The 144,179-nt window shown below is 35.8% G+C and overlaps 1 pseudogene; it reads right to left on the reverse strand.

Annotated features, from left to right (window-relative positions):
* Positions 1–5,389: 5,389 nt before the first annotated feature.
* LOC131513938 (keratin, type II cytoskeletal 8-like) lies at positions 5,390–107,808 on the reverse strand (annotated as a pseudogene).
* Positions 107,809–144,179: the final 36,371 nt, after the last annotated feature.

The raw sequence follows: 144,179 nt of genomic DNA on the forward strand, positions 1-144,179 counted from the left end.
ATGAAGTTTGAACTTAGTAGTCATTTTCATGAACTCCTCCCTTCCAGTGTCCTGAGTGATCATGATACTTTTAACTTACAAAAAGTATATATATAGTTAGTCAGTCAGTTAGAGTTATGAGACACCGAAACCCCCCAAATTTGGATGAACCTCTCAAAATTCTTTATTATTCCATAATGTTAGACAACACCGAATGTTTTAGCATCAAATTTGCCATTGTGTTTTGAATATTCCACTTACCTATGTTTTAACTGGCAGTAAAGGTAAAATATCCCAATTAGAGAAAACCCATTATTTGGGGCTCAAAAGAGTTATAGGAAAATGTGTCATCTTTTACCCATTAATCATCCCTAAGGAGAAATGCCATATACTAAGGAGAAAATGGAGGGCAGGACCCCATCAGATGCACTCTGCTTCTTGGGTCATACCAATTCTGTCTGAATATTATCACTCCGTATGATTAATATTAGTCCTCTATAGAATAAAGGCACTTCATATGTAATATTCATCAATACACTTTTTATCAGGTTTTTTGAGCACATTGTTTCTTACATTATTCATGTCTACTTGAAGACTCTTGTGAGAAATTCCTTCTGAATCTTAGTTGAAGAAACTATAATGCTATAGGGCATATAAATTTATTTTTATCTTATGAATATGGTGAACTATATGAATTATAAATTTTATGTGATGGTTGCTAGAAAGCCTAGAGCTAAGATATAAGATATTCATCTACTGAGTGTACCTAGATCTATATATCACCTCTTTTTTTTAAAAAAAACTTTTTTTTAAGTCTATCTATTTTGAGAAAGAGAAAGAGAGGAAAAATGTGAGTGGGAGAGGGGAAGAGAGAGAGGAAGAGAGAGAATCCCAAGCAGGCTTTGAACTGTCAGCACAGAGCCCAATGCAGGGCACAGACTCAGGAGCCATGAGATCATGACCTGAAATCAAGAGTTGTATGCTTACCCAACAGAGCTACTGAGGCACCCTTATATATCACCTCTTAAGCCCCAACTGTGTTAATCCTTGTTTGTTCATTCATCTTCCTCTGCATCTAGATTTATGGTAGGTAATTTTATTTTACCTTGATATGCTTTTCAAAGTCACCTTAAATATACTTTTGAATATATTGGTATGACTTAACTAAAAGTGTGATATAAAAATATAGATAATAATTAAATAACAAATACAAATGAAATTGAGTCATGAAACAAGCCTAGCTTTGTGGGTAACTCTCATTAATTTTCTGGCATAGCTTAGAAGTTGAGAAAATTTACCTGAATTCCATTTTGCTATTGAAAAACAGACAAATAAACAAGCTTCTGATTTACTGTTTTAGTTAGAAATTTCATGCTATTTCACATTCTAGAACTTGTTTTACTTAAATACTACTTCCAATTCACCCATCAATTTCTATGACCTAGATTTTAAAAATCGTGATTTATTGATTGATTGTTTTACATATGAAGATCTTTTCACTACAACTCAAGACTCACTTGTCCAGCACTAGGATTAATCTTGAATCAATCCTGAGGAATACTGAAAGGATTATGCTTATAATTTTAGCATGCTTTCATTTAAATTTATGATTTCAAAAATGTATCAGTATATCCAATGTTATATTAGCACTCTGTATCTGTTTTCTTACCAAAGTTTTGCTTGATTTTCTAATTCATTCGGCTTATGTGGAAATTGAAGTCATCTCTTTAATCCAATCTTTCCTGGTGTCCTGTCCACCCTTACCAAGCCATTTACTTTATTTTTTTTTAATGTTTTGTTTATTTTTGAGAGAGAGAGAAAGAGAGACAAACAGAATACAAGCAGGGAAGGGGCAGAGAGAGAGGAGACACAGAATCCAAAGCAGGCTCTAGGCTCTGAGCTGTCAGCAGAGAGCCTGACACAGGGCTCGAACTCGTGTACTGTGAGATCATGACTTGAGCCAAAGTTGTATGCTTAACCAACTGAGCCACCCAAGCACCCCATCAGGCTATTCACTCTAAATTAGATTGTTTCCCATACTCCCCACCAGATATTAGATGGTTTGTTCAAAGCATAATCCCAAGAGTTTCCCTATTTAGAATACTTTGTCCTATCCAGAAATGAGTTGTTGTCTTATATTCTTTGAGCCCTTAAAGATTTGCCCCCAAAGTTGATTAGTGCTGTTAGCCCCAGCCCTGGCCTATTTTCATTGCCTTCCCATTGAGCCATGCCACTGAGGTTACCACAAGCCCAAAGAATTATGACACTGTCACCAACTTGTTTTTTTCCCTATGGGGAGAATGAGCAAATATGGAATGTATTCTAATCATATATATTACTACTTTCAAACAAGAGACAGTGTTTTCATGTAAGATAGGCTAATAATATTCACAAGTTTAGGGAAGCCTGATATTTCATCTCAAAACTCTAGTTAAGGGGACATGGAATTTATCAAGTTACAGGACCCATCCTGATCATCATTTGTCATTGTTTTTTGTTTTTGTTTCTTTTCCACTTTTGAGGACAAAGAGAGAATGAGAGAATCAGTCTCTTTCTTCAAAAAATAAAACTGCAATGGCAATGATCTAGCCCAAGTTCTTCTTAGCTTTTCTATAAAATATGCACATCAGTTCATGGCACTCCTGCTTCCGTAGAATCTCTGTATCTATTACACAGGAAATTTGGAAATGCTCTCACCACCAAATGGTTGCACAATTTAGTCACTTTTAAAATTCTGAGCCAAACTTAATGATTTTTCAGAGAGAAAATAGCATCGCCAGAGGCTTACTTATTGCTGTCAGGCCAGAGTTGTGTGTTTTTACACTAATGACTAAAAATCAGGGACCCTGTATTTTCGAGACTGAGCGATGAGTACTAGGAATAAAAACACTCTTACCCATGAAGGCAGGTGTGCGACAAGTAATGGATGACAATATTTCAAAACAGAGCAAATACCATGGAGAGGAGATTGATAGATAGAAAACCTGTAACAGGCAGATCCTTTATATAGTTTATGTATTGAACATCCCATGGTATTTTTGTAGTATGGATTGTTACAGTCATCGTGTTAGTCTGCTGCTATTATGGAAAACTTTTATAATTAATGATCAGAAACTATCCTAATAAATATAAGAGTACAGAAGGATATTTAATTCAAGGTTGTTAAATACATTATAGCACAGTAAACACTGGAATGGCCACAGACCTGAAAACGATGTTGTGTCATGACAATAATTTGTTCTGGGTGTTCCATCATAAACATGGTCCTTTATAAGGAGTGGAGTTTGTGATAGCTATGCTTTGCACAGTATACTCTTAGTAACAAAATTAATGCTTACTTTGATATATTAATTCTTAAAATATTTGAGGACCCAGGAGTGCGCAAAACAAATTGGAAGGCTGAAATAAATAATATGTTAGTCCAGCTAGACCAGGTAATATTGCAAAAGCAAGTATCAGTGGCTTAATTCAGCAGAGGTGTAGTTTTTACTTTTGGCAAGCATAGTCTGAGTTTGGTAACTTACGGTAACTTTTCTCCCGCAATTCAGATGCTTCTGTCATATTGCCCCTCCTCGAAATACGGACTCTTGGACACCACAGGAACCTAAGAGAGAACTTAGAGAGCTCACACTTTTTCTTAAGTGAATCATCCTAAAAATGACACAGGTTACTTTTGCTTACAGCCCATTGGTAAGTACTGGTGCCTCACTACTAGGGGCCAAGAAATGTGGGTCACACAGGTGCACAGAAAACTGAGGGCTAGAAATATAGGTGATACTATTAAACAGAAATCTGAGATGGTTTTCTAAGTGAGGTCCTGTTGGTAATGTGATATCAATTCTATATTGTTATTCTGGCTATCATGATTTTACATTTTATTTTGTATTATAATACATTCTCCAGGAAATTCTTCCAAGGACTCAAGTATTCCCTGATTGAGATATATATTAAATTGTAAGTCACAAAGTTTAGAGAAATTAAGTTATTTATGTAAGAAATCATAAGATTACATACAGTAATACTAAATACTATCTAGATGTCAAGGCATCTTCTCTTTAACTTCTAAAAAACCCATATTTTTACACTGTACTTCCCACCCATATATTACACAGAGATGGGACAGAATTAGGTATATAATAAAGAGGCAGTGATGAACCAAATTTAAAACCAGTCTGAGGCAACTGTTATTTCTCTCTGTAGTACAGTTTCCTCTCCTCACCTCTACCACAAAAACAAAGCCTGCTAAAAATCAGCAATTCTGAAATTCTCAGTTTCAAGAATTAACTATGGACTGCATTGAGAAATCTACATTCCATTCCTAGCTAAATTTCTGCTTTCCTGATCAGCATCACGGGTCATTCTTTCTGATCAGAAACGATCCTAATAGTTCTCTCTGAACCTAAAATAGAAAGAGATTTAACATTTTTAATATCACCAAAAAACATATACTTTCATTCTTCTTAAACTGAATACTTTCATAGTTTTCCATATAAAGAATCTTCAAGGTTACATTGCATAAGGTTCTTCAGGGGGGAAAATAATCTATTATATACATTTTTATAGTTTATATTGCTCTTATCTTTTTCATGACTATAATATTAGAGTTAAAGTTATGTAATTAATCCAAGCACATAGGGTTTTTTTTCTATTTAATTACGCCATGAAACATTTTAGGTTTAAGAGTATTGTTATGATTTAAAAACTGATTAAGAACTTTACTTTTCAAAAATCATTAAATATTGATTTAGAAATATCTCTACATCTAAGGAAATTTTGCTTTTCAAATTGATACATAATCAAATTTTGCTATAAAAAGCATACTATGACACATTGAATCATGTCCTAGCTTCCATTTGGAAGTAACCTTGGAGGGAAAATTTAGAGGTTGATGTTGGCAGAAGCATCTTAGACTTTAATTGGGAAAAGACATTTGAATTGGCTTTTTAAAATTTTTTTTAATGTTTATTTATTTTTGAGACAGAGAAAGACAGAGCATGAATGGGGGAGGGTCAGAGAGAGAGGGAGACACAGAATCTGAAACAGGCTCTGGACTCTGAGCTGTCAGCACAGAGCCCGACGTGGGGCTCGAACTCACGGACCGCGAGATCGTGACCTGAGCCGAAGTTGGACGCCCAACCAACGGAGCCACCCAGGCGCCCCTTTTTTTTTTAATTTCTTTTTTAATTTTTTTTTAATGTTTATTTATTTTTGAGACTGAATTGGCTTTTAGTTGGGGGCATTGGCAAGAGGGGTACCCAGGGCAATAGACTCCCCACAAGTGGAGGCTGAGGGCTGAGACTGAGCCCCAGGTGGATCTCCTTTTCCCAGCACACCTCTGCATACCTCCATCCCCCCAAAGCTCTATGGCACGTCCAGGAACAGGGAGGATGGGAGGGACCACAGTGACTATTCACCTGGACAAAATATCAGATGACTCGGATACCGGCTTCCCATCGTGGGTCTCTATCTTCTTCACAGCCACAGCCTGGAAGGAGCTGACACGGCTGAAGGAACTGGAGACCCTGCCAGGGCCGGACTGGAAGGAGCTCGGTCTATAGGTGAGTCCAGGGCTCATGAGGCCCCGGTAGGCTGAGCTCAGCCCGCCTCAGTAGCCGCTAGTCTGGTCGTAGTATGAACCCTCATGTTCTTCCCAGACTCCAGCAGGGTCTCCTCGCCGGCCAGCAGCTTGCAACAGGTGACGATCTTGATGTCCAGGGCCAGCTTGATGTTCATGAACTCCTGGCACTGGCACGGCTGCCCGGCCAGGTCCTGCTTGACTCAATGCAGGGCTCCAATTTGGCCAGCTTGGCATTGGCATCCTTGAACCATCACGGTGCTCCGCATCGGTGATGACGGCTTCCGGGGAAGCCCTCAGATCCTTGAGGCCTTCCACGTCAGCCTGGAGTTGACGGATATTTTCGTTCATCTCGGAAATCTCTGTCCTCGTGCAGTGAAGGTCGTGTCCGTTTGTCCCAGCCACCGTCCGCAGCTCCCCACTCTTGACCTGGGGCATGGTCTCAGCCTCAGCTGCAATTGTTTTTATGATATTTCAGTATGCTGGGTTATTTCAATACAAATATTTTAAGAATCAGAATATTTATCACAAATATCAATGAGCAAATATTAAAGAAAAAGAAAAAAAAAAAAAAACTTCTCCAAAGCTGAAAACAAAGGTTCATCCCCACCTTGCACCAGTTCTAACAGTAGATTGATGTTATTAAACCAGTTATGATGGATATTTAATAGGCCTGCGCCAAAATGTACTGCATTTAGAATATATTGTTGGATTTGGTTGCCAGGAGTTTTAGAGTTTATTTTCATATTTGTTCATGAGTGTTATTATACTGTAATTATCTTATTTCAAACTGTCTTTTTAGTTTGCGGCATAAACGCTTTTGCTAGCTTTATAAAATGACAGGAGCATGATTTCTCTTTTTCAGCTATCCAGAAGGACTTGTAAAATATTGGAATTACTTTTACCTTAAATGATTGATAAAACTCAGTGATGAGATCATCTAAGCTGTATGTGTGTGTTTGATTACTACTACAATTTCTTTGATTGTCATAGGCTTATCATATTCAGGTTTTTTATTTATTTTTTATGTGTTTCTGAAGGTGTTTTTTAAGTAGATATGTGTCTGTTATATCTCCATGTTCAAATGCTGGCATAAATTGTTTCTATTCTTTTTTTTTTTATTTCTGACTTACTTGTTCTTCTCTGTCTCTGTCTCTCTCTTTGTCTCTCTGTCTCTTATCTCATAAAAAGTACTATTATCTTATAAATTCACCTGAATTTCCTATGTTGAAAAGATATATAAGGATAATATTAGTCAACATGTTTTCATGTTGTAGAAAGTTGTGAGAAAATGGGATAAAGAATAAAATTTGAGAATAAAAGGTAGATGAAAAACTCATACACATTGTTAATCCTATAAATAGATAAATAGATGATAGATTAGGTAGATAAATAGATAAATAAAATTTTAAGTGTAACAAACTTGAAGTTAGAGTAATGTAGTTATAAGCTACTTTAAATCAGAATTTTTTGACAACTAGCTTTACTTACTAAAATGATTATGTACATTTATGTGGAATTCACTCCTGTATCATAAAAACTTTAGCAAAGATAAATACATTTTTAAATAAATCTTATTATTAATCTTTGAAGTTTATCTTTCCATATATTAAGTTGGAGATACTTTCATTTAGGTAAAAATAGATATTTCCACCAGCTTCTCAGTAGGAATAGACCTAGGGCTAGAATAAGGACTCCGTGTTACCTGATGATCAGGAATGTGCTTGAATTCCACTGGGTCATGAAGATCATTTTAACTCTTCTGGGGATTGGCTTCGTTATCTTTTAACTTCTTTATTTTTATGACTAGCAGAAATCAGGAGGAGTAAAGAGGGTGAAAAACATGACTTTCTGTTTAGCAGCAGTTAATCATTCAAAATCATTTTGTTCCATTTTCTTAAGGCAATGAGAAGCCTGAAACAAATGTAATGTTTTCCACCAAGCTACATTTATTGAGTAGTTGAAATGATTGACAGCTCAAAAAAAACTCCTTTCAAAAATAGTAATTAACAGCAGCAACCCTTCCAAACAGACTATCTTCTGTCAACAAGCATCACAAAAAGGCATCCCAAACTTGAAATGATGGTGGCAGGTAAGCAAGATATGTAAGCCAGAGCAAGCAAGGCACTTTAGCTCTCAAATTTTAGTGAGAGAGAAAACACATTTTGAGATTTCCTTGAGAAATAGCAAAGCCTTAAAAGAAAATGTTATTAAAAGAAAATTTAGAGATGATTCTCAATATATATGAGATGGCTTTGCTCAAAATACTGTATTCTATCTTATCGAATTATTTCAAAAGAAATAATGAGAAAAGTTTCCTTTTGTCTGAAGACTCTGTCCCCATGTTATTGGCTTTCCTTATTCTTACCCTTCTTTTTCTTTGGGATTGGCCAAATATCTGTTGCCTGGAAGGGTCTATTTTACTAAGGTTTTCATCATTTTGTTTTTCAATATACTGTCGTATGGATAAAACTGTCTTATTTCCATGTGGCCCTTACAATCATTAGAATTTAGGAAACATTTTTTTTTGTGTGTGTGTTAAAAAAAGTGCTTTCTCTTTCTATTAGGACAACTTGTTACTGAGCTGAATGCTTACCCTTTGAAAATACAAGTTAAACTGGTCTTCATTTACAAGGCTGTTTAAATGATGCATGGTATTACATATTGGAGTTTGTGGTGAGAATTAATTGCATGCCTCTAAATATGTGATTGCTTTATCGTTTTCACTCCTGTAAAAATGAGATGTTGATTTTTACCAAATTTCCCTTGATATTAAATCTTTAGCATAAATGAATATAATTGCTTCTCATCTAATAGAGCCAACTCTATAATACCCAAGATACCCTTTGGTGTTAAAATAATGCGAACTAGTGAACTTGGCCTAACACCTCTTTTCTTCAGTAAACTATGACAAATTTAAGTTTTGGTGTAAGTAGGCTGTTTCAATTTCTTTCTCTTCTTTCAGTATTTTGCTGTAGTTGCTGAATAGTTTCTTAGCAAGGGAAGAAAAAGGATTAACTTGACTAAAACCCAGTTAAAATGCAAATGAAATGAATTTCTGGGCAATAAAGCATGCATTAAGCTGGAACTCTAATGAACATAATAGTAAAAAATCCCCGGAATATTTTATGCACCTCTATCTATTCCATCTTTATGCTCATCTAGATGTAAGTCTTCTGATAATTTTAGAGGTTTTGCATTTCTGCTTGCCACAAACATGATTAACAGCTTTATTGCTCCGTTTTCTCCAGAGAGGGCTTCAAACCTACTTAATTTCACTCTCTTGAAACCAAATCACGAAGCCCAAAAAGATTTTTATCTGATTTCTAAGATTTATGCTTATTTCATAGGGATTACTGAAGTTCAATATTCATGGCCGCATGTAATATAAAATGGCTAAGTACAGTTAGGAGGCTTTGGTATTTGTTTTGCAATGAAATATTTAAAACAAAACAGATTCAATGTTTGTGTTATAGAGGTGTGTTAATTATTAGGTTAGAGATAAGAGGGAATGGTTTCTTCGCAGAAATAGAGATTTGAGTTTCTCTTATCAGCCTGAAGATAGAGGATAGCCTATCCAGGAGGACTGGAGAGGAGAGTCATTTTGGTGATGGATTTTGCTGAGTCAGGTATCCCTTTTGTTGAGCTAAGCCAGTGTTTAAGCCAATGTAACTGGGTCATTTCTTTTACCTTGTTAGACCTATTCACATTTTGCTCAACAGCATTTTAAAAATTCAGAGGGTTTTAATATATTATCCTGTAAAATAATTGTATAATCTATTATTATAATAGATCATAAAAGAGTATGGTCATTATAGAGTAAGTACTATTCCAGAATCATAAAATGTTAATAAGTGTTCAAGGTCAAGAAAATATAGGGTAGGTTGAGAGTTAAGTCTATAGAAGCTGGTACATTATGAGTTGAAATAGCTGCAAAAGATTCATGAAGTCTATTCTATGCCAAGAACAGTATCCCTGAAACTAATTTAAATGATTAGTTTTACTTTTCTCATGTTCATCCGTTAGAAAGCATATGGTATAGGCTCAATGATTATAGCAATAAAAAAGGACCATTTGCTAGTCATGGCAAAGTTGTGACTATGAGATGTAAAGTCAAATATAACAAAAGAAAAGCAGTCTTAAAAACTAAAAGCCATGGAATTGCATTATTTAGTGCACAATATGCTTTTGATATTGGAAGAAGATATTTCGGCCTCAACTATATGTTTGTACATATACATACACTCACGTACACACACACACACACACACACACTCACACACACATACATGCGTATAATTAGGAGGGGCAAATGAGTTATTGAGTAGGTGGCCCTATCTACTTATCCGAGTTGATAGACTATCTTTGGACTCTTTTTTTCCCTAAAAGCCAGAATATTAACTTTGCCAACTACTCTGTGAATGAAAGATCCTTCATCAAGTATATGCTCTGTCCTCCAGGAAATACAAAGTGCAGTGCTGCCTGGTGACTCAGAAAGCACTTTAAATAGCTGAGGAAATGTAACGCTTTTACTGTCTTATTTAAATTATTCTTTCTACAGTTAAAATCGAGCTGTTATTCTATCATAAAATATGTACCTATATACTCATTTACATTCATAGAGTCGTGGAGTTCTTAATCTTAGCTTCCCTGAAACAATTAATTCCATTCCAGTCATGCTCTGGGTATCGCTCCTTCCTGCCGTCCCTATCTGGTTCCACCTCTGCATTCTTTTCGAGTTCTTTCCTATTATTAAAGAGAATAGACATAACATGAATATGCACTTACTGTGCTTATCTGAGGCAACAGTGCTTTGTCTCCATGAAGTGTTTCTTTTCCTAATTTGTAATGCAGTGTTTCTCCATTATGGTAATCCACTATTTCAGTCATTAGTGGCGGTGGTTGACAGTCTACATTCTTGGAGAACTGTGTAGATGGATTATTGGCTCTGACCCAAGAAGGTTAAGTCACTTGTCTAAACACCACCGTTATCATTTGGCTGTCCAACACGTTGCCCTCTCACATCCATGCATGTATACCATTACCCCCGATTTGTTAGAAAACTTCTACCCTTCATTCAGGAAGATACTCTTCTAGTAAACTTTCTTTTTTTTTTTTAATTTTTTTTTCAACGTTTTTATTTATTTTTGGGACAGAGAGAGACAGAGCATGAACGGGGGAGGGGCAGAGAGAGAGGGAGACACAGAATCGGAAACAGGCTCCAGGCTCCGAGTCATCAGCCCAGAGCCTGACGCGGGGCTCGAACTCACGGAGTGCGAGATCGTGACCTGGCTGAAGTCGGACGCTTAACCGACTGCGCCACCCAGGCGCCCCATCTAGTAAACTTTCAATCAAGGTGTCCGCAACATGGCTGCTATCACGTTCCGCTGTGATCAATCAGGGATGAGCACATGATCGGGCAGCCTGAACAAACCCATCCTGGCAAGTATTCTACTACAAAGAGAAGGGATAATTTTATTTTCGTTTTGATGTAATTTATTGGTATAATTCTACATCAGAGTAAGAGGTCTTTGTTTTCATACTTTTGTTTGTTCTTTTTTTTTTTTTTTTTTTTTTTTTTTGAAAAATACCATAAAACACACTGCTGGTTTGAAAGCTCCTAGGAAATTTCCCAGGTATAATGTGAAACAGGCACTGTATTCAGAGGGCACGGAGAGACTGAAGAAAGAGGCAGGCTCCTACATGTGGGTAGGTAGCAGGTTTACCCAGCAAGGCAACTTACATATGTGACTTGTCTTGGGTGGCAGCAAGATGAGTGGATTTCTGCACCTGACTTCCAAATCTTAAAAGTTTATATAGAAGTCTTAACTGGATTCAGTCACATATGCTGTCCATATGGCCTTCCTATCACATTACTATCTCAAGGCCATGTCTGTGGAGCACTTTTCTGGGGGCAAGGAAGGCAAGCATAACTCACATTCCAAGGATAGGGACAGGGGTGGGTGGTCCCCAGTTGCTCTGGGCCAGCTCCAGGGTCAAATGGCTGCCATTTCCCCTTAATCTTCTTCAACAATCCACCTTCCCACTCCCTTGTGACTGGCTCCTAAAATTCCACCAGCTCCCTTTTCTAAAAATGCACCCTGAGTGGTCAGCAAGGGGTTTCGTTAGCGTGGAGGTAGCTATCTGGCTGCATTGGAGGCAGATGCTACAGCAGTTATACAGGCACATGCAAAAGAAAACACAGATCAAGACAATGATTTCCAAAAGTAGTGACAGCGCCTTCAGCCAAGACCCGGCATCTGAACCACTGATTTATTCTAGTTCCCTGGGCTGGGGGTGGCATCAGTCATGGCATTTACCTGTGTCTTTATGTGATTTTAAAAAAATAATACATTAACAGGCTCATCATGTATAAACACACAACATTCTGTTAGGATGATGGCATGGGTGTCTTTTTGTGAGCCCATCCCGTTTTGGAGGACAGCTTTTCTCGTTAGAAACATTTCAGTGTTCAACAAGGACAGACTTTGTTGGCTATTACTCAAGGCTTGATGAGTAAATTTGGTAAGGATTCCTGTCTGTGCTCTATTATCCTCTAAACAAATGGAGGAAACAAAGATGATGGCCAGATGATCATACCAGTGAAACACAGAATGTGCCTACCTGGCTCTAAGGAGAAAGTTTGGCAGCTGTTTTTACTATGGGGCAAATTCACCTTTGTGCCTAGGAAAAAACCAGAGTGTGATGGACCAGCCGCCCAGGTGGAAGCCACATTTTGTGCCGCATAATAATTGGATTCCATTTAGTGCTACCTAATAAATACCTAGGCAGTGTAACCAGTCAGTGCCAAATCAGTCGCTCTCCCTTAATGTGACAGAATGATGCACAGTTTCAGTGGTACCTGGTATCCCATCCCATGTTTCTGGTACAATTGGGCTGAATCTGTTGAGAGGGATTTTTCTGTTCCCAACATAGGAATACCCAGGTGCCCAAATATCCATGACATGGAATCAGCCATTCCCAAACATGAGTATAGCCACTCACGGCTCCAAGGGTGTATTTCCAGCACCTTTTTGACCAGCAGTTTGGTGGACTGTCTTTATAGTTTGTCTGGCAGAAAAACAACACTCATGCCCAGTATTATTAATACTATGTCCTACAGGCTATGTTTCTAGATCATTATTGGTAATATCAGATGAACTAAGAGTACTAGTCCTGGTTTATTCTTTAATGTACAGCTTAAGGGCCTTCCGGTCCCTTAACTAGAGAGGCGATGCCCACCATGGCAATCCTGAGGAGCTGTAGAGAAGCAACAGTTGCCCACATACCCAGCAGGTCGATAGATCTCTTTATTGGGCATATGAGTGGACCCACTGTGAAAAGGTTATTTCCATCAGGCGGTGGGACATCACAGGAGCAGCCAAAGTCTGAGGCCAGAAAGACACATTTGATTGAATCTTATATGGGAAACTCTTATTGAGTAATTCAATAAGGGGTCAAAAACAATAAAACAAAGGAAAAGGGGAAAAATCTTATAAGCAGGAAACTGAAAAGAATGGTAAAATATGAATATATTTAAATAATATTTTGAGTGGAGATTAAAAGCCATTGAACTAATCCTTGAACAGCGTCTGGGAGGCTACGTGTTCTGAAATTCTTTCACTGCAGCATTAAAAAAATTCTGCATTGGCTCAAATCTAAAGAAGGGCATTGCACCTAACTTTAGCACCTAAGAGTATATGTATTCGAATCCTATTGCTGATCTGTATTAATTTTCTAAAGCTCCAAAACAAATTGCTAAAATTTTAGTGCCAAAAACAAAATACATTTAGTATCTCCCAGTATGTGTGGGTGAGGAATCCAGGCATAGCTTAGCTGGTCCTTGGCATACGGTCACATATGGTTGTACTGAAGCGGCCAAATGAGCTGCATTCTCATTTGGAGACTCAACTGGGAAATAATCTGTTTCCAGGTTCGCTCAGATTTGTTGGCAAAATTCATCTCCTTGTGGCTAGATATGACTGTGGCCCTCAACGTCTAAAGATCAACCACAACTCCTCACCACGGGGCCATCTTCACAGGCAGTTCACAGCCTGCTGGATTACTTCTTCCGGGTCAGCAGGAGACATTCTGTCTCTGTTCTGCTAACACTGAGTTTTACGTCGTGTAAGACTTAACCATGGGAGTAATACCCAATCACCTTGCCATATTCGATTGTTAGAAGCAGGTCGCAGCTCCTGCCCACGCTCAGGAGAGGAGGATTATATAATGTGTATCATCAGGGGAGAGAGATGCAGGGAGTATTTTAGGATTCTCCCTACTATAGTAAGGAGATTACTGATTCACAGTGATTTTAGAATTTTTTTAAAATTACTTTATAATAACAGGCACTGTACAGGTAGCCACTGAAGCTAGGTAGAATCTAAGTTTGAGGGGAAAAAAATCAAGTTTGTGGAACATTTGACATTCATTAGTGTAAATGGAGAATTTTTATGAGGAAAGAGTACCTGAGTAATTCACTTTGTATTTTATTTTACTTTTGACTTTAGTGTAAAACAATAGTTTATTAATTCCACTTTTATAGGACATCAGTAAGAATGCAGTGTCCTTTTTTTTAACAACTTGACCAAGACAAGTTGATATTTGAGGGGTGAAAAATTCATCAGTTCTTCCATTAAGAGAGAACCTGTGAGTAATATCAGTGCAAAGATCTGTAAATACTACACTGCTATTTTCCTTGAGGAAATCAAAATCTAATCAGAATATAGAATTGACATAAGCAATGCAAAGAATATAGTGGAAACAAAGCCAATGGAGCAAGTAATTCAACTCATATGTGGCCTGGCAGTTTTTAAAAGGAGGTTAAAATTGGGGCGCCTCGGTGGCTCAGTTGGTTGGGCGTCCGACTTCGGCTCTGGTCATGATCTCATGGCTTGTAAGTTCAAGCTCCACATCAGGCTCTGTGCCTGCACAGATTTGGAGCCTGCTTTGGATTCGGTGTTTCCTCTTTCTCTGTCCCTTCCCTGCTCATGCTCTGTCTCTCTCTCTCTCTCTCTCTCTCTCTCTCTCAAAAAATACACATTAAAAAAAAATTAAAAAAATATTAAAAAAGCATAAGTGCTCAAGAAGGCTTATATAAAAGGAGCTTAAAATTATTTTTTTTAATTTTTTTTTAAATATTCATTTATTTTTGAAAGAGAGAGAGTGAGCAGGGGAAGGGTAGAGGAAGGGAGACACAGATTCTGAAGCAGGGTCCAGGCTCTGAATTGTCAGTACAGAAGCTGATGTGGGTCTCTAACTCACAAACTAGGAGATCATGACCTGAGCCAAAGTTGTATGTTCAACCGACTGAGCCAACCAGTCGGAGGCTGGAGGTTACATTTAGACTGAATTGTCAGGGTTGGATAAGTGAAGAAAAGGGGGTGGGGTGAAAGTGAAACAGAAAAATGAATCCATTTGTGAAAGGATTGGGAGAAAATGGTTTATTTGAGGCGTATTAAAGAAGTAATCATGTTTGGTGTTTAGGAATCAATCAGAGAAGAGTAATAGGCTTAATTGTTAAACTACATTGGGGGCAGTTCAAAGCTCAAGAAATAGCATGCATTTTGAGCTCTAGAGTAGGACTTTATACCTTAGGCAACAGGGATTTGTGGTGGCTGGGTAAATATCTATATAATAAAAAGAAAAATAATTAGCACGGGAGTGACTTTAAATGAATGGATTTGAAGACTGGGATAAAATAAAAATAAAAATAATAAAAAGTATTTATACTTTTGTCTAGAGAAAAATTATGTAAACAACAACAAAAAATTTCCATTGCTTAATGTCTAAGAACTTCCTGGATTGTATGAGAGAGGTGGTGCATAATAGCGAATAGATGAAAAGCAGACTTAAGTTATAACCAGGAAGATGGAAAAGAAAGGGGAAAAAAGGTTTCTTGTGAGAGATACCAAATCTAATCAATGTATAGTTGATCTTAGCCATGTTTAACAAATTAGGATTGGAATCTCCTTTAATTAACATTCAGAATTTTCAGGCAAGTTCATATGAATTTTTGTGTTGCATCCACATTTGGTGGCCTGAGATAATATATGACAAAGTTCAGTTCACGGACAATGAAGGGATTAAATGAAAGTCCATGTGGCAGTTGGGATGATGAAGAAGAAGAAGTATAAATCATAGGTAGCAAAAAGATAATCACTTAACTCTGTGGAGTAAGAGGGAAGTATTGAACGTTAAAGAACCCTTACGTTTCTAGCTTGAGAAAATCAAGGAAGGTGATGTCATTAACAGAGATAACATACAAAAGAGGACAAGTGAATGTGGTGGGCACCTGCGGATAATAGTTTGAAAATATACATATCTAAATGATTGAAATCAAAAGAGAAAATGCTGCATTGAAGATTTGTGAAAAATGAGATGCGGTGTTACGGTTTAAAACAAATCTGTTAGAATAACAAGCTATTTTTCTTATTTATTTGACTTACCAAATTTTTTATTGCAAGGGTAGAAGCATCTTTAACCTAGAAGGTTTTAAAATTCCTATTGGGTTAGATGAGGAAAAAGTGGCAGTGATTTCATGGAAGCGGATGAGAAATTTGAGCCAGGTGTGAAAACTCAGTTTAGATAGGTGCATAGACACAATAATCCACAAGAAACATTTTAACAAGTGCATCAGTTAGAACATAAATAATCTGACGATTAGATGGTATAGTCTGTTTTGGCTAGGGATTACTGCATAACAAACAACCTTAAAATTTAGTGGCTTAAAGCAGAGGGTGGCAAACTGTGACCCATGGGTTAACCTCTGCCTGAAGGTTCTTGATATATTACCTATAAGTACAATTTTACATTTTTTAGAGGATGGATTGTAAAACAAACAAACAAACAAAAACAAAGATCATATGTGCCTCACATACACACCTTTCCATAAATATTTGCTAACCACTGACCTAAATTATCCACAAGCATTTGTCATGATTTTATAGTTTAGACAGGGCCCAACAGGGATGGCTCCTCACTGCTTCATTATACAAACATTCATGAAAAGATAGTCTAGAAAAAGTCAATTAGTGTCTCTGGTCATATGATATGCAGAAATGCAAGAGAACCATGAAGAATTACCTCCCAACATACATTATGGTCCTCTTACTCTCTTAAAACATGAAACAGGTGTGTTCATGCACATAAATACAGAATACAATCATTTAATTTTCTAAAAAAAAAAACAAACAAAAAAACAAAAAACAGGAGGACTTGATTAATAGCAATATAGTGTAACTCATGAATCTAAAACCAACTCTAGATATCGGGCTTTTCACATTGAATTAATGCATTAGCCTCATTACCATAGAAATGTGATTTTGAAATATCTCCTTTCATCCTAGGTCACCATTATTAAAACAAACAAACAAAAATCATTCCTCTATTAGTAGAATAAAGTTAAAATTTAATGAAATTTTTGTTGTAGGTTGTGGGTTCATGAATTGGAGGTATAGTGACTCCGAATATTTGATTTGGAATCCCTTTATGGAAATTAGACTGCCAATAATAATGCAATCAATCATCATCAACCTAACTAGTCACATGACCAATTGATTTGTTGAATAATAAACAAATCGATAATTTTCTTATAGTTTGCTTCAATCTATCTATGGAATATGTGCTAGAGCAAGAGTAAAATTAATTGAGAGCTTAGAGAATGTTAACATGATTCTATGTTTTTTATAATTAGTGTGACCATATAATTTGTTATCTAAACAGGATCTTATTTAGAATATTAAAACACTCTATTAATTATTATACCCTGAAACAGACATTAATCTAGATTGTCTTAGATAGACCAGGATTGACAGCCATCTATAAGTAGGTTATATCACCACCAGTAATATTTGTTTTTTCCTCTAAAGAGTCTCATTCAGACATTTAATATTAGTAAGTATTGGATTCTTATTGGCAAAGTCTGGAAGTGAAAAACATTAACTTTAAAAAAATTAATGTTTATTTAACTTTGAGATAGAGATAGAGGGAGAGAGCAAGTAGGAGAGGGGCAGAGACAGAGGGAGACACAGAATCCCAAGCAAGCTCAGGTCTCTGAGCTGTCGGCACAGAATCTGACACAGGGCTCACACTCATGAACCGTGAGATCATGACCTGACCTGAAGTTGGATGATTAACTGACTCTGAGCCACCCAGGCTGCTCTAGAAATGACAAACATTTCAAAGGAGCTGTCACTTCACCAGTATATATTAGCAGATTAGGAAGATTCAACAAGTTTACTTCAATTCTGGTTTGTCTGTTGTTTATTTATTTTGAGAGAGAGAGAGAGGGAGGGAGAGAGCAAGAGAGGGAGAGAGAGAATCTTAAACAGGCTTCTCGCTGTTAGCACAGAGCCCAACATGGGGCTCGAATTCACAAACCATGAGATCATGACCTGAGCTGAAATCCAGATTTTGACTTTTAACCGACAGAGCCACCCAGGCACCGCCAGTTCTGTTTTAATATTCATAGCTTACATCATAAAGTTCTATATTTATTGTGTATTTTTCTGTTATGAGCACTCTCCTGTAAACTTCCCACTAATTACTTCATTTACTCCTCACTTTATTCTATCATAGAGGTTTCTTTAATCTCATAAAATTTTATAGGTGAAGAAACTAAGCCTAAGGAGACTAAGTGATGTATGCAAAATCACAAGGTCTATATGGGGTGGAGCCAGGACTTAGACCTATTCAGTTTGACTCCGTGTTGGTTTTTGTTTTTTTTTTTAACGTTTATTTATTTTTGAGACAGAGAGAGACAGAGCATGAATGGGGGAGGGGCAGAGAGAGAGGGAGACACAGAATCGGAAGCAGGCTCCAGGCTCTGAGCCATCAGCCCAGAGCCCGACGCGGGGCTCGAACTCACGGACCGCAAGATCCTGACCTGAGCTGAAGTCGGACGCTCAACCGACTGAGCCACCCAGGCTCCTCAGACTCCGTGTTTTTAACAGCTATACTGCTTGTTATGTATATATGTTCTTAGTGTCAACAGGTCAACTTTGTTACTCAACTATGGTTTTAATTTGAGATGGATAATCACCAGGGCAAAACACTAATGATTTTAGCGTACTGTCACTAGGTAGTGGGAAACTAGTTGGACATTTATATTTGTTTATTTTACAGAAAACGGGCAGAAACAAAATGACCTCAACCATGGATACTGATGAGCTAAAGTGAGCTGATTCCTTTGCTTAAACTGTACAGTTTCCCCAGATCCTGAAATATGGATCTCATTACTTAGGTTTACCAGTTGAACCATATTTTGATAGTAGATATAGAAAATTTAGCTCATGATGAATGGATCAATTCTACCCTTGGGGAAGATAAAAGTGAAACCCTCTTGAAATTACCCATCTACTTCCTGCCCCCTCTATTATGCTGATTTATACCTTAATCTGCTAGATGAGACTATAAAATGAAGATGTGAACTTACAAAACTGAGTCAGCTAAAGGAGAATCTTATGTATGTATCTCCCTGCTCATTAGGAAATGTCTAGAGAGTTAGTCTTTCATTCAGCCTTCAAACACTTGAGAAGAAATCACAACTATTATGTCTACAAGTCTATAATAAGAACTAATAGTCTATGATAAAAATACCAACATAGGCATCCATGGGGAAACAAAACACAAAAAGCTTTGATCTTAACGACATTCTACCAGAGAGATGAGGGGTAAAAGGAAAATTCTTCTTCTTTATAGTCTCAAATTAAGTTCTGTTCAAACTAGGTCTATTAAAAACACGTTTCAGTCTTATTAAAGATACTTCCATTACTATTATCCCGCAAATAAGACACACACTTTTAACATTTCCCTTAGCAGTCCATAAACTGAAGCTATCTGTACCACTCGCTTTTTCCCATGAACTTGATCAGGAATAAATATAGAACTTAAAGGTGATATAGTGTTGTCTATAATTTCAATAAAAAGCCTTATCTGAGGCAGGGATGGAGCTGGTAGATATGATGGTGATGATGACAGTTTTCATACAGAAGGATCACAGTCTTGGATGGAAAGGTCGTTCAGTAATTACAATTATGCATACTATGTGTTATTATAATGCTTTGCATTGGATTGAAGGAACAGATGTGCTAGATTTCCCATGAATCATGTTTAAGCTGAATTTTGAAGGTGGTATTGGGTTACCCAGGCAGCATTGGGGGAACTCTATCTTATGAAAAGATACTAGTCTATGTAAGATATTTATGCATGATACTAAAATGTAAAGTTTACAACCTAGGAGGGAATCTCTTATTTAATAAACTATCTCAAGCATAGGATATTATTTGATATGAAGTAGACATTTGATTAATATTTGTTGAATGAATGACAGGATATGATGAAACTGCCTTCAGTTTGGTACTAATGCCGAAGAGATAGCTAGGGCAAGGCTGGCTCTCTGTGTTCAGGCAGCAAGGTCATCAAAGAAGGCAGGAGGTGATGGTGCATAGACAAGGCCAAGGAAGTATCAAGGTTACCTATTACTGGTTACTCATCTCTCAACTGACAGATAATCTTAGAAGAATAAAGATAAACTGTGAAGGATAAAGATGAAAAGTTAAAGACAAAGGAAATGAGACAGAAACTTTCTCTACTCCATGATTCCTCAGATCTGGGAATGTTTCTGGGTCCTCAGTGCCTAGGGAAGTTGTTTGAGTTCAAAAGAATCTATTAAGAACCCATGCTATATTCATAATTTTAATTCTGTTATTTATTTTGTCTGATTTATCTTTATTGGAATTACAAGGTTAAAAAATGGTGCTGTAGGGCTCTTTATTATTTAAATTTGTATTTCGTCTAATTTAAACCAAGGGTCAAATGTGTCATAGTAAGCTATGTAAACTTTATCCTTAAATAGATGGAGAGCCATAGAATGATTTTAATCAGAGGGTTGGTATCTTAAATGTTATTTTCAAGGACAGTGAATCTAACAACAGAGTAGAGGCGAAACTGAAGAGAATCACCCTAGAAGAAATCAAGAGAAGCATATTCATCCGTGTATTAGCTCATTTTTGAACAAAGGTGCATTCAGCACCAAACATATTTAGTAATTGGTGCTAGCCACAGGAATACAGGTGAGAATAAGATAAACTCAACCTCTGTCCTTGTAAGGTTTATACCCTAAAAGGGAAGGGAAATACTTAAATAGATGAAATCTGATGAATGATAAAAACAAACAGAAATAAAGAATACAATGAGAAAGAATAACCTAAAGACTGATCTAAATATATAAAATAAATAGTGAGTTATAAATTTCAGTAGAAGTTAAGTAGGTAGTGGGAAAAAAGAGTGTCCCAAGCAAAGGGGATAGCACAAGAGAAGACCTTAAGAAAAGAATAAGTAGTAATGACTGAATTAGTAGAATATGATAGGGGAAACAGGGAGGAATGAGACTGGAGAAGGCTAGGAAGCATTTAGAATTTCTCTGAGGTCAAAGAGATACTATATAAAAAGTATATATTAAGTAATATATATATATATATATATATAGATACTATATAAAAAGATGATAGATGATAGATATATAGACAGATAGATAGATGTTTTAACAAACTGATTCAAGGAAATATATTCAAAAACATGATATAAAAATAAAATAAAGATAAAGTGACTAATTTCGGGGCACCTGGGTGGCTCAGTCAGTTGAGCGTCTGACTTCGGCTCAGGTCGTGATCTCACAGTTCGTGGGTTCGAGCCCCGCATCGACAGCTGACAGCTCAGAGCCTGGAGCCTGCTTTGGATTCTGTGTCTCCCTTTCTCTCTGCCCCTCCCCTACTCACGCTCTGTCTCTTTCTCTCCCTCTCAAAAATAAATAAACACTAAAAAAAATATAAAAAATAAAAATAAAATGACTAATTAAAAAAATGGTACAAGCAAATTTTGCAGGCTGGCAAGTTTAAAATCTTCATTATGGCTAATAGGCTGGAGATTTGTGTCAGAGCTGATGTTGCAGTCTTAGTTGGAAGGCTGAAAACAGAATTTCTATGTTGCATTCTGAACATAGAATTTCTTTTTCTTTGGGAAACCTCCTTTGTTTTGGATGATGATCACCCATACTGCAGAGAGTAATCTGCTTTACTCAAAGTCAACTGATTGTGAACTTAATCATGTCTAAAAAACAAATAGACAAAAAAATCTTTATAGCAACATCTTGACTGATGTTTTACCAAAATCTTGCCTTCATAATCTAGCCAAGTTGACTCATAGAATTAACCATCACAAGAGCAAGGCATGATAGAAGAAGGAGGCAGGATATCTTGGTATATAGAGGCCAATGTGACTTTTTGGAGGACAGAGTGGCCAAAAGTGTTGAATAATCTTGAGAAGTCAAACAATTCAAGTACTAAAACCATTCTTTAAATTTATTCGTGTTATTGAGCAATAATAGTAAAAGTTTAGAGAACCAAGATAGAAGTCCAATATAAGACAACAGTCATAGAAATGGATAAGTATGAAAAAGCTTATTTGGTAGTATGTATGGAAATTCAACTGACAAAGACTGGTAATGGAGGAGAAAATGTGAAGAATAGCCTTGGGTCATGGGATAATGTCATTCCTTAAGAAGCAAATGAAGGAGATAGATAGAAGTGGAAGACGGAAGTTAAATTATGTGTTCAGTTTGATATCAAACTGTACCTAACTTTGGGCCATTGAGAAGAGACCAACCAGCTTTGTGAATTAATGGGTTTTGACAGAGCTTTGTTAGAATAAAAAAAAAGAGAAGAAGAAAAAAGTATTTTCTGGGGACCACACACATTAAGGAATGGGAAAGGAAAAAATTGAGGAAGGTAGAAATGAGAAAATGATTTTTTTTTCCTCTGTGCTGCCATATTACGCTAGGACTTTTCAAGAACTTATTTTATTCAAACCCACTTTATGAGGTAGATGTAAGTCTCTATCAGTGTATAAATTGAGCCTCTGGAAAAGTAAGTTGCTTGTCCAAATTGCTTGTGAAAAGAGATTAAACGACAAATTTCTCTTTCTTAAATCTAAAGCTAGATTCTCAAGAAGTCTTAACAATTTCAAGAAATTTGTTGTGGTAGGCAAAATAATGCCCCTCTCTCAGATGTCCATACCCTAGTCCCTGGAACCTGTGAATAGGTCACTTAAAATGACAAAATTAGCTTTGCAAGTAGAATTAAGGTTACCCCCAACAACAGATGTTGGCAAGGATGTGGGGAGAGAGGATCTCGTTTGCACTGTGGGTGGGAATGCAAACTGGTGCAGCCACTCTGGATAACAATATGGAGGTTCTTCAAAAAATTAAAAATAGAACTACCCTATGACCCAGCAATTGCACTACTAGGTATTTATCCAAGGGGTACAGGTATGCTGTTTCAAAGGGGCACATGCACCCCAATGTTTATAGCAGCACTATCACCCTTAGCCGAAGTATGAGAAGAGCCCAAATGTCTATGGATGGATGAATGGATAAAGATGTGGTATATATATACAATGGAGTATTACTCGGAAATCAAAAAGAATGAAATCTTGCCATTTGCAACTACGTGGATGGAACTAGAGGGTATTATGCTAAGCAAAATTAGTCAGAGAAAGGCAAATACCACACGACTTCACTCATATGAGGACTTTAAGATACAAAACGGATGAACATAAAGGAAGGGTAGCAAAAATAATACAAAAATAGGGAGGGGGACAAAACATAAGAGACTCTTAAATATGGAGAACAAACAGGGTTACTGGAGGGGGTGTGGGAGGGGGGATGGGCTAAATGGGTAAGAGGCATTAAGGAATCTACTCCTGAAATCATTGTTGCACCGTATGCTGACTAACTTGGATGTAAATTAAACAAAATAAATAATAATAATAAAAAGAATTAAGGCGAGCTTCAGGTAGAAGGTTGTTCTGGGTTATTTGCCTAGGTTCAATGTAAGTAGTCTCATGAGCTCACAGAAGTGGCAGAGAGGAACAAGTAGGTCAAAGAAATACAGAGATGGAAGTAGAGGCAGGAGAGATTTGAAGCAAGAGAAGGGTTCAACTCACTATCATGTACTTGAAGATCAAGATGGATGCCACAAGCTGAACAAGACGGTGGCTTTTAGGAGCTAAGGAGGGCCCTCATTTGACAGCCAACAAGGAAATACGAATCTAAATACAGCCTTCCAGAAGGAATGCAGCCCTTCCATCACCAAGATTTGCGTTGCTAATCCTGTCAGAACCGTGAGGTAATAAATATACCTTGTTTTAAGCAAGTTCGTGGCAATTTGTTATGGCAGCAACAGAAAACTAGTATACTTATATTTAGCTTATTTGTATGAACATGTTATGCATACATTATACTAAATGGTAGAGAGAGAAGAATATTAATTAAAATATGCATGCTGACTGAAACAAATTGGCAAACATCCTTCTTTTTTGCTTATATATGTGGGACGATGAATATCCGTGACAATAAGAAACAAGACAATCCAAATTTAACACGATTTTATAAAAGAATTGCTACTGACTAGAAGGAGCACATAATTCTGTTTGTTTTACAATTTTAAAGAACAACCAGAGCTACAGTCTCGATAATCAGGATAGCACAATCGTTTATGGTGTATACTTTATCATGTCTAACAAATTCTCACTAAAATGAAATAGTACAGCCAACTCCATTTTCTAGCAGTAATAAGTTTTTGTTTTACCCCCAGGGTTCTTGGGCCACTTCACCCAAGTGTAGATTGAACTGAACTTCAGTCCCTCAGATTCTTAGACTTATGATACCAAAACCATTTCCTGTATACAATCTGTTGGCCTTTTTCCTTTTTTTTTTTCATTTTTTGTACTTTAGGTTATTTTATATCGTATTTGTTCAAAATAGAGAATACTGGTTACTTTTTATTAGAGAAATAAATCATTGCTGAGAAAAAGTTGGTGTACGGATATTTAGCTCATTTTCGTCCATTTATCTGGAATTATACTGTAAAATTGAACTATGTGAAGACAGATTAGTTGAAGTCGGTCTTCATTGTAACATTAATAGGACAAGAAATGGCACCAAATGTTAATATTTAAGGCTCAGTGTGTTTCTACTGCAGGCTATGAAGTCAATATGATTTAGTTTTCACTTTATTTTTAAAACTACTGAGAACTTCACAACATTTAAAAAGAGTGTTTTCTGCTAGTTTATGGAAACAATGACCCTATTATTTCTATTCTTTACAAATTCTATTTGTAATATTTCTTTTTGATCTCATACTTTAAATGATTCATTCCTTCCAGGCAGAAAGAAAAAGCCATCAAAATAATCCCATCTTTTTTTTTTTTTTCTGTTACTTTGTACAAATCAAGACATGAGAATTTAATTTACTTAAAAGGGTAAATGTGATCTGTCTCACCCACAAACACAAAGTTAAATAAAATTCTGGCTTTCCAGAACAGGCATAGAAATTTTCCTTATATTTCTGCCCATAATTTCTCAAACACTATCAAACATAATTTTATTGGATGCTTTGTTCAGAGCTCCTATACAAATAATTTAGTGAATTATAATTGATATATTGATCTGTTTTATTTCTTGAGGTGATCATAAAGATTGTAGGTTATGGCCTTTCCTTCAGAAATTTGCCACCAAGGTCAAATGAAAAGAGAAATACATAAAATCTTGGATAACAAACGGTCACAGACTTTAACTTCCATTTTATTAGAAAGACAATAAAATTCTCTTGTAGTTGAGAATTTATCATGGTTTTTAAAACTGGGCAAAGAAAATTAAATAAAATAGATGAAAACACCAGATTTTTTTTTTTTTCAGCAAAGTTAGTGACTTGGTCAAGCTCTAAGTCAACGTTCTGATAACACCTGAGCAAACATTTACTGCAGCACATCACATAACATTAAAATGTGACTCTAGATGTGTGTCCATTCCATGTGGTTTCTGTAGATCACATTTGTATCTTTTTAAATTTTACTTTATTTTTTCTTTGGATGCCTGATATTTAACATAAAGCTAGCCTTACATTGTGTTCATGATATATATATATTTTTTCAAAGCCGTATACTAACCCATGCTAGGGGTTAAGGTGGAACATGAACCACAGGTTTAACAGGATCCTGGAGGTGCTTTGTGAGCCTGGAGATCACGAACATGTTGATGTACAATCACACACAAAGATTGGTGTACCTTCCTTGTCTGGGATCCATGGATCTCTTTAGGTCAAGTGCCCTTTGGGAATTGTGGGATTCTGATTATTTCACGAGGGATCTCTAGCCCAGTTCTACATTCACACCAAAGAAAATACACTCACCCTCTCTGTCCAAATAGTCCAACGTGGACCAATCCTTCATTTCCACCTGCTCCCAGCAGCTGCTTCACTAATTCAAGAATTCTGTGCTTGACTTATAGACAGAAGTTAGGGAGACAGGCATGAGACTGGGGAAATTATCCTTCTAGAACTGCCGCTCCCTCTTCCATGTGTCTGTTTCAATATTTTTAAAAGATATCCCACTTCTGCTTCCATCCATTTTTTAAGCAATTTGTAAAACCTGACCAAATATATCCTAATCTAGAATGTACGCTACTGTTTGCCATGGACATTTCCCATCTTACATATTGTAGTGATACATTTATGAGTGATTTGACCAATGGTAACCAAAGAGGGAAGTCCAACGCCTTATATGCAAGACTCTAAGAACATCAACATTACATTCCAGATTTTCAAAGAACTCCAGAAACAAAAGAAGGAAGGGGACCATGGTCAACACCATGTTCATGCAAGAGACAATAAAGGCCTTTATGACTTCCAGAAGTGGATGCTCTCCCACCACAAATTATGAGTTCCTGAGACCCTGCATCCTACTACTAATTTTTCACCTATCCTAAATCCATTTAGAAACTCTCCTTTTGTCTGACCTTTTAACATAACACCAGCAGCTGCTGCGTGCCGTGTCGCCTCTGCTTTAATGTCTGTTACTAGTGAAGCTATCTTATAAGCTTCACCTGAGCCACGAGGTTGACTAGACTCATGGGTAAGAAAAGAATAAAATAAGATTAAAGAGGGCTAGCAGACAGAGAAAAATTACAAGTGGATCTTCAGGAGGTAATATTAGCTCCTGGTAAAATAGAGCCAGATAAAAAACAACAACAACAACATTAAATTTAAATTATTAGAGCTTTCTGAGAGCTTTGGAAATTCATTTCCTAAGGATTATTCTGTTTGCCCTGAACACAATTTAATTAGTGATTTTAATCAGGGGTTGGATAGTCTCAGTAAAAATCCAAATAATAAATATTTTCACCTTAGCTGGCCATAAGGTCTGTCTCATGACTCTACAATCCTAAAGAAAAGTCTTAGGTAATACAAAAATGAATGAGCATGATTATGTTCTAATAAAACTTTATTTACACAAACAGGCAGGGAGCTAGATTTGATCTTTGTGCTGTAGATTATCAACCGCTGAACTAGATGAACAAGGAGTGAATATATCAAAGCCAGGAAATTCCTGAAGAAAAACAAAACATTAGAGTTTTAGAAACTAGAATCAGGAAACCTTAAAAAAAGTGTTCCAGAAAGTAGAACAAAGATAACTCTAATATTAGAAGACATTTTTTCCCTCAAACATAGGCCTGCACATACAGATTGACTTTATTAATATCAATGGAAATTTGAAAACAGAACAACTTTTTTTAAATTTTTTTAATGTCTATTTTTGATGTTCTATTTTTGAAAGACATAGACAAAGTACAAGGGGGGAAGGCACAAGACAGGGAGGCATAGAATCCAAAACAGAACATTACTTAAGATATAAGTGCTCATTGTTAAATTTCCCTAAAAAAAGTATGCCAGTTAGTTGTTTAAAAGCCTCATCTTTATATTATTTAAGGAAATTTAAGAAACGAAATGGTAAAGAAAGAATAAAAATTTAAAAAAAATACGACCAAGGTAGATATTAGATAACTCTAATAGGCACAATTCAAAAGAAGATATGCATAAAACTACATAGAAACCAAATGCATAAAGGGGGATAGGAGATATGCAAAATGTTAAGAGATTATAATTATAGTCAGATATTTCAAAAAACTTCTTTCAGAATTGGAACCATGGAATAATCAATACTTTCTAAAGAAAACAAAATAATCACAAAAGGCATAATTAATCAGCTACAATAAAATTGAACATGTTGCTATGCCTAAATTGAATTCCAAAGCCAAATGTACTTCTCAATAATGAAATAATCAGCATTTCTCCATTTAATTCAACTTCGCCAAAGCAAGTAGTTCCCCAAATATTAAGACTCACTCTTTAATATCAAACATATACTTAATAAAACACCATACAAAAGAAAAGATTAAAATTCTGTGAATGGATCATGCCCATGGGACTACAGAATGACCTCTTTATGTAAAACTAGTCCTCATGAATAATTATTTTTTTTTAATTTTTTTAATGTTTTTATTTATTTTTGAAGGAGAGAGACACAGAGCATGAGCAGGGGGAGGAGCAGAGAGAGGGAGACACTGAATCTGAAGCAGGCTCCAGGCTCTAAGCCGTCAGCACAGAGCCCGATGCGGGGCTCGAACTCACAAACTGCGAGATCATGACCTGAGCCGAAGTCCGATGCTTAACCTACTGAGCCACCCAGGCGCCCCATGAATAATTATTTCTATAAAAAACACGTGATGACCTCCACTAGTATTTATGATAAGCCGTATACTAATACCGTATACAAGTACATAAATAAGGTATTTATGGTCTTAGGTCATTCCACTGCTATAACAGAATACTGGAGTGTGGGTGATGTATAAACAACAGAAATTTATTTTTCACATCTGAATGCTGAAAAGTCCAAGACAAGGCATTACAAGATTTGGTGCCCGGTAGGATGTCCTCACATGGAGGAAGAGGCAAGGGAGCTCTCTGAGGTCCCTTTTATAAGGCACTGATCCCTTTTATGAGGGCTCCACTCCGATGACCTAACAAGCTCTTAAAGGCCAATCTCCAAATGCCGTCACATTGGGGTTAGATTTCAACATTAGGAACACAAACATTCCATGTTTATAGATAGCAATGTATAAACAAGTCAAGGTATGAAGCAGCATCGCTGATAGTGTCCATAAATAGTCAGAAGGACATGCACTAAGTATTAGTTTCTTAGGGCTGCTGCATAAGCTAGGTCACCTCAAACAACAGAAATTGATTCTCTCATAGTTCCAGAGGGTAGAAGTCTGAAATTAAAGTGTCTGCAGGCCCACACTCCACTGTGTCCTAAGGAAAAATCCTTCCTGGCCTCTTCCTAGCTCGTGGCGGTTGCTAGCAGTCCTTGGAGTTGATTGGCTTTGTAGACCAGTCGGCTCAGTTTCTTCCTCCGTGCTCAGAGGATGCTCACCTCTGTGTCTGGAGGCCACCATAATCCCACATGACCTCATGTTGATGACATCTGCAAAGACCCTATTTCCAAATAAGGTCACCTGAGGGTGAGGACTTCAATGTATCTTTGCTGGGAATATATTCAACTAACAACAGTTATTATAAGTGTTAATTCTGGGTCATGGTGTTTGCGGATGTTCTATATTCTTATCTGGACCTACTCATAATTTGAAAAATGTCTACAATGAATATAAATTAATGTAAGAATTAAAAAAATGACTCTTTAAAAATAAATTTGAAGGGATCACATGACATGATTTAAATATGATTCTTTAATCATATATAACTGACTTGTAAAAGTTACACTGATACTTTCAATTATGAATATAGATAGAAATACACAAAAATATGCAATTAATATGAATTGTCAATTAGGTGCAGAACATCCGAGTACTCCACAAAAAAGAAAAGAAACTACAAACCCTCCTTATTTAACATGTCCTTATCTAATGGGGGATAATTATATGGTGTTGCTCATAAACTGATAAGCAATGGACAGAATTTAGGGTTTATTTCCCGCAGAATTTCCTTTTGTAAAAAAAAAGAGAAGATATTCCTGCAAGTTGCTATTTTCTAAGGCTTCTCACATTCCTGCCAAGGGAAATTTTTTCAAACCATAATGAATGACCAAAATTCGTAATTGTGAATTTGGAAACCAATAGTGCTGTCTTTGTGTGTACAGTGTGTGTGTGTGTGTGTGTGTGTGTGTGTGTGTGTGTGAAAATAAAGCCCATTTTTAAAGTCTCAAATACTGTTTTCCTAAAATTTAACTTTTGGGCAGGACCTGATTTTCTTGGATCGTAAGTCCGATTAGTTGGAAGCAACTGTGTAATTTCCAAGTCCAGGAGAAGCAAACTGTCTTTTTTTTTTTTTTTGGTGATATGAGTTATAATTTTACTGTATTTACAGAATTTCAGTAAAAGGGAAGTAATAAGGGGAGGTAATTTAAGGGGATTAATAATTTTCAAAATGCCAGAGGCCAAATTATAATCAAGTTTTCATACATTTAGTTAATTAACACTTTGAAACAGACTTAATTTATGTGGAATTTAGAGTACTCTTAATAGGTTAGACACATGTAATTGCTTCTAGTACCTATAATCATCTTGATGCATAATTTTCATGGATTTGGCTGAAGATAAATGATCTGGAAAAGCATTAGAATTCCAAATCTTGCTAAATGTTTATAGCAATGTTCAAGTCCCTTGAAGAGCACTCCAAACTGTTATTTCATTTTTAAGAACATTGTAACTATTTACTCATAAGATAAAGTAAACTTCTTGCTATAATTGATGCCAACATTGTATTATTTAGCAGTAACCTACTTGTTATTTTTAGAAGGCATTCCATAGATAAAAATAAATCGCTTTTCAGCTCAAAAAACTCAAAAAACTGTGGAAGGGATATAAAGCTCAGTCATTGCTCTTAAAAAGTATACATGTAGTTGGTAACATAAGATTTGTTCAACAGTAACTAAAATGTACATGAAGCCAATGAGAATGTATAGAAAACAGAGGAGCATACAGAAATGTTAAGTCTTTTATAACTTCTTGGGAGAGTTAAGTACTTTTAGTGCTTGTTCTCCTCTCTCCAGTTCTGGTATCAGAAATCTCAGCTAACATAGTAAGGTTACCCAGAGGAGATATTTTAACAGGAATTCATTCTGGAAGTTTCCATCCAAGGAAGAAACTAATATATTAAATGTAGCTTTTTCCTCACTGCAGTGAGTGAAATTCTCTTCATGTTCAGTCGTGTTTCTAATTCTTCCTTCTCTTTGTCATTTTAATAAAAAACAAAAAGATTTTAAGAAATATTTATTTTTTCTATCCATGTAAGTTTATAAATCTGGTTGGCTTTAAACACTTTCAAAAAGAATAACTTTATTTACCCTGTCTACACTTTCTAGTGGTCACCTTGAAATTGATGGAGATGTGCCTCACTTTTTGTTTCTCTTCAAAATTTATCATTTTTTTCCTTTTTTTCTTTCTTTCTTTCTTTTTTTTTTAAACAACTGGTCTAGAATTTAACTGATACCCTTTTGGACTCTTGCTTCACTTCTCCAAATATTTGGTTGTATGATGCACTCTCTCCCTTCAACAGGAACAGAGTCTGGTGCCCCATTATGTTGTGGCAATATAAAACTCAGACTAAATGTACAGCCATGTTCTTTTTCTTTTTCTTTTTTTTCTTCCCATTTTCCCTTCCTTCTTTCCTTCTTTCCTTCCTTCCTTCCTTCACTCCTTCCTTCCTTGCTTCGCTCCTTCACTCTTTTCTTTCTTTCTTTCTTTTCTTTCTTTCTTTCTTTCTTTCTTTCTTTCTTTCTTTCTTTCTTTCTTTTTTCTTTCCTTCCTTCCTTTCCTCCCTCCTTCCTTCCTTCCTTTCTTTTTTTTTATTTTTATTTTTTCAATTACCTCATATCAGTAAGAAAAAAACAGAAAAACAATCAGAAAGTCCTCAGGCAGAAACCTCCACACTCTGAGCTCCTTTCTGCATAGAGAATTCTAGAAAAGATAAAGTTTGCTTTAAATGTTGAGATTGTAGTATTTATTTCTTAAGAATTTATCAGATTCTTTTTTTTTTTTTTTTTTTTTTAAAGTTTTATTTTTTTTTTTTTAATTTTTTTTTTCAACGTTTTTAATTTATTTTTGGGACAGAGAGAGACAGAGCATGAACGGGGGAGGGGCAGAGAGAGAGGGAGACACAGAATCGGAAACAGGCTCCAGGCTCCGAGCCATCAGCCCAGAGCCTGACGCGGGGCTCGAACCCACGGACCGCGAGATCGTGACCTGGCTGAAGTCGGACGCTTAACCGACTGCGCCACCCAGGCGCCCCAAGAATTTATCAGATTCTTGATATCATTTGGAGCAAGAAGAATTTCAGGAGAACATGAGGAAGGCTCCAGGCTTCTTGTCTGGCATTCTGTTCCTCCATGTTACTTCCGTTTTATGTGGACCACTACGGCCTGTCTCTGAACCTGAACTGTAGTAAGTCCAGAAGACACTACTGTATTCTATCAGGGTCATACATTGACCCACTCTGCCTATGCTTCTCTGTTACCCTTCTTTTGCCATTAATATTTTATCTAAATTTCTGTTAAAAGAACTAATGTTCTGTTTTGTTTGTTTTTACTTGGTTAGATCAAGTTAACATAGGTACCTTGCTTTCTGTGATGGAGTTTCAGTTTGTGTTCTGTTATGATGGTCTTAACTCTGTATGATGGTCCTTATTCTGTAAGGAAGGTTTTTACAAAAAATGAAAATGGTATACAAGGAGAGCCTGAACTTGTATGGGTTCTTGAACACATGTATTTATCTCTAGTGAAAACACCTAGTCAGGAACTAAGGGCAGGTAAGAGAGGTTCCTAGGCCTCCTCTTTCCCTCCCCTCAATCACTTAAGGTCATCTGCTATCCATGACCTCTCGGCGACAGAAATACCTCTCTGAAACTGATTACACAAAGTTTAGGTTCTTGAGGCCTTCTCAATAAAGACCAAGAATAATTAACTCAGAATGCACAGGATAGTATTTCATTATCTATTAGAAATGGGACACTTCAGTAATTGCAAATAGTAGCAGGACCATATGAAATTGTTGATTATTATAGGCCAAATAACAATAATTTCACATAATTTAAATTAATAAATCAAAAATAAAATTATTCCTTAGAGTAAGTCTAGGCGGTGGAAACTTGAGGGTTGAGGAATTGTGTTTGGAATCCCAATTTAGTAAGAAATGAATTAGATCATAAAAGAACAAAACATTATTCATAGGTCACCTAAAATATTTTGTTTACATAACTCTAAGTAGAATTATTTTTAATGTTTATTTATTTTTTTGAGAGAGAGAGCACAAGCAGGCGAGGGACAGAGAGAGGTGGGGCCAGAGGATCCAAAGCAGATTCTGAGCTGCCAGCACAGAACCCTATGAGGGGTTCAAACTCATGAACTGTGAGGTCATGACCGGAGCTAAAGTGGGATGCTTAACCTCCTGCGTCACCCAGGCATCCAAGTAGAATTTTTTTAAAGAAAACATTTTTGGATTTAATTCAAAATTCTAAAATGGAAGCAATATTTTCAGTTTTCGCTTCCTTGACTAAAGAAGGAAAGGATTATTCTATGCATCCACATAAGACTGAATGCAAACCACAGTGGGAGTCTCTAAGACCTGCAGGGAGATGTACACACAAAAAATAATCTCTGATGCCAACTGAGAACCCACTTAGCAAATACTCACTAGAGGATGTTTAGTGGATTTTGCTTTGTAATTGTCCTGATTTAATATTACCTTGTAGGAAGACCACTCTTCCCCATTTCTTACACGAGCCCTTCTACTACCCTCACTGTCATCTCTTTCAACATGGCGGGTGGCTGCTGTCCTCTGATTCCTAGCAAACAGAAAAAATCCTACAGCTAATTTTCTTATCCTGAGAGTCATGCTGATGTTACAAACTGTTCCATAAACTATGAGACTCAGAAGGAGTTATAAAGTGGAAATGATAAAGACCAATTCATCCCTACTTTGTGTTAAGTACTCATTTATATTAATGCCCATACATTTAAGTGTATCTCTCTGTGATATTATATATATATATATATATATATATATATATATATATATTCTTGGAAACAGTGGGAAATAATCTTAGAAAGAGCCCTTGATGGTTTGTTTGGGTCACCATGTTAGTTCCCTGTGTCACAAAATAGTCAACCCCACCTTCTTTTGTGCTATGAGAGAATCCCAATATAAGAGAAAAATAGTTCTCAGAAGAAAAAAATCAAACAGTTCTGAGATTTTTCTCGACCTCTGTAAACTTGTTGCCCACACTTGTTCTAAATAAAGTAGATAAAAGTATATTTATAAAAGCCAGGCATTATGACTAACTGAGTAGTTTTAGGGTTTATTTTCTTCTCACTTTACACAAGGGGCATGCAAGGAAAGGACATAGCCTTAATTTAAAATTTTACTATGTGCTATCTATTTCCACAACCAAAGCACAAGGTATAACTATGCTGTAAACTTTCATTTCTAAATTTTTATGATATAATGTTTGCTACCTAATACATTCAATTGCTTTCATTAAAGTCTCCATAAAAAAGCATATGTAAACTCAATAATTTTGCATGGTTCAGGAGGATTGTAGTACTCTGCTTTGGAATCAACTTCAAATGCTATGGAAGGCCATTTTTTCGTATTTTTATTGAGGACAAAGCTTTGCTATGAGAGTAAAATTCATTACCAAAAAGAGAGCAATTTGATATCAAGTTAATTTGTTGTGTCAGGGTGATACAACTTAGCACTTAAGACACTCCCAATTTAAAAAACCTGATTTTGGGGGGGGGGGGATGGGGGTGCCTGGGTGGCTCAGTCAGTGAAGCATGAGACTTCATCTCAGGCCCCTCCTCCACTTATGCTCTGTCTCTGTCTCTCTCTCTCAAAAATAAATAAATAAACGTTAAAACATGTAAATTAATAAATATAAAAAATTGGAAGAAAATAAAATAATAAATAAAAAACCTGTTTTTTTCCCCATGACTTACATACATAAATGCGGATTCTATTTTATTCTCTAACTTTATGAAACTTTATTTATGATGTCAAGGTGTTCCTGGGTTTATATGTACTTTGTATGAACTTCATCCCAGGGCAGATAAAATATTGCCATTTTTCATGGACCGATATTATCCAATCCAGTTTGGGGCTGGCCATTTAATCTGTTATGTATCTCATTGCCAGTTGTGTCGTGTCTATTTGTCTCCAATTTTCATTTTGAAAATTCCTGTCAAAAGCCTCTTTCAGCTTATAATTTGATGAATTTGTATTACCACATGTTTTCTCTTTAGTGTAGATAAAACATCATTTTCAGTATTTCATTTTGTTCTGTTAATAACTGCAAACCTAAAACACCCAAAATATCATGTCATATTGAAAATGTCTCAGCTTTTTCTGGGCTCACAGCAAGCATTCTCATGACCTGAATGCACAGTGTCTAATTATACATGCCATTGCATCATCTATATTTTTATAATTTTTTTTTCGAGTTTTAGATTTACACAAATAGTGTAAAGACAGTAGGGAAGTTTCCCATGTACCATGCACCCAGTTTCTTCTATTGTTAACATTTTACATTAGCATGGAACGTGTGCCACAATTAATGAATCAATATCAGCATGCTCTTATCAACTCAATACTTAGTTCATATTTTCTTACTGTTAACCTAATGTTCATTTTTTCCTACAGATCCTATCCATGACATGTCTCCTTAGACCCATTTTGGCTATGGCAGTTCTTCACTTTTTGCTTGTTTTTGATGACTTTATGTATTTTGAGACATACTAGTCAGTTTGGGTGTAGAATATCCCCCAATTGGGATTTGTCTGATTTTTTTTTCATCATTAAAATGTGGTTATGGAATTTTTTGGAGAGGAAGACCACACAGAAGAAAATGCCTTTTTTTTTTTTTTTTGAAAGAGAGGAAAGTGTGTGAGTGAGAGAGTGAGTAGGAGAAGGGCAGAAGGAGATAGGGATATAATTTTCAGGATGACCTGAGCCAAAATCAAGAGTCAGACACTTAACCGACTGAGCCACCCCAGGCCCCCAAAATGCCATTTTTATCACCTCATAGCAAAGGTGAATACGATCAACAGGAATTCTCATCACTGATGTTAACCATTATTGCCTTGCTGAGGTGGTGTTTGTCTGGTTTCTTCACTGTAAAGTTAGATCTTGTTCTCCCTTTCCATAATGCAATTTGGGGAAGAAAACCGTGTTGCACTGGGCCACACTTCAAGAGTAGGTGGTTCTGTGTCACCTCCCTGAGGACAATGTGTCTATTTAAATTGGGAGTTTTGGCATAGGAGATTAGTGCATTCTCCCCTATTTGTTTACACATCCACTTATAACAACATAGACTTATGGATATTTATTTTATACTTTGGGTTAATCCAATATGATTTTTTATAAATTTTCATGTTCAAATTATTCCATCTTTTGCCAACTCTTTCATTTGGTACCTGTGTCTCTCTGACATGTCTCCATTAGTGTGTGTGTGTGTGTGTGTGTGTGTGTGTATGTGTGTGTGGGCGTGTGTGTGTTTAAGCACTTCTTTCCTTATTGTCATTATAAAATATTCTTGACTTACCTTGGACATCCTACCACCAGTCCTATAATCAGCTCTTTCTCCAAGAAACACTAGTTCCTTTTATTGAAGTATGGTATCACAAACCAAAATTTGGGCCTGCCGTGTTCTCACTGCTACATCATTTATTTTTGTAAAAGTTATTTTCATGTTTTTGAAAACAAACAAAAAATAAGTAAAATAAAATAAAATAAATCATGTGATAGTTTTAGATTAATATCATCAGATAGATATCTTATATGAAGGAAAAAGCTATTCTTCTGATTGCATATTAGGTGATGTTGTGTAATGTAACTAATTTTTAATATTTTGTTTTCCATAGTATCTAAGCAAAGAGACTTCTTTCTTTGACCCTCCATTTGTTATTTTAAAGAACAAGACATTTCCAGGATGAAAGACTGTCAATGTCTCTCCTTATCATCCCCCAATTCACTCTATGGTCATAGATATTATGTTTAAATATACATAAAACCAGAGGTATTGAAAATTCCCACAAAATAATAAAGTGATGGAGTATGTTTTCCACATTGAAATTTGGGCTATTTTGGGGACTACTAAACTCATGTGTGTCGTAGGGAATATTTGCTAGGGGATTACCTATCTTGTGAAATCTGGTGGCTAAAGAGACAAAATATCCAGAGGCAAGCAAGCAAACTAGAGATACGTGAACAGGAACCTTTCTTCTCATCGTGATTGGCAAGACAAAAACACTGAAGTGGCTTGTGAAGTTATTGAAAACACTCACATACATACATACATGCACATACTCTCTATCATTTTTCATTTTAAATTTCCCCACAAGTCACAATGGCCTAAAAAAATGCTATCCCTTGTTATCAAAACATTATTTTCTTCTTACAAGTATTACATATTTTTTTTTAGCTGATCGTTCAGGATATTCTAGGACAGGAATATCATCTTCAACATTCAGAAACCAATCAATGTGATACATCAATAAAAAGGATAAGAACCATATGTTCATTTCAATTGATGAAAAGAAAACATTTGACAGAGTATAACATCCATTCATGCTAAAAGCCCTCAACAAAGTAGGTTTAGAGGGGAACATACCTCAACATAATAAAGGCCATATATTAAAAATCCACATTGGGGCGCCTGGGTGGCGCAGTCGGTTAAGCGTCCGACTTCAGCCAGGTCATGATCTCGCGGTCCGTGAGTTCGAGCCCCGCGTCAGGCTCTGGGCTGATGGCTCGGAGCCTGGAGCCTGTTTCCGATTCTGTGTCTCCCTCTCTCTCTGCCCCTCCCCCGTTCATGCTCTGTCTCTCTCTGTCCCAAAAATAAATAAAAAACGTTGAAAAAAAAATTAAAAAAAAAAAATAAAATAAAAAAAATAAAAATCCACAGCTAATATCATCCTCAATTGGGAAGAACTGAAATATTTTCCTCTATGGTCAAAAACAACACAGGGATGTCTACTCTCACCACTATTATTTAACATAGTACAGCCCAATCCACAATAATCAGACAACACAAAGAAATAAAAAACATCCAAATCAGCAAGGAAGAAATCACTCTTTCACCAGTTGCAGATGACATGATATTCTATACAAAAAACACAAAGGACTCCATTAAAAAACTGCTAGAACTGATAATTTCGGTAAAGTCCTGGGATACAAAATCAATTACAGAAATCTGTTGCATTTCTGTACACCAATAATAAAGTAGCAGAAAGAGAAATTAAGGAATCAATCCCACTTACAATTGCACCAAAAACCATGAGATACCTAGGAATAAACCTAACCAAAGAGGTGAAAGGCCTGTTCTCTGAAAACTATACAATGCTTATGGAAGGAATTGAAGATGGCACAATGAAATGGAAAGGCATTCCATGCTCATGGATTGGAGTAACAAATACTGTTAAAATGTCTATACTACCCAAAGCAATCTACATATTTAATGCGATCTGTATCAAAATTCCAATAGAAATTTTCACAGGGCTAGAACAAACAATCCTAAAATTTGTATGGAAACACACAAAAGCTCTTGAATAGCCAGACCAATCTTGAAAAAGAAAAACAAAGCTGGAAACATTACAATTCCAGACTTCAAGTTATATTACAAAGCTTTAGCAATCAAAACAATATGGTACTGGCACAAAAATAGACACATAGATCAATAGAATAGAATAGAAAACACAGAAATGAACCCACAACTATATGCTCAATTAATCTTCAACAAAGAAGGAGAGAATATTCAATAGGAAAAAGATAGTCGTGTTGGGAAAACTGGACAGCAATATGGAGAACCACTTTCTTAAAACATACACAAGAATAAATTCAGAATGGATTAAATATTTAAATGAGAATTGACACTGGGTTTGTATGGAAGTATGGAATCACTATATAGAACACCTTAAACTAAAATCACACTGTGTATCGACTAACTAGAATTTACATGAACATTTAAAAAAAAACAAGATATTTTTCCTCTTGTTAGCAAAAGCCATGTGTAATTAGCTCATGTCTTTTGAAAAGGTCAATTTTAACTTTAATTCAATTTTAATTTCAATATTTTCCTATACATAACCAAAGAATCATATAGCTTAATATCAGATAATCTTTCATATATGCATAGTGAAATCTATAAATTGTAAGATACTTTGAAATTCTAAGATAGGATGCCTTAAAACAATTTAAAAACCCTCATAAAAGACTGAATTTTAAGAGGAAAGTGACTAGTTTTTCTGCATAAAAAATGATGCATTTTTTTCTAGCATTATCATTTTTCTAAGTTTTTACACCACACTCTGTGTTTATTTCAAAATGATTTTCAGGCACTTCATAGTGATGTGCAATTCTTATTAATGTCAAGATAACTAGAGTCATGTGAAAATTATAAAGAAAAAATTTTAAAGAAAAATAAACAAGTTTGAGGCTTAAAATGGGCCCGTCAATAAGGTGGAGACAATCATATTTCATGTGCAGATCAAATGTTTAATTACAATCTTCTAATAATCCAACCTGATGTAGAAAACACTATTAATTATATAATTAATCATGCCATCTGTGTAAAGACACTATTCTTGGTAAAAAATTCAAAAAGAAATATGATCCTTGGACTTCAATATATTCTTTAAAAGATTTGACATAGTTAAGGTTATAGGACTATTCATTCACCGAGTCAAAATATTTATTAGTCATCTAGTATATGAGAGACACTGTACTGGAGGCAGATTATAACAAAGAACAAGATCAAGATCAAGAACAAGATAAGTCCTTATGCATAGAACCTGAAATCGGTTTAGCAGGCAACACTGTAAGAAAGAGTCAGTTCTAAAGACCATATTTCTTACTGAAGAAATACAGCAGACAGCACTCATGAGGGGCTCATAGATTAGCCTTGAGGAGTCAGGGAAAACTTCCCAAAGCAATCATCTCTGTATTGAAACCCAAAGCAGTCTCTATGTAAAGGAGACTTGGAGGCTTAGAGATTTTTCCTGCTTCGGGAACAGCCAGAAGCCGGAGAGGAACTGAAGTGTAGAAGAGGTGGAATTAGGTGACTGCTATCATCCCTGCAATTCCAAGACCTGCTCATGCAAATAAAATTGTTCTTGGTAGAAGAGACAATATTCTAGTAATTAAAGCAGATTGTGTTCAGAGGTGTTGTTTTCTTCTTGAGGTACCTGTTTCATGTGGAATTATCATTGTTACAGAAACAGTTGGAGTGCAGAACACCAAGGATTTAGGGGACTAGCACATTCAGGAAACTGCATGTAGAAATAGCAGATAAGAATTGCATTTTTGAGGGGTGCCTGGGTGGCTCAGTCAGTTAAGGATCTGACTCTTGATTTCAGCTCAGGTCATGATCTCACTGTGAGTTCGAGCCCTGCATCAGGTAAGGAGCCTGCTTGGGATTCTCTCTCTCTCCCTCTCTCTCTGCCCTTCCCTCGCACTCACTTTCTCTCTCTCAAAATAAATAAATAAACTTAAAAGAAAGAATTGTATTTTTGAGATTGGATGTGGGAGTTGACTTGTGATAAAAATGGCAACTGTGACCCACGTTCTGGTGAAGTGAGTCTGTGTCTCTTTTCTAAGATGGTAAATGAATATTTTAAAATAAAACCGAGCTAGGTGTTATATATATATATATACATATATATATATATATATATATATGTATATATATGGCTTCTTCCTTATCCATTCATCAGTCAACAGCACTTGGGATGTTGCCATAATTTGTCTATTGTTGATAATACTTCTATAAACACTGCAGTACATGTATCCCTTTAAATGAGTATTTTTGTATCCTTTGGGTAAATACCTGATAGTGCACTTGCTGGATTGTAAGGTAGTTCTGTTCTTAACTTGTGGGGAACCTCCATATTGTTTTCCAGAGTGTCCAATCTGCATTCCCACCAACAGTGCAAAAGGGCTCCCCTTTCTCTAGGTACTCACCAACACCTGTTGTTTCTTGTGTTGTTAATTTTAGCCATGCTGAGAGGTATGAGGTGATATCTCAGTGTAGTTTCGATTTGCATTTTTCTTGGTGATGAGTGATGTTGAGCATCTTTTCATGTGTCTATTAGCCGACTTTATGTCTTCTTTAGAGAAACTTCTATTCATGTCTTCTGACCATTTTTTAACTGTATTATTTGTGTTTTGGGTGTTGAGGTATAAAGTTCTTTATATATTTTGGATTCTAACTCTTTATCAGATATGTAATTTGCTAGTATCTTCTCCCGTTCTGTAAGTTGCCCTTCAGTTTGAGTGTTTCCTTTGCTGTGCAGAAGCTTTTTATTTTGGTGAAGTCCCAACAGTTGATTTCTGCTTTTGTTTCCCTTGCTTTAAGAGACATATCTAGTAAAAAGTTGCTAGTGTTGGTGTTGGGAAATCTGGACAGCAACATGTAGAAGAATGAAACTGGACCACTTTCTTACACTGTACACAAAAATAAATTCTAAATGGAGGAAAGACCTAAATGTGAGACAGGAAACCATCAAAATCCTAGAAGAGAACACAGGCAGTAACCTCTTTGACCTCAGATGTAGCAGCTTCTTACTAGATACATCTCCTAAGGCAAGGGTACCAGAAGCAAAAATAAAGTATTGGGAGATATGTAAGTCTTTTTAAAAGCCAAGTAAGCCTCTTGTCAGCTTTAGGGTCCAGGAATGTCTTTGAAATGACCTGGGAGCCATTTCTTTGAAAGTCATTATCAAGGAAGATAGTTTCCCTATTTCCCAGCTTCTGTGGGAGAGTAGGAGCCTAACTTCCGTAGGCCCTTACTCCAGATTGCAAACATATTTCCTGTCATAAAAATATGAGAAGTTTGTTTTTCCTTTGTATAAAACCATATAGCTAACAGTAGATCACTCCAATTAACATGTGAATTTATGATTATTTATGTGTGACAAAACTTATTTAAGGATTTAAAGATGTATTTAACGATTTACGTGCATCAAGTCCTTATAACACATATGTAATGTGTTGTATCTGCTTGGATAAATAATGGGTACAATTTTATTTGATCTTTGCAATCTTTTGGTAAATTGCCTCTGATACACATCATATTCCAGTATAAACATTATTCAGTAATAAAACCATTTCTTTCTCCTATTTTCTGAGGAAGATTTCTGGGTTTGAGAGATTTCATTTTAATTTGTATTTCCCCAACTCTATACATTTGCCCCTTGCACTGGAGAGAAGTGAGTAAATATCTTTCTCTCCGAGCCTTCATGTTTCTACTCCCCATTTAGCTTTTAACTTCAAGGCCAGAGCAAGGAACAATAGAAAGAGTGAAAAGAAAGAAAAAGCTATTGCCTGATAGGTCAGCCAGAAAGATGGCCTTAGGCTCTCTGATTTCGGCCAATAGCTCTGATTTTTTCCTTTCAACTGGAAGTTTTTAGTTACATTTGTCATGGGCCATGCCTGGGGCTATATCTGTATTCTTCTTCCGGCATTGTATCCACTTACCTTTAGCACCTACAAATTCCTCCTGGAGTTCTAGAAACAGGAAAACAACAATAAGGGAACTGACAAAACCCTGTCTTGGTCAATCTAATATTTGAATTTTATAGGCTAATATGGGGTTTTAAAAGACAAACTGAGACATATTAAATTTGAGCAAAAATCCGTGTGACTAGGGTAGTACCAAACTGCAAGGGATTGGAGAGGCTCCGTTGACGGGACGTGAGGAAGACAACAGAGAAAAGATGAAAACAAAGTGAGAAAACACTTCAGTGGCCATAGCTCAAAGTCTAGTTGGTTGTTTGTGATCAGTTCCAAAGTTTTATAACCTTGATGTTCTTAGACCTACCTCAGTGTTAGAGCCTCCTTGATTGACTGATAGAATAAGGCTAAGAGAAAACAAATAATGAGAGGAGGAAAATATGTGTTAATGGGAAACATATGACAACTCCTGTTTAGGTGGTTCTATCTCCATTTCAGTCTGAGGAAGGTGGTACTCCACTTCTTTTTTTTTTTTTTTAATTTTATTTATTTTTGGGACAGAGAGAGACAGAGCATGAACGGGGGAGGGGCAGAGAGAGAGGGAGACACAGAATCGGAAACAGGCTCCAGGCTCTGAGCCATCAGCCCAGAGCCCGACGCGGGGCTCGAACTCACAGACCGCGAGATCGTGACCTGGCTGAAGCCGGACGCTTAACCGACTGCGCCACCCAGGCGCCCCAAGTGGTACTCTACTTCTTACAAGCTATAAGATTTCTTTTAATCATCCACTTTCATTTAAAGCGATTTAAATAGAATTCCAGTCTCACAGATATTTAATCACTGGAATGAAACCATATTGGCCCTATTGAGAATACTAAAGTGCATCAGAAGGGTAATACAGGAATGAACCATATGGTTCCTCGAGTTGAGTTTCATGTTGCACTGAAGAAATTTGATTACTTAGGAAAGAAAATTAATAGATGAACATCCAGTGTTTTGCATATAGTATGAAATAATCGACATTCTGGAGGTCTTGAAAGATTATAAAGCAGGTGCCGTGTGATGGAAGTGATGGAGAAACCGAGCTGGAGGAACATAAATGTATTGTTAGAGGCTGTATGTAGACATTCGGTATTTGCCTCTCTCTTTGGCTTGCGGATGTCTGTCTTCCATCTGGATCTTCATGCAGCATGTTTCAGATTGAATTGTGTCTCTTAAACCCATTCATGTTGACAGTATGTGACAGGGATTAGAGGTAGGACCTTAATGGATATAATTGTAAGGTTAAATGAGGTCACAGGGTAGGGTTGGTGAGAAGAGGAAGGGACACGTGGGGATGCAGCACCAGGCCAGCTGACTGCAAGGCAGAAAGAGACTGAGTCTGCGGGCGCCTTGATCTGGGTCTCCCGGATTCCGGGGCAGTAACGAACAAATTTCTGTTTTTCAAGCCATTGGTCTGTGGCATTTTGTCATGGCAATTTGAGCAGACTGAAACATGGCTCTCTCCCTTTTTGCATGTCTGTGTTGAAATTCACTCTGCTTATCAGGATACCAGTTATATTGGATTAGGGTCCACCCTGATGATCTCATTTTAATGTTATTATTTCTTTAAGGGCCCGATCTCCATATATCATCACATTTTGAGGTACTGGGGATTAGGATTTCAACATACGAGTTTGCGGGGAAGACAACTTAACCCATAAGAAATGGTGAGGGATATTCTATTGTGCTTCACAATCATTTTTTCTCTACGTTATGCCATGTTTCCCTATAAGTAAAGTATTATTGCCAATTGACTTTAAGCACAAGACTTCACTGGCCAGCAGAATGTAGTCAGATGAAATGTACGATATTCATGCATTTACACGTTCTCTGCTATTGCCTCTTGAAAATCTGCTCTCTGCCATGTATATAACGTCTTAAATGAGGATTTCTCCTTTCAAAAAGTATTCTGGAATGAGAAGGCTGGTTAAACCACGCACTGCCAGCAGAAGCCAGCCAAGGAATATCTCATCTGCAGCAATCAGTTAATGTAAAAAATAAAAACATGTTTGTCTGTTTAAGTCCTAAAATATTAGTGTTGTTTGTTTCTAAAGCAAGAGCTGACTAAAAGAAAATGTGTACAACAGCAGCAAGCTGCCACAGCAAACACTAAAATACATGACATAAGCTTTTGTTCTAGATACCAACTCATGAGGAAAATGCTATTGAAGTTTGCAACTACATTATGCATAAGAGGAAAACTGGGTGCGACTATCACTTATAATAACTTGCAAGACAGAAAAATTGTCAAGTAGATTTGTTACTTTGGGAAATGAAGTTTTACCCAAGAGAGAATATTGGTTGCATGAATTGTTTACTATTAGCTGCATTGGATAAATACTGCAAAAAACAGATTGGCTTAGGGAAAAAAAAAAGACTACTTGCAATCAGAATTAAAAAAAAAAAGAAAATGAGACAGTGTAGAATATCAGGACCCTAAGGATGTGAAGAAATGATTCCTTCTCAATCTCAGCAAAAGAATCTATAGAAGCATTTTAAAAAGTAAATTAAAGGAGCACCTGGGTGGCTATGTCAGTTAAGCATCCAACTCTTGATTTCATCTCATGTCATAATATCAAGATTCACAGGATCAAGCCCCACGTCAGGCTCTTCACTGTCAGCACAGAGCCTGCTTGGGATTCTCTCTCTTCCTCTCTCTCTGCCCTGTCCCCACTTGGCCTCTTTCTCAGGAAAAAAAAAAAAAAAAAACTTTAAAAATAAATTAAAAAGGATATGATGTGGTCATCATATCCTCTGTTAAAGTATATAATTAGAATAATGTACTTAGAAATCTCTATTGAATTAAATGGAATGGCTCCAGGAATGACAACAAGGATACTATCCCATGGGAGCCTGAGAAACTCAAGTTATCTCCAATCAGATAGAGAGAGGAATGTATATATAAACATTTGAGTTGGCTGGAATCAATTAGTAAAATATTTTTAAAAATTGAGTGTGCTGTATGGCCTAAAATCCCATCAGTATAGACTAAGGAAATTTGTTTCTATCACATTGCTAACGTTTATGACTACATAATCACAGACAGCTTACCGGGTCCATTCAAGACCAAATCGTTTCAGTTTTAGCTGGAGACATGTTGGCATCATCTCTGGCAGGAACTGTGACATATTTTGTTTCCTACGAGGTCATTTTGGTGGCTACAGCTAGCTCTAATTGTTGGTTATCTGAAGAAAGCTCAATTTCATGAACACCACTCAGCTTGTCGACAGCGTTCAGTTTGGGTGCTGAGTGCACTGTGGTTTGCTGGTCTTATAGGTTTTAACCCCATAAGAGAGCTTGTCTTCCAACACGATGGTCTGTTTAACCCATTCACCCAAATTTACCTTATTTTTTTTCCCATACAACCAAATTATGTCTCCCCATCGACATTCCTCCACTGCTGGTTCCTACCCAGTCACTTTTTCTTTTTATAACAATTTATCCATTGTTCACCTTTTTGAATTTAAAATATATTTTTGTGGGCAATCATTCTTACACCAAAATTACTAATGGCTGAAATGTCTGAGACAGTGGCACATAGGACTCCCAGGTTATGATAACCAATGAACTTGGAAAAGGAAGTTTGCTCTATGAAGAATCTATGGGTTAACCTTGGTCCAGTAAAAAATGCTCCTGAACTTTCAACAGAAATGACTCTGGTGAAAATTAACTTATTGTGACTAGTCTCTGGCTGAGCTCTCTACAGGTTTTCACATAGAATGAGTTACCAACTAAAAAAAAAAAAAAAAAAATGTGTGTGTATCTATCTATCTATCTATCTATCTATCTATATGTCCCACGCACATATACACAAGCATACATACATATATATGTATATATATGTTTATATATTTATATATGATATATGTGTGTTTATATATTCATATGTATGTTTAAAGTATTTTGTCAACAATTTCTGAAATGGAGGCACAATGCCTTGAAACAGTGGCTCACTCAAGCAAGAGAGATGCATCTCTCCCTCTCTTCAGACAAAACATGTTTCACTTTAATGATGCTAATACATCAGTGGGGAGTAAAAGACTGGTCACCTTAGGGGGGCCTGGGTGGCTCAGTCGGTTAAGCGTCCGACTTCGGCTCAGGTCATGATCTCACACTCCGTTAGTTCGAGCCCCGCGTCAGGCTCTGTGCTGACAGCTCAGAGCCTGGAGCCTGTTTCAGATTCTGTGTCTCCCTCTCTCTCTGACCTTCCCCCACTCATGCTCTGTCTCTATCTGTCTCAAAAATGAATAAATGTTAAAAAAAATTAAAAGAAAAAAAAGACTGGTCACCTTAGAGTCTGCTGTAGAGCAAAGGAGAGGTGAGTGCCTAGAAACACAGTTTAAACAGGAGCCAGTTTAGGCATAATCTTTGGTAATGGATGATCATGGATTTCAGCAAAATAATACTTTCAAATTTTCATAAAATAGTTGGAAGGTAAATTTTTCAAAGACCCCAAGATCCAGAGTCAGGAACCTGCTCTTTGAAGTGTGAGTGCTGTTCTCTGTATAAACCTAAAGGCTGATATGAACAGGGATTCATAAAGAAACCACAGAAATTCCACTCTCACCCATGAAAACTGCATGATCTGTTGTAATCTTAAATTGGGAGGCTAGCCACACCCTCACCCAACACAAGTCACAGTGAGTTTTAATAGCATTCTATTAGCCTCTTTCAAAACCCAAAGCTCTCTCTCTCACTTGCTAACTTGCTCTCACTTTCCCTCCTTTTTTTTTTCCTTTTGTTTATGGCATTCGGTTATAAAACAAAAATCAAGTACTCTTCTTGGGCAAGCTTTACAATCCCTTGGTCATTACTACTCACTTCCTTAGGTTTTGAAAACTGACTTTGTCTCCACGTGAACAACACACACTGTCTTGCATTTGTGCTTCAGTGGTTATTTGGATGATTTATCTTTTATAATCATTTCTTATTGAAGTAACAACCTCCAAACCACAGTTACAGAATCGCAATTTCTTTGTGTTTTGTTTTGTTTTGTTTCGTTTTGTTTTGTTTGCTTTGAGATTGCAGATGGGCCCTGGCTTCTCTGCAATGTTCTTTTCTCGAGAGGCCTTATACTTGAACCCAGGCCAAGGGCTGTACACATCTGGGATATACCATTCTCATGGTCTAGTGCAAGAACAAAATGAAACAGAACCAAATCTTACAAGTTCATTGAATGCATCTGCACAGATGTGGAAACAATTATGTCTGCCTGCATGCTATTGGTCACACAATGTGTGGTTAAGCACAAGTCAGTAAAGTGTACTCAATCTCCCAGGAAGCATGCCATGGGTTGGGAGAGAAGAAAGAAACAAACAGTTAATACATTGTACCATAATTCTACCCCGTTGGCCAAACACATTTGCTTTCTCCTAATGAAATTAAACCTACCCTCTCTGGGAGATTCCGAGTGTTCCTCCAGGTATTCTAATCAGACTTAAAAACTGGAGGTGGTGATCTGCCTCAGGTCAGGATGCAGTTTCATTTATCCAACAACTGTGAGCTGAAAGGATAAGATACTGTGATACTGCTTCTTTATCACACACACACACACACACACACACACACAGAATGGTGGCACAGTGATAAGACAATGACAATAAATGATCACATCTGGAAAAGAGGGAAGAGCAGACACATACAATTCACTGGTCAGCAGCAGTTCTGAAGACCAGACAAAAGTTGTGAAACTCCCCCCCCCCCCCCCCCCCCATTGAGATGTGGAATATCCCTTGAGGAAGTTCGTGTTTACCCTAGGAGGAACTCCCTGGGGCATTGTTCTCCTTGGCTCTGTTCTGTGGAAAGTTATTCCTTTCCTATCAGCTTCCTTGGATACATGTGAAAAGACAACTATTAACTTTTGAGGTCTACTTAGAATTAACCTTGTTATATATTTTTAAAAAAACAGGTATTTTAACAGGAAGCTTTAAGTAAAATGTAAAGCTTTTAAACTTCTATATCTTTCAAATTAGTCATTATTTGTTTTTCTTTGTAGGGGTTGCTTTAATATTCATAAGAGAGATCCATAAAAAATATTAAACCTTGACTATTTTAGAATAAAGATGTCTAAGCAGATGACTTACTGTTATCTTTTGAAGCTAATACTAATTTTTCAATATCTTTGGTTAAAATATAAAACAATTTTACTACTCAGTACACCAAACGCCTTTAAACTTTGAAAAAAATATATATTTATATATATATGTATATATATTTATTTATATATATATATATTTATTTATTTATATATATTTATATATAAACCATTGAATCCTATACTTAAAACAGGTGAAATATATTATGCAAATTACATCTCCACAGCTTTATTGAGATGTAATTTGCATAATATATTTCACCTGTTTTAAGTATAGGATTCAATGCTTTTTAGTATATTTACAGTTTTGTAGCCATTAACCCAATCTAATTTAGAAGATTTCCATTCCACCAAAAAGAAATTTCATATCTGGTGTCAGTCATTACCCTCTCCCCTCTGTAATCTCCAATCCTTAGCAACTATGTCTTTACATTTTGTTTCTATAGATTTGTCGATGTTATATAAACAAAATCTGGAAATTTCATATGAACAGAATTTTATGTCATCTTTTGTGACTGGCTCCCTTCACATAGCATAATTTTGTAGTATCATAAGTATTTCATTTCTTTTTATCGCAAATAATATTACCAGTTGATGAACATTTGAGTTGTTTCTATTTCTTGAAAGTTATGAATAATACTGCAGTGGACCATACTGTACAACTTTTATGTCGACATACATTTTTATACCTTTTAAGTAGATATCTAAGAGTGGAATTGCTGATTCATATAGTAGCTACATATGTAACATGCAAATATATTTTTATGAGCGAATTTTCTTTCCGTAAAATTATAGAAAAACAAAATCGCTCTCCAAAAAAAATCTGGAAATCATTTTTCTCCAAGAAACCTAGAGAATATTTTCAATCATCCATAGCAATCATAATTTATTTTGGAAATTAAACAAAAATTAAGGAATCACTTCAGAAACTCTGTTTCAAATCTAAGATGGTGGCTTCTTCCAAAAACACATTTTTGTCAAAATAGCATTTGTACTTGTTGCAGTTTCTCTAAAAACCTAAATGACAAAAATGATCACAAAAGGTAGTAATTTAGTAATTTTTTGGCTGAGCGGCCCTGAGTCTATTGGCATCCAACAGTGAGGAAAATTATTTATAAACAGCCACATCATACGCTAGACCAAAGTTCTGCATTGCCTCCGACTTTAAAAGTATTGCAAAAGTGTTAGTGTGGCAAAGATTTTACATTGTTGATCAATATTTACCAAACTCAGTGGAAAAGTTAACTTTTTTCCCAATAAAATCAATCTCATTATATCACATACTATTATTTTTGTACATTATTATTGGTTTATTATCTTGAAGTAGTATATAAACCAAACGAGCCTAAAGATTTGTTTTCAATATCTATTAGTTTAAAGGCATTTTAATCTTTAATCTTTTAAGATTGCCAACTTCAGGGGGCGCCTAGGTGGCTCAGTCGGTTAAGCGTCTGACTTCAGCTCAGGTCACGATCTCACGGTCCATGAGTTCGAGCCCTGCATCGGGTTCTGGGCTGATGGCTCAGAGCCTGGAGCCTGCTTCTGATTCTGTGTCTCCCTCTCTCTCTGTCCCTCCCCCATTCATGCTCTGTCTCTCTCTGTCTCAAAAATAAAAAAATAAATGTTAAAAAAAATTAAAATAAATAAAAAAGATTGCCAACTTAAAAATTGCTTTATTTTATAAATAGTGTTTAAATGAGGAATTATAACTGCCCCTTCATCAGATTCCAAAGGAGTGACTGTGAAACCACAAGTGAAAGCAACTGGAGGGAGATACTGGTTACCTAATTCTATCCCCTCATTTTTGAGAGGTCAAATCTCCCTTTAAAGTTTTCGTTCATTTGTTTGTTTCTTTGTTTGTTTGTTTTTTAGTAGACCAAGTTTACATTAGTAATGGGAATAGAGGAAAAATAATGTTTACTTATTTTCCTTATGCACGAGGCATTATTTGTTACATTAAAATAACTTCATCCTGATTTTCAACAACCTACCATGTTCCACTCATTATTAATACAGTTTTGCAGATGAGGAAATACTTGTAAGTCGGAAGCTATCTATGTAGCAGAACTGATTCCTGATAGGGTGGAAACTTTATTCCCGTATGATCTAACACCAAAACATGGATGCTTTTTCTGCCACACCAAGATACTTCTCAATCAAATTCATTCATGTATTAAACAAATGCTTTGTCCGGTGGACGCATGGTTTTGTGCTAGGTGCTAAGGTTACACGATGGAATACTGCAGTTTCTTCTCAAGAGAAGATTAAAATCAACTAGGATAGATAGAAGGAATTATTGTGTATAATTACAATAGAAAGTTGTAAATGCTAACTGTAGGCATATATACACGGGAGAGAAGATGTGAATGACCACAATTAGGCTGTGTGGAAAGGAGGTTGAGGAGAATTCTTTTAGTTGAAAGTGATGTGTATTATGAGAGGTATGGATAGGAGACAGACAAACTCGTCTAGAGTTTGCATATGGGACAAAGAACCAGTATGATGCATACAGAATAATAATAGGAAGTCCAGAATCAGGAGGCCATGCATGGGAATGGTATGTGATGCAAAAAAAAAAAAAAAAAAAAAAAAAAAAAAAAAAAAAAAAAAAAAAAAAAAAAAAAATCTGGAGTGGACAGCTTAAGCTAGATCACAAAGGTTCTCCTAAACTCAGCTGCCAATTATTCACTTTTCCTTAAGACTAGTGAGTGGCAAGGGAGAACAGTAATCTTGTGAAAGGCTATGTATCAAAAATGGGATTTGTTGCAAGAGTTTGAAAATAAAGTAGAATTTGCCCTAATGTTCACATGTTTGTATTTAGATAAGATATATGACTTATTTTGAATTTCAAAGTTGACTGAAATAAGTCTGAGAATTATGTTTTCCAAATAGAAGAGATAAATTGAGAAGATAGAGGAGAAGGCTCAACATCCTTTCAAATTAAGAAACAAGATGAGGCTAAGAAGCCATTAGGAGGCAGCCAGGAAAAAAAAAAAAAAACAAACAAACATCTAAACAGCAATAATGTGGTATACCAGGGAGTTGGTGATGACCACCCCAAATGCAGTGCAGAATCAGGCCATTATCATGGAAGCACTTTCCTACAGACGACAACAAGGGCAATGGCGAATCTTCTCATTAAATCATCAAAATACTTTTATCACAAAAAGAATGCTTATTCATCTACATCAAATATCTACAGCTTTTTGTTTTCCGATTGTAATTCAATTAAGTTGATTTAAAAATTTAAACCACACCTCAATTTTTCAGATATTGATTCTGAATGTAATCATTATTTTTTAAAGTAAACATTTTTTTTATTTATTTTTAAAGAAGCAATGCCTATTGATTACTAGAGACCTTCTTCAATACTTTCTACCTTCTTTTCATTCATGGTTGATTTACCATATGTGTCTCTTGTCTCTCTTTTTAGTATTTATTTACGTCACATATCTTTATTTCGACCTCTAATGTTATATTCTAACATGTCTACCCACATTTCTGATTTATCCTTAAAACTAAAGCACCAACGTGGGGCGCCTGGGTGGCTCGGTCGGTTAAGCATCCGACTTCGGTTCAGGTCATGATCTCGCGGTCCGTGAGTTTGAGCCCCGCGTCGGGCTCTGTGCTGACAGCTCAGAGCCTGGAAGCCTGTTTCAGATTCTGTGTCTCCCTCTCTCTCTGTTCCTCCCCTGTTCATGCTCTGTCTCTCTCTGTCTCAAAAATAAATAAACGTTAAAAAAAAACAAAAAACAAAAAACTAAAGCACCAACGTTTCAATGACTTTAAATAGAAATTTTTACAACAATAAATGTAATGTAGTGACATTTTACAGTATATAGCAGATGCCATATATATTGTTCATATTGGTTTTTATGAACATTTAACTTTTATGCTACACATGAATAGCTTACTATTTCCATTTTTCTCAAGATTTTTAATTAATCAAATTTCTCTACTTTTGACTTACAATCCCAATCAGAAATTTTTAATGTGTAATGCACATTAGACAATTAATGGTAATTACAGATATTGGGCTATTTTTTACTTCTCATTTTTTTTCTTTGTCTTGTTTCCTAACATGAACACATAAAAAAAATAAATAAATAAAACCCAAACTCTAGAACAGATGTTTTAACCTTAGCTACTTGAGGATGGGGGTTTGAGAATAAATGGATACCTTGAAATTATCTTCTGAATATACACTGCATTCCCTTTGGAAAAGGTTCACACCTTTCGTAATATTTCCAAAGAGGTTTGTGTCCCAGCCCTCTCAGTCTACCTTTAGAAATGTGAGCAGCCATGCTGGGTCATCTACTTATTCATTCATTTATATATTTATTTAGAAAATAATTACTCCAACTATGTTTAACTATCTTAAAATTATAAACTAGTTCACTGCAGATTTCTTTATTTTTCTTTCGGGAAAAAAATGAAGGCTCTTACTTTAGTGAATACTAATTCTTCCAACTTGCTTTTTCTTTCTTTGCTCTCTGTTGGAATCTGGCAATTCTACTTGAACGTCATTGAGACTGCAGCAATTAGCCTTCTTTTACTGCAGAACAGATGTTCTAAGTGTTGGGTTCATTCGACATGGGTTGGGATTGAGATATAACAGCTGTTATAATTTAATTCTGGTTAGGTCAAAAGACTTCATCATTATCAGTTCAAAATACTCTTAAAGTATCATAAAATTGACATGTATTTCCAATTAAATTGATTTTCACTTAGTCATGGTACATTGTAAACTCTATAATTTCCCACTGTCATATATGGTAGCATGGGCTCTAGTTTGACAAGTCAATATTCATTTCCATGATTACAATCTGAGGGGCTTTATTTGTATATATAACAATCATTACCATGTTATTTTTATCACAATACTGAGAGGAGCTGATTGAAAACAGCAGGAAAGATATCTTTCTGCATTACTGTCTTATTTCCAGACAATAGACACTCTGAGAACCTTTCTACATAACCAAATTCTCTGAATATTTTCCTGTTAACCATAGGAAAAAAATATATAACATTTCTATAAACCTATAGTGTCTGCCTATCACTCTTGAACTTTCTAAATCAGAAAAGTCAATACTTAATTTTGAACAATACCAGATTCAATTTAAAAAGGCTGTATGATGAGCTTCCACAAATGGTTAATTTCCATTTCAAGCAAAAATCATAGCAACTGCTTTGAAATAGATCATTCCTAACCTAAGTAAGTTAATGCAGTGCAATTCAGTGATTAATATTGTTAAAATAATTAAATTGACTTTGCAATTTTCTGGTTATTTTGGTCTTAACCACTGAATCAGATCTAATCTATATTGATGCAATCAATTTGTGACAGGGAGCTATTACTATAGCTAAAGGGACCAATTTGGTATCTTTTAAGAAAGGATTACTTTTACCATTCTACAAAAGTATTAGGTGTGCAGTACCAGATTAGTATACTTGTTTATATAATAGAAATATAAAATTGAAAAATGCGATGATTTTCCCCTCTAGGGGAAGATAGAAAATACAACTGAGTCAAATATACTATTATCCCATTTGAGTGCATCATTTGAATATCGTTTATTTTGACAGTAACAATAAGGGGCGCTTTGTAAGAAAGCATTACTGCCTTCTATGAAACAGTTGACTACTAAGAATGAGAAGCTTTCCAAGGATGAGAGGTGATGTTGTGACAAGATTATTTGGAAGCATTATAAAATGCATTGCCTCCTGTTTACCTCTCTCCTTCCCACAGGTGATAGTTCTGTCAGGTATATTGTAACATTGGACATTAATTGTTTTAGATGTTAAATAGCTTATAGATACCTTGTGTTCATTTTCTTTCCTAATATTACTGGGATAAGCTATGGGAGCGATTATCTCCTTCAACTTACGAAAACAAGACAAATGGTTAATTCCTGGTTCTCACCTCACTGAGAAATAAGCGGGGGCACTGGTAGGTAGATCAGTAAGTAAATGCAAAACATTCTTCTATATATTCCCTGGAAAAGCCAGGGGTGAGCATACTTACTTTCAGTCATAACCTGTTACTTGTACTAACTTTCACCAATATCTCTCACCTGCAACCACCATGGCCACCCACATATGCTTGGATTCATGTCTTTTGAGAGTCGCTCTTCCAATATTTGGGGACACCTGAAATCTTCTAGTTTCCATTGATAGCATTACTTTCTCTCTTTGGTTAATTCCTCAAAAAACTTTAAAGCTTTTTATACGTTCAGTCATGCTTGATCAATGTTGAAAATTAAATGTTTTTTGAAATTTTACATTTATGTCCTCTCTCACTCCCACCCCACCCCCCAACACTTTTTTCTTTCTAATTCTGTCCTTACCATCCAGTTGTTCAATCAAGGTGTTGGTAGTTACAGGTCTGCAAGGTGATTTTGCACCCTCAGGTCAGATACCACAGAGGGTCTCTGTAATCTAAAAGCAATCTCTGCTTTTATACTTGATTTTTTCTAAGTTTCTCAAGAACTTTGCTTCTTGCTATCATCTGTATATTTACATATTTCTATAGAGAGAGACATATATAGACAACAAAGTTTATCCATTTACTTGGAGGGTGGAGCATGAGTGGGGAGGGGTAAAAAGGCAAAGAGAAAATCCCAAACAGGCTCCGCTCTGTCAGAGCGGTGCTCAATCTCACCAAGCCTGAGATGGTGACCAGAGCCAGTATCAAGAGTCAGACATTTAACTGGCTGAGCCACCCAGGGACTGACTTTCTTTCTTTCTTTCTTTCTTTCTTTCTTTCTTTCTTTCTTTCTTTCTTTCTTTCTTTCTTTCTTTCCTTCTTTCTTTCTTTCTTTCTTTCTTTCTTTCTTTCTTTCTTTCTTCTTTTTTATCATATATTAAATCAAGTTCTCCCTTCTTAATGTGTGTTGCCTGCCTCCTAGCCAAGAATATAGATTCTTCCTAGGACATTATCATTAAAATAAAAGAATAACAATAATAATTATAATTCTTCCCCTTGATTCTGAGTTATTTTCCGTCTTGCCCCTCATTTCTCTCAGCCCCTTCCTAGGCATCTTCTTGAAAGAGTTTCCACCCACATTCTCTCAACTTCTGCCTTTTATTTATCTGTCCACAAATGGCTAGAGGTACTTTCTATCATATATATTTTTCAGTACTTTTTGCCAAATCAGTTGGCAGCAATTCCTCTCATCTGATCTTATCAAATGCTACCACCGTGGTTGATGTGTTCAACCACACTTTCTTCTTGCAGTAATTTCTGTTGGGTTCACTGACATGATGCTTCTCAATTTTCTGCTTACATGTGTGGTTCACCTTACTTTGCCAGACCCTCTCCCCATTTCCACATCTCATCAGTTATAGCTCAGATTTTTGTTTTCCCATCTTTTTACATGCTCTCCTTGGGCAAAGTAAGCATATTGCTTTATTGAATATGATGTGCTGTTTTCTTTTTTTTTAATTTTTTTTTTAACGTTTATTTATTTTTGAGACAGAGAGAGACAGAGCATGAATGGGGGAGGGTCAGAGAGAGGGAGACACAGAATCGGAAACAAGCTCCAGGCTCTGAGCTGTCAGCACAGAGCCCGACGCGGGGCTTGAACTCACGGACCGCGAGATCATGACCTGAGCCGAAGTCGGACGCTTAACCGACTGAGCCACCCAGGCACCCCTATGTGCTGTTGTCTAAGTTTACCTCTTTTTTCTAGACTTTTCCTTTGAACTTCAGTCCTATTTATCTACGGTACTATGCAGAAATCCTGACTTCTCTACCCAAGCTAGTTCCTCTTTGAACCATCATATATCAGAAAATTATGCCATAATCCATCCAATCATTCAAGCAAGAAAAGGTAGAGCCATTTTTCACTTTTCTCTCCCGCAGCCATTATATCCAAGCCTCAGTACTTCTTAGATATTAAAAGGTTTTTTTTTTTTTTTATGTATAAATATGTTAACTTTTCCTTATATCCATTGTCACCATCCTGGTCATTCTTTCATACGGGTTATTGCAGTAACCTCCTAATTCGTCCCCTGATGCATACTTTTACATTAGAAATCAGACAATAGTATCCTCAACTTAAATGCATTCCAATGGCATTTAGAATAAAATATGAACTCTACCTTAGGCTCGTAGTGTCTGCCTGATCTTGTCTCATTTATCATTTGCATCTCATCTCAACAGTACACTCTCTAATTCTATTACAACCTATCCAAACTCTCTCAAGTTACTTCTACATTCCCACGTTTTCCTCGTTATTTTACATTTTCTTCTGCCTTCCCTCTGTTTCCTCCCCACCCATTGTTTACTGTTGACCATACTCACTGGTTTTCTATATACAATTCCAGCATAATTACTAAGAGTTCTCCCTTTCCCTCAGCAATGGCCCAGTTTGGATAAATTCTACAGTAAACATGTCTTTGCAAAGCAAACCATTCTAATTTTTCAACTCTAAAAACAAATGTCACTTTAACAGAAATGTTGCATAGCAATCTTTACGAATCATTCCTCAATTTACAGGGTTTTGTCCCTTATCCTGTTTCCTTTCAGCAGATGTATTAATTACCATGTGTTTCACTATCTGACTGTAGAATTATTTTATATACTGCTAGGAAAGCAGCAACTTTTTCCAAACTTTGAAGTAATATTTTTTGTATCACTCATAATTTTCATTTTAAGTTTTCTAAAAGAATGGTTTGAAATTTATTCAATATTTGTGACTCTTGTACATATAAAAAATTGTAATTACAAGCAAAATAAATTGGTGTACGTATTCCTCAGCCTTTCTTAAATTCACAGCCCAACGTTTTGGTTTCTAATTCACGGTTATTGATGGCCATGTTTTCCATAGAATGCTATTAAGAGAATTGACAAATACAAAGAAAGAAGACATCTCTTATTTTTTCCAAAAAGTACTTTATCATTGTTTGCTGGATTTCACATTAAACCACCGGGACACATTTTGCACATTTTGGTGTTGGCGATTTCTTAATTTCATCAGAGGTGATCAATAATCAGGACTCTTACTCCTTCTTTAAATAATCCTGAATATCGGTGTATAGAAATGTCCATAGGCATGTCTTTCAATATCCACCACCAGCAATAACAGCTAGATGTTCTCTTACATGAGCTTATTCTTTAATGGTACATACCTCTGTCTACACCAAAAAGTACTGCTTCATCATTTCCGCTTCCTATGATCTCAAGCCAATTCCAGTTCTACTCTCTTCCCTGGATCCCTGCATGGATCTCTTGCCCATATTAGTAAGTTGAAGGGAAATCCCTTTTCTTTTATGTTAGTTAATTAACTTAATTAACTACAGTAATTAATGTGAGAGGAACTGTTATCCCTGTGAATTCTTTTCCCTTAAAGACTGAGAAATTTTGTCAGGCAAAACATGACTCTACTAATATAGTGACATATACACTGTCCAACCAAATGTGCCTTTAGGCAAACCATGGTAATTACTTTCTATTTCAATGACTAAAAAATGGCTTCCTGGACCATAGCAACAGAAAGGCAATATTAAACAGACAATGGATACTAAGTTCAGAGACAAAGTTCAAAACAAAATTTTTAAAAAATGCATTTTAGGATTAGTAGAATAAAAAAGTATCTTCAGTTGACATTTTTCATTGGCTAATGAGCATTCCTTCTGGACTGAAAGGTACATGAGGTTTTGTCTATTTTGTTCCACAACCTTGAACAGCAGCCTACGGTAATGTCTGCTGCGTATTAACTGTTACCTATACCTTTCTTGAATGAATGTGTAAATCAATTCACATAGTGGAAGACCTCTACAAATTGCTAATGTATTTTACATAGTGAGATTGTCAAAAGCTCTAAAATGAAACCAATTCGATCTTAGGACACCTTTTTCTTAGATAAAATGTATTTTTTTTTTAGTGATAAAAATTAGCATATAAACCAAACAGTAAATGGTAAAATTATTCTCTCTTTTGTTCCATGTATTTAATTTTATAATTATATTGAATGGTCAAATATTGCCAAATAGTCAACATATTATACATGATGGCCAATTTACATATGTTGTTTTATATATATATATATATATATATATAATTATAAAATATATTTTGATCATTTAGCTATATTTGACTATAAAATGCACTTGTATAATCATACCTATATAAAATTACATACATATAATTAGATATAAAAACAGATATATAACTTTATTAAATTTCACCATATGTCATTCAGTCATAAATTTGGAAACTTAAGACCTAATCTTTGATGTTATAAAATGGTTTCACCTTACCAAACTGCCACAGAGACACCTCTAAATTCTGTTTTTTAATGTAGCTGTCTTTGCCAACCGGAGGAGTCTAGTTATATCCTACAAAGAAATGAAAAACAGTTATGAAGACAGTTTTTCTCCAGAAAAGTTTTGTGAATGTTTTGTGATTGCAGTACGTTACTTTCTATTTAAAACCCCGAGAGTTGTAGGCTTTGTTAAAAAATTTGGAAGTTATAATTTTACAACCTATGAGAATTGGTGAATTCGCACATAAAGATGTGTCTTGTTGTGTACTTAATGATACATCTTCTCTCACCTCGCCTAAGAGAAACGGCAGGGTTTTACCCTGACAATGTCACAGCTGTTTTAAATTCCCTTACTTAGACATTTCCCAGCTTTTATAGCTTCTGCAGCTGTCAGAGCAATGACTTTTTCTTTGTTAGGCGAGGAAATGTCTAAACTTATAATTAGACCTCAGTTATGAACTATGTAACTAGTTAATCATAGCTTTCATTAGGGCTTTTTGCATTCCAAAGGGATTTGAACGTAGCCAAGAATGGTGGCATATACCAAACAAAGCCAGCTTGAACTATTTTAGAGTTTGTTTCTAATTTACATAAAAGTGTGCCTCTTTACCATCTGACCCATAATTATCATCTGAACTAATATCTGACGCATTTAAATTATCTAAAATGTTTACATCACCTATACCATCATTGTTCAAGCTTACCACCCTTTTTCAGTTAAGTCATTTTAATTACATCCTTCAGACATGTGTAAGCAAAAAAAAAATAGTAACAATTTTTAGCCAACTAACCATCAGAACATTGTCGTACTAATTCATTTAATTATAGTAATAAAAACAAAACTACAAAATCATACATTTTTAATCAAAACTTAATATAATGCTTCTTTTGCCTAATCAAAGATAAATCATTGTTAAGTTTCAGGTAATTTTGAGTTAACGAAGCCTAGTCAATGTGCGATTTCTCAATTTTTCACTTCTTTTCTCTAATGAAACTTCCATGAAACTTTCAACAATACAGTATGGCCTCTTGCCCGTTGTATTTCACTCATTGCACAAGCTTCACTCATGAATTAAGTCTGAATAATATGTTCCCTATTAGCACTGTTATTTAAAGGTACCCATCTTAAACATGTTCTCAAAAGACACAAAAATAGTTTGGCCATATTTGGTTAAAAGACAGCTCATTAAATGATTTAAAATACATTCAAAATAAATTTTATAGTATCCTCCAAATAAAAACAAATTAAGTTAAAACACGTGTGGACAACTTGCTGGGGACTCCTAGAATTATCTATCTGGAAGCCCCAAGCTTCTAACTTACTCACAGTGTTACCACTGTCAATTTTAAAAGTAAAATAGCCAGTTATTTTACCGGAGAAATAGGTTTACTCACGAATAGCAGAGGAATTGCAATTTAGGACATGCAAGCGATGGTAAACCATAGGTAAGCCTTGAGATCAAAGGAGTGGAACTGCTCATTAAAAAAAAAAAAAAAAAGAAAGAAAGAAAGAAAGAAAGAAAGAAAGACAAAAAAGGAGGAGGTTGGGCGGGGCTGCTCTGAATGAAAGTCCCTGGAGGAAAGTTAGAGTTCAGGGTCGTACCTGGTTCTCACTGGCTGAGCTATGGAAATTTGTCTTGACTGGATTTCTGGCTGAGCAAGAAGAAATGCTTCCTTCTTCCTCCTGGAGTAGTGAAGGAGGATTTTTGCTGTTGGGAATGTAGTGTCTCTTCCTTTAAGGGTCTGCACTTAGTGTGGCTTGATAGGGCATGAGAGCCCCTGCTCTGGCCTCTTGGCTTCACTTTTTGGGGGGTTTCTTTGCTCCACTTTATTTTTTTTAAGTTTACTTATTTATTTTGAGGTGTGGCAGAGAGAGAGGGAGACAGAGAATCCCAAGCAGGCTCCACCATTGTCAGTGCAGAGCCCGGTGAGGGGCTCAGTCTCACGAACTGTGAGATCATGATCTGAGCTGAAGTCAGACGTTTGACCCACTGAGCCACCCAGGCTCCCCATAGCAGTCAGAGTTTTGATCACAAGTCTCAGATTGCCTTCAACACACCAAGAAATTCTATGGATAAACTCATGCTTTGAAATTACTTTTAAAAAATGTCCTCTTCTCATGGAATTACTCCTCACTAAGACAAGATCAATTGATTATTTTGTCACCTAAATTACAGATATTATAGTAACAATCAGAAAAAGCCAACCCCTTCGATCTTTATTCTACAAGTATACCAACACAAGAGCATTCTTATAGCTCAATATCTTCTACTGCTTTGTTCCTGTTACATTAAAACAATGGCTGGAAACTTTAGCCCGTGGGCCAAAAATGACCCCACTGCTTACTTTAGTAGGTAGAGCATTATTGCAGCACAGAAATGCCCAGTGTTTTACCTGTTGATGTCTGCTTTCCAGATAAAAAGGTAAAGTTGACTAGTTTTAACAAAGACTGTTCCTCAAAGCCTAAAATATTTAGACTTTACAAAAAAAAAAAAAAGTTTACCAAATCTGCACTAAAAGCAAATAACAGTTCTCGTCTAATGCTGAACTTGAAGATGTTACCTTTGGACTTCATCTTCTTCAGTCTTCTCAAGAACATTTTTAAATAAAAATACATTTGTTTTATTTTATATTCAGACTTTTTCTTCAGATCTTTTCCTATCCTCAAATATCCTTTTAACTCTCCTCAAATATCTCTTATTTAGAAAAGCAACAACAATCATCAAGCAACTAACCCTTACCTATATACCCCCCATACTTATCTTGATTATCTCCTCTCCTTTAAAAATTTTTTTGATGTTTATTTATTTTTGAGAAAGAGAGAGAGAGAGAGCACAAGCAGGGGAGGGGGAGAGAGAGAGGGAGACACAGAATCCAAAGCAGGTTCCAGGTTCTGAGCTGTCAGCACAGAGCCCAATGAGGGACTTGAACCCATGAACCGTAAGATCGTGACCTGAGCTGAAGTCAGACATTTAACTGACTGAGCCACCCAGGCTCCACAATCTCCTCTCCTATTAAGCCAAAAATAGTTCAATTTTTTTTTTTTTTTTTTTTTTTTTTTTTTTTTTTATGACAGAAAGCCATGTTATCATTACTCACTTATTCCTCTGCTCAGTTCAATTTGGGTCTGATTTCCAAATTCCATCAAAACATTTGATGTGAAGTTCATCAGTAACCTCCATCACCTATGAAATGGTTCCCAAACTTATCTAGTCATCAGAACCATGTGGAGGGCTTGGAGAAATACAGAATGCCAAATGAAGCTTACAGAAATAAATTGGTAAATGGCTGGCTGCCAAACAGAATTTTTCCATCAGGTGAGGATGTGGAACAGAGGAGTGAGGACAAGTCTTTTTACGGGGCAGAATTTATTTTGCATGTCTAGAGACAGTTATTTGCAAGTGCATCTGTTATCTAAACTTAATATAACAGCAAAGTGGCTCAAAGACAAAGAAAGCACAGAATCTTTATTGAACTAAAATCACAGTCAGACAACTCAGAGGAATGTGTTCTAAACAATGCATAGTTTATCAATGAATCACAAATGTTTCCCATTAGCTTTTATATCCAAAATTTTAAAACAGTTTTTATTTATTTTTTAATAAATATGGTATATGGTATCTTAGAATGACTATTTGATTAATGCCACTGTCTTTGATCTCCATACAATGTTAAATTTTATAAGAGCAAGAATTCGATATATTTTGCTTATCTCTCCATCCTCAGCACAGTGTTAACATAGTACCTTAACTATAATAGGTGCTCATAAATAATATTTAAATAAACAATAGCCATATTCAGAGTTAATTAAAATAGTTGAATGCAAATTCATAGATTAATAGATAACATCAATTCTATCATGCTCATGACAAACAATATAAATATAAGAATGGTAAAATAGCATTAATGTCTAAGACCATAAGTTTTAGAGTTAGACATAGGTTCAGTCTGAATCTGCCATTTATCTATACACACATACATTAAATATTTAATTATCAATTAAATGATTTTATATTTAACTATTTCAACTATATTAGCAGAAGATTAAAAATGAAACAATATCCTATATTCTCCAATATTTGACTTTACTGTAACGCCCAGTTTCTGGTTTCTAAATTGGAAATCTGATTTAGAGTTGCAATTTATAAACTGGAATTTCCTTTTCATGCATTTACTAATAAAACTGTCAATCATAAAATATAACAAAATGAGTCTGAAAAAACAATAAGCTTGTATAAAATTTGAATAATTAAAACAAAATATTTGATATCAGAAATATGAAGGAAAAACAACCTCTTTGAAAACACAATAAAAATAAAACATAATTGAATCAAGATAATTAAAGAAACTATAGAAAGTTATAAGGATGAGAGGATGGTTAAAAGGACATTGGTCAGATAATAGTTTTCTGGACTTCCTCAAAATTAACTGAAATATATTCTTCTTTCTTTCTGGGCAGAGATATGCTGTGATTAGTTCTCTATGTTTCATACCAAATTACCTCAAACTTTGCAGCTTCAAAGTATCCCCATTTATTTTCTCATAGTTATTGTGGGTTAGAAATCCAGGCATAACTTAGCTAGGGTCTCACAAAGCTGCTCTGAATATGTTAGCCATAATGACATTTCCATTTGAAAGATCTACTGGGGAATGATTCTCTTTCCTGTTCTCATGATCTTGGGCAGCATTCAGTAGCTTGTGGTTGTAACATTCATGGCAGCTTGCTTTTTCAAAGATAGTAAGAGAAGATATAGAGAGATAGATAGATGATAGATAGATTAGGTAGAAGCTACCTAATCGAGGAAATTTGGTGAAATTTGGTGAAATTGTGCAAAGATATAAACTCATTTATATCTATAGCTATGTCCGAATATGTAAACTTCTTTGAAAGGGAGATTTGTTAATTTGTTCATTGTTTCTTCACTAAGCATCTGCAAACAGAACCTGAAGGGGTAATTGAGAAGAGGGGTTTTCATTAATAAACTTGCTTCCATATTTGGGAGAATCATTTGAATGTCACTGAATAAGTTTAGGACAGAGTTATGAGAAGAAAATAAGTGGCAGGGCAATGAAAGGAGACAGGGAGATGTTGAAATATTAGGCCATTACTTCAGTTAACAGTCAGTAGAAGAAAACAAAAAAACAATATATATATATATATAGATATAGATAGATAAATATGAATATATAGAAAGGAAAAAATGAAAAGAGACATATGGCAGGAATATTGTTCAAATACTTTAAATAATAAGAGTTGTTGATGGTCAAATAACTGTTAACAAACATAATTTTCCTCTAAATGTCAACAAAGTGTTTGAGGTTTGTGCGTGTGTGTGCATGTGTGTGTGTGTGTGTGTGCGTGTGCAGAAAAAGAAAAGCAAAATTAAGCTTCAATTCTAGACCATGGCAGTGTGTGATATGGATACCACGTTTGGGATTGTTGGTGATCCATAATGGGTCAAATATATGGTCAGTACAGTGACTGTATGAGTCAACTAATCTGGGATGATTTTGGTCCCAGCTAGGCTTGTTATTGCTTTTGGGTAGATTTTCTGGTAGCTGGTGGACCATGCTTATTCCTGGCTGATAACTCAACCCTTTTCTCATGTTTTGAATATCCCTCAGCTGGCTGGTCTGGACTTGCTCTCGGAGTGAAGGCATAGGAGTAGAGTAGAGAATAAAAGTGGGCAATGACCACTGAGACCTAGGCTAAGAACTGTCACAGAGTAACTTCTCCCATATTGGTCAAAGTAAGTGAATCCAAGCTGTTAAGAAATACACCCTCCTCTTCATGACAGGAACTGCAAAGTTATATTTTACTTTTTTTAATGTTTATTTATTTTTGAGAGAGGGAGAGAGAGAGAGACAGAACATGAGTGGGGGAGTGCCAGAAAGAGAGGGAGACACAGAATCCGAAGCAGGCTCCAGGCTCTGAGCCGTCAAAACAGAGCCCGACGCAGGGCTCAAACTCATGAACCGTGAGATCATGACCAGAGCCGAAGTTGGATGCTTAAATGATTGAGCCACCCAGGCGCCCTGAAAAGTTATATTTTAAAGGGTGTGGAAATAATAGCACCACTTCAAACAACAGATACAACCTGGATTAGGTACTGCATCTGTCATTATTACCTTTACTAATAGAGAAATTTGTGTCTCCTTTTGGGCCTCCTATTGATGGATCAAGGGAGCTCACTTAGGCATTCATTGAAAGGTTAGTAGCTTCCAATTATTTGGGGTTAAAAGTATTAACATCAAAGAAATGTTCAAATGCTATAAATCAGGGTTTTTCTGTTTGTTTTATTTTGTTTTCTGGATATCTGATTGTTAACTATTTAACAGTAAACTGCTGGGTCACCCCTTGCCAAACACCTAAAATATATGGAATGGTATTTGGGACATGGAAGACAAGAAAAAATGAAATTGAGTTTTGACAACTAGGAGATTCGCATTAGGAAATTTAAAAAAATGGTAACACGGAAGCATCTGAAGCCTCTGGATATTGGTGAAGTGATTTCAAAACCTGAAAATAATAGCGTGTAGTCACTATTATTGGTTATTAGATAGAGATGATTACAGGCACGAGTTGGCTAGTTTTTGTGCAAAAATTGAAGGAAATAGTTTCCAGACATGAAAGATCTTATGAGACTGGAATTAGTGCCTGTCTTGCTCCATTAAAGAGAATGAGATAAGATTGAAAAATTTTAAAGGAACAAAGATCCTGTAAAACTTTTCAGTCTAAAACAGTGACTTAGCTTTGCGCCTCCTAGTTGTCATAAGAGTGAAGTCTAAGCACTTTGTCATAACGTGCAATACTTTTCATGTTAGGTTTCTTGCTTTCTTCTCTGGGCATGTTTTTCCCTTTACCTTAACTTCAGTTATACCAGACTGCTCTGAGTGAAGTAATTATTTATCATTTCCGAAGCTTTGCACTAATAATCTTTCCCTTTAGAATGTTACCCTTCCAAGCCCCACACTGGTAACACACAGTGATTCTGAGGTCTACGCTGTCTTCTCCAAGATTATTTTTGGACCATCCATGCATGATGTTAAAAAGGAGATGACGAGCTCAAAATCAAGTCAGTTGTGCTAAGTCCCACATCAGCAAAGCGAGACTTTATGCTTAACCTAATTACAGTTTTATCCTTTCCAGGAATCTTTAACCAGTCACCCTGGAATTACCCATTCAACACTAGGAAGTAATCCCTTGATGGATGCTTCCATTCCCCTTGGGAAAATGACCTTGCCTGGAACAATTGATTTTTTGCTAATCATTTCTTTTTCCGCTCCTTTCTGCCTTTAAAAACCTTTCCTTTCTACAGCTTTGGTACAGCTCTTTTTTATTTGCTGGGTGGAATGCTGCCTGATTTATGAATCATTTAATAATGACAATTATTCTCTATAAGTAGTAGTAATTGAGTTGACACTGTGAATCTTCCACGGCTGATAACAATTCCATTGGAAATCTGATTCCATAAAGTTAAGCAATGTTGGCTATGATTTTCATATAAAATCCTTGCATTACCCAGCTGCTACTTTATTTAAATTGTATAATTTGTTTCATAATGAGGTTTTTTTTTTCATTTTCCACAAAATGTCAATTCTAAACTCAGTGCTCTGAGGTACCAACCACAGTGCAAATCCCATTAGCTTTCAGGCTTTTAGTTGCTACACAAAGTTCAAGTTGAAAGAAAAAGAAAAGTATGACTGCATAATAGGGTGGTGATATTCATAAAATACCTATATTTGATGTTTACTTTCTAAATGAATCTGAGGAAATTATTATCATTTGACATATTCTGGTTTAAATTAAAGCAGTTTTCAAGATAGAATACTGGTGTTATTCAGTTTATTTGGCCAAGAAATATACACCAGCCACAAAAAAAGGGAAAATAGGTGATTTGGGAATATTTCTTACAAAAGGCACTCAGAATACAAAGATTTTTTAAAGCATCTTAATCTTTACTTTTAGCACTATTTTAGCTCTCATTATTAAATTTATTTTTTTTCTTTAATAATTTAATATGCATATCCTTCTTCTGGTATCTATTTTAAGTAATTCTAATACACACACACACGCACACACACACACACACACACACACAAACATGTACCCAGACAAACAAGTACAAGCACAGACCCACAAAGACACACAAACATACAGATACACAGATTCAAAACATGATATGAAACAAAATGGTGATGCTCTAAATAATGTGCAAATGTAAACTTTGCTTCCAAAAGTTAATGTGAATGTTAGAAATAGTGCAAAAGCTACTAATTGTAGGAGAGGAGTTAAGAAGGAACAGTAGTAGAAGGACCTTATGCTTGCCTCATCCCTGAAACACAGCCAGATAATTATCAAATCACTCTGAACACCCAGGAAATTGACTGAGAACTGACAGAACAAACTGCACAACTAGAGGGAGAAAATAGGCGATGGCATGGAAGACAGGAGGTACAGTGATATGAGTCAGCAGGTGCCATTGAGCTGCCCAGTTCATTAGCATAACAGCAGAGACACCTGCTGAGGGCAGCTAACCTGGATGCTGGCTTTTTGCTACATTTTACCATAAAATCCAAGCCCCTATACAGTCCTCTGACTGCTTTTCTGGAACTAGTACTAGCCACAGCACAGTGAGACCCTCCCCCAAGGATCAGCACAAGTCCTTGCTGTCCCACACTGAGTCCTTAAATTTGGAGTTTGGAAACCCAGCCAAGTGCCTCAGATAAAACAGAAGAGCACTGTGCCACATGGTGCACAGATGGTTCAGGCACAGAGAAGTTGAAAGCAGAGATGTGACAGAAGTCTGGGACACAGGAAAGGAGATTGTTGCTCTTCTGTGAGGGCTTCCTGAACAGTGGCAGGTGAGAACTCCCTACGCCAGGGAAGAGCGCAGGCTGACACCATTTTTCACCCTTCCCATCAGCTTGGATGGGCCTCAGCAAGCAGCACAGCCCTTCTTCCAGAAGAGTGGCATGATCCTCTCCCCCGCTGTATGCACCAGATCTACTGATCTTAGAGTGTTGCAAACTTCAGCTATAGTGGAAATAGGACAAGATAGAGGCTTTCCTAACACACAAAAGATAGAGACCTAGACAAAATGCCAAAACAGAGGAATTCACCCCAAAAGAAAGAACAGGAAGAGGTCACAGCCAGGGAACTAATAAAAATAGATATAAGTAATATTCCTGAACCAGAAGAAGGGTTACAAATCAGTCCTCAGCAAGAACAAAAAGAGTGAGCTCATATCATGCATATTTTCAGAACACAACTCTCTGAAACTTGAAGTCAACCACAAGAAAAAAATTGGAAAGACCACAAACACATGGAGGTCAAAGAACATACAACTAAAGAATGAATGGGCTAATCAGGAAATTAAATAAGAAATTAAAAAAATACATGGAAGGAAATGAAAATGAAAACATGACAGTCCAGAATCTTTGGGATACAGCCAAGGCAGTCATGAGAGGAAAACATATAGCAATACAGGCCTAACTCAAGAAGAAAGAAAAGTCTCAAATATATAACCTTACCTTACACCTAAAGGAACTACAAAAGGAACAGCAAACAAAGCCTAAAGGGAAATAATGAATATTAGAGCAGAAATTAATAATATAGAAACAAAAAAAAAAACCCAGTAAAACATATCAATGAAATTAAGCGCTGTTTCTTTGAAACAATAAATAAAATTGATAAAACTCTACCCAGACTTATCAAAAAGAAAATAAAAAGGACCCAAATAAATAAAGCCATGAATGAAAGAGGAGAGATTACAACCAACACCACTGAAATCCAAATGATTATAAGAGAATATTATGAAAAATTATATGCCAACGAAATGGGCAATCTGGAAGAAATGAATAAATTCCCAAAAACATGTAAACTATACCAAAACTGAAACAGGAAGATATAGAATATTTGAACACTCCCATAACCAGCAAAGAAAATGAATAAGTAATCAAAAATCTCCCAACAAACAAAAGTCCAAGGCCAGATGGCTTCCCAGATGATTTCTACCAAACATTTAAAGAAGAGTTAACACCTATTCTGAAACTGTTCCACAAAATAAAAAGGAAAGGACGACTTCCAAACTCATTCTCCAAGGCCAGCATTACCTTAATTCCAAAAACAGACAAAGAGCTGACTATTAAAAGGAGAATCACAGGCCAATATCCCTGATGAACATGAATGCAAAACTTCTGAACAAGACACTAGCAAATTGAATCCTACAGTACATTAAAAGAATTATTCACTATGATCAAGTGGGATTTATTCCTGGGCTGTAGGGCTGATTCAATATTCACAAATCAATAAACATGATATACCACATTAATAAAAGAAAGGATAAAAACTATATGGTCCTCTCAATAGATGTAGAAAAGCATTTGACAAAACACATCATCTTTTCTTGATAAAATTATCAAAAATGTAAGGATAGAGGGAACATACCTCTGTATCATAAAGTCCATATGTAAAAGATCCATAACTAATATCTCCCTCAATGGGGGAAAATTGAGAGCTTTTCCTCTATGGTCAAGAACAAGACAGGGATGTCCACTCTCAACATTGTTATTTATCATATTACTGGAAGCCCTAGCCTCAGCTATCAGGGAACAAAAAGAAATAAAAGGCATCCAAATGGGCAAAGAAGAAGTCAAACTTTCACTATTTGCAGAAAACATGATACTCTATATACAAAATGTAAGACTCCACCAAAAAAATTGCTAGAACTGATGCACGAATTCAGAAACATTGTAAGATACAAATTCAATGTACAGAAATCTGTTGCATTTCTATACACCAATGATGAAGCAGCAGAAAAATAAATCAAGGAATCAATCCCATTTACAATTGCACCAAAACCCATAAGATATCTAGGAATAAACCTAATCAAAGAAGTAAAAGATCTGTTCTCTGAAAATTATAGAACAGTCTTGAAAGAAATTGAAGATGACACAAAGAAGTGGAAAAATATTCCATTCTCATGGATTTGAAAAACAAATATTGTTAAGATGTCTAGACTGCCCAAAGCAATCTACACATTTAATGCAATCCCTATCAAAATCCCAACAGGATTTTTCACAGAACTAGAACAAAGAATCCTAAAATTTAAATGGAACCATAAATGACCCTGAATAGCCAAAGCAATCTTGGAAAAGGAAAACAAAGCTGGAGGCATCACAATTCTAGACCTCAAGCTATATTACAAAACTATAATCTTCAAGACAGTATGATACTGGCACAACAACAGGCACATAGATCAATGGAACAGAATAGAAAACCAAGAAATGGACCTACGACAATATGGTCAAGTAATCTTTGACAAAGCAGGAAACAATATCCAATGGAAAAAGTCAGTCTCTTCAACGAATGGAGTTCGGAAAACTGGACAGTGACATGCAGAAGAATGAAACCACAACACTTTCTTATACCATATACAAAAATAAATCCAAAAATGAATGAAAGACCTAAATGTGAGACAGGAAACCTGCAACATCCTAAAAGAGAACACAGGCAACAGCCTCTTTGACCTCAGCCATAGCAACTTCTTACTAGACGAGTCTCCAGAGGCAAGGAAAACAAAAGCAAAAATGAACTATTAGGACTTAATTAAGATAAAAATCTGCACAATGAAGGAAACAATCAACAAAACTAAAAGGCAGCCTACAGAACGGGAAAGGATATTTGCAAATGAACTATATGATAAAGGATTAATATCCAAAATCTATAAAAAACTTAGCAAACTCAACACACACACAAAATAAATAACCCAGTTAATAAATGGGCTGAAGACATGAATAGACATTTCTCCAAAGAAGACATACAAGTATCTAATAGTCACATGAAAAACTGCTGGATGTCACTCATCATCAGGTAAATACAAATCAGAACCGCGAGATACCACACCTGGTATCTCACACCTGTCAGATTTGCTAAAATTAACAATTCAAGAAAAAACAGATGTTGGTGAGGATGTGGAGAAAGGGGGACCCTCTTGTACTGTTCGTGTAAATGCAAACTAGTGCAGTGAGACAATTTGGAGGTTCCTCGAAAGGTTAAACATAACTACTCTATGATCCAGTGATTGAATTACTAGGTATTTACCTACAGGATACAAAAATACTGATTCCAAGGGCTACATGCACCCCAGTGTTTATAGCAACAGTATCAACAAAACATGCTCTGTTAAATTTGGTGTTAAATGGCCAACATCAGGGGCGCCTGGGTGGCTCAGTCGGGTGAGCATCTGACTTTGGCTCAGGTCATGATCTCACAGCTTGTGAGTTTGAGCCCCATGTTAGGCTCTGTGTTGACAGCTCAGAGCCTGGAGCTTGCTTCGGATTCTGTGTCTCCCTCTCTCTCTGCCCCTAACCCACTTGCATTCTGTCTCTGTCTCTCTCAAAAATAAATAAATAAACATTGAAAAATAAATAGCCAACAGCAAACATTAATTATAGGGAGCATGACCACCAATAACATGTTCTATGCACTTTTTTGTACATGGTCTATATCAGGGATTTTTAAAAATTATTTCTAATTCTTATTTATTTTTGAGAGAGAGACAGAGAGTAGGGTAAAGGCAGAGTGAGAGGGGAACACAGAAACCAAAGCAGAGGCCAGTCTCTGAGCTGTCAGTACGGAGCCCAACACGTGGCTAGAACTCATGAGCTGTGAAATCATCACCTGAGCCCAAGTCGGATGCTTAACTGACTGAGCTACCCGGGTGCCCCAAGATTGTTTATTTTTTAATCTTTTGCCTTTATGCTATTAGAAACACTTCATGGATATTTCTTGCGAAATATTCAAATTATTTATTAACTCATTAAGTAAATATTTGCTGAGTTGATAATATGTCTCAGGTAGAATCACACACATTGGGGTAGCAGCAATAAATAAGACAGATAAAAATCCCTGCCTCCTTGAAACATACATTAATGTGTGTGTGCATGTGTGTCTATTTGTGTGTCTGTGTGTATGTGTGTGCATATGTACACAAGTGTGTGGAGATGTGCTGGAAGTGAAGATGAGAAAACAATGAAAAAAATCTTAAAAGTATGTATGTATATATACAAAATTATGTATGTATATAAAAAAGGAGTGTGTGTATGTATATATCTCTATATATAATACGTATATATACAAAGGATGTATAATTCATATATATATATATATATATATATATATATATATATATTTCATGTATATATATGAAAAATAAGATAAAAAAGAGAGAGGGAAGCAAACCATAAAAGACTCTTAAATACAGAGAACAAACTGAGGGTTGCTAGAGGGGTACTGGGTGGGAGGATGGGTTAGATGGCTGATGGGTATTAAGGAAGGCACTTGTTGGGATGAGCACTGAGTGTTATATGTAAGTGATGCATCACTAAATTCTACTCCTGAAATCATTATTACATGATATGTTAACTAACTTGGATTTAAATTACATTTAAAAATTAAAAAAAAAAAGAAGAGGTGATACACACACACACACACACACAATGGTATGTTACTCAGCCATTCAAAAGAATGAAATCTTGCCATTTGCTATGACATGGATGAAGCTAGCAAGTGTTACACTAGGTGAAATAAGTCAGAAAAAGACAAACACCATATGATTTCATCCATATGTGGAATTGAAGAAACAACACAGATGAACGTAGGGCAAGGGATAAATAAAAGAGAGGGCAGCAAATCATAAATGACTCTTAACCACAGAGAACAAATTGGGGTTTGCTGGAGGGGAGGTGGCTGGGGGATGGGCTAGATGGGTGGTGAATATTGAGGAGGGCACTTGTGTTGAACACTGGGTATTACATGTAAGTGATGAATCACTAAATTGCATTCCTGAAACCAACATTATACTATATGATAACTAACCAGACTGTAAAGATAAAATTTGAGAAAAAAAAGAGAGAAGAAAATAGTCTGCTAATTACATCCTCCTTTCACTAATAGCTAATCTATTTCTTTTGTGTATGTGGCTGGTTTTTTTTTTGTTTGTTTGTTTGTTTGTTTTTTTGTTGTTTTGCTGTTTTTTTTTGTTTGTTTTGTTGTGTTTTGAGTGAGAGTGCAAGTGGGGGAGAGACAAAAAGAGAGAGAGAGAGAATCTGAAGCAGGCTTCATGCCCAGAGCAGAGCCTGACGTGGGTCATGATCTCACCGTTGTGAGATCAGGTCATGAGATTGCAACTGTGAGAGCATGACCTGAGCTGGACACTTAACCAAATGAGCCATCCAGGTGCCCTAACTTCTAATATACCACCTTTAAAATATGTTAAATTTGTGAGCTACTGTCTTTATCAAACTATATTTGCTACTATGTTAAAAATAAAACTTCATTCTTTTTATTACCAAAAAAAAACCCCAAAGTACTAATTATATGCAAAAAAAAATTTAGGAAAACACATTAATGTGTTTAAAGTTCATGTCTTGGGGCGCCTGGGTGGCTCAGTCGGTTAAGCATCCGACTTCAGCTCAGGTCACGATCTCACGGTCCGTGAGTTCGAGCCCCGCATCGGGCTCTGGGCTGATGGCTCAGAGCCTGAAGCCTGCTTCCCATTCTGTGTCTCCCTCTCTCTCTGCCCCTCCCCCGTTCATGCTCTGTCTCTCTCTGTCTCAAAAATAAATAAACGTTAAAAAAAATTAAAAAAAAATAAAATTCATGTCTTAAATTTTGTAGATTTGATTATAATATTGTGAAACGAATTGTGTTCTTCAAATCCCCTGTTGCTCTAAGAACAAAAGCTATGAGCAATCACAATGTGTCTTAATCTCTAATTGTAAATGTAGCCTTTAGTTAAATTTTTATAGGTGTAAGTATAAGATATGGTTCTTGTAACACAGAGTGTGTAGAAGCATTAAAGAGACAAGTCATACTGGCCAGATTCCAATATCTGTGGGAGCTCTGATTACATAATGTATGGAACTGTGGTTTTAAGTAAAATCACCATACATGTAAGAAAGTCCAGCAGCCAGAGTGAAGAGGTTTCATCTGGGACAGTGTATAATGTCAGATTCCATATGACATGTTGTCCACCACAGTGCCTGAAGTAATAGGTTGTCTATTTTAATTTGAATAAAGCAATATAATATCGAGTACAGAAAATTATTTATTACATGTCAGATCAGGGTTTTAAAACATCTGATTAAGTCATGTTTAGCAACAATGGAATTGTGTGGAAATAAGTATAATGCAGGCATGGAGAGAAGATAAAAAAATTCTCTATCGCAGGGGACATTGATTGTATAGAAAATTTGTGTGGGCCTAGTTAAGATTAACTACAGATGAAAATAGAAAATTCAAAACAGTAAAGAGGATGGCATTGTAGGTGGTTAGTTGTTTAGAGAATACTTTTTGTCAGTCTTTTCAAATAGATTAATGAAGTGGGATTATAATAAACTTTGTACAATTTATTATATTTATGCTATGAGGATATAAAGTTGAACGATCAAGCAAACTATAAACCCACAGAGATGATTGGAAGCAATACTTTGTTATTTAATATGGAAAGGATTCAAACATAAACATATTCTATTCATCAGAACACAGTTTCAATGTTTTAGTATGATTACCTGGGATAATTCTTTATTGTGTCACATATGAATTTTAAAAATACCTTATTAGAAACCTTGGAAAATCGTGTATTAAATTAGGTTAAATTCAACTCACAATCTGGCTACATGTTGGCAAAGAAATCCTTATAGAATGTATATATAATCATAGAAGTTGTGAGTTTGATACTTTTAATACAAAATCTGCTTCTTTATTTCATCCATTTAAGAGTAGAACTTTATGGAGAGGAAACATAGCAAAAGTCTGACATGGAGGAAATTGCTCAGACTCGTACAATCTAGATTCTTAAATTATCAGTCTCCAGGAGGTTGCAGGGAACAACCAATTGAAAGCCAAAATAATCCAAACAATATGATTCTTTGACTACAGCTTCCAGAGGGACTTACGTAAATAAAGACAGGGTCTTGCTTATTAGAATCAGAACAGTTGGTACTGAAGACTGAAACCCACTACAAATGACCTGAAGTTGGGCAAAATCAATTTGATTTGGGTCATCAGAACAGCAATTTCTGCACTGGGATAATACTCCAGAAATATTATCTGAGTTTTATCTGAGTATTATCTGAGAGTATTTTATCTGAGTATTATCTGAGAGATACTTCCTCAGAAGAAACATTTTGCCTAACAAGAAAAGGAATCAGAGAAAAGAGAAATGCTTTTCTTCCCTTCTTTAATACCATCTCACAAAACCCCAGCTAAAAAGGAAGTTTGAACTGTTGGCATCATGAACTTTTTCCCCCTTTTTCTCTCTTAGAAGATTGCTTATTAATCCTTAATATCCAAGAAAAATGGGTAATTATAAGAGTTACTAACTTAGCAGTGCTGTAGGTGAAAATGTTCTCTGTAAAATGAGCACAGAGACAATATCTATATTTCTTCTTTGGAGACTTAACACTAACAGTAACCATAATGGAAGTTCTCATAAAGGAATCCAATATGTAGTCATTTAAGATTGTCTGTAGAAATATGGTGTATAGAATCGACTAAGGGAAGGACAGTATGAAAAACAGACTTCGTTTTCTCTAATCACTGCTTTCTAATATGCCCAATGTCTGACTCTTTCCCCAACTTGTGAATATATTTTGGGTAGATTCTGATTTGTTTGGTCATTTATGCATTTTTAGATATAAGAATAATCAAATTTTTGTCCTGATCAATTTATCTAAAAATTCTAACCCACATCCAGTTAAAAATAATTACCATCCCTCCAAGCTTAATGGCCAGCAGAAGAATTTTGTAAATAGTAAAGAAAATTTATGGCTCTAAGTCATTATACATATATATATATATATATATATATATATATATATATAGTTATAGTTATAGGTATATAGTTATAGTTTTAGTTATGGTTATATAAGTTATCCATATATAGTTATAGTTATACTTATATATATACACATTATATGCATAGATATAAAGATGGAGACATTATACATGAATATATATATATATATACACACTTATATGTATATACATATATTTGTATATATATATATATATATATACATATATATATATACATACTTCATTATGACTTACCTAATGTGCCCAATATTGTTTAAACCTACTTGATAGACTTTCAAGAAAAACATTATAAGCTATTATCATTTATCGACAAAATGGTATTTAGCTAATGTGAAATTCAGCATTGTTAACCTACAGAGTAGCAACCTCTGTAGTATGTTGCTATCATATGATACAGTATAAAGAACATTGATGTACATGTCTTTTGTTTTGAGCTTATTTTTTTAAGATTTTATTTTTAGGTAAATCTCTACACCCAGCATAGGGCTTGAACTGACAATCCTGAGATAAGAGTCACATGTTCTCCCTACTGAGCCGGGCAGAAACCCCTTCAATTCTGAGCTTTTCCTTTACCATTTAGGAAATGGGCTAGTTGAACTTTCTTTGTAATCTTGAAAGTCCCTTAAAAATGACTGCTTTTTATTTATTTTTTTAAATTTTTTTTTAACGTTTATTTATTTTTGAGACAGTAGGAGACAAAGCACGAACAGGGGAGGGTCAGAGAGAGGGAGATACAGAATCTGAAACAGGCTCCAGGCTCTGAGCTGTCAGCACAGAGCCCGACACGGGGCTCGAACTCACGGACCGTGAGATCATGACCTGAGCTGAAGTCGGCTGCTTAACCGACTGAGCCACCCAGGTGCCCCAAATGACTGCTTTTTAAATGGTGCATGTTTCCATTAAATTTTATCTTAAATAATCAGTTTTTTATCATATATATATTTTTAAAATTTTCTTATATTAATACATTTCAAAGGATCCCCTTTATTTCACTCTGGCAGTTGGGATCACTGTGCTTAGTGTTAATGGTATCTCATTATTTTTTGCTGTTTCCTCACTTTTGAGTTAAAACGATCACTGAAACAAAATCAAATGTTTACAACCCCAAGAAGTTCTTAAAATTTCATCTACAGTTAGGAATCCTCAGGCTTCTGCCCTACTCACTGTGGTGTTGATAGAATACTCCCATGACTTGACTCCACCTCCAGGATCCTAGAAAAAGAATATTAAAGATGAAGGTTTACTTTCCTTCAAAGATGTCATTCACGATGAATGATGTCAATGTTATTGAAAATGATAATGCAGTCACTTATTTAAATGGGGAAATCAAGTGACTGACAATGATCACCCTTTAATGTTTAACATCTACTGACAAATTTGATAGGAATCAATACAGCAGGAGAACAGTTTCTTGATATAATTATCCCACTTTGCTGCAATTGTAGTGTATTTATAATCTTGCTTGTTTATATGCCATTTCTTTTGCTGTGTTTTGTTCTTAATGTCAACTTTTAAGACCTCTGCATCAACATCTGGCTCATAGTGTACAGATCTAGGAACAAGAGTTTCCGTCATATGAGAAAATATCTGAGTAGGTATAAAGTATGTACTTACAGTTACCTCTGGTAATAGATAAATTAAATAAAGCCTATTGTCAGATTCAAGTCAGCACACTATAATTTAAAACAGAAAGTGAATAATAAATGTCTATTATCAAGATGAAACTAGAGAATAAAAATCATTTTTCTTGGTTGATAGTTTTGTGCCTTTTAATTTTAATTTAATGAGATCTAAAATATGATCCTACGTTTAAGAATATTTTAAATAAAAGGGGATTTGCATAACCAGTCATGACCAATGGGAAAATTACATGCATTCTTGAATATCTTTTAATTCAAACTACATGAGAATATATTGTAATTAAAAAATGCAGGATAATAGATTTTATATTATAACTACTGCAATTAAAATAAAAGCTAAAATAAACCCAGTGGTTGCATGTCCTTAATGAACCTGCACATTAAGTCCTAATTAATAGTATGCAATAGACAAGTTTTAAGTCAAAATTTGAATGCTTTCTGTGCAGTAATACCGCTAAAAGGAAGTATAAGTCTTTATCTGGTGGCTATATTAAGAGAAATTAAGTCTCATTCTTTCTTTTTATAGGATTAGAAAGAGCAGTGCCCATGATCAGACAAATTTCATTCCAAATCTCTATTCCAGCCATTCAGTTTAATTTAAATTAAAAACAATGATTAAGACAATCGAAATGGGAAGCTTGTGGCTCAGTTGCCTTTTGGCTGTCTTCTCAACCAAGGAAATTAGAATGACTTTTACTGTGAAGATAAAACTATCAAAACAAATTTAAATCTGGAATGTCAATTCACGTCTTATGTACAAGGTCTCTATTAGTGTTTCCATCAGTTTCTTTTTCCTTTGGGTTTTAATTTATTCAAATAATATTCTTCAAGTACATTTTCTTTTAAATTGGATATCTAAAGCCATATATTTTAAAATGCATTAGATTTGTAGTAATATTTTGCACTTGATAGAAACCAAAAAACTAAAAATCCACAACACTTGTAATTTATTTGATATACAATTATCATACTACACAAAGCATGAAGGATAATTTGCACACTTATAGTTTCAGAGTAGCAGTTCTAGAATTTTGTTTGTCAAGGTTGTTCCCCTCCCCTCGTCTTTGGGCATATTCTTTTCTTCCTAGTATAACTTCTCACTCAGAAAACATATGTCACACCTATGCTTGTATAGTTGGGTAATTTTTCCATTTTCCTGGAGTGAGACTTGAGAAGATTTTTTCAGATTCTCTTTGCTCCCCACCACAAATCATCTTCTTCAAGATACAAGTTTGGCAGAAGAACATGAGCATAAAAACTTTATTCCCCTGATTTTTTTTTTTTTATTTATTTTTTTGAGGCATTCTTGTGTTCTAGCCCATTTGGAACAAAAATGTTGCTCTTGTGCAGAACTATTTAAATGTGATAGGCTTTAACAATGCATTTTTCTGGATATCTAGAGTCTTACTCTTTATTAGTTTTATCAATATTAAAATATTACTATGTTTTCACTGACTTGTTTCTTTTGGCCTATTTCTTAAAGTTTTTAGTTTATTCTATTGTTTCTGTCATCTGAAAATTGCCTGTCCCACGTAATTTTGTGAGTTAGTCTCTTCCACATTCGTTGCTTTGATTTGCGATGTTTAAGTTCTATAAATAATGTGTTCATTTTATAGCTAAAAGTAATTATAAACATTTTTTAGTTATTCCACTGACATAAACACATATCCTAATAGATTGTAGTAATAAGATATTTTTAACAATTGTTAACTTATACGTAGTTTCTTCTGTTATAATTATTTATATAATGCTATTTTGGGATTTCTCAACTCTTTGGTTGTTCAATGTGTTTGGTTTTTAGCTTGTCCCATGTCATTTAAGTTATATTTATGTAAAATGTTCCAATACATGGAAAGTCCAATCTATGTTTACTTGTATACAGTAGTATTTCCATGTGGTAAAATATTTTAACTTATTTCTCCATATAAACATAGAAATAATTGAATTCAATAATGTATTTGTTTTTCCTTATATTTTTCATCCTGTCTTTTGTTTCTTTCTTTCCTTTCTACTTTTTCTCATTTTTAAAAAATGAGGCAATTGAGGTGTAATGATAAAAAGATATCTAACCCTTGCTTTAAAAAGTTGTATTTCTTTTAAGTTTATGTATTTATTTTGAGAGAGAGAGAGGGAGAGAGAGAGAGAGAGAGAGAGAGAGAGAGAGAACATAAGTAGAGGAGAGGAAGAGAGAGAGGGAGAGAGAGAATCTCAAGCAGACTCTGCACTGTCAGCACAGAGCTGGAGACGGAGCTCAAATGCGCGAACCGTGAGATCATGACCTGAACGGAAATCAAGAGTCTGTGAGGCCATCCAGGCATCCCTTAAAAACTTATTTTCAATCGAAAACGAAGGTCAACTGGGGTAGATTATGGAGGGTCTTGAATGCTTGAAGCTTGATTGCAGTGGAGGTCACTGAATCATTTGTGAAACGCCTCAAAGCCAAGCCTATCACGTTTGAAGTCTTCGAGCATTATCAGCTTCACAGTCCACCTGAGCTGCTTCAATGACTCTTCACTTCACACGGGTACCACTCTCCAAGCCAGTTCCAGCCACCAAGTGAAACACCCTGAGGAAAACAGCCTTATCCAGAGCATAAGCAAGTGTGATCTTCCGGTTTGGTTTATGATCAGAACGGAAGCTATAAGAGACTATATCTAGCTGTGGTTGACCACACATCAGGCTTGCTCTGTCAGGAAACATTTTGCCTCACTAGGGCATCTAATAGAAGAGCATGGTGACTATTATCTAGAGGAGGGTGGTGAGTCCCACAGGAAAGACATTCTAAAGATGATGGTAGGCAGGATTAGAAATCAGGCTGTTGTTCCTGAACTGCAGTTTTTTTTTTTTTTTTTTTTTTTTTTTTTTTTTTTTTTTTTTTTTCTGAACTGCAGTTTATGCCTTTCTCTCCCTAAATATTAGCTCTGCCAAGTTGAAGTCTCTCCACAACTCTACAAGTCGGGCACTCTAAGAAGAGTGATGAGTCAGCCATGTGGGGGTTGTTTGTTCAATAATGACTTCTCTTCAGATGAAGAAACCAATTTCCTTCTCACTTCAGAAACCCCTATCTTCTCTTCTGCTCAACCTGCTCTCTGTAAATAAAGAGATAGCTAAATGGGAAAGAAAAAAACACAAAGGAAGGCATACAAGGTGTGAGACATTTAATCTTCACAATCCTATGAAGTGGGTGTAATTATCTCCCTTTAAACAATTAGACAAACTGAGGCTCCAAGATATGGAAGCTAAGAACAACTGCCTTTAGGCTCACAGCTGGTGAGGGACATAACCTGGGATGTGAACAAGACGTAAAGGGACCCAAGACTTTGCTCAAAGTCATGACATTGAAAGCCCAAACTTACTAGCTCACCAACTCCAAAATCATAGAAAGAGAAAAGAGTGCAGTAAAGATGTCATGACAACGATCAGTAGGGAGCATTCCTGAAGAAATAAGGGCTGGCCACCACCTGTCTGATTGTTGGTTGTACAAGTGTCCTGGGGCTTTTCACTAAAGAGTCTGCTAAGATGTAGGGGGGTATAGGATTATAAAGTTGTTCAAGGCACTCAGAAGCACATGGCTGTGCTGTCTTCCATCCAAACCAAATTCTTTATTGTCCAACCAGTCAACAAAGGTTTGATGGGGGTTAGCACTGTAGTGTGTACATTGTACTACATGTAAATACAAAAGTATAAGACACAGTCTCTGCCAGTTTTAAGTATACAGTCTAAATATTTCTCAGGAATTACTCAGTGATTAAAAGTCAAATTCAGATTTAGTAGGCAATATTGCAATGAACATTCTTTAAAGTCAATATTTTAAAGAAAAGTATTATATCCCACATTTATCATGCTATGAAATTTCTTCTTAGTAATAACAACCCCATTGTTATCAATAAAAGAGTTACAATTTTGGGGCGCCTGGGTGGCTCAATCGGTTTAGTGTCTAACTCTTGGTATTCTCAAGCCATGATCTCAGGGACTCATGACTGAACCCCACATCAGATTCTGCACTGACAGTGCAGAGCCTGCTTGGGATTGTCCTGCTCCTCCCACATTTTCTCTCTCTCTATCTCTCTCTGTCTCTCTCTCAAACTAAATAAACATTAAAATATTTTTAAATGTTAAAATTTTGTTTTTAAAATTTGTATTAAAACATTTTCCTTACTTTCCCCTCCTCTGTATTTTGAATAATGATTTTTTGAAAAAGGAATTTTAAAAGATTGGGAAGTGGAAGGCTTAGGCACAAATTTGGTCAACAGTTGTCTGGCCAAAAGAGCTCTAGACTGCTGAGTGAACCTAGCTACCCCCAGGCCATTTGTATTAATATTTTGAGGACAATATAAAGTACACGTCCATGTAAAACACTACTGCCATCCAGGAGAGGGAGTTAGAAACATGGAGAAGAATCTGGACTAAACATTTTCCATAGTAAAATTTAGCACCAACTCAGGCAATACCAAGGGCATAAGTGCTTCATGAGTACTCATTAAATGTGACTGGGCTCCATGGACTCACCTAATATGCCACCCTTGCTGAGCTTGCAGTGGCCCTGACTTCCATGTTCTCCTTCTCCCAAGAGGCCGTGCCTGCATTAAAAACTGACCAAAGAGAAAATTCTATCAGGAGTCAAATTCGTCTGTACCACCCAAAGCTATTGTATCTACTAAACCTGGAAATTGATAAAATGTTGGCAATGAGCATTGGTTGTTTAGCTTTTTATGGTAAAATACTACAAAAATTATGAGTGAGCGCGCGCACACACACACACACACAAGAAAAAAAAAACTGGCCTATTAGCAAGAATGGATGAAAGGAAAAGTAGGGAGACCAGAAGTTACGGAATTGTAAGATTACGAAAATGAACTGATTCTTGTAATTACGTGTAAAAAAATTGAAAAGTGCTATTATTTACACAGACCTGTTAAGACACAGAATAAGAACAAGACTCGGGACAAAGATGACTTCAAAAAATAAATGGTTAATATGCCCTTTGTTAAGATACTTGATTATCTTACTGTGTCCCCCTAGTAAATATTTCAGTTGAACAAAATGGCTCAGGGCCAAAATCCCAAAGGAGGCTGATAGGCTCAATATATTTCCAACCAAGTCACTGACCATTTGAAAGCTCATGAGTGAAAAATTAGCGTCAGTGAGACCAGTCACAGAGACTGTTAAAGCAGATACAGCTTTCTTATAGATACTTCTAACTGAGGACTTTTTTTTAATTTTGCTTTCATATTAGCTTGTATCTTTTTGTTTGTTTCAGTTGTAGTTCTTACCCAGATTTACAACTGTTTTATGTGTTTGACTATTTCTTATTTTATTTTTTTTAATTTTTTTTTCAACGTTTTTTATTTATTTTTGGGACAGAGAGAGACAGAGCATGAACGAGGGAGGGGCAGAGAGAGAGGGAGACACAGAATCGGAAACAGGCTCCAGGCTCCGAGCCATCAGCCCAGAGCCTGACGCGGGGCTCGAACTCCCGGACCGCGAGATCATGACCTGGCTGAAGTCGGACGCTTAACCGACTGCACCACCCAGGCGCCCCAACTATTTCTTATTTTAACTGTCTCAACCACTAGCCTACATGTTCAATGAAGACTGTTTGATCCTAAAGTCTAACTGTGGACCTTCTCACTGTGATCCTAAAGTCTAACACAGTGGTGTAACAGGTACGCAAAAATATTTGTTGAACTAATACATGATTGCACAGTTCCTCTCTTACGCGGTGATATATTTCATATTTGAATATGTATTATTCATATGCACAACTCAAGCAGAAGTTAGCAGTGTATTAAAAATTCCAGTTGGATGTGTTTAAACGTTATTTCCATATATAGGGTTCAAGATCTTTAATGACAGTGACTGTGTCTCACACATCTCGTGTTATCTGTCATCGCACACAAGTCCCAGACGACTTTTGAAAAGTTTTAAAAAAATGATTATTCTTACTCTGAAAACAAAGCTGGCTAGTCTCCCTGATACCATACGCCTGCAAATGTTTTTACAGGATTCATTTTTTTTTTCTGGTCATCATTCCTAGAATTTCTACGGGTATGAAAGCAACGCACGGCGGAGGAGTGATTATCAGCTGACATGAAGAAATATTACATCTATTCTCAGAAGCACTGTCTTCATTGCTTCAGTCACTTTTTAGGTCTTTATCATCCAGTGCCATTCTAAGTTGTTTGGGCTTCCAATCATTCCATTATGGAATTCTGAATACTTCTTTCACTAGGATTGCAGGCTCTGCAGAGAAACAAACCAGTTTCTCTGCCAATAGTGGCTGATTAGTCTTTCTTATGACATCAAGCAATCATTTACGGACCACATCATATCCACATTGCAGATCAAATAAGCCTTTTTTCCCTTTTATCTATTTCAGCTAGGAGTGGAAACACACACACACACATATATATATATATATATATATATTTATTATTTTTTTTTTCTGATAGGACTCAGCTAAATACTCTCAAATTTCTCAAGTTAAGCTGGTCTTGTTCCTACAAGAACAGATATACATCATCTGAACAGTAAAACAGGTCACCATCCCTGAAATTTTTATGTCTTTAGAGTTTCCAGCTTTGCACATATCAGTTCGTGGGGTCTTTCCAACAGCTTTATTGGACAGATATGAGTAGCATCATTTTAGAGTTAAGAAAAGCAAAGGACTCCTGAATTTAAGTCAGGTTTCTAAAATCATGCCATATATATAAGCTATGACCCAAACTAGCGAATTCTATGTGAAATTCAATGGTTTTCTTATAAGTCCACTTTGTGACAGTGTTCACATTCTTTACTGTGGATAGATATTATGGAGATTATTACTAAAATCTTTTCTTAATAGTGGGTAAAGAAAAAGTTTACCCTTTTAGCATTTTCTGAAATAATTTATTCAAGATAGACTATTCAGACTATTTTGTTGTAGTCAAAGCAATATGTATGTCAGTAAAATATACACCCTCTGGGCAGAAATTTTATGAGTTAGCTCCTTGGCCACTGTGTTCTTTTACTGCTTCCTTTGAGTACTGTTTCCACTGAGTCTCATCAGCCTTGACCCTTACTGATCCAATAAGCTGAGTCTCCAGTTGACATGTGACAAGCATGTAGAAAGTGTCCTATGTACACTTTTTTTTTTAAGTCACTAAATTTGGAGATTTCTTTATTATCATAGCAAGGCTGACAGGTTAGTTGTGTTTAGTTTATTAAGTTGACATAAATGTATGTAAAATTTATGACGATCAGAATAAACTCCCTAAATCTCAAATTAATGCAACTTTATAAAGCTGGGTGTGTTAAATCTGGACAAAGCCCATACTGAACAGTTCCTTTTAAGCTTGGTGTAATATGGCACAATTCTTGGCACGTACAGAATTGAAAATTAATTTGCTTTTTAATTTACTGATATTAAATATAATCAAGTGTTCTCTGTTTTAATGCCCAGTATTGTATATATTAGAACATCAAGTTTTAGGAAATGGCTATAGATTTTAAGAACTGTAAGGACAGATTAAAAATACATTGATTTATAAAATAACCAAATCCTATCCTAAAGGTACTTCCACGTGCATGTTAAATATATTTGCATGAATGTGTTCTTTAATTTGCCATTTATAAATTCAGGAAACATCTACATCCAAGGTTGGTCAAATGAAAGAGTAGGAATGCTCTCTCTCTGTAAGAATTGCTCAACGAATTATAATTTGCTAAAATGCTCATATATACACAACTGTTTGACCTTTTTAAAAAAAAATTAATGTTTGTTTATTTTTGAGAGAGAGAGGGAGAGAGAGCAAGTGGGGGAGCAGCAGAGATAGAGGGAGACACAGAATCTGAAACAGGCTCTCAGCTCTGAGCTGTCAGCACAAAGCCTGATGCAGGGCTTGAACTCACAGACCACAAGATCATGACCTGAGCCAGTCAGATGCTTAACCAACTAAGGCACCCAGTCACCCCTGTGTACATATCTATTTGAAATAAAACTTATCCAAACATATAAAATGTTCTAACTTAGACTCTCAACATGTCTATTTAGATGGAAATATTATGCACTTTGGATACATAAATTAGTTTTCAAGACTTCATAATTTATTTTTAATTAAAATACATTAGTCTATTGAAAAAAACGAGAAGACTTTTCTAAGTATGACACATACTCTATATAATATACATAGCTTCTTGAAATATATCAACATGACTTTTCCATGAAAAAAGGTAATTCATCTTTTTTTTTTTTTTGGTAATTAATCATTTTTGTCAGGTTTTATCTTTGTAAATTTCCCCCAGATGAATTTAGTCAATTGAAGAATAACGACTTATGTATTTACAGGCAACTCAATTCGGCAAAATCTGCATTGCTTTATAGTCCTCAATGAAAATAGTTGCAACAAAAATAGGAAAAGTTCTATTGCCTGTGTTGCCTCTGATCATTAACCTGTGGATGCTAGAAACAAATCAACATGATAGACATTGTCTTTTTGACAGGAGACTAGAGAATTCTAAATATACAAACATCATTATTAAATCATGCTCCAAAATGAGCATAAAAGTAAATATTAATCAGCCTTTTGTGAATAAGGAATTAATTTACTGTCAAACAGACATTACCTTCATAGGAAAAAAAAAGCAGATTTATAGCACTAAAAAGTCTACAACATAGGCAAATACTTCTAAAGTACAATTAAATTGCATTAATATTGAACACAGTAGTGTTAACTCTAGAGGGATTTTGAGCCATTGCATTAGTATTTGTGAAATAAGAAGTGTTTGCTAGTGACTGTCTTGATCTGTGTTTCTTCCAGAAAACAATGCCTAATAAGCACCGTGCACTTCTGAGTTTGCTCTTTGCTCCTTTGAGACTAATACAAACCCTTAAGTCACTCTTGCAGCATGTAATGCAGATTCTGCTTTTGTTCTTTGTTTTTTTTTTTCCTTTGCACCACAAAGTTTGAGTTTAATGGAAGTTTTTATAGTTTCCCCCAGATAAATGGGCATATATCTAGTCCTTTGTACAAGTACATTTAGGGGATTCCAAAAACCAATGAAATCTTTCCATGAATCATTAGAAAAATCTTGGATTTAGTGGTTTCAGCTAGATTTGAAACCTGTTCAGATACATAATTGGTGGTCTGAAGTTTGATCTCCAGACCCAGGGTGCACTGGCCATTTGGCCTTGGGACACATTCTCAGAGGGCCACGTGAAAACCATGGTATGTAAAGAAGTCTAGAATGGAAGAGTGACCTCTGAGCTGAAGTGGTCTGCACCTGCTTCAGGTGTGTCTCAATTTGATGAGAGGGGGCCAGTAGGGCAAAGTGTCTGGAAAGTAGGTTTGACGTGTTGCAGAAATCCCAATATAAGTCTTTTCCTCTGAGTCACTCTGCCTTCTTTATATTCTCTAAAGCTAACTAAACTGGTATAAGGAACATACTCACGAAACACTAGATCATGACCTGAGTTGTAGCTAAGAGTTGGATGCTTAACCAACTGAGCCACCCAGGCACCCTGCATTTATTTTGCTGTATGTAATATTGTAATTTTTTGGTTATTTGTCTATCTTTATAAATTGATGTTATGTATCTCACAGACAAGATGATCTCATTTATTTTGGTATGTGCACAGCTAATACAAGGCCTAGCAAATAGAAGATGTTTATTCAATATTTATTGAATGAATGATTTGTCTTATTTGTAAATTTACTAACACACCTTTATGTACTTTCACTTCTAGGGGATTCACTTCAAAATATAGATTTTTTTACACAAATTAAAAAAAAATTACATTACTATCCATAGAAAGATGTGTGTGAAGAAATCAAATGGGGAAGTAAATGCATATCAGAAAATTATTTTTATTTTCTGTCCACTAGGAAACTTTGGCAGTCATACTTAATTTCATTCTCCATAAGAGAATATGTATTTTATTCTTTGTTTTTCTTCCTCCTCATATTCAACAAGCAATGGATTTTGTGTCAATCACTCCTTAGTTGGAGACCTTTTGAAACAGCATATAAGCAGTATTTTCATAAATAAAGTATCCTTCCAGCTTAACTACTTTCTATGTATATTTCATGTAAGAAGTCTAGAAAATGCAATCTTTTTCAGTGTGATCAGTGTTAAAAGATTTAAACTTTTCACTACTACAAAAGTTAAAGGAAGTCAAGGAAAATAAAATCTTTTCAAGTAATGACCTAGAAACAATACCTTTTTGAAGAAGGTAGGGTTGTGTTGATTCTTACAACACCTTGTTTGTAAACATTTAGTTAAAAAGTTTATGCTCCTGGGGCACCTGGGTGGCTCAGTTGGTTGAGCATCTGACTTTGGCTCAGGTCATGATCTCCGTCTGTGAGTTCAAGCCCCGCATGGGGCTCTGTGCTGACAGCTCAGAGCCTGGAACCTGCTTTGATTTCTGTGTCTCCCTTTCTCTCTGCCCCTCCCCCACTCATGCTCTGTCTCTGTCTCTGTCTCTGTCTCTCTCTGTCAAAAATAAACATTAAAAAATTCATGCTTCTTTAAAATGACTAGTAATATTAATAGAAATCTAATTAGTAATACCATACTTTATTGTTATGATGACTTATGTTAATTCTATTCTATTCTATTACAGTAGCCCATCATTATTATTTCCAAGCTTAATAAACTTGATAGGACTCTGTCTCAAAAACTTAAGAAGGTTAGAACAACAAAACAAAACAAACAAGAACCACATAAACAGGTAACTAAATTGTTAAAATTCAGGACCAATCAATATTTTAAAATTAAACATAATTATATTAAAATTAGAATAGAGGGTCATTAAGTAGAAAGAAAATGTGTGAGAATTATCTCAGCGAGGGAGATCTGATGCCCCCATTACAAGAAAAAGTACCCTTAACTAATGTGAGGGGTGCCCAGTGGCTTTGCATTCTTAATACTTACTGTATTCTCTGTTTCTCATATTTTCTTCCCAAGAGAGAAGTCTATTTATCAGATATCATACATACATAAGTAGAGTGCTGGTAAATAATGGTGGCTTTAAGAGAGAAGCCATTATGTGTAATGTTTGCCAATTGCCCTGGTGTAAATACTCTCATTGTTAAAGGTTAAATTGTGTACTCTCCAAAAGATATGTTGAAGTCCTTACCATCAGAATGTAACCTTTTTTGGAAGCGCTTTTACCGAACTCTTTAATTGCTATTAATTGGATGTTTCTCTTTTTTATGTGCTAGTAGCTTCTGGCCTTCTGTGTGGTTACTTTGACTGTGGATGCCTTTCTCTGTTGACTTTTAGGGAGGGAAGGCAAATAATTCTATCTCTTGCATGTGGTGGGCCCTCTTTACTTTGAAAGAAAATTCCCAATCACTTCAATTCCAGGACTCAAAATTCACAGATCCTCTTTCTTTTTTGTTTCATTTTATTTATATGTTTTATTTATTTATTTATTTATTTATTTATGTTTTAAATATTTATTTTTGAGAGAGAAAGAGAGGGGAGGGAGGCGGTAGAGGCAGAAAAAGAGGGAGACACAGAATCCAAAGCAGGCTCCAGGCTTTGAGCTGTCAGCACAGAGCCTGACTTGAACTCACCAGCAGTGCGATCATGACCTGAGCCAAAGTTGGACGCTTCACTGACTGAGCCACCCAGGCACCCCATTTGTTTTATTTCTCTAATATCTTTTATTGTTATTATTGTTGTCCATTCGTTCAAGCTTAAGACAAACCTCAATATCTTCATGATTTTTTTTTCTGATTATGTCTCCTAGTATAAACCTCTCCTATCAAAGCATATTCAAAGCGCATGGTATCTTCTTCTATAATATACGACCTTTCATTTCTACACGTGTTTCTACTCTCAGTGTCTTACTTTCAATTTATTAAACATTCTTCCAATATTTAACATTGTATCTCAAAAGCTTCATTTTCAGTCATTTTGGTGTTGGTGGCAGTGATTTAATATGGAGGCACTAGGGGCGCCTGGGTGGCGCAGTCGGTTAAGCGTCCGACTTCAGCCAGGTCACGATCTCGCGGTCTGTGAGTTCGAGCCCCGCGTCAGGCTCTGGGCTGATGGCTCGGAGCCTGGAGCCTGTTTCCGATTCTGTGTCTCCCTCTCTCTCTGCCCCTCCCCCGTTCATGCTCTGTCTCTCTCTGTCCCAAAAATAAATTAAAAACGTTGAAAAAAAAAATTTAAAAAAAAAAAATAATATGGAGGCACTACAATTTCACTTTGTCCTCTATAACATTTTGCATTACCTCCATAGGTAAACACAAAGACATTATCTCTAGCTCCACGTTGATAAAATTCCAGTTCATGGTTTACTAAATTTTTAGGGGCTCTTTACAAATAATGGGAAAGCTATTTTCAATTTGGGTCAGTGCCATTCTGTGTCAAGAATTAAACTGAGGCATATTAAAAATATTACAAATTTATTTGAGCAAAAATCATTTCAATGCAGGCAGTCTCCCATCTAGCAGATAGAAAGGAGCTGTACAACATCAAAGTCATTTATAAGCAGAAAAGGGAGTGGGGCAAAGAATTTATATTAGGCAAAAAAGCAGGTTGGTTTTTGCAAGGATATCCTCCTTTAGAGACTGACAGTGGTCTATGAGGCAGATGGCCTCAGTAGTTCAGTCTGGGTGATTCCTGACTGGTTTAATATGGTGTTTCTGGAAGAATAGAAACTATAATTAACTTGTTTTTAATTGGTGATATGGGGCTCAGCATAAGTGACTCCATTTTCAGCCTTTTGTCTTGCTTTTGACACCAGAAAACTTATATTTTTGGTGAAGCGTTGCTACAAGTAACTTTAATATCTTTTCCATCTTTTTATTAAATATTTAATTCCTTACAACTATGAATTGTGAAAAATTACAAAATAAAACATAATGAACTCTAATTTTCAATGTAGAATATTTAGGAGACATTATTAAGGATAAAATGTACCTAAATATTAGGGTAACACAAAAATGGCTGGTTAAAAATGGACACCTCTTTTTTTTTTTTTGCTTTTTCAATTTGTAGTTACCATGTAGTTGGACAACTAAGATTTTTTTGAAGTAGCTTTCAAAGGTATATAGATTTGCTTCTTAATCAAGATAATAGTTTCACCAATTTCACCATTTTTTAAATTTTCAACTCAATATAAAATTCTTTTAGTGTTAGCATATGTTTAATAATAATGTAAATGAGAAGTGATTGCAAAATATCTTTTAGATATTGGGAGAGACATTTTTTTTTCAGGTTAACACCCTGACTTGAAAAGTCAGAAGTGTGGGTTTAACAATGGCTTAAAACATCTTATAGTTTATATTAGTTAAAAAAAAATATTTTAAAAATAATAAATAAATATAAATATTCATATTTATAAATATTTTATATTATATAAAGTACATAAATAATAAATATTTATTTAAGTAATATTAATCTCCACACCCCAAATGGGGCTCAAACCCATAACCCCGAGATCAAGAGTGACATGCTCTTCTGAATGAGCCAGTCAGGCTCCCCTGTGTTATTTATTTATTTATTTTACCTTATTGGCTTTAAATTAAGTTAAATATTAAATCAATTCACAAACAAACATGTGAACAATGTGTTGTGGGAGATCTAAACATAAAATAAACCAATCTATAGCCTACCAAAGAAACATATTAGAGAAAATTAATAATAAACACAAGTCAGGAAACTTATATCAGTTTTCCACATCATTAAGAACGTGTTAAGTGGAACAGTAGTGCTCTATCTTCCTGAGTACATGGTTCACTGACTTTCTTTTTCTTTTTTTTTAATCTCCAAGTAGATGTGTTTCTGGATTATAAATAACCTGAAGCTTTGGAAGATGTAATAACCCGACTTCCCATCAGAGTCTCACTTCATTGCACTCATTTCTTCTTGCTTGGCCTTAAGATGAGGAGCTTAGACCTAGGTAGAAAATGTTTTCATTTTCTTGTAGTTTCTCTTAGCTTTAATTTCAGGAACTGATGTAATTTTTTCAAAGTGTCTTATATTCATCTGGTAGATATGTTCCATTCACAACTGAAGACTTAGTTTCTCTGCCTTACAGACTTTCAACATTGTAAATCCACAGATTTCCCCACCATTATCACAGACAGAAATTCTCTTGAGTTTTATGTTTGGATTTCTTTACAGAATGTCAATTCATTCCTGAATACCTCATGAAAGGATCTCTGGTTCTATGTAATTTATTATAACTTCTTACAAATTAAAAAAGAAAAGTGTCTCTTATTATTATGGGAAGAATGGGAGAGCAACTTTGGACAAATTGAAAATGGTACCCCTTTCTGACATGGCACATACAAGGGCCAAACTTAGGGTGGAATTTACCCATAATTAATTCACCACCTTGGCCAAGCATTGAAGTGCACTGAACCACAAGAACAAGTGGTCTAATCATCTAAGTAATGATTTGGACTTAAAAAAGACAATCTTATTGTTTCAACCACTACTTAGCAGACAGCTGTTACATCTGCTAAGGTAATCATATAAAACTGCCAATCAAAATAAGACTGGTTTCTTCAGAAAATGTCTTGGAAACAACATTCTTTCAACTTTGAATTATTGGTCCTTAATATATAGAATAACTGCAAAATATACTTATAATGAAATTCATTGAAAACCAATCATCTAGATCTGCCTGAGTTGTGCATTAATATCTGGTTTTTGTGTTCACTATAAATAATTTCAAATTAGATACGAAATAGCAAGTGCTCAGAGGTCAACTAAAACTTTAGAATCAAAAGTCTGGCAATTAAAGTACATGTTATATCATGGATATTTGGAAGATAGTGTTTTAAAATTACATGGAAATTATAGCCAACATTCTAAATTTTATTCTAAATTCCCAAGGTACATATTGCAAATCTATTTGTCAACATCCCTCACTTTTTTAATAAATATATATTGTATTAGATTTCTAGACCCAAGCATGCAAGTAGCAAAAGTCACACTTTCTAGGGTACCTGGGTGTCTCAGTCAGTTGTTAGACTCTTGATTTTGGCTCAGGTCATGATCTCACAGTTGTGAGATCAAACCCTGAGTCAGGCTCTACACTGGGCATGGAGGCTGCTTAAGATTCTCTCTTTCCCTCTCCCTCTGCTCCTCCCCTGCTCTCTGTCTCTCTCTCTCAAAAAAAATAATAATAATAAAACAAAATAAAAAATTACACTTTCTACATTTTATAGTTTTGAGGTCTTTTTCTTTAGAAGACTCAATCTACTGAGGATGCAAATATACAAATAAGCGTTTACAATAATATCTGCACTACGATGGAGGTGAAAATCCTATGGGAACATACAATAACATTAAATGAATTAAACGTATTAAAAATAAAGTTTACAAAACAAAACTCTAATAGAGAACTCATGAACTGAAGTTCGGGTTACTTGAAATTATTGACTAATGACCTAAAATTTGCCAGATGTAATAAAAAAATGTAAATTATGCCTTACCTATAACTCGAATTAATGCAACTATAAGGTATTCCTAGATTCACACACCCAGCAAGTACTGAAAAAATTGTTTAGTTATTTACTTCTGCCTGAACAAAGTCTTAAAGGATGAACTACAATTTTGGGCAGAACAGAACAAAGATGAATCTCTATGTCATAGTGAACAACATGAGCAAAAACATAGGGGGATGGAACTATATACTGTTTTTGGAAAATTACAAGTAAAGTTAGTTTTATGAGTGCATGCATTACAAAGAGAAGAGTAATGGAAAATTAGTATCAAATGCCACCATATAGGGGATGTTCTATGTAAATTATAGCTAAATAAGTGTTACATACTTATATTACCTACGGCAAATAATTATTGGATATATTAAATCATAAAGTATGAAACATTTCCCTCTTATCTTAGTTTAGGTTTGCCCAGGAGCAGATCTTGAGACGCAGATTCAAGTGCAATTAGTTTACTTTGGAAGTCATTCTAAGAAACCCCCAAACAAAGGCAGAGGACGTGTGAAGTGGAAAGGGAGGTATATGTAGGTAGTTAATATCAATGTGGTACTAAGGCAATTGCTATCATGAATGTCTGGGGCTTAATCCTGCCAGAAAACCAGAATGTGTGCCTCAGAGTTTCCCTATCTAGCAGGTAAAGAAAGTAAGGATATTTTTCCACCGGTCATAGGTTGAGGCATGCTTAAATATTTTTTTTTTCCTAGCATTTCTGACGTGTTATATGCATTGGTAAAGCAGATTTCTGCTACCAAATAAAGCCAGCAGGCAAAGAAATACACATGCCAGCACTGGAAGCCAGTGCAATGACATGCTAAGGACCAATAACCAGCATCTGAGGAGTACCCCATCAGTGCTGGCCACACACACCTTTTATTGGATAAACATCCTATAACTATTTCTACACATACAACTTTTTAGAAATGGAGAAGTTAAATGCAGACAAAAAGAATGGAGCAACACAATTAACTACATCTCCAGATTTTTGCTGTATTGGTATCTTAAAATTATCTTTAGGCTGAGTTTTTTCTTTTTTTTTTACAACTATTTATGTATTCCGGTAGGCTTTATTAACAGTGACTGAGAAATCAAGTATATAATGCTGAAACATTTTGAAGTCTTTAAAATGCCACAGAGACCTTTTTATAGTATATGACAAAGTCTAGTCTTTTTTTTTTATCTTTTTAATCCAAATTATTTGTTATATCTCTTTATAATAAGAGCTCCCCCCGACACCTTCTAACCTAGGTATTTTTATGTCCAATATAACTTTTTATTTGTATCATTTCCCTCTGCTTGCAGCATACTCATTCTCAAATCATTCCCATTAGTTGCTCAAACATTCAAGACAATTACATAGTTCAGTGTAAAGACTGTACAATGCAGACAGTGACAGGAAACAGAAATAATGAGTTTTAAATTCATTACTTTTTATATTCTTATGGAAATTTCCAATCATGATAGTTGAAATTTTAAAACAAATCAGTAGGTTTTTCATGTGACTGGAAGTAAAAACAAGACCAGGTGATGTTTACATTTTATATAATGAGTATGCTTTCACTCAAAATTAATTATTATTTAAATATCATTTTGTATTATTCAACATGACAGAAGAAATAGAATTTTCATATGCACTAAGTGTTCTTAATAAGTACACTGTAATTACTTAGATTGTAAGAGTTTATGAATTACAGTTTTAGTGGCAAGCAATGGAAGTTTACCCTGGCTAACTTGAGTAGAAAAACAATTGTATAGAAAAATATTGGGTATTTTACAAAACCTAAGAGACTTGAGAAGCGGGATTAGCAAACGGCAACATTGGGCAGCTCAGAGTGCTATGCGTAAGAATTTACTCCATTAGGGAGCCTCCACAACTAATAAACTTCTGTTTTATTGCTTCATCATTAAATCATTTACCTCAAGATTGAAAATCCCAAGGCAATGAGTCAGATTGATCTGCTTTAACTCTCAACCCTTATTTATGTAAGGGCATTCAAACTCTACTCAAAAGGGAAAATATAATTCTCTAGCTGGGAATAAGGCAACTCTTAGAAATATGAGGAAATGGATAGATACCGGGTCATTCATTAACAGAAAACTTTCATTACATGGAAAAAGAATTTGAATCCTTTTTTGAAATTAAGAACTAAGCCAACTGAATATGTAACCCTCAACTCCTAATCTACTACTTTTCGAGAAAAGGGGCAAATTTATAAGCAGGTTCTTTTGTAGTAATTGATTGAGGTTAAAAGAGGATAATGATAAATATCCAAAACCTGTTCAAATATGAGCTGGCATGACTGAGAGACACAGTATTGATTGCATCTATAATTCTGTCATGGTACTGAGAGTTTGAATTTTAAACCTTTGACTCTTCTTTGGCTTGGAAAAATGGTCGATCCCGCATATATTATAAATTATGGGCATTGCATGGAGAAAAATGCCTAGATCCAGAAAGTCATCTACCATGAGCATAGGAAGAAGGAGTTATGGAAGCAAAGTTGGGGGAATTAACTTTTGGCTTTTGTCATCATTTCTGTGTTCATTTTTTTTTTCATATACCCAATGAAAACATTAAATTTCTTTTTAAATTACCAAATTTAAAAAAATGATTCCCTTGAAACTTTTAGATATTCATACAAATCTTATTTCTGGTTTTCAGATAAGCCATGGTCAATTCTAAAAATGGCCCCAAATTTGTCATATCCTTGCAATCAAGACCTTTGTCATATAATGTTGCAGATCCTCTTTCCAAGAGTTGGAATCTAATTCCTGATCCATTGAACCTGGTCATGACTTGCTTTGGCCAATGAGATGTTAGAAAATATAAAACAAGTAGAGGTTTGAAATGAATGCACACACTGAAACGAATTCACTTTTTTTGCTCTTGGGACCTGATGCCAACATGTGAATACCTCTGGGCTACCCTGGTGGATGATAAAAGACATATAACCTAGTTGAACTTGCCACATCAGCTGACAACAAGCCAACCCTCTAGAAACAGAGCCACTCTTTTTACCTTCAGTTGAACACAAATGCATGAAAGAACCTCGTTAATCTACCAACTGTTTCTGGACATGATGCCAACAAATAGAATCATGGGCAAAATAAATGGTTGTTGTTTAAAGCCACTATGTTTTAGGATGTTTTGTTGTACAGCAAAACCTTACTTTACACAATCTCTAGTGGCTTTAGTTGTGTCCCATGAAATTCACATATTGAAACCCCAACTCCTAGAGCCTCAGAATATTAACGTATTTGGAAATAGAACTGTTGCAGATATAATTATTCAGGTTAAGATGGAGTCACTTTGGAATAAGGTGGGTCCTCAGGCCAATGTGACTGATGTCCTTATGTGAAGGGGAAAACCCAGACATACTCATGCACACAAGGAGAGTGAAAGGTGAACATGGAACCAGCGATGAGTGATACATCTACAATGAAGGAACACAAGAGATTGCTACCAAATTCCAGAAGTTAGGGGACATTCATGGACTGGATTCTCCTCCACAACTCTCAGAGGGAAGCAACCCTGCCAATTAGCATCCAAACCACTAAAAAACACATTTCTATTATTTAAGCCAATAGTGTGTGGTGCATAACTATGGAAGTTGTAGCAAACTAACACACAAACTAAACATATTTTTCCTTAAAGCTATTTCCATCACTATTTCCTCTACCCAGAGAAGAATTTTCTCACTTTCCCTTGCATTCAAATTCTAGCTCTGGTGTTATCTTATCAGCAATTCCTTGACCACATAATCCAAATCATCCTTCCTCCAGTTACCCTCTATCACCTCCTTTTATTTTTGCCATTGTACTGATCTCTAATGAAGCTACTTATAATCTTTGTTTACCTATTTTTAAATCCCCTTTAATAAAAAGTGAGCTCCATGGGAACAGGCTCCTTTATTGTCTTTTTATTACTATATCCATAAGACTTAGCATATAATAGGTCATTAATAAATACTAATTACATAAAGTAATACATAGATAAGCCAGAAAGCACTTAAAACAAGTTATCTCATAATTAAAATTTTAAGTTACATAAGATCTTTTCCTTCAGATACACTCTTGAATAATTTCATCATTTGCATGGCGTCTGAATGTTTTCTGAGAAATCTGTGGAGTATTTACACATCATTTATTGGTAATACAGCTAGAAATATCAATCTTTGGGTTTTCCCGATTTCAACGTCTAATGAGAATCTTCTAACCATTGAGAGGCACAAATTTAGGGTCTGGAATAATTAAGATATTAATTATGAGGATATAAAAAGAGAGTCTATGATTGGCAAAATTGAATCTAGAGAAAGTCAAAGTCCAGAGAAGCTGGGGAAAGGGATTAGACCTTAACGATAAAGCAAGAAAGAGTAAAGGGTAAGCGAAGAATAATCCTCTTTTTGAAACTAAAGCTATACTAAGCCTTCACTAAAGCTAAATAAGAGACACCTTCACTAAGGCTAAATAGAGACACCTGCTCAGGAAAATGAAAGGTAAGGGAAATGTTGGGTCACATGGAGAAGAATGTGATGGAAGTAAGATAGCAGGTACCAGGGGATCATGTTGAAAAGAAACAGAGTCAGAACTGGCAGACTGTTATACATCATCTGAGGCTATATTCTAGTACTGGGAAATAGAAGCAATCCTCTACATCCACCTATTTTCACTTCTATGAACACCACACTCACCCACACAAACAAGCGATTCTTTTTGACATCGGCATTTCATTGCTGCCTGCTTAATTCCCGTACCCTTTCAAGAAAAATCACCTTCTCTACATCTATACGGACCTCTCACAAAATATCTCTTAGAAAACGCCACAGAGGAGGATTTCCCGAATGGCTCAGTCAGTTGAGCGTCCCACTCTTGATTTTGGCTCAGGTCACGATCCCAGGGTCACGGGATGGAGCCCCATGTTGGGCTCTGCGCTGACAGTGTAAGGCCTGACTGGGATTCTCTCTCTCTCCCTCTCTCTGACCCTCCCCGTCTCCCAAGAGTAAATCAATTTTTAAAAGAACAGTAATCAAATCTAACACGGCCTTTCTTATGATGAAAAACTTCTATTTGTTTCTGTCTTTAGCAAAGGCTATGAAAATTAAGGTCACACACACAACACACATGCAGAGATACAGATATGAATATATAGATATAAATACAGATACATCATATTTTAAAAAGCATTGCTGCATATTGTGGCATTTTTGATGGACAAAACATATCAGTATCAAATGCTATAGAGGTCATAGTTTAAATCTTGAATACAGATTTATTATGGGAAATATTGTATATGACCTCCAAAATGATTTTTGTGTATCTTCCGCATATAGCTTAAAAAAACTGTGACTTATCTATTGCTTAGTGGCTCACTAGGATGAACTCAACTCACAACAATTTGCAAAAACTTTCAGTCTTTTCCCATTCTTTGTAGTCCGTAACATTTATAAAATCCATCCTACCCTGTGTCCACAAGAATAACTATGTCTGTCATCCTTATAATGATAAGTAGTAGGAAAATCAGTTATGATTTATGGCCCACTCCATCCCAAACAGTTAGAGGGCCTGCCAAGACACGTTCCTGGATTGCAAGTTTATCTTGCTAATGCATGTAAACGACATGTAGATACATGAAAGCAAGTAGATATTGGAGGGAGTTATAAACAGAGGCAAAAATAGTCTATCTGTATACTATTCTAAAATTATGAAATTTAGCTAATATTTTCTCGTTCAAAAAAATCCAGTGGGTCCAAATGATCTACTTTAAAATTCCAACATGAAGTGTATATATTACCTTGCCTTTGCAAATAACATCCTCACCATGACACCAGACGTTAAAGGAACTCGAATTAGATAGCAGCAATAAAGAATTAAGAAATATTTTGGTGGGGCGCCTGGGTGGCTCAGTCGGTTGAGCGTCCGACTTCGGCTCAGGTCATGATCTCACGGTCCATGCGTTGGAGCCCCGCGTCCAGCTCTGTGCTGACGGCACGGAGCCTGGAGCCTGCTTCGGATTCTGTGTCTCCCTCTCTCTCTGACCCTCCTCCCTTCATGCTCTGTCTCTTTCTGTGTCAAAAATAAATAAACATTAAAACATTTTTTAAAAAGAAATATTTTGGTATAGAACAAGTTAAAAGATTTATGATCTTCTGTATTTAGTCACTGTTTTGCTAGATTGCAAAAGGAAAAGGAGCAGTTCGGGGAAAGTTCAAGGTTCCAGCATCTATAACTCAGGATGATAAGGCTAGGCGGCAATACACGGGTTGCACTAAGAATTTATAATTAGGGGGAATGTGCTGCTTTCATATTTGTGCCAATGTGAGTTTGACATTTCTGTGGGACGTCTGGTTGGAAAAGAGAATCTCCATAAATAACATTAATTGACTTCTTTGTTCAGATCATTGTGTCGTGTCCTACCACGAATAATAGCATCACCACCACCACTACAGACACAGAAGCATAGGTAGAAGTGCATTTAAAAATTGAACATCTCTACAGAAAGTAAATACAATGAAATTATTGAGACATGAGCAGCGCCTTTGGGCATATCCTTTCGGCTTTTGAATACAGAAACTAATCTATCCATGTGGCCAGGGATTCAGATTCTGTCGCTAGATGTGGGCTGCAATGGAGTAACAGGACACTTACACATTAAAGCAGGCCCTGAGTGATACTCCATTCACTGAGAAGGGCCTGACCAAGGCTGAGATCCCTCCCATAGCCGCAGCTGATAAGAGCAAGGCTGCATGCTTCCTTGGGGTGGCTGGAGGTGAGCCCTTGGGAACCTAGCCAAGCAGTAGTGTGCTGGGGGGCTGAGTTTGGATGTCACTTGGGAATGGTGGGCAAGATCTCCCAACATAAAATATGGTTCAAAATGAGGTTTGTTGGAGGCAACTATAAGATAGAAAAGGAAGGACAGAAAATAAATAAAAGCAAACTGCCCATTCAAAAATGATTCCATATGACGTTTTTTAAAACAAAAGAGGAAAAGAAATATCCCCTAAAATCAACAAATAAGACAAATCCTTTGGTTGAACAAGAAGTCTAAGGTATGTTGAACAAGACTTAAGCAAGCTTATTGTAAAATATATAGAGAAATATAAAAAACGGCATCCATAAATATGAACAGTAAGTTAAGCAACACAGAGAGAGATGAGTCAAGAAAAAGATATGCAAAAAATGAAAGGCTAGAAGAAATATTTTTATTGAAAAGAAATTCAACACATCGGGTACATTACCTTGCATCCAAACAAAATTCAGTTCTTTCATACATCCAATACTGATATTGAGCTACTAGAGGTTAAGTGCAATGTTCTGCATCATATAACTAGAGGGAGCTGAGCTAGGATTCTAAGTCAGGTGTCACAGAGTCCAAAACTCTCACGTTATTTCCAAAGCTTTGTTACCTTCTTGTGGCATAAAATTAGGTTGGATTTATAGGACTAGAGCTTATACATACAGTTACCCTATATTTTTGGAAAATACTGGTTAACAGAGTCTAGAAAATACATAATAATGTATCAATGAAAAGGATTATTCAGCTCTACTCTCATAGTGCCTATTCCAAACCTGGTTAAGCATGGAAAGGGAAACAGGAATCGTCCTGCATTCATTCAAACTTCAAAATGTTTTGAGCTTGTCTCTATTCCAGCCACTAGACTAAAAACCTAGAAGACAGAGTTGAACAAATGACACAGTCTTTTTAGGAGTCCACAGTCTCAGGAGGAGGGAAGATACCAATAAAAATAATTTTAAGTGGTATAGAAGATACTAATAAAACTAATTTTAAGTGTGTGGTAAGTATTGTATGAAATACAAGAGGCAACACAATGAATCAGAGCTAACTTGGATGAACGCTAGAAGGTCTTACAGTAGAAACTTGGGGCGAAAATAGTAAATTTGTGTTCATAGACTGTGTATTAGGAAGTTGAGTCAGAGTGACATTGATTGATTGTGTCCCTGGGACTTTATTAACAATGTAGGAATTTTAGGGCATATCCAGCTCCCTTAGCATGATAAGTAGGGAGTACGTATACATGAAGGGCAAGAGATGATTAAACCTGTCTTGTCAGGTTAAGTTCAAAGAAGTATTGCCACTAGTTATAGCTCAAAAAGTCTATGAATAATAGACCTACTTTCTGAAACCAAGGAAAGGAATGAATGTTGAAGGAGTAAAAGTCAAGGTATTATGAAAAACATGGATGGAATTTCTTGCAAGTTAGGTCAGCATCCTGATTTTCTTAAAAGAGGTTCAAACCATAAGTTACCTGTAGGAAATAATGTTATTATCTGTGCAATGGAGTATTGCATTTATTTTAAATTGGGGCCCTATAAAAAAAGTGTTATAAGTGCAGTGGTAGTGCTTTATATTAAAACATACACACACACACACACACACACACACACACACACAGATATATAAGCCCTTGTAATGGAGAGAGAATAGAGTAAACCCATTTGAATAGGAAAAATATGAAAGAATTCCTGTTGATTTTTTTTGAAAGAAAACACTTTTGGAAAGGAAAATTATTGGTTATAGTATGATGGCATGATAGTGTCACAGACAGGAAAGAGAAAATGCAACACAAAAGAAGGGAGCTATATAATTTCAGCACAGCCATTATCTTTAGTTAGGAATTTGCAAAGGTGGCTTTTAAGTAAAAGGAAATCGGCCGTTAAAGCACAGTGTAAATGATTGCACGTCTAAACAAATCTTTCCCAAAGAAATCTCAGAGAAATTTCAAAGGAACAAATATTATCTTAAACAGAAAATTACGTCGTGAAAAACTCTTTTTGTCAAATATTGTATCCTCTTTCTTCTTTGTTCTAATTTTCTCCTCTTCTTTCCCTGTATGCTGTCTCTCCCACATACCCACAAATACACACACATATTCAAATTTCAAATGCATTGTTCTTTTTTCATAATAGTCTAAGAAAGTCTTTGTAACACTTTCTTAGTTCTACCTTTCTTTGGGCATTTTTAAAAGACTACTTCATGTTTTTTCACAAGTCACATCATGATTATAACATCTGTATTTTAAATAATATAAATACAGTGTTGGGGGGGGGGGTGCCTGGATGGCTCAGTTGGTTAAGTGTCTCACTCTGGATTTCAGCTCAGGTCATGATCTCACAGCTCGTGGGATCAAGCACCACAGCAGGCTCTGCACTGACAGTGCAGAGGCAATGGGATTCTCTCTTTCTCTCTCTGCCTCTCTCTCTGTCCCTCCCCTGCTTGTGCCCACTGTCTCTCTCTGTCCGTCTCCCTCAAAAATAAATAAACATTTAAATATAGTGTTGATAAATGCATATTTTCATTAAGTGGGGTATTTGACTAATGCCTTCCAAACTAAAGTTATCTTAAAGCCATTACGATAGACAGATAATGCCCCCTCCCCTCAAAATGCCCATGTCCTAATACACGGCACCAGTGAATATGTCAAGTTACGTGACAAATGGGAAGTAAGATGGTTGATCATCTGACTTTAAAATAGGGAGGCTGATGCTCTTGGATTTGTGGAGGCAAGGAAAGAACAGGGTGGTATAGGAGTAGAGCGTCCCTCTCTCTGCCATTTTCTCAGATTCAACAGAGTCAGAGCAGCTGGTCCCAGAATTGGCCCGGTGAGTGGAGAAACTGGAAGTGATACCCAAGATGCAGAAAAACAGCCTCAAAGGGAGTGAGGTGCCCTTCTGTAGGGTTTTGGGGAGGAGGTGAATGGTGACTATGATAACGGCCAGCATGTGTTGCTGGGGACGAAAGTATTGGCTTTGTGGTAGGACGATAGGAGCTGAGGATAGAGAGGTTGCTCGTATTTTATCTGAACCCTGCACACTGAAAGAACCCCTTGTCCCAGGAGAGATAGCTGATGTGCTCCTTGTCTGGGGACTACAGAGTTCAGATGGCTCTCAAGGATGGTGAGCAGCTGGGAACTGGTTGATCTAAAGGGCTAGGGAACAAGAGCCCCAGAGTGAAAGGCAGCAGCCCAGAGCAACAGGGCTGGCAAGGGCAGGAGATTGGCTCAAGGAGGACCTCAAAAAGGGGGAGAGAAAGCCTGGGCCTCTCTGGAACATGTGGAACATGGACCTGGACTAGATGTCCTGGCTCTGCTTCTGGGTCGGAGAAAATTGCCTCACCCTGTCTGCGCTTTGGCTTTCTCTGCAGGCCAGGAAGCTGGCTTTGATCCCATAGATGTTTGGATGCAACTCCTGGGTCTATCATTCGGTAGCCTTAACATCTTTGGGAAATTAATGAATCTCTGTCTGTGATTCTAAATGAGGGGTAATGACAATACCCACCTTATTGAGCTGTGAATTGGATAATGTATATAAAGGGGTTAGAGTGGTGTAGGCACAGTTAATGTTAGCTGTTCTTGCTCACTTCTGACCCCGTCACTCTTCTGCCCCCACAGCGGGCAACTCAGCCCAGGTGCAACTTGTAGGTGAGGACACCAAAGAGAAGAGAATAGGATCTGTAGGCCTTGGCTACCACAGGGAGCCAAAGCCACTCTGGACACTGCTGATGAGGAGTTCACTTTCCATTTTGTTTAGCCCACCATTTGGAAGACTCCTCCCCTGGTGATGAAGGGGTTTGTCTTGAGTGCAGAGCCTTGCCAGGAATGTGCTGTCAGGCAGATATGGGGTTGGTTTGTTTCATCTGGCCAGTATATATGGTGCTATGGCCAGGGGCCAGACTTGAGACTAATATTTTCGGGGTCTTGACTGTCAGATTTTGTAGGTTTTCAGATGCAACGTCCCTTCTGCCAGAAGAGGGAGGTACATTTAGCATCTGCAATAAACTAAGGTGAGTGCTCAGCCTGTTGCAAAAAGAATATTTTACTCAATCTTTAGGATTAAATTAAGTAGCTAGAGGTGACAAGGATTAGTGGAGAAGCTGCATGAACTGTATGTTGGTGCTCACTTTTGAAAAGGACACCCCGTGAAATGGTTTAGTGCTTTGTGCCATTATGTCACATTGCCCTAATTAACTTTATTTTTGATTAAAAAATTAAATAGGGAGACTATCATGGAGTATTCAGATGGGCCCAATGTAGCCACAATGGTCCTTAGTAGTGGAGAGGGAGGCAGAAAAGATGTGAAGACAGAAGCAGAAGTCACAGTGACAACATGTGAGAAGGTCTCTACCCTCCCTCGTTGACTAAAGATGGAGGAAGGCCACAGGCTGGAAGAAGACCGTCTCTAACAGCTGGAACCAGTAAGGGAAAAGCTTCTTCCCTAGAACTTCTGAGAAGGAACAAAGGCCTGTTGACACTGGATTTTAGCCCAGTGAGATTTCTAACCCACAGAACTGTGAGATACCACTAAATTTGTGGTAACTTGTTAGAGCAATAATAGAAAACTAGCCATTCACCCAAAATTTACAGTCTTACAACCCTCTCTTAATCTAAAATACTCAGATATATTATGGGGCACCTGGGTGGCTCAGTTTATTAAGTTTCCGACTTCAGCTCAGGTCATGATCTCAAGGTTCATGGTTTCTAGCCCCGCATTGGACTCTGTGCTGGCAGCTCGGAGTCTGGAGCCTGCTTCAGACTCTGTGTCTCCCTCTCTCTCTCTCTGCCCCTCCCCTGCTCTCTCTCTCTCTCTCTCTCTCTCTCTCTCTCTCTATCTCTCTCTCTAAAAAGTAAACTTAAAAAAAAATTAAACATGCATAAATAAAAAAATACTCAGACATATTAGGAGAATCTTATATGATATCCTTCTTAGTTTTATATTTATTACATCCACAATTAAGAATATGGAAAAGATAGGCTAAAACACATTGAAAGGGACATATTTAATATTCTAGACATTTATTCACAATGGTACTTTTGTTAAAAGTCATTGAGGGTAATGATCTTGTCTCCAAGTACAGCAATATTATATGACCAGTTCGGTAATCTGCCTGTAATTCTTTGCAATTATAGCAATTTTAGATAAAATTCCATGTATGTGACCTATGTGATGCTTGGACTGGAAAACTGAAAGTGCTAAAGGGTTATGGTAAAAAATAATAGTAAAACATACAAATTACCAAACTTAACATTAGTGGATGCCTGTAGCCTAGCAGTCTTATCGAAAAGTTAATCTCAGTCATTATAAGGGTTTTATTTTTATCCCAATTTTATTTAAAATGTTAGAAGTTAGGGGTGCCTGGGTGGCTCAGTCGATTAAGCATCTGACTTTGTCTCAGGTTATTATCTCATCGGAGTGAGATATTATCTGTAATAATTATCTTGTGAGTTTGAACCCCACATCTTGCTCTGTGCTGACATCTCAGAGCCTGGAGCCTGCTTCACATTCTGTCCCTTCCCTGCTCTCACTCTGTCTCTCTCTCTCAAAAATAAAACATTAATTTTTTAAAAAAAATGTTAGAAGTCTGACATCGATTTTAACTGTAACAAACAACATTGTCGCTGATATGATCATTGTTCAGAGTCTCAAGGTCCACACTCTAGATCCAAGATGGATTCACATGGTCTATGGTCATGTCACTCTTTCTCCTTGTTCTTATGAGTTGGCTACACCTTTTCCATTTGTTTCATCATATATTGCATTTGACTTAATATTCCAACAAATCTTATCAAGTATATTCTTTATGCTGGAAGTACAGCACTGGGTAAACTCATCTAAATTCCTTCCCTCAACAATTTTAGTCTGTGGTCTTTCAATCAAAACTAGAAGTTACTGTCAAGCAAATTCTGCTTTGTCCTTTCACTTTTTTTTTCTGAGAATAGGGGCAGGAGGGGGTGTAGCTGGTGAGTTGCTAAAAATACCAAAATCTAAATAAATTACTGTCCCACAAGTGAAATGCTTTAAATCATATTAAGTGAATCAAATACTTTCAGTAACACAAGTATTCCTTGGCGAATATCTGATATTTGCCAAGAGTAATAGAATTCCCGCAGCCTTTGAGAGATCAGATTTGTTAAAAGACAAAGACACAATAGGAATGGTTTATGCTATAGTGTTTACTTGCCACCTATAAAACGTTGTAATCTAACAAAATTACTTAAAATATATATATTTTTTTTCTTTTATGATAACATCATTACAAATTTTGATCAGGTAAAGCTATAAATAACTAACTTTATTACATTTGAAAACATGTGAATAGGCCATTTATTTCAGAGATAAATTCATATCATTAAATATTTTAGAAATTGTGAAAGTCTCTACAATGACCCCCAATGGTCTCTGTAGCCTGGATCCATGTCTTTGTATAATATTCACCCCTTGAGTACGAGAAGGGATTATTTGACTAACTTTTAAATAATAGAACACCATGGAAATGATGGGTTAACATTTCTAAAATCAGGTCAAAAAAAAAAAACAAAAAAACAAAAAGAGACTGGCTTTCATCTTGAGAACACTCTTATTTATATGGAAAGAGAGCACACAGAATGGACAAGAGGGAATATTCAAAGACATAAATGCTGGATAACTTCCCAGATTTTAATACAGAACTGAATCTTGGGTAGGATGGGAAATATATTCATATCTAGACATATTTTAATGAAATTTAATTTAATGAATTGCATTTGGGGAAGATAAATAGAATGTTTAATTCTGAAAAGGAAAGTAGAACCAAAGGAAATTGGATGACTCTAAAGGAGGGAAGGAGAAAATAAACATGGGTAACAGCAAAGTTAAAATATAAAATAATAGTAAACATATCCGTCAACACAACACATTCAATACCTATTTGAAATGTTATACCTTAAATGTGCGTGTGTGTGTGTGTGTGTGTGTGTGTGTGTGTTTAATTTGCCTAATCTAGACAGAGAACCTCAGAGTGGCTTAAAGATTTACAGGAATGCCAACTCAAAATGGTATTCTACTGAATAATCTTCTAATACTTTAAAATCATAGTTTAGAATATTTTCAAAAAATTTCAAAATGTTTTACATACTAGCAAATCCTGATTTTAAAAGATAGCAATTAAGCAAAAAAAAAAGATAAATTAAAATAAAACTTTGGAATATATATTTGAAATCCTATATAAAATAGTAATCAGTTTGAAAGAACTTTCTAAAAGAATTATAACCCATATTTAAATGGCATGTTTACTGGAATGAAGAGAACGTTTATCATACAGCTTATAAAAATTCCCCAAAATACTTATTCATGCTGAAACTTATTGAATAAAATCCAAAATCCATGTCCGGTAAACAATAAAGTGAACAAATCAATAGATTAGTAATAGATTATTAATAGAAGCTACTTCCTTAACTTCTCACAATTGCCCCAAATTCAACAACAAAGATTCCTCAGCATGGTGACCTTGCCAGCAGCATTACCTTTGAAACTGAGAATAAACCTAATTACTATCAACACTCTTAGTTGTCTTTTAAGTTCATGCAGTATAAGTATCATTACATAGAAGGAAGAAGAATGGGGAGCCTGGGTGGCTCAGTAGGTTAAGTGTCTGACTTTGGCTCAGGTCACCATCTCAAGGTTCATGGGCTCAAGCCCTGAGTTGGGATCTGTGCTGACTGCTCAGAGCCTAGAGCCTTCTTGGGGATTATGTCTCTCCCTTGCTCTCTGTCCCCCCCTGGTTTGCACTCTGTTGCTCTCTCTCAAAAATAAATAAATCTCAAAAAAACTTTTAGAAGTAAGAAGGATGAACACTTACCATACAAGAAACATTAGTTTTCATGTATATCATAAAACACGCAAGACATGTTGGGTGGAAATATCCCCTTAAGAGCAGCAATTGAAAAAAAAAATCTAGATATAACCCAAATAAGAAATGTTGGGATTCTTACGAAGGCAACTACAGTTCTTCATTACAAGAGATAATTGTGTGTGTGTGTGTGTGTGTAGACTCAAAGAGAAAGCACCAACAAATGACTGAGAAAATTTAAAAAAATGTACAAAAAAGAAACATTGTGAGAGAAAGATATATAAAATGAGGGAAAATAAAAGAGAGGCAAGAGGAGAGAGATAGAGAGGGAGAGAGGGAGGGAGAGGAGAGCAAGGAGAGCAAGTGAAAGAAGGCAGGAGGTAGGGAGAGAAGGGGTAGGCAGTATTAAAGACAAATTCACGGGAAAAGTTCACGACTGGACAGACAGCAATAAGAGGAGGTTCTTCAATCGATGGGAAGACTTACATTTTCTTCTCATTAAGATTCTGACTTTGCCAATTTTGTAAAAAGAATGCCTCAATTTTACGATTTAAAAAATAAGTTTTAAATCAGAAAGCAAAGTTGCAAATCTTATCTAATGCGTCAAAGAGTAGTTCTATAAAGTTTTAAAAAAATCTCACTAACTGCAAGACTGAGTCGTGAGACTGACAGTGCGTAAACGACAGGAAATTAGAAGACTGTAGAGAAAGCGTAAGATGCGGTGTTTACTGACATAAACATTCTAGATCGCTTACAAGGTTTTACCCTCGTTACGTCATTAACTTACCGGAGGAGGCAGAGGTGGAAATGAGCCCAGGTGGGCGTTTTCATCCAGAGCTGAAGACATTATTAGGCAGAAGCACATGCACCCAGCTTCTCATTTGGTGCATCAGTTCGAGTTAATTTGGTTTACCACGATGCCTGAAAGAAATGACAATCTTCAAAATAGCGATCAGATGTACTGTAAGAAGTCCTTCACGGTAATGCAATACTTTCTAGGAGGATTTGATTCCCCATTTGGCTCCTCTGCAGATTCTGTTTATCAAGATGTATGCAAGATTTTAGTAAGCAAGCAACTACCACCTCCGCGGAATGAACTTTCAAGGGGACGTTTACAGGAACATTTTGAGGTACATAAATGCTCTGACGGAGACAGCGTGGTCTCTTCTCTGTAACTTCTCAAAAACTGATCTCACGTTGATATGCATATTATTAGGGCTACTTGTCAACTTTAAGAAATAATTCTAAACTTCAAAAACTATACACATCTGAGATGCTCATTGAACAGAAGTATTCAATACTAAATTTGAGTAGGATGAATATTTATCAATTCTTACATTTCAAAACATTCAAGATACTTGATGTCCAGGAATAACAGCTGAATGAGAAACAGGAAATGAGGAAGGCCTGCCTGGGGCCATTTAGATGGGTCTGCCTCAGTCACCTGTCTTCTTTTGTGTCCAATGTTAGGGTCTATTCAGTCTGTTCCCCACATTCTGTAAGAGTGTTAATGCTCCTGAGTAGACATAACTGTCCGCCTTGGCAAGGAACTGACGATCCTTTATGAAATACTCATAACAGCTTTTGACAAAACAAGAAAATAAAATTAGATGATACTGACCTCTGAACGAGCTTTAAAGGTAAAGGAAAGAAAGGGAAAGAGGTGAAGGAAGATGTTCAGTGGAAGTCATTTTAGAAATGTTACATTTGAAACACCCACAAGGAATCACAAGTAGAAATGTGCAAAGTCTATGGCTCAGTAGAGAAATCAGCTCAGAGCTCATGATTTAAAGCCAACACATATTTATTATTTTCCGTTTTATTTATTTGTTCCAAAATAAATTAATGCAACATGTTCTGGGTCATTATGAGGATAATTAAGATACTTTATACTTGGTAAACCAAAGAAACTACTAATTAAAGACACTGGAAATGGACCATCGTATATTATAAAGAGATTGTTACCTTTTTAAATGCAAGACCCAAGGAAGAGGAAATTCGTGTCAAAATTCTCTATTCTGGTATTTTCTTATAATTTAGAAAAAAAAGAACCTTTCATTCCATTTAATTGGGGAGAGGCAATTTAAAAAAAAAAAATTCAATTTAACTTCCTCAGATCATGTTCGGCTTCAAATCTGTGTTTTAACCTGCACCTCCGGGCTCTGAGTTCTATGGAATGCTACTCTTCTGCAAACGCCTGCACTCAAAATGAATTATCTCTTCTCTTTCATTTCAGTTCCCTTAGAGCAACTGTTAGTGGGACGAGGGAGAGAAAAAAAATCACAAGAGTACTGAATGTAAAGCCCCTTAATGAGAAGCCACGAGGGGTGTGGAGAAGGACTTAGCACTAAAACGGGGAGGGGCAGTTTGTCTGCTCCACATTGCCTCGGGCAAATCTTGCCAATTTCTCTGCTGACCAAGCAATTTGGCAATGCATTTGACATAAGGAATGGAGGTATTTTGCCATGCAACATATCTGTATCTATCTATATCTATATCTATATCTATATCTATATCTATATCTATATCTATCTGTATCAATATCACCTATATCTATATCTATCTATATTATCTATATTATCTATATCTATATCTACATATCCCTGGTTAAAACTGATAAAGAAAAACTTGAAAACCTCTCTTTAAGAAATTTTTTTTTTGCACACATAGTCCACACGGAGACACTGAAAATAGTAAGAGTATGTCTAAACAGTAGTGTGTGCGTGAAAGTAGGCATGGGGTTGGTCTCAGGAAGGTAATAAAACACATAATAAATTATATGATGTGATAAATACAGAGCTGACAGAAAGTGAAACTACTGAACTCTCACTTGTACCTCTATTTTTTAATCAATAAGTTAAAAAATTATATTCTACACATAAAGGAAGAAATGCAATGTGGATGACAAAGTCCCTGGGGCAGCCTCCTGTGTGTTTTGGGGGGAGTATCTGTGTGTGGTGTGCTTCTCTTGGGATGACCGGGATAGTTGAGTGTGAGTGGTTATCAGTGAACAGGGGGCATCTGTGAATAATCTTTCTAGTTAATACGGTCATTGAACATAATCTTTGTTCACAAGTGCCCTAATCTTCCATTCGTACATCACCGTTCTAACCCCGAGGTAATTGCTATGGAAAATCCATGGACCTGAGATCTGTACTGACGATATGTGCCATGGATTCCTTTACGCCAAAGCAAGCAGAACTACTAAAGCATGGCTATTGATAATGGTCTCCTGCTCCTCTGCTCTCAGCAGGACCCTTTCTCCCTGGCATCAATAAAGGTGGAATGATTAGAATAGTGAAGAGCTAAAATAACTGTTAACTCCTAAATACTGGTTCTCAGAGCCCCGCAGGGGTTCCTCTTCAGTTCTTATTTCAAGAGGCCATTTTAGTAGTTAGTGTCAATTTACGATAGTAATGTGTCGCCATACTGTGAGGAATGATTGGTTTCACTAAGAAAGCTTGATGGCATCCTTAAAGTTAATGGTATCAAATTTTCTTCCATAAGAAAGAACTATATTTTGTGGGGCACCTGGGTGGCTCAGTCGGTTAAGCATCTGGCTCTTGATGGCTCAGGTCATGATTCACTGTTGGGGAGCTTGAGCCCGGGTAGGCTCGGAGGCCTGCTTGGGATTCTCTCTCTCCCTCACTCTTCCCCTCTCCTCTCTCTCTCTCTCAAAACAAATGAACATTTTTTTTTTACATAGAAAAATACTATATTTTGTTTTTGCAATGAAACTATGAAACACACTTGATTCTGGTGCCTCGTATGTTGGTGAATATGTCTGATTTTTGAAGGCAAGGGATTTCTTTTAGATCACAGAGTTTTCTTATTTCTAATATATTACCATACTTCCTGAGACTCAACTGAAATCCTTGCATTTTATTGTCAACTTTCTTTTTACCTCAATCATATTTTTTAAATGTTTATTTATTTTTGAGAGGGAGACAGAGAGCAAGCAGGGGAGGGGCAGAGAGAGGGGGAGACACAGAATCCAAAGCAGGTTCCAGGCTCTGAGCTGTCAGCACAGAGCCCCACGTGGGGCTCGAACTCACAAACCACGAGATTATGACCTGAGACAAAAGCAGAGCCTTAACTGACTGAGCCACCCAGGTGCCCCATAACTGGTTTTAAATAAGGTGTGCCAAGCACACTATTCCTTCCATATCTGTTCTGAGGGATCATATCTGGAGGTTTTTTGTTTTTGTTTTTGTTTATTATTTAGGAATTGACTTTTCTCAGTCTTTCATATTTATAATTTTTTTAAAAAATTACATTTTTTGCTTCTCCAAAGGATTTTGTAAATGTCCATCTTATGAACTTCAAACTGATGACACAATAGAAGCAATAACATGGTCTGAAATTCTCTTAAATTTGGGGGATTGCACCCAGTGTACCTTAAAGGGAATCAGTTATAGACTTGAAAGGTACCGCCTCTTATCTTCTTTCCTACCATCAATTTGGTCATTGTTAAAGGAAATTCAAAGATTTGCACAAAATTAAGAAAAAGTTAAGCTTTTCATCATTTGGCAAAAGACGGAAGCAATGCAGAAAAAGATCTGACTATTGTTACTAGTATGGTCGAAAGAGAACAGTAGGTTTGTGAAAAACATTGTCTGCTTTCTATTTCTTGGTGTCCTGATTTCAATTCCAATATATTCAAAGGTATCTAAGTATTATCTGTTCCAAAAAAATAGTAGGCACTCCAAAGCGTGAGAGATATGATAGAAATTGTAAGCTGGAAGAACTAATTGATGATTTCTGAATTAACACTGAAAAAAAAAAAAAAAAAAAACAGCACAAAATAGAGAATGGGACTCTGAGCCACAGGCATTGATGTAATGAATGACAGGAGAGTAGCAAAATATTAGAATAGATTATATAATAAAAGATTTCTGAGTCCTTACAATGGATTATAATGGTGAAATTGGTTAACTTGTAATGGTTAAAAATTATATTGATCCACTCTAAGAATTGACACAAAATTAACGCAATATTTAAAGGAGAAAATGAAGGCCATAGTGTATGTGGACTTCAGTAGCCATTTAAAAATATCTTTTTTTTTTTTCATAGAGAAATGGAAAAAAATATTTGTTGGCTGATGGTAAAGTTGGGAGAAGCACATGCATTTTAAGTATATATCTCTTAAGTTCTTGACTCTTAAATAAAATAATTTTATGGTCTTGTGGTAAAGGATAAATGCTGAAGAATATTTTAAATTCCTGGAAAGTTAGAATGGTTAGAAAAAGAGGGTACCTGGGTGGTTCAGTCAGGTAAGAGTCTGACTCTGGATTTCGGTTCGGGTTATGATCTCACCTTTTATGGGACTGAGCCCTACATTGGGTTCTGTACTTTCAGCTCAGAACCTGCCTGGGATTCTCTCTCTCCCTCTCTCTGGCCCGCCCCTGCTCACACTCTCTTTTTCAAAATAAATAAAGATTACAAAAAAGAATAGTTAGAAAAGGTTTTGTCATCTTGGGGCGCCTGGGTGGCGCAGTCGGTTAAGCGTCCGACTTCACCTCAGGTCACGATCTCACGGTCCGTGAGTTCGAGCCCCGCGTCGGGCTCTGGGCTGATGGGGCTCGGAGCCTGGAGCCTGTTTCCGATTCTGTGTCTCCCTCTCTCTCTCTGCCCCTCCCCCCGTTCATGCTCTGTCTCTCTCTGTCCCAAAAATAAATAAAAAATGTTGAAAAAAAAAAAAGGTTTTGTCATCAAACATTAAATCATATCTCAAAGCACTTTTAACAAAAACAATGTAATGTTTTACTAATAATAGAAAATAGTTTACAGAAACAGAATGAGGATTCCAAAATTAGATTCTAGTATGTACAGAAATTTAATATATGACAGAGTGATATGTCATTTCTATGAGATATGTACTTTGCTGAAAAAATGGGCTATGCATCTGGAAACAAAATTTGTAAATTTGTCCCATACTCTAGAGAAAGATCAGTGCAAACTGCATGAAAGGTAAAATATTTAAAAATAATCAAGAGTAATGAATAAATGTTGGTAGGGTAAACGCATACACAAAGGGAGATTTAGAAATGAGAAAGCAAGAAGCAATAAAATATATAATATTTACTATCCAAAGTTTTATACTTTTAAATTTAAAACAGTGTCATTATACAGCTTCAAAACTAAACAATTGGCAAGTGTTTAACAGAGATAAAATTTTGATACTAACATTGTTTAAACACCTGCTACTAATTAAGAAAAAAAGATACAGAGTGATAAAAAATAATTGGCAAAGAATTTGAATTCATGAAAGGGGATATCCAAAGAGAATCCCAAAGCTGCCAATAGACTGAAGGAAAGATACTCAATCTTAGAGGTTGTCAAAAAAATTGAATAAAGATAACAATAAAAAAGATATCTTCTCATTAGGGAAAACTGAATAAATAATAAAACCTAGTGCTTGTAAGAATAAAAGAAGTCCATAATTCTCATACATTGCTGTTACAAATATGCATTAGAAAAGTAGTTTTTAAAAGCAATCTGATATAGCAATTGAAATTAAAATATACACTCTTCAGGCAGAAACTCACTTTATACAGTAAATCTATAAAGATGAAAGCATCACTATATACCATTATAGAGTTATTATTTTGGTATCTTTTATAGTAGCAGAAATCTGGGAACTTCTAGAATAGCCACCAACAGGAAACGGTTAAGTAAAAAATGGTGCATTTTAATGGAGAATATTATGCAGCTCTTAAAAATAAGTCACATATATATAAATATATTTTTAATTTATATATATTAAATATATGTATAAAAATAGTGTGTATATACATGTGTATATACACACACACTATATATTTAAATTTTGTATACATGGTGTATATACACATACCAGTAGGCTTGGAGGCATTTTCATAATATTTTGTTAGGTGAGAAATATAACATGAGAGAAAATAATACAGAATGTTACCATATTTACTCCCCAATTCATATATATATAAGACAGAGAGACAGAGAGAGAAATCTTGACATCAGTTACCAAAGCTGTAATGGCTTTGGTAGAGAATATCAAAGATTAGGAAGTAAAAAGAGACCACACAATAATAGATTCCCACATCATTATGATGCTTAAATACATGTTAAACATGTAAAAAAAAATTGTGAAAACCTTGTAAATAAATAAAAATAAATGTGTGCATGATAAAGACTAAAAATTGACATTGACAAATAAAATGGTTATCTACAAGATGTGGATTTTCCCCTATAGGCCCTGAAGAGCATGCCCAAATACTGTCAACACCTGGATTTCTGCTCGGTGATACTCCATACCTATGAGAGAATAAATTTCTGTCCTTTTAACCCAGCAAGTTTGTGTTGATTGGTTACAGCAGCCACAAAAACCATATAGGCAATAAATTGGAAATAGCTTTGACTCAGAGATACAAACAAGCCTGAAGGAATGGGTCCCATGGAAGACAGCCAACACAAAATTATAACTAAGAGAATATCAAATTTAAGCACTGGACATGACAGTATACAAACAGGACAAATCCCATTCTGTAGCAATACTAAGATATTTTCCTGATGCTCGAATTTTGGGAAAGATGGGGACATTTTCAGTTGTGGGTGCCATTTGAAGTAATAATCTTGCCTGTTGCTAATGTTTGGGTGCAAGGACAATGGGGAAAGTGATTTAGCAAATGCTTATGAGGTACAGAATCCATTTGTCTAGACTGGAATTTAGAAGTGATTCTGCTTCCCAGGATCATAATTGTGAAAACAGAAAATCACAACATAGCCATCTTCATAAAGACATATGTATTGAGTACTGACACCAAAATTGCATGTTTTTTTTTAATTTTTTTTTTAAACGTTTATTTATTTTTGAGACAGAGAGAGACAGAGCATGAACAGGGGACGGGCAGAGAGAGAAGGAGACACAGAATCTGAAACAGGCTCCAGGCTCTGAGCGGTCAGCACAGAGCCCGACGCGGGGCTCGAACTCACGGACCGTGAGATCATGACCTGAGCCGAAGTCGGACGCTTAACCGACCAAGCCACCCAGGCGCCCCCAAAATTGCATGTTTTAAGGTACCAGACTGCCCAGCCAAAGAATGTCAGCTACTCATGAGTCTAAGGATATTAGTTTCTTTCCAAACTGAAGACTCCTGGACTACAACTGATAGACTTGGAGAAGGCGATGAGACTATGACACTACGAGTTCTCATCTGACAAAAATCTATTAATGCAGTCAGGATACATGGGGATTTTTCAGCCCATGTCTCACCTTGTTGAACTATCTTCAGCTGAATTTTTCACATCAACTAATATCAATGTGTGTCTCAATCACACATTGAATTTTTGATACTCCAAGGTATACAATTGTATCATTACATTGATAGTCATTTTTAAAAATTAAGTCATAGCCATTTTATTGAGTAAAAAAAAAAATGTCAAAATATAAATAGAAGAAAAAATTTAAAAAGCAGGTGATCATCAAATATTCAAGTATTTTGATTTTTTAAAGTTTATTTTTTAGAGAGAAAGAGAGCGAGCAGGAGCAGGGTAGGCGCAGAGAGAGAGGGAGACAGAATCGGAAGCAGGCTCCAGTCTCTGAGCTGTCAGCACAGAGTCTGATGTGGGGCTTCAACTCACAAACCCACAAGATCATGACCTGAGCCCAAGTCAGACGCTTAACGGATTGAGCCACCAAGGTGGCCGTCAATGTATTTTAAAATGGCAGTTATTAGGTAAAACGTGAATGTGAATTTACACCCAGATGTGTAATCTTATATAATCATGACTTAAGAATTACATATTATGCCGTACCTGACTTTTACCCAAAACAAATAATCAATCAAGAAATGGGCAGAAGAGGGGCGCCTGGGTGGCGCAGTCGGTTAAGCGTCCGACTTCAGCCAGGTCACGATCTCGCGGTCCGTGAGTTCGAGCCCCGCGTCGGGCTCTGGGCTGATGGCTCGGAGCCTGGAGCCTGTATCCGATTCTGTGTCTCCCTCTCTCTCTGCCCCTCCCCCGTTCATGCTCTGTCTCTCTCTGTCCCAAAAATTAAAAAAAATAAAAAAAAAAATTGAAAAAAAAGAAATGGGCAGAAGACGTGAACAGACATTTTACCAAAGAAGACATCCAGATGGCTAACAGACACATGAAAAGATGCTCAACATCACTCATCATCAGGAAAATACAAATCAAAACCATGATGAGATATCACTTCCCACCTGTCAGAATAAAATTAACAACACAGGAAACAATGGATATTGGTAAGGATGTGGAAAAAGGGGAACCCTCTTACACTGCTGGTAGGAATGCAAACTGGTGCAGCCACTGTGGAAAACAGTACAGATGTTCTTCAAACAGTTAAAAATAGAACTACCCTATGATCCAGTAATTGCATTACTAGGTATTTACTCAAAGGATACAAATATACTGATTTTTTAAAAGTTTTTAAATGTTTATTTATCTTTGAGAGAGATGGAGAGACAGAGTGCAAACAGGGGAGAGGCAGAGAGAGACACACACACACAGAATCTCTGAGCTGTCAGCACAGAACTTGATGCAGGGCTGGAACTCACAAACTGCCAGATCATGACCTGAGCTGAAGTCTGACCCTCAACCGACTGAGCCACCCAGAAAGAAGAATATGCACCCTGATGTTGATAGCAACATTACAACAATAGCCAAATTTTGAAAACAGCCCAAATATCCATCGGTATATGACTAGATAAAGAAGATGTGGTATATATATTTACATACACACACCCACACAATGGAATATTACTCAGCAATCCAAAAGAATGAAATCTTGCCATTTACGTGGATATATCTGATATTCATTTTTGCTTTTCAAATATAATTTTGGCTTTCCATCGTCCATGGGCATCATCAAATTGTACTTCACTTCGCTTTTGAAGTTTGGTGTGACCATGGGATTTGCAATGGCAAATGAAAGGTCAGCAGAGGTGACTGGCATATTTCCCAAATGGAAACTTGAGGAGCCACTGTTGAACTGTCATTAATTTAATTTTCCTGCCTAGGAAATCATGGATACATGGTGGTAGGAACCATGAGACTTGGTCCTTCGGGAAGACAGAGGTAGAGCAATGCTCCCTCCCACTCCGCAGCCTCTCCCCCAACCAGCTGCCCAATCTTATCTGATGGAAGTGTGTGAGCAAGAAAATGGGTATATGTATATATCCACTTATTTATTTTTTATTATTGAGATACAGAGAGAGACAGAGCATGAACATGGGAAGGGCAGAGACAGGAGGAGACACAGAATACAAAGCAGGCTCCAGGCTCTGAGCTGTCAGCACAGAACCCGACGCGGGGCTCGAACTCACAAACCGTGAGATCATGACCTGAGTTGAAGTCAGACACTTAACCGACTGAGCCACCCCTAGAAAATGGCACCCCTAGAAAATGGATACTTTTTAAATCCAGTGAGATGCAGAGTTTATTTATTATAGTATAATAACCTCACAAATGCTTGAATAATTCAAACTTAAACATTTTCATTTGTGGTTTTGGGCTATGATTAGAGATTAATGCAAAATTTAAATTTATAATCATGTAATTATTTATTTAACATTCAGAGATAATACCGTATTTTATACGTGCATTTGTCTGATTTCAATCACAACCTATTTAACAGTATCATGGTTTATATTGCAAAATACGTATGCCATATGATTATATCTTCAATATACTTTTTATAGAGTCTTCAAAAAGTAAAGGAAAAACTTTGGAAATCCCTTATGAAATCAGTAGCCTCATACATTTTAAAACAACTCATATCTATTCATTTCCTTTAATGAAAACAAAATATTAACTTCACTCCAAGTAGCTTGCTTTTAGTTGGAGACAAAGGTTTTGTAAAACTCCTTTTTACTCTATAAGTCATATCATACTAAAAGAATATCAAAGTAAATAATCTCATTCTCAAACCTTTCTCTGTCCTTCTGTCTCTGTTTCTCTCTTCATACACACACAAACACACACATACATAAATGGACATTCATACGTTGATACAGATCAGTTCCTATATCTGATCTCAGAATAGTGGAGTTACAGGAGAAAACCATTTCAGTCTTGTTCACTATTTGAACCAATATATTGCCCAGGACCTAAAACAGGAGGGAAGGAATGTAGGAAAAGGGGGGAGGGGGAGAAAGAAGGGAAAGATGATGGGAGGCAGGAAGACCTAGTTTGAATTCAACAGGTCAGATTTCAGAAAAAAGCAGGGTCAGAAGAAGTTGGGTTCAGGGTGTTCAGGACTGCATTTAACACACACACACACACACACACACACACACACACACACACACACATTTTTCAAGGTATTTTACTACTTTCTTTAAGATCATTCAACTGTAGTTAGATCCGAATTGCAAAGCCTTTTAAATGACTTTAAAGTCTCAGGACTAGCGTTTCTGGGAACGTGCTTCAGAGTGGTAAATTGGATTTTACAAACAATTTAATCCTTCTTGGTTCAGTCACATTCACACAAGTTTTGAGTGAAGTGAAATTAGCGAAAGGTCACCCTCTTGATTTTCACCCATGCATAAGTTTAAGTAATGAATGAAAAGGAAACCAAATAAAGGATGTAGGTTATATATCAAAAATCTTGCACAATTCTTGGATTCTATAATCATTTGGCTTTGTTTTTAAACTTGCTTTTTTTAAAATTTACAAATAAACTTGTTAATATTTTCTGCTTCTGGTTATAGTAGCATAAATAATATAAATAATATACATTGGATAATTAAATAGTAACATAAGACATGTACACTAATAAATAATTACTTGAAGAAATAAGTATCTAACAATTTAATGGAATCAAATATAATTTTGCTTTAGTGCTATTTTAAAGATATTATGGAATAAATTTTCATTTTTAATACAAAAGGAAATTACGGCATAAAAACATAAATGAAATACTAACATTAAAAAAGTTACTAATGTGGAACAAAGCCTTAATGTACTAAATATACTAAACTGCCAGATGGGAACCACTGAGTAAACAATTGCTATGGTTGTACAAATAGCTAAATATTAAAGAATTTTAGCTGTTATAATAATGTATAGGGTTTTTCCAAAGAAAATGAAAAATGTTCTTTTTTTAAATACCAAAAGACAGTATTATATCTATTTGTAGAGTGAATTTCTGTTTCTCATAAAATGAAGCTGACTTCAAATTTTGTCATAGATTATATACTTAAATCATATATGTCATAGATTATGTACTTAAAATTATTTTAAGTCATGCCTGAATACAAATGAAATTATATGCATTTAAAAAAAATCTGGGTACCTGGGTGACACAGTCAGTTAAGCAGCTGACTGTTGGTTTCAGCTCAGGTCATGATCTCACAGTTTGTGAATTCGAGCCCCTGTGTTGGACTCTGTGCTGATAGCCCTGAGCCCGCTTGGGATTGTCTCTCTCCATTTCTCTCTTTGCCCCTAACCTGGCTCATGCTTTCTCTATCTCTCTCTGTCCACAATAAGTAAATAAACATTAAAAAAATCTATTCTCATAAAAGCCAATAATCACACGTAAACCTAAATTTAATATGCTAACCTTTATGAAACAAATTTTGTATTCATCACAGAGAGCATGGTGATGAATTTACTAAATTTTACCAAAGACAGGCTGGTATTTATGCAGTTTTTCAATATGCTTTCCATGTAAACTTATATAGTAGAACTGTTTCAAAAAACTTGCACAGAGGGCTTTCTTATCCTTAGAAGTTCATAGTAGTTTGTTTTTTGCATATGCTGCAAAATGTCAGTGTTACAAATCTTCTTTGGTTAGTTAATGTTTTGTGGTTATGTTTTGCATTCATCTGGCTGATATGAAAATTTTTATTCCTCCTTTTTAAAAACCTTCTTTCCAATATAATTTTATCTGTGCTTAACATATCATTGTGTATGTTTTTATTTTTTTTTAATTTTCTGAATTGATTTGTTTTAGACACATCCCTTATGTAAGACACAAATTTCAGATTTGTCCTATTAAGTCTGAACTGAAATTTAATGGGTGAATTAAACACCTTTAAATTTATTGAGATGACAAAATGTTTCATCTTAGTTCTTTTTAAACTTTTATGCTGTCTTCTTTTTTTTAATTTTGTTTAACTTTCAGTTTGTGACATGTTTTCTAGTAATTAATTATCTAGGTTGTCTTTATAAAATGCTTTTATTCATTAGGGTTAAGTTCTGTATATTACTCCCCTGATATGAGCGAAGAACAAATGTTTCCTCCAACTATGTATCATCATTTTTGCTTTTACAATATTTAATATTTTGAGAATTATATTACTTGATTTTCAAAAGGAGAAAGTACTCTTTGATTCCAAGCTACTACAGATCCACCAATCAATGCACATTAATTTTCTACTTTCTCTCATACTTGTATTAATTGCATAGTTGATATCGAATCATTGTATACAGTGAATGTTCTATATTGCTAATTCAAGAACATAATTGTTTTAGTCTTATTTCTGAAGATAAATGTATTTAGTATTTCCACCAATATTCTTCATGAAAACAAAAATGAAAGGTATTTTGAAAAAATTATCCAATCAAATTCAATATCATATAAAATGATAATATGTCATGGGGTGCCTGGGTTGCTTAGTCGGTTAAGTGTCCGACTTCGGCTCAGGTCATGGGCTCAGGTCATGATCTCATGGCTCATGAGTTCGAGCCCCACATCTGGCTCTGTGCTGACAGCTCAGAGCCTGAAGTCTGCTTCAGAGTCTGTGTCTCCCTCTCTCTCTGCCCCTCCCCTGCTTGAGCTGTGTTTCTCTCTCTCTTATATATAAACATTAAAAATTTTTAATGATAATATGTCATGACTGAATGCAGTTTATTATGAGAATGCAAGACTGATATAATACCTGAAAATTTAATCAGTGCAATTCACCACTTTAAACAACTTATCAAAAACCTACGTGGTTAGTCAATGCAAAAAGTTATTTGAGAAAAAAAAAATCCGACATTCATTCTTTATTTAAAAAAAAAATCAGGGGCACCTGGGTGGCTCAGCTGGTTAAGTATCCGACTTTGGTTCAGGTCATGATCTCATGGTCCATGAGTTTAAGCCCCAGGGTGGGCTCTATGCTGACAGCTCAGAGCCTGGAGCCTGCTTCATATTCTGTGTTTCCCTCTCTCTCTGCCCCTCCCTCACTCACGCTCTGTCTCTCTCTGTCTCTCAAAAAATGAATAAACATTAACTTTTTTTAAATCAGCAAATGAAAAATAGAAAGAGACTTCCTCAGCCTGATTAAAGTTATCTAAAAAAATCTACAGATAATATCATATTTTATGGTGAAAGAGTGAAGGTTTTGTATTTTCCCCCATGCTGAGGGATAAAAGACAAGAAGGTCTTTTTTACCACTTCTAATTAACATTATACTGGATATTCTAGCCAGGGCAATAAGCCATGAAAAAGAAATAAAAGGAAACCATAATGGAAGTAAATTAGCAAAACTGTCTTTACTCACTGATAACATAAGCATTGTTTTAGGAAATCCAATAGTATTTACAAAAAAATACTGGCAGCGATAAGTAAATGTACAAGGTTGTTGGGGAAAATATCAAAGTGCAAAAATCAACTATATTATAAATACTAGCAAGAACGCGTTTTAAATATTAGACAACATATTTTACAATAGGAACAACAGTTTTAAATACTTGGGAGAAATTCTGTCAAAATAAGGGGGAAAACTGTATATTGAAAATTAGACATTACTTGGCAAAGATATCAGTGATATAAAAAAAAAGGTGAAGAGATATATTGAGGAGACTTAATACTGTTAAGATGTTAATTCTCCCCTAATTAATCTTTAGATTAAACTCAATGGCATACAAAAATACCATATTTTTATCTATTTGTGTGTGTGCGTGTGTGGTGGGAGGGGGATTAAATTGACAAACTGATTCTAAAATCTGTATGGGCTATAAAGGACCTATGGTAGATGAACAATTTTGAAGGAAAAAATAAAGTTGGAGGACCAACATTCTCTGACTGTTTTTTCAATATTTATTTTTCAGAAACACACACACACACACACACACACACACACACACACACACAGAATGTGAGTGGGTGAGGGGCAGAAAGAAAGGGAGACACAGAATCTGAAGCAGGCTCCAGGCTTAGAGCTGTCAGCACAGAACCCCACGCAGGGCTCGAACTCACAGACTGTGAGATCTAGATCTGAGCCAAAGTTGGACGCCTAACTGACTGAGACAACCAGGTGCCCTTCTGACTCTTTAAATATTCTAGGCTTATATTTATTTATTTTTTTTTTTTTAATTTTTTTTTTTTTATTTTTGGGACAGAGAGAGACAGAGCATGAACGGGGGAGGGGCAGAGACAGAGGGAGACACAGAATCGGAAACAGGCTCCAGGCTCCGAGCCATCAGCCCAGAGCCCGACGCGGGGCTCGAACTCACGGACCGCGAGATCGTGACCCGGGCTGAAGTCGGACGCTCAACTGACTGAGCCACCCAGGCGCCCCGCAAGTTATTGTATTTTAAACTATAAACATATGTATGTCAGTTATGTCTCAGTAATGGTATTTTTAAATGTGAGCATTACAGACCTCCTCAGACGAAACAAAATTTGGAAAGCCAGGATAATCCATCAGCAGGAGGCCTACTCTGAACTACAAAGAATATTATTAATAGTTCTTCAGGAAGAAGGAATATGATACCAAATGGAAATGTGAACTATGCTAAAGGTAACAGTCTTAAGAATGGTAAAAAAAAGATAAACATAGAACATATATTTGCTTATCTTAAGTCTATGAAATTGACTGTCTCAGTTAAAAGAAATAATGTATTGTGGACATAAGACAGAAATAGAAATAAATATAAATAAAATTGCAAATATTAGAAAGAAGGAAATGGAAGTCTGCAATGGTAAGCTCCTTAAACTAAATAGGAGGTGTTATATTGTTTGAACTCAGCTGAGACAAATACAGGAGATCAGAATCCTCAGAAACAGGAACATTTAGAAGAAATATGACAATAGAAGAAAAAAATCAGGTGTGGTATGAAATCACCAAAGCAAAAACCATGGAGACAGAATAGTAAAAAAAAGAAGTATGTGAAATGTTGCAAAGAGTGTAATTAATATGAGAAATGCAAGTTGCATTAAGAGTAAGCAACGAAGAAGTTATTGGTGATCTAGGTTAGAATTCCTTCATGCAGCAGTGGAGATAATCTTCAGATTGGAGTGATATAAGGAAGGAACGTGTGGTGAACACCTGCTATCCTTTCAAGAAACTTGGCATTGAAGGAGAGAAGAGAAAGTGGGATCATAGTGAGATGCACTGGAATCAAGTAAAGTTTATATTGATAAGATAGAAGAAAGCCAGAATGATGGAATTCTAGGAAATAAGGGGGTGAGTCATAAGGAAATAGAGCAGATGGTGTTTCAAGAAGAAGTTGATTAGCCTAAATCCAAGATAGGACTATTTCCATAAGCCAAGAAGTAGGCAAGGCTGGATGTTGATAAAAATATAAAGTGGGGACAGGGGGTCTTGGTGATGAGAAGATCACTGTTTTTGGTAAAGTGACAGATGGAAGTAAAGGAACAGAATCCACCCCCAAGGAGAATTAAAGGTGTCAGAGTTGATAATGTGAGAATTTCATACATTCATTAGTAAGAAGTACCATGGAAGAGTGAGGGAAGTAGGTATACAGATGAAAAGAGTCATTTGAGAGCAAGGCAGATTGAATAAAACATCCTGCATAAGATGAATAAATGTATGAATCCAAAGTATTATTCAAATATAAATAATATATATTTTATTCTCTCTTCAAATTATTTATCTCATTAGCCATAACCAGCCATGAGAAGCCATATAAGTAGATTTCAAGGCTGCAAATAATGTCATTTTAAATTTTAAACTCAAATTTTCCATCCTGAGCATTTTGCTTAATTTGTTACAACTAATGTTATTTTGGCATTTTGCAGTGTATAGATAAGTTCATAACTTAAAAAATGAATCATTCTCTAGGAAAAAGCAAACAAGCTAATGAATTTAAGCAATGGATACCCCACAGAATTTATACCCCACAGAACTTAAGTAACGGATACCCTTTATGGCAATAATCGCTACCTCATTTTGGTATTCTCTTATAAACTGTAAGGAAGAATTAAGGGAAGATATTGAACTCCCAGCTCTTCTAATTATTATCATTGTTATCAACAAATTATTTAAGCACTTTTCACTTTTCTAACCTATAAAATAACATCTATTTGGCAAAGCCACTGTAAAAAACTGAAAAGTGGAATAACTCATGTAGGACTCTTGGCAAAGAGTGGATTCTGAGTAAAGGTTAATCTCCATCTCATTCCTTTATAAAAATAAATTGGGTTAAATTGTTCCTTTTTTTTTTTCAGAAACTCTGTCTAGTTCTAATGTTTTATTAGTGAAGATAATAACATAGAAGACAGAAAGAATGGGAGGATATTAGATAATAAATGAATCCCTGATTTCCCTCTGCAATGTTTGCCCAAGTATAATTCTCTAATGCAATGTAATCAAAAAAATAAAATTAACAACTTGAAATTTTGGCAATGTTCTTTTGTACATAGAAGCTTCAGGGATAAAATCACTAAATGGAAATCGTGGTACAGATTTTTTCTTTTCTAAATAAAATAAATCAGAACCATCTCTCCACATCCAAAAAGTTCCATTTAGGAGGTGTATATATACCATTTAAAAATATTTATTTACTGCTTACATACCACATTCTAATATCCACTTTATTGAATTGATTAGAGCGATTTCAATGGTCTACTGCTCACTAGGCCAGTGCATTTTCTTAACGTTTATCCTAGGAATCTTGCCTCGGCTTTTGCTCTTGTTAGCACTATCATAAGTGGATTTCATGCTAAGAATGCTGGCACAGAGTGTGATAAGAAGCAGGGCTACCAACACTTGGAGAGACCCAGCATTCCAAAAATCAGCAGAATATCTATGAATACCATGTTTCTTGCATGTGGCGGTACAGAACATAAGAACAACGCCTACCAAAACTACTACATCCGTGTATCATTTGGGATATCCTATTTAAACCAAATGTTTTCTCAAACAAGTTTCCTCTTAGGTGTTCTTGGTTTATTCAAAGAAGAAAAAAAACATTCAAAAATGACTTATTTTCTCTTACATAATTTTCCTTAATCTAACCTTATGCAATGTAGCCAACTGTACAATGTAGATATCACTTAACCCCAAGTGTCAGTTCACCTAATCATAAAATGAAAATTTGTGATGATCAATGTTGTTATAACTATTAAATATGAAAGTGTTAAATAAACCCTTATAAATTATGAGTCTATTTATAGATATTGTCAATAGCAATGTTAAACATGAAGCAATAATGTATTTGCTAAGATGAACTTCTAATAACTATGACGTCAGTTTCTAAAGCAAAATCTTGGCATTCAGTCCAGTCATGGTTGAACAATTGACAGCAAGTAATAAATCTAGTCAAAGACTTGGAATGCAAAATATATATCAAACCAAATTAGCATATACTGAACATAGGTTAAGAGGAAGTACAAGGCATGAAGGGACAAAGTTGTTAGAACCAGGAAGCAAAGGGAGAATGTGACCAGGAACAAAACTGAAAATGTGAAGAGCTGTCCTCCTCTGATAAATGTTGAATTTCTCAATTTATCGGAAAAGGGGAGTAAAGTTAACGGTAAAAGTAGGACATAAGTGTGTTTCAGCTGTGTGAAAATAGAAAATCTGTAAAAGTAGATATTCAAAGAAATAGGTTAATATAGTGTGTTCTTAGTATTAGAAATCAATCTGTGTTTATCAAATGCTAATTTTGGTGTTCAGTTGAATAATAGGAGAGAATGACACAGGGCATCCTTATTAAGAGATGCTTGAACCTACTATTTTGGATGAACACCGGCCATGTAGTAAGGGTGTGCTCTCCTTGAGAAAGACCTCATGAACACCGATTCATCAGTTGCCAATAAAACACGAACCACTGAGAGCCGTGTATTCCTGGGTGCAGACCCTGACTACTTTGAGCAGGAATCCAGAGATTCAAAGATCAGAAGACCACGTGGCAAGCAGACGCTCAGATGGCTACCAGAAACCTCCATCTCCTGATTCTCAGCTGTTCATCTTGGTTTCTCTTTCATTCTCTAACATTCTCTGTTAGATTCTCTCATTCTCTCTTCCTGGTGGAAGCCAATCGTCACGTTGCAGGATAGCCAGCCACTGTCTCGTGGAATAGCCCTGTGCAGATGTCCAGGTAACAGGAGACTAAAACTAGCCAACAGTTATGAGAGTGAGTTTAGACGCAGACAATTTCCTTCCAGTTGAGCTTTTAGATATGTCCACAGCCCCTGCCAACAGTATAACCATAAAATCCTAACAGACTTCGAGCCAGGGGGAACCCACTAAGTGACACCTGGATTCCTGTCCCTCAGAAACCGTGGGGTAATAAATGTTTGCTGTCTTAAACCGTTAAATGGCGAGATCACTTTTTTTTTTTAATACAGCAGTAGATAACGAATGCAACCATCAACTGAAACAAATATATTTTTGATGCATCATTCCAGTGTTGTAAAGAAGAAATTCTGCTGATTTTGTTTCTTGCTGTTCTCAGTGTTTACACCCTAGCTCTCTGGAAAATAGCAAGTAGTGATTGTGAGGACTTGGACAATGTAGCCTTGACCTAACATCATTATAGGACCAGGGGCTGTGCATGCAGAAAAGCAGTGAGGCAGAAATAAGCAGTCAATCAACCGCCATAGGAGAGGTGGAAGGAAGAGTTTATGCTACCAGAGGATGATGGCACAAATCACTCTCTGAAATCATACCCTGATATGCAAGAAACATTATGCACCTAGTTGCTGATCCTTACAAATATAGGCTTTAAAATTTTTTTTTTTCAGTCCCTATTTATTTTTGAGAGAGACAGAGTGTGAGCTGGGGTGGGGGGAGGGAGAGAGAGAGAGGGAGACACAGAATCTGAAGCAGGCTCCAAGCTCTGAGCTGTTAGTATAGAGCCCAACGTGGGGCTTGAACCCATGAACCGCAAGATCATGACCTGAGCCTAAGTCAGACGCTTAACATTCTGAGCCACCCCAGTGCCCCACAAATCTAGGCTTTAAAAGTATTATTAGTCCTAAATAATATTATCCAACAAAATGTAAAACACGATGCTAAAAAATTTTACCCCCCATAAACTTAATTTTGTCTTGGTGACTTAAAAAAAAAAAGCTGATTTCAATTTAACTATTTCTTTAACAAAAACCCTCTTTTTACAGTTTTTATTTATTTTTGAGAGACAGAGAGAGATGGAGCACGAGTGGGGAGATGGGGGAGAGAGAGGGAGACACAGAATCCAAAACAGGCTCCAGGCTCCAAGCTGTCTTCACAGAGCCAGACACAGGGCTCCAACTCAGGAACCACGAGATCATGACTTGAGCCAAAGTCGGACGCTTAACCGACTGAGCCACCCAGCTGCCCCAGCAATGTGACTATTTAAATGTACTGTTAGTGTCATACAAGCATATCAATCCAAGTGCAAAAAGTGAATTAAGTTAACAATCATTATTTGAACCATACTTCTGATATTAATGTCCTCTTACCATTTACCATTATCTTCAGCTTTGTTTTGAAAAATGTTGCTTTGTATTGTTCCTGTTGAAAAAATAAAAGAAAAATAGTATCAAGAAGGAAATGTTTAAAGTCTACACATCTACTGTCACAGAAATACAGAATATCAGGAAAGGAATTTCCGCGGGCCAAGAGTCATGAGATGGTGAGGAATAATTTAGCATATCGCAAATAACTCTGCTGATGGTAACTTCTCAGTAAGCAATCCATTTCATCATTATAATGCTTAGATTTCTCACCATTAGAACAATCTTTTTAATTTTTAGTTGGAAACTGATTCTGTATAACTCCCTTATTTTTCTCAGGAGAGTCATCCACACTAAGTCTAGTCTCTTTATTCTGGGCTTCAAATACTTTAAGATAACACTTGTTTTGCATATTTTTTCTTCAAGAGAAATTGGAATCCTGGGACCTGAGAGCAATATTGTTTTCCAGATTTAGTGGCCACTGGAGCTTTATCAAAGATTATCATTTTTTTTTAATTCTCACATTATGCTCTTAATAATGATGTGTAAGTTTCAATTAGATATGCTATGTTTCTCAGTGCGTTGTTGGCTCATATTTTTCCTGTCAAGTAAATGTCCCACGTCTGTCTTATATAAATCACTACCGAGATAATTTATTGTGTTCTTGAGCAGGGCGGTTTGTTTAAAAACAAATGAACACATACCCTTAATACATAATATTGCTGTAGAGTCACATCAAAATTAAATTATCTGAGATTATGTTAATCTGTACTCAGTTGATTCCCCATTAAATATCTTGCAAAGCTTTCAGCCACGGATACTGTCATTCACATTATGGTTTAAAATCTTGGGCCATCTATTTGTCACGGGACATTTCAGAGACTGTTAATGCAAGATGAAACCCTTTTTCTAATAATTTAAGTCTACAACTCATTCAAGTTTGGATTTGCTATCAACTTAATTTACTTTTCAATGTAGAGCCCTTGAAATTACACGAGGTCAAGCTTAGATTCGTGTCCTCAGCTGTACTCCAAAAACATATCAGAGACTCTTTCTTCAGGTAACTCTCTTTGGATCTCTTTGTTCATATGGAAACAAAACCTGAAGTCAAGCGGAATGAAAATAAATAGAGAATCACTAGATAGTGGTCTTGAAAGTGAATTTAGGAAGTTCTAACAGCATATTAAAGAAAGGAAGCCAGCTTGAGGATCAGTGGGACTTTTACATCAGAGGGTGTAAATGAAGTTCTTTTACATAAAAGGAAAATTGCAAAGAGACTAAATAGATTTCTCTCAATTGCCTTGCCTGAAGAAAATGTCAGGGAAATTCTTGCACTTGGGTAATTCCTTGAAATGGGCAATTAGCAATATTATACTGACTGGTGACAAGCCTTTGTCAGTGATTTATATTTTAGCATGGATTAATCATTTATGTACTAAGTATGTCCAAAATGCTCTTACTAATCCGTTAACTCCTTTTTGAGAATGTGTAATTCATATTATCTGATACCAGCTATCAGATTTTACAAGAAGAAGACATTCATTTAGATTGTTTTTATTCCATCTCTGACATGAAATGCCATAGATGATGTGATCTCATTCCAAGATGAAAAGGTATTGCAGGAGAAATGGTGAATGTCATTTCATTTAGAAATTACAAATAAATGTCATCCTTTGTTATGAATCATATGATTATTCCTTGACTCTCCAGTCATGTAATTCATATCCAAGATTGTCATACTTATGAGTAAACAGAAATAAATGTCAAAATCTTATTTCCCAAAATATTCCTTATAGAATCTGTATTCATTTGTATGCTTTCTAGGAAAATTACATATAAGATTTTCAATAAGAATGGTAAGTGTAATAACGGGCACCTGGGTGCCTCAGTTGGTCAAGCGTCTGACTTTCGCTCAGGTCATGATCTCACAGTTCATGAGTTTGAGCCCCTAGTACCGCTCTATGCTGACAGCTCAGAGCCTAGAGTCTGCTTTGGATTCTGTGTCCCCCTGCCTCTCTATGTCCTTCCCCCACTTCTCTTTCTCTCTCTCTCTCTCAAAAATAAATAAACATTATTTTTTTTCTTTAAAAAAAAAAAGAATGATCACTGTTATTAATGAGGACAAATGTGTACTGAATACTCTTGTTGAGGGATAATTCTCCGTGGCTCTCTTGCAGTTCTAAAGATCTTGTGAAGCATCATTGACAGTCCATGTTCCAGAATATTTATTTCAAGGATGTTTGTGTAGCAAATAACTTTGGAACACAGATATATTATCTCCTTCTGGAACAAAGGGTGTATTTTTGTTTCCAGATCAGGATAATAAAAGTAATGACTATCTCTTGGTAAATATTGGGCAGGTTTGCATATAACCCCCTTCTAAATTGGAATTTCCTAAACTTGGGGTTCTTTGGCCGTGACCCTGTCCCATTGTGTGGATAGCATTCAGCTAGGGTATATAACATTGCCCCAAGTGAACTGAGAGCTCAGGGAAGGGAGGGTGATCTGAACATGAAACTCATGCTTTCTGTGAGTAATCATGTTCTTTGTCCCTGACCCAGGTGTCTCTAACACTTTGAAACTGGGAAGGTAACTTGTTACCTTGCAAATAGGATAAAACCTCAAACCCTTCACAGTTTTTGACAACTGCTTCTTGTAAAGACCTGTGCTGTGTAACATTTTCTTTATGTCTCAGTTTATACTTTCTGAACCACATTCTATAATAGGAGGGTCTGGGGTTCAGTGTTCTGCTTTTCACCATGATACCAAAGCATTCAGTATTCATGACCAAACTACTGTATTTTATTAATACCTTAAGCTTTTCATTTTTCTGAAACATGTCATTTTGTTATTTTAAAACTTCATAGTACTTTATAGCTGGAGAAAAGCTTTACATAAAACATCTAATTTATTCTTTCCCCCAAACCTGAAAAATATTATCACAAACAAGTTTTTATTTTTTTTTTAACGTTTATTTATTTTTGAGACAGAGAGAGACAAAGCATGAATGGGGGAGGGTCAGAGAGAGGGAGACACAGAATCTGAAACAGGCTCCAGGCTCTGAGCTGTCAGCACAGAGCCCCACGCGGGGCTCGAACTCACGGACCGCGAGATCATGACCTGAGCCGAAGTCGGCCGCTTAACCACTGAGCCACCCAGGCGCCCCCACAAACAAGTTTTTGATAAGAAAACAATGAGACTAAAAAATGTAGAAACAACATAGTCAGGGACACAGAGTTAAAAAATGTCATTGTCTGACGCTGTATATCACTTTTTTCTTTAAGTTTATTATTGTATTTTTCCATAATACATATCAAGAAATTGGCTAATATATACCACTATAAATTGATTCATCAGCCCTCACACAACCTACAGGATATTTTGGAATTAATTAGCACTATTATTAGAGGCACAATGCTATTTCTGGAAATACCTGAGGAGTTATGAGAGTACACAGATATTATTAAAAAATAAAGAAAATAATTTTCTTTAAACAATAAACAGAGGAAGAATATTATAGTCTCATTTTGTATATTTTGATATAAGTGACAGTGAAAATGCTACATCTTAAACTAGTGTGATGTAAACAAAATAGTAGATGGGAATAATTTTTCCTTAAATGTAAAATTTTAAAAGAAGAAAAGATTGAAGGTAAAAGATCCGAAAATTAAAAAAAAAACCCTTAGAACATAGAAAAAGTAATAAATTATTAGAGAAGAAATAAAGTAAATGGAAGAAAATAAGATAGGGAGATAAAAGAAAAAGAATAAGGAGAAGGAAGTAGAGGAAGGGAAAGAAAAAACAAGATTGACTCTTTGACAGGATTAATAATATTTTTAATATCTCAAGACAAATTAAAAAATAAAGTACAGCTAAGAACGATAATTTTGAGAATATAAAATAGGACTGCAGATTGAATAGATGTTAAGTAGAAATGCCTATTGAAAATAGATAAATAGGTAATTTCCAATAATGCACACATACACAAAACTTTCTCAGTAACACATAAAACCTGAACTTCCTTATCAATACTAACCAAATTGAATCAGTAGCTTCAATAGTTGTCACTGAAAAATCCATATATTCAGTCAATTTTATGAAATGATCAAGAAAAAAGATAATTCCAAACCTACAACATTATTCTAGTGTGCAGAAAAGAGGAAAAATTTGCCAGCTCACTTTTTGATTCTGGTATGGTCCTTATCTCCTATTCTCTAGATGATTGTTAATGATTCGTAATCACGTTCAAGGTAAGAGAAAGGGGAAGAGGGAAGAACGCGAAGGGATGCCATAAATCATGGCTATCCCCTCTGATCATAAATTCTAAGCTCTCCCTCATACTCCATAGGACACTTTACCTGAAGACACATTGTCCGGAAGAAAATCAGAATAATGCCAAAGAGCGTACCCAAGTCACTTGGGAATAGATTCTCTCCTGAAAAGATTCTCTACTTCTATTTTTCCAGGTGGAAAGCAGTGCAAGGAGTCTGGACTCACAAAATGTTGCCACAAATGGAATGTCTTAATTTATTCTCCTTCTGTATCTTAATAGGAGGAGCACAGTGGAAATTCTAAGAAGTATAGTAGAATTAGGGTTTAGTCCTTAAGTATATATTCAAATTAAAGTTCTTTCTCCCACATCCAAAATTTGGGGCCAACAATAATAGGAATGTTAGCAGGAGGATGCACACTTACTGCTGGTCATAGTGTTTTGTAAAATTAGTTTTCTTCCTGTGACTGAATACTGTATATCCATGAGTCTAATGGAAGTCAAAAAAATGAAGTACCCTTTCCTATCCACCTATAAACCATGCAATGTGCTTCTTCCTACACTTACAATTCCTGATATTCCATCCTAGAATATTTTCCATTTGCTGATTATTCCACACAGGCAACAGTGACTAGGTTTTTCTTCTTAAGCCATAACCTTCCTGTTATTTTGTTCTGAAATCTGCTGCTCTAAGGTTTCCTGTTTCTGTTTTCCACTCCCTTGGACCTTTGCAATTCTTTATATGTGTGTGTGTGTGTGTGTGTGTATACACACATATACATATGTATGTATATATACATATATATGTATATACATATATATTTGTGTATATATATATATATATATATATATATATACTTGCATATTGGGGATTGAGTTAACACAGTACTTCTTTTAGTCTTCATATCTGATATTTTATTTTAAATATGTGTTTTCTTTAAAAGTTCAGGTTTTGCTTGACCCACTTGTATGTTGATATCACTTTTACTTTCCCACCGAATAGCTATTCTGGCTTGCTCAGATATCCAAGTGCAAGGACTTACTCCAAGCTGAAGACATACTTAGATTAGTAACTCCAACACTTTTGGGCTTAGACCGTGGTTATCAATATAATTAATTAACATAAAGAGCTCCTATTTATTAAAGAGCCACACCTTAAGACACTGAGTATTATATACAGTCCTTAATACTCTCTCTCTCTCACACACACACACACACACACACACACACACACACTGTATTAGAGCATTATTTGCCTCCCTTGTCCATAAACTGAGGCTCCAAGAAGTGAAATAATATGAACATGATAAATTACTTGTAAGTAGAGTCAATATTTGATCTCAGATCTGCTTGATTTTAAATCATATTTTTCTTATAACAATCTTCACTATTTTTTTTTCTTATTTTCATCCATAAACCATATCCAATTACACACATCTTTTATTTTTCTATTTAAAGATGACACAGTAAATTATTTTTAGATATGTTTGGGTATTTTTCAAAGTGTTTTCATATGAAAAACATCTAGTTACAGACTATTGTCCTACACAAATAGAAAATACTTTGCAAAGTATTCAAAAACTCTTCTGTATGATGATTTTCATTGTCAGGAAACTACTCCTTGTTCCAAACTGTTTTGAAAGCAGTAGGAACTTTTACTCAGAATCAAGTCAAATGCATTTCTAATATCATCACTACCATACTATTTTAATTGAGATATAGATGAGATTTAAACATGTCTATTCCACCTCAGACCACTTTATTTTTTTTTATTATGACTTAATCACAGTAAAATCACATAATGTTCCTCTCATTATCTATTAATCTTCATTGATCTTGTCTCCAACAGAAATTAAGCTGTACAAATTCAGCCTAGATCCTTACGGAAGCTTCGGTAAAGAAAGCTATACATCAGGAATATCAGGAATAGTCTCAACAAATCAGAAAATTAGCTGAGAACAACTAAAACAAGGGATTTTTTTTTTCCTCCTCATTAGTCATCTTCTTATGTTGAGCAGAGTTACAGTCAAAACTTTGAGCTATCAGCACTCACCCTGATTTCAAGATCCTTTTCTGGATCATAATGGCAGATCAAATTAACTACAGATCTGCCTCAATTGAAGATGAAGTTATCCTGATAAATCCATCGTGAGTTGAAAATACCCTGAACGAAAAATGCTTTTAGTACACTTACCAAATCACATAGGTGAGCCTAGCCTAACTTAGGCATGCTCTGAATACTTACATCAGCCCACAGTTTGGCAACAATTATCTAACTCAAATCCCATTTTATATTTAAGTGTTGACTATTTCATGTAATTGACCTCATACTGTACTGAAAGTGAGAAACAGAGTGTTTTATGGGTACAGATGGTTGTAAGTGTACCAGTCACTTGCCTTCCTGATCAGGTGGCTGACTGGACGCACCACTGTCTTTTGCCGACTAGCATCACGAGAGAGGATTGGATGACATATCACTAGCCTGGCAAAAGATCCACACTCAATATTTGATGTATGATTTCTACTAAATACATTTCATTTTTGCTTCTGTACCACTGCAAAGTTGAAAAATCAATTTGTCCTACCATTAAGTCAAGAACCATCTATACTCTCATTACCCCCACTATATTGCAACGGTACAATTATAAAAACTAAATGTGTGGATTTTTTTTCCTATTTTCTGCTTAGCAGTTGTGCAAAAGTCAGGTGCATTCGTACTTTTCTTTTGCAATGAGGTAACAACAGTTGATTTTATGTGTACCTCTTGAGATTTGCTAGGTTATGTATAAGTCCAATTATTTTTATAGCTTCTGGAGAGACGGACGAGTAAAAACTCTATCTAAAGGCATCTTCTAAATGATTAGACAAAGATACGTGTAGAAAATTTCCAAGCTTATGTTCCATTGTGGCTTTTATTTCTCAATATTCCTTCATACATCTGGTTTCAATGATGGATATGAAACAAATTTTGGAAACAGCATTCTGGTGTTCTCTTTAATATGGGAGTTTAGAGGCTCAGTTTAATATTTTCCCTTATGGGTCTGACCCATAACTATTTGCTGAGAAAATCTTTTGGAACTGCTGATAAGTATTCCCTTGGTCTACATCTGTGGTATGGTTGAATAGCAGACTACTCATGGAGAAGTAATGGTTAGATCCTTCAACTCTCATAAGAGGATTCAATCATTCATGCAACAAATATCTATTGAGTGTCAACCATATGCCAAACATACCATTCAGGTCTCTTGGATTATATCAACAAACAAAAAGACGAAAATACTTGCCCTAGTAAAGCATATCAGTAGGGTTGCAGAAAGATAAAACACAGGGAATTATCTTGCAACACAGAACACTCATCTCTAGGTATTTCTCAGAATTTACATCCTCAAAAACACAGCAACACGAGCTCAAAAACACAGCAACACAATATTTATCAAAAGCATGGTTGTATTATTTTCCTAGAGTTCTTGTAACAAACCACTACCAACTGGGTGACTTACACAACAGAACTGTATTGTCTCACAGCTCTGAGGGCTAGAAGGACAAGATCAAAGTGTTATCAAGATTGGTTTCTTGACTTGTAGAAACACCAACTCATCTGCCTTCATCATCACATGGTATTCTCTCTGTCTCCTCAAATTGTCTTCTCTCTATGCGTATCTGTGTCCGTGTCCAAAATTCCCCTTTTCAGGATACCAGTCATATTAGATTAGGGCCCACCCACAATAATATCATTTTAACTTGACTATATCTGCAATGACCCTATTTCAAGTTCATGTTCTGAGATACTGAGTTTTAAGACTTCAACATGTGAGGTTTCAGAGACACACTGAACTCATAGTAATGTTTATAGAAGAAAAGCTAAATAAGGATGGGGTCAAACCACAGGCTGTGTACTTGAACCACACCCCATGCCAGGTTGACATCCTTCACATTCCAGCCACAAAAACATTTCCACCATAAACACAACTTTTCCTAGAATGTGTTTTGACTCTATGGCATTATTCCTCACAGAGGGAATTTTAGACACAAATATACAAATCCTTGTCATATTTACTACAAAGAGTTTCTGGATTAGTTACTAATTACACAATGGTATCTATTGATGCAGCTCAAGACCCACCAAAGGCAAAAATTAGAGGTCTCACTGTTAAGGATATTTATGATCTTAAAATAACTACATGATAGATTTTTTTCTTTATTTATGGAAAATTTAATTCACATGACCAATGGTGATTTTGTACTTTATTGACTTTTGGAAAGTACAATTATATAACAGATTTGAGTCTGAGCTATTTACAGCAATATATGGGCCACTTACTAAAATTTCTCTCTGTATTTCTCTATTCTATTGATCTTTCATTGGTCTCCTTTCATTGATCCATATTTGTCTTACTACTTTTTTGGTCTTGATCTAGTGCATGGATTTTGCATAATGCTTTCACTCTTCTGGAGAAAAAAAAAACAAGGTTTGTAAATAATATAATTATTATAAATGAAATAATTGAACCTACATTATATTAATAATAGATCATGTTTTTATTCAGTAAACATATGAACAGAAACTTATTTTCTGTTTGTAAATTAGGTCCATTTTCAAAACTTTCATAGCTCTTTGTATTCCACCATGTTTTTCTTTTCTATTTTAAGTGAGTTTTCATTCATAGCTGAAGTATTCAACTTCTGTTCCAAGATTTTTTTAAGTTTATTTACTTAGTTCAGAGAGAAAGAGAGAGGGCATGAGTGCAGGGGAGGGGCAGAGAGAAGGAGAGAACAAGAATCTCAAGCAGGTTCTGTTGCTATCAGCACAGAGCCTAACGCTGGGCTCAATCACATGAACCATGAGATCATGACCTGAGGTGAAATCAAGAGTTGGACACTTAATCAACTGAGCCACCCAGGCTCCCCTGTTTCAAGTTTTTTAATGATTTTCTTTACTATTGTTTCTGTTTAATCCAAATGGCTCTTTATTCTGGACTGTGACAGTACAATATATGTGTGCCCTTCTCAATGGAAGATATCAGAGAAGCGTTGGAAAGTACTCCAGCACAACCAAAGAATTTGTCCAACAGTTTCTACTTCATTTATATCATTTGAGACCAATGAGATTAATGCCTATATTCCTCAACGTCTTTATAGGCATCTACATGTGTAACTGACAAGTGTTTAAATATATCATAAGATTATTCCTCAAAACTAGCAAGTAACAAGAAGGGCACAATACATAAGAGTGAGCTTCTACTTGTGTTGTGTATATCATTTTAAGGTATATCAAACCAAACTGAAAGGACATTGCAATTACACAATGCGCATTATCCGATCAGACCATTACCTAACAATAAATTCCAACAGTGTCACAGTCCTTAAATACCTATTTATTTATTTATTTATTTGTTTGTTTATTTATTTATTTATTTTTGGGAGAAGGAGAAAGTGTGAGGTGTGCAGGGACAGAGAGAGAGATGGAGAGAGAATCCCAAACAGACTCCATGCTGTCAGTACGGAGCCCGACATGGGCTTGAACTCACAAACCGTGAGATCATGTCCTGAGCCAAGATCGAGAGTTGGACGCTTAACTGACTGAGCCACCCAGGCACCCCAAGATCTCTTGTTTAAATTAACTTTTTGAAATGTGAAAGCAATACACATCTGCATACTAGTTGTAGAAATAAGAATAGAGTTGTGTCTAGAGCAATAATGGTGATCCCTATCATCCGTCTTCTTCTTGTATTTCTGCAAGCAGCTTAAGATACATCAATACCGCACTTTTTATTTCTTGCATTTATTTATGTATATGCCTTGGTATTTAAAAGTTGACATAAATGTATTCTGCATGAATATCTATATGTATGTATTTTTTCTATAACACCAATGGTGCAAAACTACTTATTGCCTTTTCTAGTAACAAGCTGGTGCCTGGGGATTCTTCCATTTCAAAATATTTGCCTACAGCTACCACTCTCTTTTCACCTGCTACATTGTTTCACTATCTTTCTGTTTAAGAGATTTGTTTTATATAGCATCTAGTTTTGTTTTTTGTTGTTGTTTTTGTTTTTGAAGGTTGTGATTATTACATAATCAAAAGCAAAACTTATTTATGGTTATGACTGGTCTATTCCCCCCAATCCCATTCCTACTTGATATTTATAGGATGTTTACTATTTACTATGCTTTCTTTATTGTTACTATTCCCTTTCCCCTATGTTACTCTTGCTCTTGCAAGCAATTTTAAAATGTCTGTGCCTTCTCCATTGCTCATATGTGGTAGTTTTATATATATTTTTTTTATCAAAATGCTAAATTAAATACGAATCATGCCTGCCAAGATAAGATCTTTGGTAACTTCTACTTCCTAGTTCCTGAGTCACATTCTTTCCTGTGTTAGAATAATTAGTGGTTATATTTGTAACCTAAAACCAAGTTTTTAATTTGTTTTCTTTCTTATAATTCTTAGATTTCAGCTTAAACTTTATATAATTTATTTAGGTTTAACTGCTAGTACTTCGGTTTTTGTTCACTTTTTTGGCATTCTTTCCTTCCTCTCCCTTTTAAGATCTTTCCTGATTAATTCCTGATTAATTGGTATACTGACTAGCCTCTTACTTCATCTTCTCAATTACTTTCCTTCCTCAATAAGTTGTTTTCTTAGTTCTTCCATGTTTGAAGTATCTTTCTGGGTCTTGCTTATTTAAGATATAATAAAGCACCACCGACAACTTCATTATGGAAGAGCTTCTGTGCTGAATGGGCAAAATGTACAAGAGGGACTGTCTAGGGAGGGGATGAATTATGCAGGAGGAAATATGTCACCTGGGTAAGATAATAGAAGTAAAATAAACTAAGATACTATATTTAAGAAAACTGGAAAAGTCAACGAAACGTTACCCAGAAAAACATGACAGGCATAACACAACAACACAAAGCCACAACAACACAAAGAGGAGTAAGAGGAGAAGAGACCTGTAGAACCACTGGTCTGTCTGTGTTTCCCACCCCTCATCCTGGGCTCCACCTGGAATTGGTGACAAGAGCCAAGAACTCAGGAGTTTTCAGGTAGCATTATCTGTGGACTCTCTACTCTTGATGACCCATCAAAGGAATATCCTCAAATGCTTACACTAATGGCAATTGATCTGTCACTCCCCTTTCCAGATGAGAAAACTGAAATTCAGAATTACTTAAAAACTATCCCTATGTCATGCGGATGAGTAGAATACCAGCTTTACGAAGCCGTGCTCACTCTTTGGAAAGGCAGCATTTGATAGAAAGATAACCATTGACTTCCACAATGTCAGATAATATAGTTTCAAACAGTTATTAACTTTCCACTTTTCCCTGCAGAACAAAGGCAACATTTGATGGAAAATCTCTCATGGTACCCAGTGAGATCAGTAGTCTTCTGAATAGTTGGAGGTTTGGGAAAATACTGCAACTAAAGGAAAGTAGCAATGTGTGGTATAACATCAAATAAAATGTAAAAAGCTGTTTGAAACAACTCCTTGCAAAATATGAGAGGTGTGTGGAACTGTGCCTCCAGCTGGAAGAATTGCTTGAGGACAAATGCGGCAAGGAAAAAACTCTGTTTTCTCCTCTTTAGTTCTCTCTTCAAGGAAGGCTCAACAAGTTCAAAACCGAAGCACAGCCTTTCTTATGAGAGGATTCAATCAGGAAACATGTCACAGGCGCTTGGATGTAGTCCCCTGTTCCCACCATTTTTTCTTCAGTAAAAGTCTTTTATGAAAAATACAGATTCAAGGCAAGGAGGCTGGGGGACACTGTATCAGAGGCTTCAAATGTCAATACACTTGCTATTAAAACTCCAAGTCTTACTAGCTACGCATCCAACTTTAATAGACTGCAATAAAATCATGGTCAAGAATGAATAAGTATTTTCATGTAGGCATGCGGCTATTTCTATTTATTAGTAACCATAGATACCATATATATAGATGTAAATATATATCTATATATATGCATATATATGTATGTGTGTATGTGTATATGTATGTATATGCATATAGATATGTATGTGTGTGTATATATAAAACCATTTGGTTCACACATTACTATTTATATAATTAACTACACACACAGTTCAACCTGTAATGCAGTTTGACAAATGACTGATGTGGTTACCTATTAAAATTGTAAACTGTGTGGTATGGGATATTAGTTGGGATTTGGGGGAAGAAAGTGCTGATGTCTGAGAAGAAGCTAAGTTCTTTTCATTTTTAAATCAAGTCACATTCATCCCTGCAATGTACCTTTCTTTCCCCACCAAAGGGGGAATTAAATTATCTCATAATTCAAGTAGGCTTGAGGATACTGAAGAAAAGTAGACATTGAGGGAGAAGTTCAGGAGAAGAGAACAGAAAAAGTGATTTCCACACAAAAAAGGAATCATGCATTTTAGAGGATGTAGTTTCTTAAAGGCCAGAATGGTGTGCGTTCTAGAAAGCGTTAATAAAAATTCACTGCTTGAGCAAGTAGGAATTGAAAAATTTTGGTGGCTGAGGTCTAAAATCCTGACACTAAATTCATCTGGCCAGTCTGATGGAGATTGCTGCTGGACAAGAACATTAGACTATGCATCAGAATTTGATTAATACTGTACAAAATGACTAAAAAGGGGAATAACATACACTTTTTAAATGGTTTTTACTAACTGTACAGGGGGTTTGGTCGTTAAAAACTAAACCCACTTTATATAAAACTGGTATATAATTATATTTTCTTTCATGTAAACAACTTCTATATGATTCTGATTTTGTGCTATTATTTAAATAGTTATTCACTTGCATTACGAAGCTCTTTAATTTATCTATTATACAAATATGTATTGAACCTTTATTATCTATTCAGAAGCCAGAACTATCCTAAGTTCTGTAGCAATTATCCCCTAATTCATCATCTTTATTAAGATTCCAATATTGCTCAGAACAGGAAAAGAACCTAGCCAATGTCCTTAAGAAGGTGTTGTTTTAAAACATCTTATTTGTGTCATAGTGCATAGTATATTTATAGTATTAAGCCATTTTAAAAGGTAGTGGGAGGATTTTCTCTCAATTTAGATACTCGGGAACTTAACTAAATTCCAGAAGCATGCACATAGTAAAATCCATGAATGACCTCTTAATACATCTTAAATTCCTAAAATAAGTGCTTGGCAAAGAATGCTGTGTAGTCATTTTAACAAGATGATTCTAATGTCTTCAACTATTTTTCGCCAGTGCTAAAATCCCAAATAGAAGCAAAACATTGCCACAAGCATATTGGGAGGAAAACACTGCCTTAACTAGCTCTGTGGTTTCAAGCTGAGGAAAAACACATTATTGTCTAACATGTAATTTGACTTATTTTCCCCACTTTGTGCAGCACTGAAAAGTAGCTGAATGCAAACATACATAGCTTTGCCTGTGCCATGCAGATCTGTTAAGAGAAAATACTACTTATTAGAAATGGAGGAGAAATTAAAAACAAGTTCTTAATGTCTAAGCCCAAATCAGTCATGCTGTGCTTAAATTAGAAAGGACACCAAATTCAGTAGAGAGAAAACCGAGGAATTATACAGTCGGAAAAGACTCCGGTAAATGGATAGAGCAGGAACAAAAGGCAAACTTACTGAAATGAAGCTCTGGGTAGTAGGGTGGTTTGGGAGTGGGGAAAGATGATAAGTAAAATGGAGAGTAGATACATTTTGTGAGAGGTGTTGGTGTAACACAGCAAATTCTTGGATCCTGTACTTTTATGGACATCCTCCTTTTCTATGTAGCTTTCTTTCTTTCTTTTTTTTTTTTAACGTTTATTTATTTTTGAGAGAGAAAAAGAGACAGGGTGGGGGAAGGGAAGAGAGAAAGGGAGAATCTGAAGCAGGCTCCAGACTCTGAGCTGTCAGCACAGAGCCCAGAGCAGGGTTTGAACTCACGAACCTCGAGATCATGACCTGAGCCGAAGTCAGACCCTTAACCAAATGAGACACCCAGGCACCCCTATATAGTTTTTGCATATGCTCTGTAATAGGCGAAACTATGAAAGTGATTGGCCATTACTAGATATACTATCAAATGGCTCTGATAGAAGAGAAGCTATTTTACCCCAAAATAGCTTCAAACTAAAATACTTAGTAAAAATAATTTGTCATGATCCAGTCACAATCATTTATGTCTAATACACAGAAATTTGGCATGATCCTAAGTGAAAGAATACAGGTAACGAATATGTGTGAAATCTAACCTTTGATCGCCTTGGAGATACAGTTGACCCCTAACCAATGCAGGCGGTAGGGGTGCTGACCCCCTTCATAGTCAAAACTCCATATATAACTTTTGGATCCCGCAAAACTTAATAGCCCATTTGACCAAAATCATTATTGATAACATAAACAGCTGATTAACAGATATTTGGTATATTATATGTATTATGTACTGGATTCTTAGAATAAAGTAAGCTAGAGAAAAGGAAATGCTATTAAGAAAACCACAAGAAAGGGAAAATATATTCACAGTACTGTACTGTATGCACAGAGAAAAATCCATACGTAAGTGGGCCTGCACTGTTCAAACCGATGTTGTTCAAGGCTCGGTTGTTCGGTGTATTTCTTTCATTGAGGAACTACAAATCCTAATGGGTTTGTTCATTTTGGAATGACAAAACCATACTGTATCTTTTGCTTTCGAATTAAGCTGCTATAATCCATGCCTGACTTGCTTTTTTATTACTTGATTAGAGAATGGAACAAATTCTGAAGCAAATGCATCCTCCAGACAGAATCTCTAGAATCCCAAATATGTCTATTGGAAAATTTAGTTAAATTCAATAGGTTGTTGGAAGAACAACTGGTTTGGAATTCAGGTTTATGAATTTGAACTATTTATATAACTGATTAAATCTTTTCACATAAAATTCATCCAGTTGAACAACATCGATTTCAAGGTATTGTAAAACTGACTAAGCATTACTTTGAAAGTCTTGAACATGGATTCGGTTTCCTTTTAAATTTGGCTGTGCCATTTGGATGTGTTACACTTGATATTCTGTAAAATAAAATTGAAACATCTTTAACCATCTGGTAGTTTTGTGGATAATTTAGCATAAATCCACTTGTGGCAGTTTATTTCAGAGTGGTTCCCACTAAATACTGATCTTTAAGTATTGGAACTCCATTTTTAAGTACAAATGTGTTGTAATTATATATCTCCAGTTGTCCGTAGGCTTTACTATAATTGTGGTAATTACAGTCAATAAAAAGATAATTTGAGACTCTTTATCATTATGGAACTGCTGTTGCCTACATGTAGTGGGTAAAAAAAAAACGGTTAACCAATAGATCCCCAGTTGCTGGAACCACGGGGATATCTGTGAGGAATACAAAGAGATGGCTTTTTTCAGGTTTTACTCAGTTTAAATTTGCTTTCTTACTGGAAGAAATCTTGCAGTGTTTATAAAGCCTTGTAGCCCTTTGGTAATTCTGATGGATTGTGAACTCTGAGGCTTCACCCACGGAAAGCTAGCAAGGTCATTCACGATACGTAGATAGCAAATTCATCATATGTTTACTCATATCTAGAGCAAAAACATTTAAAAGTAATGCGCAACAGAAAAACATTTGCGATAGCAACTGAGGAATTTCAAGAAACTATTGTTTTTCTTTAATATAGAGGGAAGGGTTGGAGGAAATCATTTAATTTTGAATTGCTCTAGCAGTCCAGCACATGGAAGAACAGAACATAAATACTGGACAAGAATGACTTCGAACAAGGTTGAAACAAAACACTTCAAATGACACTAGAAATGAAAGAATTCCACATTGAAACATTGAACATGGACTTGATAACACAACCACACTGTATATTACTTGTAGTACATTTCACTATTAATAAGAAGATGGAAGGCTTATTATTTAACTGTCTCCATACCTTAGACCCTGCAGGAAGCAGATGTAGCTTTCAAAAGCAGATGAATAAGAATCCAACAACCCATGTCTTTCCATTAATCTGTGTAGAATTTTGATACATATGTTTGTTTGTGGTAGTAGAGGGGGTCATGTAAATGCATAGCCATCATATTCTATCATTTCAGCCTGCATATACACAGTACTAATGCAAACAGAATAGATAGATAGATGATAGATAGATGATAGATAGATATAGATAGATAGATACCTTTATAGATGCATCATACTCTATATTAAGAAATTCCATGTCGAAATTTTCTTTGCCTATGAATGGTTTGTTATTCTGAAGATTCCTTACTACCCTGGCCTGTAAAATTCTGAGTGAAAATACTTTGTATTGGATAGACAGAAAATTTATATTAAACCTGTTGTTTCTCTTTAATA

The sequence above is a fragment of the Neofelis nebulosa genome, chromosome 1 (assembly GCF_028018385.1).
Source record: "Neofelis nebulosa isolate mNeoNeb1 chromosome 1, mNeoNeb1.pri, whole genome shotgun sequence".
Taxonomy (NCBI): domain Eukaryota; kingdom Metazoa; phylum Chordata; class Mammalia; order Carnivora; family Felidae; genus Neofelis; species Neofelis nebulosa.